The following is a 143,677-nucleotide window of genomic DNA, read 5'->3' on the forward strand; positions in this document are numbered from 1 at the left end:
CTTACGTGTGGGACAAACATGATTTTGCATATGAGACATATATGCAAAGTTGGGCAGTTTAGCTGTGTTGAACAGCCGTGTTCAACAAACTAAAATTAATAGAAGTTTTTAAAAACTACTTTTTGATACCTTTTGCAATGATTAAAAAACTATAAAAAAATGTTTTGATTTTTCATTCCTAAGCTGAGCAATTGTGATATTAAAAACTGCTCCGAAAATTAAAAAAAAACGTTAAGAGATTCAAAAATGAGCAGTTTTTTTTAAACAATTTTAAAAATATTTGCACTTAAAATATCAATTAATTATTTATGCAAAAGTTAAAAAAATCCCGCATAATCAAATACCAAAGGTGAAACTGTCGAAATCATAAGAAAATTATTTCTGGTATGGTTACCATTTGTGATATTGTTGATATAATGTCACGACCATATAACAAAATTAAAATGGTACTATTTCCCGAATTGTTACACTTATCTTGACATATTCGAATGGTTGATTTTTTTTCCTACAATTTAATGAACGGTATCTATTCGTCATACGATTAGGATGGTTCGAAACAGCTATTGTTAGAACATAATAGTACTGTAGCCGGTATGATAAAAGTTATGATACTCGGTATGATTTAGTCAAAAAAACCTAAGCGGAAAATTTCCTAAATTTCCTAAGTCCTAATAATTGAAACAATTGCACAACAATTAATGGTACGATATAATTATTCCTCATATGTTTGGTATTATTTCAAACAGTTTTTGTATGATTGAGCCAAAAATGAATTTTAGCGAAAATTGTCTTAAGTCCCGATGATTCAAACAATTGTTCAACAACCCGGATAAACGAAAACTATATCGATTCTGGTGAGGAACTTAAAAAAACCTTATGAGATATGGTCACCATTTGTAATAATGTTTTTTGGCAGACTTAGAAGATCATTTGTCAAATGGTTACCATAACTTAAATAGTTATTTTAAAGTTTGCAATAGTGATTTTTTTTCTTGATGACTTTGAAAAACTATTTAAGGATGTTTACTGAAATGGTTACCATATATCATAAGGTTATTTTAATGTTTGTTATGGTGAATTTTGTTCTTGCTGACTTTAAAAAACTATTTGTGGACATTAACTGAAATGGTTATCATATATCATAAGGTTAATGAGAAGTTCAAATGGTTGATCTCCATACGCAATTATCATTAAATAACCATTTGAAAAAAAAAAGAGTTTCAATTTGCAAATAAGTTTTCCCAAAAAGGAATAGATGAAAATAATGAACAAAAATTTCAACACAACCAGAACCAAATGTTCTTGTTTTTGCGCATTAATCGCAAAAAAAAAACAAAGACAAAACAATCTGAAATAAGACATACAATACTTTTTGAAACTGCAAAGAAGTGATGAAGAAGCTTTGGAAAATAAAAACAGACTTAAGCTTCGATTAAGATTTAATCAATTTTAAGAAGAAAACGATACTTAAACCACCTCAGTGCTTTCCTCATTGCGGATGAATACATGCAAGTAAAATGCTTTAAAAGCTTACTCACGTTGATGCCATAAAAGCTTAGGCTAACGAACTCTTTGATGCCACCTATTGGAAAATTGAAGAATCATTTAAAAAAGCACTGTGGTGAAAGATCCGGCCTACGTCATCAACCGGAATTTTTGCAATTTTAATTTTTGTATCTACAAAAATCTTTTTTACAGCATAACTTTTGAAATACTTAACTAAACATCACCATAGATCACCATGAGGCCTAAACGGACAAAATAGGTTCAACCAGTCCCGAGATAATCGAGTGAAATTATTTTGATCAACATCCAACCACACAAACAGACATTTGCGCAGAAATTGATTCTGAGTTGATATGTTTACGTGAAGGTGGGTCTAGAGGTCAAATTAAGGAAGTCATTTTCGAGTTATTTTACAGCCTTTCCTTGCTGAGGTGAGGAAGGCAAAAAAGGCAGAAGGTTTGTTTTATTTTAAGCAGCTTTTAATACATAAGTCATTTGCTGCCGTTTTGGCATGACGTTGGACATTGAAGTGCGGGAGTGAATGAGCCGGAGACATGATCAACAACAGTCGGCATAAAAACAGATTACCTACATTAAATGAAAATTTTAATGGTTAATATGGTTTTGGAGTTGAAGTTGGACCACTGACAAGGAGAATCTCGTGCAACTTGCTGGCCTCAATCAGACGTTCAACGTCAGATTGTGCTGATGTCTTCTTGCATGATGGTATCTAATCCGAGGCAATTCTAAATCAACGGTGCACAGGTGGCTAATTCTTTTTAAATACTAGAATTTAAGGTAAAAAGTTCTTGCTTCGCACTGGACGGGAATTAAAATTTAAGTTATCTCAGACATTGTGATATAAATGACACAATCAAAACAAATACCGAAAACAAACAAATTTTACACGAAGCAGAAGAATTGCTAGAAAATCTACTAAATTTACACACGCTATCGAGAAGTTAGTAATTAAACCAACTTAAATCTATTTTATCGAGAAATTAAAAAGAGAGATGTGAGCCGGTAACATGGAGTGAAACTTTCCCAGCTGTCATGGAAAACTTCACATAAGCTAGACAGAAAGTTTAACTCCATGTTGCACTTTTAATAGAGCTTTATGACGTTTCGCGTACACACACTAGCGCACCATTTGATTTTGCTGGCCGGACAAAATTTAACCTCACTTTTTTTCGTGTACGTACACGCAATACATGCGCACGTAAATAACTCTATGTCTCGATTACGGTTTGTATGGTATTTATATTTAGACGTGTACGGTTGGTGTCTTGGATAACATAATTTGGCTAGATTATGCATGATTCTTCTGTAGCGTGCAATTTTTTTTTTGCTTAGCTTTGTTTTGATTGTCATTCCTCGTTTTTTTTCATCCCCTTGAGTGGGTTTCACGCAATTCGGTTCGCAGAGATTCTGGAAAGTAGTTCAGGTAAGGAAGTGCAGCCTAGAAAAAATCTTTCTTCTAGTGGACCGATTGGCCTACCTTGCTGAAGCATCCACAGGAAATCGGTCCACAGGCGACCGGAAGCTGGAGTAGCCAGAGTTGTCCCCAAAGGCTTTTGTTTGGTTCACGAGATATGTATGTTTAGAAATTGTGTGTTTGAGTTTATTGCATCTTTGCAGGTACTGGATTAGGACATGCTACACGACCTTCGCCAGATACGACTAGAGGCAGTGGCCTGCTTCTGCTGTTCCATCGGCTTCCGTTTCGCAATTTCAGGAACGCCCCCGCGTGTGTTTCCGCGATGTCGACTAAGCGCTGCAAGGTGATTGTCAAGAGAATTCGTCGAGAGTTCTGCGCTCATCGTGGTCTGCGTAGCCAGCGTTCATGATGCCGCGTCAATCTGGCCATTGTAATACCATCAGCTGGAGGAGCTTTGGCCATTGGCACCGGCGTAAACCGCTTCCAAACCGACGATGTCCGACGACAGAGAAAATTGATTCATCCGTGCGCCGCAGTCGCTACAGCCGGCGTCTATCATCGTCCAGTACAAGTACAAACACAGTGAATCACCGTCGCGAAGGATAAAAATGCATTGCTCCGCAGAAGGGTGGCTTCCCGGTGGGACGCATATTCCCGGTCGTGAGCGGAGGCGACGGAGTAGAAGCAGATCGAAGAGTTGCGATAGGAGTTGAAGGAGGAGTTCGAGCCGGGAGGCGTGTGAGTGGAGTAGAAATGTGGAGAGGAGGCCGACGCCACCTGCGATGGTCTGGAAGATTGATTCGGACCGCAAAGTCGAGAGCGACGAGGTGCTGCTGAAGAATGAGAACCCGGCGATTAGGAGGACGCTTGACTTGCTGACGTCAAAAACCGGTGGTGGGTACATTCCGCCGCAAGGTTGTGGATGATGCAGGCGTAGATTACGGACAAGACTTCGGCGGCGTACTAGCGGATCGCGTGGGAGTCGTTGAAGAACTCGGTTCACGTTTTTAAAGGAGGTGGGCCAAAAGCTGATGGAGGTTCCGGCAAGGGCATCAACACGATCTTGCAGATGTGGAAGAACATTATGCACGAGGGCAAGCTTGCCAAGCGCGTTCTGTACATTATCTAGAGCGTGACATAACCGGAAGTACGGTTTCAAGGATCACGCGACATGACGGATACGCTGGAGCTGGTCAAGGAGGACGATCAGTTTGCGCACCTGATCATGCTGAACGAGGCCACCGACACGCAGGACATCTTGAGCAAGTCTCCAGTTTTGAATTTTACTGTCCAATTCTAACTTTCAGTTTATTTCCTCCAAACGTCTTTAATGTGGACGCGTAAATAGAATGTTTTGAGATCGAGTATTTGTCACTAAAAACTTGCTAGATTTAGTTCCGTTACTAGTTCTTGAGGAGGGTCTTAGGCGTCTACGGACGGGGAACACCGGACAGAGGATGCACGAGGCCGGGAACATCAACAACAGCTTGATAACGATGCGAACATGTTCGGGGATTTTGCGTGAGAAACAGATGACGGGAGGCAACAAGAAGGTGCCGACCGTGAGTCGAAGATGACGCACCTGTTCAAGAACTGCTTTGAAGGCGAGGGACAGGGCGAGAGACACGTACGTGTAACCGCGGACCGAAAATTACGATGAGACGGCGCATTCAATGAAATTTGCCGAGATGACGCACGACGTGCCGATAGCGCGACCGACGCCGGTCAATCTGGACGTAGGACTCATGCCTGACCGTTGCAAGGTCAACCAGCTGTACAAGGTCGCGCTGAGCGATATCGAGAGACGCTACGGTGAAGTAGAGAACAAAAAGAGATTGATCTGGAACTCGTTTTCAGTCTTGGTTCGAAATTCCCCGAGCTGAGCGTTCCGGAAGCAAACAAAAAATCACCCAGGAGTTGATTAATACCCTGGAGAATTCTAAAGCGCATGACACTGATCGACAATTCGACGCGCGCCAGGACACGAGGAGTCCAAATGAATCTACGCAAGATCGAACAGGACAACGCGGTGCTCAAGTAGGATTTCTCTATCAAGGGCGTGCTCGCCTTTCATTTGATTCGATAATATAAGCAAATAAATGATTTATATTTAAAATGAACTCTTCGAGCAGTGTATTATAAAAACAAATTTTCAACAGTTAATAATAATAATAATATTTTGGATTCAACACTAATACTATGCCTTGCGCGCTCTCTCTTTTCTCTTCTCTCGCTACGCTTCGTTACCTGCTCTCGCGCAGGCAAGCGCAGCGCAGGCAAAAACAGTCTGAAGTGAAACGTTTGTGCGGCTGGTCGTTGTTTACGTTTTGTGCGCAGGTATAATTTTCAAACAAATCATTTAATTTACCAGACACTTTGTTTATATTTTTCTTGTTAATCATTTCAGCGCCGTGGAGAACTTGATAAAAACGGAACAGCTGGTGCTGGAGAACTCGATCGGTAATCAAAAGAGATTTTTCAGGCAGTCGGTCGACAATATTGTTCCGCCGAGGATGCGACCAAGCGAACAAACGATTGGCATCAATCAATCTGAATCATCAGATAAGTACATATGATATTTTAATATTATATTCATCTTGATACTTTGTGATTTTTTTCTTCTTACTTTTTCAGGTTTGGACGATTTTGGCAGTAGGATCAACTAAACACAATCAACATTCTACTAGAATTTAAGCCGCTAAAGTTCAAATATTATTGCTGTGAACCATCCGTCAAAAAATGAACAATTCTGTAAAAAAAAGGTAGGTAAAAATGTAAGAAAAACTTTTAAAAACTATTTCTCAAAAAGTAGTAAATTTGTATGATAAACTTTAATTTACCATTTGAAAAGTATTTCTGAAATAGTGAAACTGGGAAAAATTGTAGGATAAACCTTAAATAACTATATGAAAACTATTTCCAAAATAGTAGCGCTAGGTAAAAATAGCAAGAAAAACCCTAAAAAACCATTTACAAACCCTTTCTAAAAAAGTAGACGCAAGGTTAAAATTTGTAAGAAGAACCTTAAAATACTATTTAAAAACCATTTCTCAAACAGTAAAAACCGAGAGAAAAAAGTCGCTTTTTCGCGAAAATTAACTTTATTTTTATCATTACACAAATGGTAATTTGACGAAACGTTGTTCGAGGATTTTTAAGGTTACCGTTGCTAACCACCCTCATTTCAGATGGTCGAACTTTATGAAAAATGGTTTGGTACCATTTCCGATATGGTATTTTTAAGGTTTTCCTACCATTTTTCAAATAGTGGTTACGATCTCTGAAATGCTGAGAAAACCATTTAACACAAAGTTTTTTTAAGGTTCTCGTTTATGCGGGAATTCATGGAGAAATATAACTTTTCGCCATATGGTAAGGATTTTTCGGAACAGCTATTGTTAAAACATAAGGGTACCATAGCCGACGTAGTATTTCCAACTTGAAGCTCCAGCGAAACACTCTTAAGTCCCAATAATCCAAACAATTGTACAACAATTCATGGAACGATATAACTGTTCGCCAAACGCTTAGGATTATTTGAAACAGGTATTGTATGATTGAGCCAATTGAACTACAGCAAAAAAAAAAAATCCTAAGTCCGAATAATTCAAATAATACTTTAACAATTCATGCAACGATATACCTGAATTCAGCGAAAATTTTCCTAAGTCCCAACAATTCAAACCATTGTTCAACAGTTCATGGAACGATATACCTGTTTGCCATATAGTTTGTATGTAAAGCTAATTTATTTTCGTGATAATTTTTATAAGTCCAAATAATTTAAACAATTGATTGACCATTATCAGAACGATAACTGTTTGCCATGTGATTGGTCTATAATTTATTTGTATGGTTCTACCATACATGTTACAATATATTTATGATAAATTTTGAGGCCACATTTCATAATAAAATGCATTTTAAACCGCCAAACGCAATGTAACTGAGATAGCTCAATTAGATAAGGCGGCAGCACCACGGAAGAATCAACAGGAGACATCATCATCAAGCGGTAACAAATCCCGGACATTACAAAAAAAACGCTCACCATTAATAATCATATACTTACCATTCCCGTTGAATCCATAGTTCCCAGAACATTTGTAAAGTTTATTTTTTAGCTCCTCCCTTTTCAAATGGTGTCGGTAAGTGTCGGTAAAGCAGTTCACCATTTAAAATCATATTTTATTAATTTGTGGTACGGTTCACATAAAATAAGAATTGAACAGTTTGGGGTAGGGTATGACTATGATCCACGAAAAAAATCCCTTGTAAAAATGTATTGTAACATTACCTAACGACCTATTTAATAAATTGTAGGATTGTTTGGGGAATGGAAAATGTACGGTTGCACCCTATTTGGTGTATTATTAAGATCATTTAGGAAAAATCATTCGACAAATGGTGACTGTATGGTTGTTGACTATGCGGGATAGCATTTCCAAGATTAAAAAAATTGCATTTATTTATTTTTCCAAACAAAATCATGACATCTGTTTAAACATTGTTAAAACATTTTTTTTAATCTTAGAGCACAAAAAATTGTTAGGTAAATTTTCATTTTGCCAATAAAATGTCGCTTTGTTTCATCCGAAAAATCAGTGGCAAGAAAAGTTTCATTGAAAAAAGTTCAATCTGCTGTAAATTACAAATTTAAAAAAAATCCTCACTTATTCGCATTTTTGGAAAAGGATTTATTTTTCATATAATTATTATTTCGACGCCAACATTTCAAAAAGCATCATGTACAAACCATGCGTTTTGAGGAAAACGCATTTGAATGTTGAGCATCCATTTTCAATTCCCATTTTAATATAAAAGCAAAATAAGATGTTCTAATGATAACAAACGATGAAAACCGTTGGTTTTATTGATACTTGATCATCCAAATTCAATAAAACATTATTTCCGTAATTTTATTTGAGAAAAACAAACATAACTTCTTTTGAAATCACCAACGTCGATATCACCCTGCTGTCACTGAGGGGGGCGCTTTGTTATGATTCGTTTTTCTTCGCCGAATGTACATGGCGCTTTTTTCATGTTGCTTTTTTTTCGTCACGAGGTTTATGTAGCCTTTTGTTTGACAGGTTGACAGGGCTATATAAACAGGGACTGCTGATGGCAGAGATTTTGTTTATGTTACTTTATTTAAAATCATTATTAAACAGACTTTACTGAAGTAACTTTTGCTCATTTTTGGTGGAGAGGTAGCTTATTAGAAGTACTTTCAGAATATACAATAACCCAGAAAGTGTCAAAATGTACATGATGTCTTTTGAAATGTTACCGTCGATTTATGACACATTCCGGCTTTGCTACGTCTCGAAATTTTTCACTTTTTTCGTAAAATGTCTCGTATGATATCAAAACTATTCCAAAACTTAAATGTTATTGCAGATTTGGATTGAAAATACATTTTTTTACAGGTAGTGACTATGGAAAGTTCATTTTAAGTCGAACTTTTCATTTGCCATATCGATTTCTTCGTGACTTTGCAACGAAGTGAGAAATAGCGAAATTTCGACCCTTTTTGGATTATTACAAATTAACAATTCATGTTCTAGTTACGATAAACAGTTGCCATTGTTTATCTAGCAGCGATTGATGACTGGACCAATAGAAAAACGAATAAATATTTAAAATGTTCGACCTATCAGCCAAAAAGTGTCGTTTTTGTCGCTGGAGAATGTGTCATATAATTATAATTATAAGCGATACAAAAAAAAAATTCAAGATTTTTAATTCTAAAATTTTACTGAATCTGCTTATCATCTTGAATAAAGGCCGTTGCAAATATGTTTTGAAGTTTATGTCCCTCGCCGCTGACCAAAGTCAATGCATTTTAGATTGTTTTCAGTCGATTTGACTTATATTTTCATTAAAATATTGAAGTTTTTTGAAAAAATATTTTTGTTTGCCCCTTAATTTGCCCCTTAATAATTCAATTTACAAAATGGATCGACTACTTCAAGTGCATGTGAGATAAGCCCAGCACACTGAATGAGAGCGAGAACACATAAAAAAATTGTAGTGTAATTGGGTCCTAAAATGAAGCTTGGATTGCTGATATTATTGTTTACAGCGATAAAGCTTATTTTTCTGAGTACAATGACCCTTTCTACGACCACAATGAGTTTAAAATGGATTTTTAAATCAATTTTGAAAAAATTACCTCGCGGTCCTTCTTGACAGAAAAGCTCCTACTTGACAGCTCGTTCCAAGGGGACCATAGTTGATCCATCGAAAAAATGTTGTCTCGTCATAATTTTTTTTTTGCATTTAAATGATAAAAAGTGATCAGAAATGGTTTTTGATCGTGTTTTTTACCATTGTACATAAAAATTTACATAGGGCTTTAGTACCCAATTACGGATGATTTCCGAAATATTTTCCCTACACCTTTTCCACCTTTATTACCACCTACCTATTCGGTGGCCTCTCGCGAATGAGAGAGCAAAAACAAAACAAAAACGTTTGTTGCTCCAGGTACGAAGAACGAGAGCGGGTTTTTTTTTTTGGTTTTATGTTTTTTGCCCCGAATAAGCCACGCGCATCGAGAGACCATCGTTGAGGCGCAGGTGGACTGCGCGCCGCATTCGCGATTTGACAGCTGACGAAGACGGACGCGCACCGAGCAGAGTGGAACAAAAACGCAGCACGTGCTTCACTAGCGGTTGGTGCGCGGTACCGCTGGGAACAGATTTTCAGTTGGTTCAGTTATAATGTAATTGCTCGTTACAAAAAGTGATTGGTTGAGTCGAGATGGATCGTGACCGAAGTGTTTTTCAGTTTGACGAACAATAGAAAAAGTGCAGATTTATTGTTCTACCAGTGAGGAAGTGTGCGTGTTGTTGAACTTCATTTAATTGTGTGTGTTTGAATGTAGGTTGAAAATCAAACCTAAAATTAGAAGAACCATTCTTTCGAGAGTGCAACTATCAAGACATCGTTTTAATATAAATTTAAACCGTACTGAAGAAAAACAAGCTACAAAGTGCAATTTATTATGAAAACCATCGACGCGCGGTGTCGGTTAGAGTTAGAGGGTTCATATTGGGTGAGGTGATTTATTGGCTCTTCCCAGAAGTGTTGGTCTAGGAAGCATGAGGCAAAAAATTGGTGCAATAAAAATAGTAGCAAAAATTGTCGAACCACAGCTGGACGGAATTGTGTGTGAAATCGAGTTGTGAGTTTTTCGAAGCGGCAAACATCCAGTGCAAACACCACCGGGGTGGATAAATTGTGTGTAATGTAATTTATCTACTGATCGAAGGTCGAAGTTTTGTTTTTCCTGCAAATCCAACGGACAAGCTTGATTTTGGATTAACTCCGCCCCGGGCAGTAACGTGGATTAACAACGATGGGATTATTTGGATGGATCAAAAAGTAAGTAGCAAAGCTAATTTTTAAGACATTTCGTACCAAATTTTCAAATTGCAATCAAAACTTTATGGTTTCATTAAAATAATAATTTGAAGCTGGATTAAACATATCTAGTTTTTTTTAAAGGTCCTATAATCATTATGAAATAAAATAGCTTATAGGACCTTTGCAAAAAAAAACTTATTGCTGAAAATTTTAATTTCATTGATTAATGAGACATCAGATAAAAAAATAAACTTGAGAGTTTTGTTTCATAAATTCAATAATATTTTGCAAATTTTAGGTTGTAGCAAAACTGCAATAATGTTTTGTGATATTTTTGCTTCAGAATTATGATACATGGGTTGAAATTATAAGTTTTTTTTTGCTTCCACCTCGACCGTGACTAGAGCCGAGGGACAAACACTTGAAATAGTATTTGTACCAGCCTAATCATCTGAAATGACTGTTGAAATGCTTTTCCTGGATTATTGCAGTTTCCCATACAATGAGAAGTTTAAAAAAATACAATTTTGACACGAAAAATGACAATGGCTTTAATTTTTTTGTATTTCTTGCGTTAAAGAATACGTTTTTAAAAAGATTTTTTGAGTACGCCACAGCGATGGAATAATCATCATCAAAAGAAAATCTTTGGACGTTCATCAAGAGAAAAAATCCAAAAGGAGCATGGCTCTCCTCTCTCGCGCACGAAAGATCGTTAAAAGGAATCTAAAAAAATCATCATCTTGATTATTCGGCGGAACATCTTTTTCACTACTACACTTGCATGTGTAACGTCACAGGTCGAAAAATGAACTGTCACTTTTTGTAGTTGGGCAATGAGTGTAAACAAAGCGGAATAAATAGTTTTAAGTGATGCTAACAAGGAAAATCACAAAAAATCATCCACAGATTGATTTTTTGGAGAAGTTCGGGAGCGATTTTCTTTTGCGTGATTTGCCTCCTCTCTCTTTCGCGGGTGAAAAAAGTTCGCAAGCGAAAATGATTTTTTTGCGATTATTCCATCCCTGGTACGCCATCAACTCGGGAATCTAATTTTACATAAAAGTCTTTCCGAAACCAAATTTCGTCTGTAAATAAGTCTGTGTATGTCTGTGCATTTATCTAAAATTCAAATTTATCATTTTACAGTCACGGAAATCCACCAGAAAATGTGTTTTTAAGCATTTGAAGACTGACGAAATAAGTTTCGGTCGATATTTTACAAAACATAAATTAAATGATTTTTTTTTTATAAAGGTCTGTGCCCCTCAAAAAATGTCTGACACAAGCTCAAATGTCAGTGAAACACAGTTAAATCTGTGCATCTGGCATCCTTGGTACCGTCCCTATGTTACGTCAGATATTGAAAAATTGACCTCGGACTCGGGATCTGGGGCCAAAATTACCCATTTTGAATTGGTGTGAGTTGGCAGAAAATGCCCCTAATAGAAATCCAATTTATTGAAATTTTAGGAGAAATAAACCCATTTTAAGCCTAATAAGCGGTCATGTTTGAATGATGCTGGATAATCTGGAGTGTTCCTTGAAATTTACTAAAACCAAGTACCCCAACGAGTAGAGCAACTTTTTGTGAACATTTTTGTTTATTTTCATTTTTATTAAAAGTTATGCTATTCCTTTTACAAGCATTTAAAAAAAATATTTCCTAAATGCATTCTAATCAGGCGAGAATGCATTGGGCCACGCCCATTTTCCTATTTTTAGCTTAGTTCTTTTTTTCTTCCAGCGCTCTTTTGGGTCTGCTTAGTGCTGCCAAAATTGATGAAATTTTAAGCGAACACTCTCGCAAATTAGCATTTATAGAGAAAGTTTCCTGGCATCGCTGGCTCACTCCAACAGGCGCTGCTGGTGGTGTTGGTGGCCACCCTTTGTTCTTTATTTGCCTTCGCTTCTCGCTTGGTTTTCTTCAGCCTTCGATTGGAATGGGTCGTCAAAAGTCAAACGTCAAAAGACTTGGCGCGTTTGCTTTTATATGACGCTTGCTAATTATTTACATGTTTCGGGATTATTTTCCAAATGAGTGACTAACTAATGTGCAAAAGAACATGTTGCCGGTAATTGGAAGCAATTTTATATCTTAAGCAGTTAACCTCTCGTCTTGCGTGTGGATGTGTGTGCCACCAAAATGATGAGAAATTATGATCAAAAGTGCACTGGATTTGATCTTTTTGGCCAGTAAATGGCATAAATTTGCGTTCTTACTTGAGGCGGAGCTGTTGCTGGTTAGTTTATAGCCTAAATTGTATTTTTGGAGCTTTAATCGAGCATCAAACTCTTCATATGACGAAGACAGGTGTTTGATTAGAAAGGGCATATTTCCCCTATATAAAAACAAACAGCAGAAGTTGTTTATCTTGGTTTTTGACATTGTTTGCCTCTAATCTGGGTAATAAGTCATTTAAAATTAATATTTTGTGTTTTGTTCTATTGTGTACTATCACTTATTACCAAAAAAAAATATTTTGAGAATGGTTTTGAAAGTCAGATACCTTTGTTTGTGTAAATTTTCAAATTAAAACCCATTTTTTTCAATCAACTGACTGCACTCGTTCGTTCGCCAAAGTCTTCGCCGCCCAAGCGGACAATGTGTTCTACGCCGGAGCCGCGTCAACCTAGGCGGAACGCCGCGGTTTTTGGCCAAGACATTACCGCCACCGTGTTGTTCTTTTGTGCCCACTGAGGAAATTTCACACTCCCATTGGACACACGGCCGGGGTAGTACGAACCTACCGGCGCCGACTGGTTGTTCCGTTGTTCTTTTTTTTCCGCTGCGTAATGGTGCGCTAATTTTGTTTGATTCTATCATTGTAACATTGTTGTGTAGTTGGTGGTGGAAAGCCCGGACGCTGAAACGGTTCCAGGCCCAGGTGCAAACGCCATTGTTTCTAGATTGTGATCTGAGCGCGGAGACGTTTGGTCTTAAGTCAATAAAGAATTATGAGTGCGAAAACTGGGGTCTTTGACTTGTGATGCCCGCAGTAACGGGTCATGTTTGGAGGTGGGCAGGGGTGGACCGAAGGTCTTAATTGAAAAAGTAGAGTCGTGCACAAATGCTCCGTCAACTTTGAATTCAACGGCATCGATATCTAACTGACAGCTGATTAAGGTCATGAACGTTGCGATAAAGAATTATCATTACCGATTTGTTGAAGAAATAAAAACGAAAATGCATCCGTTTGTTATCAGAGGGATGGCTCACGTGTCTCGAGAAAGTCAAGCTAAGCTGTTGGTTTTTGCAACAATAAGTAAGCAAAAATTATCAGCGGTTTAGCATTTTTTCACGAAAAGATTCTTCAACATTCAGTCTCATTTCGTTTTAACCTTAATTTCGAAAAAAATCATTTACCCTGTTACCAAACAATGTTAGCAATCAACATACAATTTTCTTTAAATTAATGAGTTCTTACATGCTACGCTGTTTTTAAACTTTTGAAATAATTTAAAATGGAATATTCAAAATGTGAATTTTATTTAAAAAAAAACCCGATTTAATATCACCAGAGGTGAAATAGAGCCTTTCTTACAAAATGATGAAACTCCGACAAATATATTGGTGCAATTAATTTTTCAAAACATAATGATACCACCCAGTGAGAATTTGACCTAAAGATTCTAATCTTTCTAGGCAAAATGTTTAATGCATTTTTTTTGTAATTTTAGAAGTACATTATGGGTCGCAAGATAATTATATTTAATTTAGAAAAACTTATTGGATTGACATTATTAGAAAAAATTTAAGTGTACTCAGTCTTTGATGTTAGTCTATGATTAAATAAAAGAACATGTATCGATATTGCACTTTGTCGATCTATTATGAGAAGCCAGAAAAAACACTTTCACGCGCAGCGTAGATCGCGCAAGCGTAAATGTGCTGGCGTTTATGCTTCGACTTGACGCCTTGTCGATCTTTCGAGCAAGAACGAGCCGGGACTTCAAATTTGATGTTCAGTATACGATTCTGTATAAAACCAAAAATTTAATAGGAAAAAATAGGGTAAAAATGAGACGTAAAATACTAATATGGCTACACCCAAAACTGGCAGCGCTAGTCCGAGAGAATGATGGTCTCGAGTCGAGAGAATAGTGGTACCATTCACGGACGCAGAGAACACAGCTCGAGATGGGCGATAGAACTATTCTCTCGAGGTTCATTTGCAAAAAAAGTTCATCCGTCAAACAAAAAACCAAAAGTGTCGACAACGGGAATCGAACCAGAGACCTTTGACGTACCAATTCAATGACTTAGCTGCCTCGGCCACCACAGCTTGGTGACCAAGGAGAAGTCAGAAGTCGATGTATGACACTTGTTGGAGATTTATTGATTCAACTAACAAATGAACTCATTTGTTATGATGGTGTGAGTTGGTACCATTATTCTATCGATTTTGGCACTGAGCCCTCAATAAATTTTGAGAGAACGATTATCTCGACTCTGAATTTTGGGTGTACACGAACACGGCCAGAAGCACGGACAAGCGCACGGGCACTTATACGGAAAAAACTCGGGTTATGACGTTTCGGAATCGGAAGCAAATTCAAATTCAAAAAAAAAATGCTAAGTTCCGATTTGACACCTGTCAAACCGTTCAAATGGCACTCACAAAATGAATACTGAGTTCTTTGAGTTCATTTCCTACTTCACGGGTTTCTTGCCTATAAGGGGAGAAAATCGTGACGTCAGAAATGAACTCAAATCACTCAAAGTTCTTTTTGTGAGTGACTTAACATTTTGGCCAAATTTGACAGCTACATTGTCCGAAGTTTTCTGTGGGAGAGAAAAGGAGGCGAATACTTTATGAAAATCTTACCTTTCAAAATTCCTAGCCTCAAAATTTTGTCACGAGTTGCTTTTCTCCTCTATACTTTATGAAAATCATACCTTTCATAATTCCTAGCCTCAAAATTTTGTCGCAAGTTGCTTTTCTCCTCTCGCAACGCTTCCTTAGAGTGTATTCTAGATCTCACACCTTCCCAAAAACCGTCCAACTTCAAGCAAAACTAACTTGGGGACACCGTAGAGATTTTCCCTTGTCCCCTTAAAAAAAGTGAACCATCAACACTTCCCGTCTTCCAAATCCCTTTCCTTGTCCCTGGTGCGCGGTGGAGATGAGAGCGGCCGGCAATGGACAGCTGTCATGGTGGTGAGAATCTGGTTCAGGTGGAATTGGTTCTATTCCCAATTATCAATCCTAAGCAACTTGGGCTTAGACAATCATCACATCACATGCCGAAATCCAGTCTGCAATCCGCTAAAATCACCGTCTCCTATCGAAGCGAAACGAATCGATGTTTTCGAATGGCTTTTTGTTTGAAACTTAATTTGATAGTGTTATCTATAAAATAGTCCAAAAAATACCTCTAAAAATGGCTTTGACCACATTTACTGGTCGAAAATTGTGAATCGAAAAATAAAATGTTCGTCTCCGACCCCACGGCTACAAATCTGAAATACCGTCAACTGGGGTGAATTGGGACACATGGGGCGAATTGGGACAGCAGTTTTAACCATGTTAGAGCACAATATTTTGATTTTTCTGGTTGGTTTCGGATAGTACAGACTCAGACCAACAAAATGTGTGCATCCATTTCCAAATTTAAAACCTTTAAGTGCTCTAAACACTGATGTCCCTATTCAGACTGTAGTCCCGATTCACCCCAGATGACGGTATACAAATTGTGGGTTTTACGAGTGGTTTTCCAATCATGGAAGACACAAATTTTTAAGAGCGGATACAGACATCACCCAAGTATTTCAGAAATAGAGCACTAAAAAATCAGGCTTTGAGTTCCGGGTTTCGGGCCAACATTCAATCAAAAGAGCGCATCAAAACCTTCAAATTAGTAATAGGATTTTTTTCTGGGGCGATTCCCCGCCGATTTTTTAAATATTTCTGTGAAAAGCGTTTTTCCAAAAGCAAACCTTAAACCTTTCTTTTGTAAGAAAGGCAAAAAAAGTATTTTTAATTTTTCTACCCAACCTAATGTACTTGGCCCCACCCAGCTATGCCATGTCGCTCACCTGTTGCGCCAAAAGTCAGCTTCCGTGGCATAATGGTTGATGAATCATAATAAATCTCGTGTGTCTATTGAGGTTTTGCAGCGCGACTGTGTTTCAAATGTAGGTGGCGCCAAAATGAGGTTACTTGCCAAAAATCGCATTCCTTTCTGCTGGATTGAAGAACAAAATCGCTTATTTCTCATGATTTCCTGCATCAATCATAATGAAACTGGTTGCAAGAGGCGAGAAAAAATTTTTGCTTTAAAATAATGAACATCAATTATTGGGCGCGCAAAAATTTGTGACCTTTTTCTTTTAAAAACATGTTTTGGAACAAGAAAAAATTAGTTTCCCCGTATATATCAAAGAAATAAACAGTTATATAGTTGATAACAGATGTGTTAACGTATATTCAACAATTTGTATTGATTTTTTACAGACTTTCTTGCCAAATAGTCCAAATTACTATCTTTTTCTAAATCTACAGTTTTCTCATAGAAAAATCAAACAAATATTGGAAAGTTATACACCAAATTGTTGGAAATAATTTTTCTCATCCGAATCCGGCATAAGTTTTATAAAAATGTTGATTAGGAAGGAAAAAACACATTTTTTCTAAAAATCATAGGTTTACGCTATTTGTTCATAGGTGGCGACACGCGTCTTTTAGCTTTGCTGCAAATTCTCTATTGAGGTTTTGCAGCGCGACTGTGTTTCAAATGTAGGTGGCGCCAAAATGAGGTTACTTGCCAAAAATCGTATTCCTTTCTGCTGAATTAAAGAACAAAATCGCTTATTTCTCATGATTCCCTGCATCAATCTTAATGAAACTTGTTTGCAAAAGACGAGAAAAATTTTTTGCTTTAAAATAATGTATATCAATTTTAGGGCGCGCAAAAATTTGTTTACTTTTTCTTTTAAAAACATGTTTTGGAACACGAAAAAATGAGTTTCCTTGTATATATCAATGAAAGAAACAGTTATATAGTTGATAACAGATGTGTTAACATATATTCAATAATTTTTATCGATTTTTGACAGACTTTCTTAAAAATTTGTCCAAATTACTATCTTCTTCTAAATTTACAGTTTTTTCATAGAAAAATCAAACAAATATTGGAAAGTTGTACACCAAATTGTTGGAAATAATTTTTCTCATCCGAATCCGGCATAAGTTTTATAAAAATATTGATTATGAAGGAAAAAACACATTTTTTCAAAAAATCATAGGTTTACGCTAATTGTTCATAGGTGGCGACATGTGTCTTTTAGCTTTGCTGCAAATTCTCTATCTAGCAGCTACACAGCAGAGAATTCAAGTCGCAGCCCGTACCGCAGAGAGGAAGTACGGTTCAGAGCAGCTCCACGAGACTGACTTGGGGTCTGCGAAATCAAAGCAAATTACAGGAGGGAAGACACTGTTGTGGTGGCTTGTTGAAAAAAAGGTTGAACCCGTAAATTGCGTATGTTAAGCTGAACGTTTTACGACTTTGTATGGCGCTACGATTTAAACCGAGCTTTAAGTAGAGCCATCTTCATTCGCGATTAAAAGCTCAAAATTTCCTACAGATGGCGCAAAGCATCGAAGAATGACGATTCAAATTTTCGCTGTTCGGTTACATAGGAATGCAAACTTAAAATTGAATTTACAGCTCTTAGAACAACTTTTGAGAAAAAAATTCAAGTAGTACGATTGTAAACCTTTTGCCCTCTTTAAATTAACGCAATAAAAAAGATTTTGGAAAAAAATAATTTTGAAAAAAAAATATTGTTTAAAATGATAGAGCATCAAAAGTTAACAAAGTATCAGCTCGAATTTTTGCTCAAAAGTTGTTTTCAACGCTGGAATTTAACAAAACAGAATTCGCATACATAACATCAAAGGGCGGAAATTTCAATCGACATTCTTCGCTCTGTTCTGCTACTCAACACTAGGTGTCGCATGTCGTTTGGCTCTTGAACGGCAATTAACACTCTCGAACTTTTTGTTTGTTAGAGAATTTGCAGCAAAGCTAAAAGACACGTGTCGCCACCTATGAACAAATAGCGTAAACCTATGATTTTTAGAAAAAATGTGTTTTTTCCTTCCTAACCAACATTTTTATAAAACTTATGCCGGATTCGGATGAGAAAAATTATTTCCAACAATTTGGTGTATAACTTTCCAATATTTGTTTGATTTTTCTATGAGAAAACTGTAAATTTAGAAAAAGATAGTAATCTGGACTATTTGGCAAGAAAGTCTGTCAAAAATCAATAAAAATTGTTGAATATACGTTAACACATCTGTTATCAACTATATAACTGTTTATTTCATTGGTATATACGGGGAAACTCATTTTTTCGTGTTCCAAAACATGTTTTTTAAAGAAAAAGGTCACAAATTTTTGCGCGCCCAAAAGTTGATGTTCATTATTCTAAAGCAAAAATTTTTTCTCGTCTTTTGCAACCAGTTTCATTAAGATTGATGCAGGGAATCATGAGAAATAAGCGATTTTGTTCTTCAATCCAGCAGAAAGGAATACGATTTTTGGCAAGTAACCTCATTTTGGCGCCACCTACATTTGAAACACAGTCACGCTGCAAAACCTCATTAGCTCATTTTTTTGGTGATGTCTTCTGCTGTGAACTGTGACATTTAGCACAGTGGGTAACGATTCGTGAAGATCGTTGAATTTTGATAAAAGACTTCTTTTAAATGGAAATCTTGTTAAAACTAGCTTACTAATTTTTCCTCACAATATTCAACTAGAAATGCTCTACCTAAAACACGATTCTCAACAAAGACACAAAGTTTGCGAATCTAGGCACATTATGAATTCTGATAAAAATTAAAAACAAATTTAACCCCTCTTTGTCAAAACAAAGAGCTTCCTACCTTGAACTCGCGCCCGGAACGGCCACCTCACAATAATGCAAAGGAAAAGACACGCTGTCTGCCGGCAAGTTTTACCACGGATTTTGTGGTTGTCATTTGAATCCTCAACAAAAAACAAAATAAAACGTATAAAAAAGAACGCGTCCAAACCCGGTCACGGAACGCGCGCTCTGTCATGCGTGACGATCCCACGGGGGAGGTGAAGAATCGAAACAGATGGCCCGCCATATCGACCATCATCGGCGAGAACTGAGCCACAACCCGGTATAAATACCACCTGTCCAGTAGGGTTCTGCGGGCGTGGTGGCCTCGGTGAGTCTGAAGGAGGGAAGCAGAGTGCATTTAGGGGTTGAGCCGTATGACATGGTAATGAGTGACGGCCACGTGGTTTTTAAAGCAAGAAATAATCAAACCTATAAATTGTTTAGTAGTAAACTATATAATTGATTCTTTATTTTTTTAAGACAATTTTTAACCTTTTTAGAACTTTTTGAACATTGTTACACCTTACTGTAGATAGGTGTCACTATCCACAATCTCTAATAAAATGTTCATCACGGTATTTCATCATGAAACTTGAAACGCGTTTTTCTGGAAACAAAAAGCTCATTTCGCCGCAATCGTGCTATATTGTCGCACGTATTTTTTTGACGTTCCTAGAAAAACGCGTTTAAATATTTGACCTTGAATAAACAAATACTTGAGCACACAATGTAAACAACAACAAATACGCTTTCTTGGCTGACCGTTCTATGCAACGTCCCGAATTTTGGTTGAATTTGGAGTCCCGAGTTATATTTAAAAATGTTTACAGTAGTCGACAAGTACGTGTGTCAAATTGCTTTTGACTAAATTCCCTTTGGCTAGTTGTCACTAGAGCGTCCAATTTCCCGTCCCGGGAAAAAAATTCCCGGGAATTCCCGGGATTTCCCGAAAAAAAATATTTCCCGTTTCCCGGGAAATTTGTAAATTTCCCGGGAATTCCCGAAATTCAAGCGGAAGTATAAATTTTCTCAAATTTTTGGAATTGGAAAAAGAATTATGGAGTACTGCTATTGTTTGTTCCCAAAAAATGCAAAAATAAATTCATAGCTATTCATAGCTGCTTCAAATATTTGAAAACATTGGGTAAAACCAACCCGAGCAGACGGAAATAACTTGGGAATAACATTTTTTTGATATTTGAAAATACTAGGCCAATAATGTTTTATGTTATTTATAACAAGATTTGTTAGTCGTCGTTATGATTTTTTTGTTATTGGATTGTAATTTTAATAACAGACTAATAACACTTTTAATTATTCTTCGAACAAATCTTTGTTATTATATTTTGTTATTTTAACAACTAATCCGATCATCCCAATAACAGTTGGAGGTATTCTTCCATAACAAAAAATGTTATTCCAAAGTTGTATTGGCTTTCAACCAATATCAGACCAATAACAAATTTTGTTATGATAACATAAACTGTTATTAAACTCTTATGCAAAAATGGATTATTCAAGAAGATTCCATAAATTTTTTTGTTATTTTAACAATATTTGTTTTTGAAATGGCATGAATTTTATTATTACCGTCTGTCCGGGAACACTAAAAAGCTTTACCATTTGTTCAAGAGCTGAAACCAGTATTTGTTATGAAAAACATAATTTCTGCATGTTTTTTTTTCTCATTTCAATAAACTGGTTACAGAAGCGAGTTTAAAATTTCTCATCAAAAAATACCAAAATTCATTTTCTTGTAGTTGAATGATTTTTTACCTGCAGTCAAGCTGTTAATTGATCTTCACACTTATTTAAACCATTAATGTTGATGTCCTATACAATTTTGTTGCATAATATTAATAAAAACCAAGATCATAACAATTTTGAATAAATTTAAAATTTCCCGGGAATTCCCGGGATTTCCCGGGAAATTGGCTGAAAATTTCCCGTTTCCCGGGAATTTTGTAACCCCGGGAAATTGGACGCTCTAGTTGTCACACTTGCAACACTTACAATCGAAACTTTTTTCATTAGTAGAGTGACAACAATGTGCGGAGTTTTTTTCCGGTTTTGTTGAATATCTCAGGAACATTGGGATCTTTGAAGGTCAGAAAAGATTCGTAGGATTGTTTCTAGAAGCGAAATCCGTTCTCAATGTACAGATTTTCAATTATTGTCTATCTTTTTTGCAGCAAAAATCATTCAGATTTATGTTTTCTTAAAATAGGGGAAATGCTCGTTTGTTTGGTAGGTTTGTCGGACATTTCACACATTTGTTCAAATAAAAGGCATATTCTGTAAGATCGACGATGCAAATTAGCATCAGTATAAACATTGACTCATTTTAAACATTTCCGCATTATGAATTTTCAAGAAAAATTGATTTAAATGGTTAAAAAAAGCATTTCAAAACCGTGAATTTTTCCTCTAATTCCATGCCATCAGTTCTATCTCCGGCGCTCGCTGGTCACAAATCGCTCACGAGCACACACACGGCTGATGTTTTGTTACCTTCAGTGTTGCCACTCTATCCTATTTTCTCAATGTTTGCATGCAAAATGTACGCCTTTCAGCTGGCAACAATGGTGCCCGCTCTCTCAATCTCCAACATTCTTTTGTTTGACGGCATCTAATTTTGGCCTGCTGCGGTTAGGTTTGAAGTGTCAAAGTCATATTTTAAGTTTAGATGCTGTCCTTGCTAAACTGAAGCAATTGTGGAACTTTTTGTTGTAGTGAGTAGTTAACAGACAATTTAAAGGAGATTTTGCTGGAAGCTGGCTTTAATTTAGTGGTCAATTGAGCCCAGGAAACCGAGGCAAACCTGGTAAGAAAATTGCCGTTTTTCGTTAGTGCAACTGAGTCGCCCGGGGTGTTTCGTTAGAACTCGATCAAAGTGGATTAAAATCGCCGCGAGTTTAGTTTTTGCATATTACTGTTTTAATTTACAAGTATTCACTCTAAAAATGCTCTAAATCAGCGTGCTTACTAAAGATGTTACACTTGGTGATAAGTTTGTAGTCGGAAAAACTATTTTGGAGCTGTAATTGAACGTCAAAGTGCTTATATGACAACATTAGAGGCACGCTGGAATTAGATGCTGTTCCCCTATAAATTTTGAAAAACTTTACCCCCATCGATTTTTTTTAAATTTTTGGTGTTTAAGTAAGGCGTCATCAACAAATGACGAAACATTCTTTTAGGATTTTGGCCCTTATACAAAATCCAATCATTTTGTTTGGATTGTCACAAACCCTCAGAAAAATATGAAAATTAAGTGTAACACATTTACCTTGCACCTAGCATTTTGTAATCGAAAAAAAATGGATTTATTATTCTATGTCAAAACGAATCCACCGTGATTTGTTGTCATCTTGCTGAACAACACTCCATTACACACTGAAATAAAAAAAACGTTCCCATTTCCTAAATTCTAGGAATTTTGCCTCTTTTTCTTATTAAGTGATCCAAAAATCCCGATTACCAATTAGGGAAAAGAGGCAAAATTCCTAAAATTTAGAAATTTGGTACTTTTTTTTATTTCAGTGCAGAGTAACCCAGAGTAATCACTGGTATTTATTTTGTGGTTACTGTTTGGTTTCATTCGATCAAAAAAGTAAAGAGGTTTTTTTTTGTAAAATCATGAATTTTCAAGGTTTAAGCATAACATAAAATGGCGTTTTAAAAAATAGTAATTTGGAAAACCTCAAGCATGCGACACTTCATAAAATTACTCAAATTAATCTACCTTCATCAAGTCCAAGGTGCCCCGATGATTGATGGCTACCGGTCAGCACAAGCAGATCATCTTCTCCGCTCAACCACTCAGCCGGGGGCAACAGTTTTGAACTTGGGCTGAAAATTCGATTAATTTCTCTTCGCACGCACTCCGCTCGACCATCGTCACGCCCAAAACCCGGAGAGTTATCCAATCCCAGCCAGACACCCCCAACTGTCTGTCCGACTGTCGGACCCTCAACTTCTCCCGACAGTTTCGATTTAGATATAATCGACTCGCGCGTGTGTAAAATGCGTGTGATTTGTGGCCACCCCTTACGTGTGGAGACCCCGACGAGGGTCGAAACTACAAACGTTCATCAGCTAATTAAATCACTCTTCCTTATAACAATTGCAAAATCAGCGTGCACTCAACCGAGGGGGTTGGAAAATGAAATCGCCAACCCCCTTCGTTGGGGCAGGTGACGAGGTCTGTTTTCACAGTTGAAAAAAACTTTTGAAAAAAATACTTGTGTTTTTTTAATATCAAAACTAAAATTTAATCAAGGACGGCATCAATAAAAAATGTTTTATTTTATTTTTAAACAGAAAAGTTTTCCACTGTTTTCAGTGCAGTCAATGGTTTGCCGGGTGGCCTCCGATGCAAACAACATGCAACTGACGGGCACTTTCCTTCTTTGTCCAGTGACCACGGGCTGTATGGTGATTCTTGAATTGAAAACATTCGCAAAAAAAAACATTAAACGATTTTTGTTGTCTTGTAGTGCAAGAAAATTTTCGTTCTCAATGTTTTGATTTTTTGAATGAGATCTAATGTCTCATAAAATGACAATTTGTCCAAAATTATCTCATCTAATCTAATCTGTCATCTTTTCCAAGATTAATAAAAAAAACGTTATTTAATCCACTTTTAGGTGGTTGGTGCCTTCCTCTAATGTATAGAGTGATTCCAACCCCCCTAAAGTGTCCACATGGTTTATGGATCTCCTCTAACGTGATCGCATGAGGCAAATACTTTCAAAATCGGCTTAGTCGGTGACGAGATGTTCCAGTGACATTGATTCGGTACACATGTCTACATACAGCCAAACACACAGACATTTGCTCAGCTGGTTATTCTGGGTCGATATGTACAAATGAAGGTAGGTCTAGCAGGTCTAACTAAAAAGTTCATTTTTCGAGTGATTTTATAGCATTTCCTCAGTAAGGTGAGGAAGGCAAAAAGTTCATTTGTTTAGACAAAGTCAGGTTAAATTAAATAAACACAATTTGCAACAGTTTGAATTTGAACTAAAACAAAATGTTTTGTAGTGGAGATGAATAGAAGAACAACAGCGAAAAACAAAAATAAAACAGTAATTAAAAACTCAATCCGAGACTCAGTTCGCAACGACGCCCGGCGAAAATGAGACCTTCGAAACGTTCTACCCCTCTCCACGTCCACCAAGCAACTCTGAGGTCCACAAAAGGTGTTGCAATAAAACATGCTCACCCCTCTGCTGCTGGTGTCGGTGGTGTTTCTTGTTATAACGTTACGAAATTTATGATCGTGACGTAAATTAGTTTCGCGCGCGCGCATCGCAATTGACCACGCGGGGAAGGTGTTTCCGTTATTTTGAAGCTTTTAGTGTGCGATTTTTTTGCTTGGCTTAGTCAGTTTCGCCGGCCAGATTGGATCTTTTTCGTAATTGGTGCTCGTTTTGAAGGGATTTAGATAGCACCGCCCGAGAATGGTTGATTTTGGGTTAAAGCGCGGTATTCAGCTCGTTGAAATAAATCAGCTTTTTGGCGTATGTTTTGAACGGTTGCATACGGGACTGGCGGAGATAAGATCGTTGGGGTCTATAACGGAGGCATTCTGAGGAAATCTCAAGTGTTTTTTTGTCGTAACGAGCGGTCATCATTTATGTTGGTGAGCATCTTAAAAGGGCTAAGCTAGCTATAAAACTACTGCCCCAGCTGGAGTTTGATTCTAATGTTGATTAATGAACATTAGGGTGACGACAAAAATACCTCGGTGGCGCTTTTTCTGAAACGAGCCAAAGATGAAAGATGTCTACATGATAGTACTTGAATATCAAGAAACCATGCTTGAAAGATTTTTAAAGTAATTTTGCTTGTTTTGTATAACTTAACATTTGTAAACCTTCGTATCTTTGCGAAAACAGACAAAACATTTGAATTAACTTCTGACACCCTAATAATTCACATAAATGTGGAATATTCTTATCATGAACCTTGTGATACGATACTGTTTAAATCTGGTGTTTTGTTAATAGAAAGGTGCAATAAACAATTTTTTCGTATTTTGCTTTTTGAGTGTTTCTGAATACCCGGCGGTTTTAAAAACACTCAAATAGCAAAACGTTAAAATTGTGTAAATTGGATCATTAAAAAAAGTTAAAAAATGCTTTTATTTTGATAACATATTTACTAAATAAACAAATACAGTTCAGACTCTATTATCTGACGATTATCCGAAGGTTTGCATGAGACTTCGGATAATTGAATCTAGATAAAAACAAGTTTATAATGGTTTATTGCCTTTTAAATAACCAAGTGAATTTTTTCAGTATTCATCACCGCCATTTTGGTCGCCATCTTGAGCATGAGCATGAGCATGGTTGACTGCCAATGAGCTGCTACTCCGTTATTGACAGATCAGCAGAAGTTAAACAATGAATCAAAAATGATCAGTGGGAGCCAACCATCCGTTCATTGTTTAACCTCTGAAGATCTCTACTTTATTAGTCAATACCGGCGCCCTCCCAAGAAGCCTGCAGTTCAACGAAAGGGAGGAATGTTAGTCCGATAGTTGAAGTTGCAGACTCATCAAGCCCACAGTTTTTCGCTATATACTTGTTGATACCGCTTGAGACCGTTGAATCCACAGCATCTCCTTCAAGCATCACGTGATTAATATTTTTTTGGGTTAGCAGGATAAGGTATTGGCTTTTCGATGCCTCCCAAGCTACGGCGCTATAGGGAGGACTTTCATAACAGACCCGTCGGCGAGCCTTCCGAGCAACGGTGCTATGGGAAAGTCTTTCTGGGTAGCACACACACATTACTCACACACAGTTATTTTGCTCCACTATTAACTCGACCATCCAAACTGTCAGTGCGTCTTTCGATCATTATATAGAAATGGCTGTTTCACCGCAAATAAATAAAACCTCGAAAAATTTAAACACAATCCACCCGACGCCGTGCCTTCCGATCAACGATGATATAGGAAGGGCTTTGAAAATCACAAAACAATAAATTAAGACACACAAAATTTATGACAAAAACACACAAAAAAATCACTTTTCACTCAGAATATTTTTTAAACCATCTTTACAAATTACGCACTCACCCCATACAAATAGCGACACAAAAGCACACAAAAAAATTAACCCGAATAATCACAACTTCGCGTCCCCACTTCCAGCGCACCAATCATCACCGCCATTTTGGTCGCCATCTTGGATATAATAAGTCAATAGTAGTTTATGCAACAAGTTGCAAAAAGAGGATTTTTTCAGCACGAGTCGTACATTTATCCAACGAGGTTCACCGAGTTGGATAAATACCAAGAGTGCTGAAAAAATCAAGTTTTGCAACGAGTTCCATACAACATTTTTTGCAATTCCAAAAAACACACACTGAGTGAAATTTTATGTCAAATTTTCATGTATTTTGTCAATAAATCGTTTAAATCAAAAAAAATTTAAAAGTGTTACTTTTCGGAACAAGTGCTGAAAAGTTCAACTTTTCAGCACCCATTTGAGTGCTGAAAAGTAGAACTTTTCAGCATTTATTTTGAAAAGTGTTGCTATTCGATTCTGTTATTTTTGGTACAGAAAAGTAGGCTATTTCGTCGTTGAAGAATGACAGGAAAAGTAAGTAGTTTCACGACGGAATTGCAAAAAATTTGTTTAAAGGTCAAGAAAACGAAAAAAAAAATACTTTTTTCGTTAGTGATTCGATTATTCCAAGTGTTTTTTTTTTTTGTATTCGTATTTTGTATCAATATTTCGATATTTAAAAATGTGATTATTTTATTATTACTGTATTTTTTGATTCGATACTTTTATTTTATAAGGATCTCAAATTTTAAAGGAGGAATTTCAAGCGTTAGTCTTGAATTTAAAAACTTCAAAGACTGACTGACTGACACTGTTTGATTGTTGATTGTCGATTGAGTTTCCAAGGACAAGCAAATTAAATATGTGCTGTTTTGGTGACATATGGGAAAAAAAAGTTCCCTTGAAAAAAAGACGTTTGTTAGGCAAATTTTTGGAAAAATTTCAAACGTTTTCGAGAAAAATAATAGCAGAAATTGTGCAGAAGCAATATTCAAAAAGCAGGCTATTTCTTAAAACAAAACTACTAACGAAACTATGTTTTTTTTAGAGACAGTTCTGCCGTTTTACGGCGATATGATGTATACGCCATTGGGGTGATTTTGCTGTAGACACGATTTTCTGTTTTTGTTCATTTTTTTCAATTTAAAATGACTAATTTGAGGTCTGCTCTGTAGAAACTGTTAAAAAGTACAATAAAAATGTGGCCCCTACAAAATTTCTTGTTTTTTCCTATTCTCTACGATTTTAAACCACAAACATCATTTGGCCGTAAAAATAGCAATAAAAAATCACTACTTTTCCTGCCCAATGATGTATGTATACAGTGCTCGATTAAAGCGATCAAAGCTGGCTTTATTTTTTGTGCCAGCTATTTTGATAGCTGAGTGGATCCCGTAATGCATTGTCCACGTGGATACTTTAAGGGGGGGGGGGGAGGTATAAGGGAGCGTTCTTTTATTACGTAACGCAGTTGGGGGAGGGGGGGTCGGATGCCGTGTTACGCTTCATACAAAATTTTTAAAATTTGTATAGAAATTTTGTTACGAGGGGGGGGGGGGGGGTCTAAAAATCCGATTTTTTGCGTTACCTGATAAAATAACGCTCCCTTAGCGATTGTCTATGCTCCATAAACACATTTTTTGCATTAACAATTGTCAGCAAGGGAGGTGGGTGAGTCTAGAATTTTCAAAAAGGTGTCTACGTGGATGTGGATAAGGTGTCATCCATTAAGTACGTCACATTAATATCAGCCAAAATTTACTCCACCCCCCTTTGTCACGATTTCCCTATGCTTTTAACACGCAACGTCACGCTTTCTCAAAACCCGCCTCTTCCCTCAGAACGTGACGTACTTTATGGATGATGCCTAATGGACGTCCCCTTAAGAATTAAATCGAAATAATGTAATAAAATATTGCCCAATCTTGATTTGGTCCCAAAACCTCAAATCAACATTCAAACAGTATTGAATTTGACTTCTATGAATTCTCAATGTATACATACATCATGATGAGTAAAATTGGCGTATACATCATTGTTTGTTTGCTTAATAAAATGGGCCCCAGAGCAGTTTTTTGAAAAATTCTTTCGTCAGGAAGTAGCTTATAAGATTCTTTATCAGACTGTACAATAAAATTGAAAATGTCCAAAATGGCGTATACATCATATCGCCGTAAAACGGCAGAGTTGTCAATTATATCTATTATAGAGAGTGAAACTTGTTTGACTTCAAATTTTCAAGCTTCCCCGAATGATTTCACCAAAAAAAAAAAACAAAAACATCGGAAGATCCTATCAATTGCAATCACCCAAAACACCCGCGATAAAACTTCCAGCAATCGTTGACAAAACCACGATGCTCTGACATCATCTTTCGTCAACCAGGTAGATGCAAAACACTGGCGGAAAAAATAAACATTTAATGAAAATTACCGGACTTGAACACTGACCACGCTGCTAGTTGGATTGAGAGAGGAAAAAACAAAACGGCGAAAAACATTAAACCACATTAAAGCCAGCGACTGATATGTGCGCCAAACTGCAACTTTGATGCTGGGATTCAAATGTCGCCTCGTTAGCAATTTCCTCTCTGGTTGGAGAAAATTTGCAGACGGAACCTGAGCTTGAGTTAGGCTTGTTATTGTTTTGGGTTTTGGTAGAGGTCGGTCCTCATCGTCAAGAAAGCATCATGTTTAATCGCCCCCAAAGATGAAGGATTTTAATTAGAGGAACTAGCTTTTTTGACGGAAAGTTTCGCCCGCAAATGTGTCCGTCAACATTGTTAAAGTTAACCAGAGCTGAAGCCTCGTTTTGCACGGGAAAGAAGGTGGTTTTGTTTCTGATGGTTATCAAACTGGAAGAGAACCGCAGCAGCAGCAGTAGTCAGAGTATACAGTAATATAGTACAATAGGGTGTAATATCAAAATCGATTTTCCAGCACAGCAATTTTTCAGTTCCTTTTGGGGTCCTAAACAACTCCCCAAAGTTTGGGAACGATTGGTTTAGTCCTCACTTTGCGCAAAGCGATTCAATTTTCCATATAAATTTTTATGGGAAAACCAATTTTTTTTGAGTTTTGATATTTATAAAACCACGTTTCACGCTGTATTAAAACCAGATTCATATTCGGATGCTCTGGAATGTGCTCTACAACTTTCCCGAAGAGAGTATGGTGCTAGCTTGTCCCTGAAAGAAGATATAGTGTCCTCAAAACTCGTCTAAAACGTGATTTTCGAGCAAAAAACACGTTTTAGACGAGTTTTGAACACGCTGTATCTTTTTATAGGAGCAAGTTAGCACCATACTCTCTTCGGGAAAGTTGTAGAGCACATTCCAGAGCATCCGAATATGAATCCGGTTTTAGTACAGCGTGAAACGTGGATTTTATAAATATCAAAATCCAAAAAAATGATTTTTCCCATACTAATTTATATGGAAAATTGAATCGCTTTGCGCAAAGTGAGGACTAAACCAATCTTTCCCAAACTTTGGGGAGTTGTTTAGGACCCCAAAAGGAACTGAAAAATGGTTGTGCTCGCTAAATTTGGACAACTTTATTTTTTTTCATACAACCATATTACACCCTAATAGTACAAACCGGCAAATAGTTAAGCATGTGCGGTAACTGATGGTTGGCAGTTTTGTCCCCGGGGCTTGCCCGGTCTAAATCTGACTGGACGGAGATACCGTGAAGTAATGTGACTTTGGAAACGTAATGTTCCATGACAACTAGGGTGACAAGAAAAATTGAAAATTTCGGAAAATCGCAAGAGTTACCCCCTGGATCGATTCTTTTGGCAAAAACAAGTAACTGTGCCAATTTTGAGCCAAATCGGTTAAGGCTAAGGGGTCGCTTTTCATCGTTGAAGTTTATATGGGGAAAATCACGAAAATGTATGGGGAAAAACATCGCTTCAGGATTTTTGCAGTAGGTGGCGCAGGTCTCGCCCAAAATTGTCCAAGTGTGAGATTCTTGTAGGGAATTTAATTACCTACAACTTTGTAGAAGGGTGCAAGACGATCCGAGTTGATCCTGAAGAGTTATTAGCAATGCGATGTAAAGAAATCGGCTTATATACATGAAAGTATACAAGGGTTATATAGGAAGTATATGAGAATTTTTTTTTCTAGAAAAATCACCAAAAATCAGGATCAACTCGGATCGTTTTGCACACTTTGACAAAGTTGTAGGGAATTAAATTTCCTACAAGAATCTCACACTTGGACAATTTTGGGCGAGACCTGCGCCACCCACTGCAAAAATCCCATTTTTGTGATTTTCCCCATATAAACTTCAACGATGAAAAGCGACCCCTTAGCCTTAACCGATTTGGCTCAAAATTGGCACAGATACTTATTTTTGCATTAGGAATCGAGTCAGAGGGTATCTCTGATGTCGATTTTTTTATTGCCACCCTAACTCTTTTGTTGATATTCTCTGAAGCTGTTTCAAACATTTTTCATTATTTTTTTCTCGAAAATTCAGGGGGTAAAAACTATATTTTACAAAATATTTCAAAATTTTAACGAAATTTTGAGGGCAATTAGCTGAAAACATTTTAAAATTAATTCCCCTGCGTTTATGAAGATTTTTAACAATATAAAAAACAATTTAGTAAATTTTCGACGATTTTCAATTTCAGTAATTTTTTGGTTTCTTTTTCATCAAAATGTTGAAATTCTGGCTTGGAATTTCTTTTATAATTGATTATAACATAAAAAATATATTTTGTTTCAAATTACTTCTTTTTCATAAAATGTGCCCTACGTATTCATAGGCGAAATTTGAGGTATTATGTTTGGTCAGAAATTAATCAAAATTTATTTCTGACTATTGGAACGACTTCAGAAAGTCTTATCTCATCAGGCCATAACTAGACATCAGCAGTTTTCATTCAAACTGTTGAGCTATTTTTGTCCATCCTTATCCATCTTCGAAAAATGAGAAAATTCTCTACAGTTTTGTGCCAACCGATCGGGGCTGAGATATGCGCCCGTAGCAAAGATTGAAAATTATGAAAAAATAAGTTGATCTTTCAAATTATTACGAATGCTAACAACCAATTAAAAAATGGCTTCATTTTGTAATTCTGAACATAAATTATGATCTCTTCAAAAACATGCTATCTATAGCAAGAATAGAAACGTTTTCTTTTAATTTAAACAAAAAAAAACTATTTTCTAAAAATTCAACCGATAGATGGCTAAAACTTAAACACGGTGAACATTTTCTAAGCTTGAATTGTAAATTCAATTCAACTTACAAACGGCCTGATTTTTTTTTTTTTTTTTGAGCTTGAGAGTATTTTCGATACTATTATGACATATAAACATTTTGCAATACTTTTTGTGTATTTTTATTTTTTTTTTGAAGATTTTTTGAGCGCCTGTCACGATCGTCATTGCTAGGCAACTGTCGGTGAACGTAAACACAAAGACGAAACGAACGAAAAATTATCACCACTCAAGCAGCCGCCCGAACGAGACAACGTGCTCTTTCTCTTTCTCTCGTTTTTCGTCTCTCTCTCTCTTCCTTGTGTTTGCTGCGTGGTGACAGAAGTCATTTGAATGCGATCATGGGAGAGATGATCGCAGTTTCGGTAGAACTTCAAACGACCGTTCTCTGAGCGCATGTATTTCCAGAGGAAAGACTGTGTGAGTGACTTTGTGTAGCACTGTGTGTGAAACGAACAAAAGCAGAATGTCAAAATCCGGTTGTCGTTGTTAAGACGATTGGAGTGTTCTGCGACCTTTTACAAAAAGAGTCGAAATTTTGTAAGCACTTCTCAAGACAATCAGCCTTAATTTAAAAAAAACTTAAAGTGACAAAAATTTCTACGTTCAAATGTTTCAATCGCAAAGACCCAAATTACCCCAACTGGCCGGTAACCCAAGCATTGCATCGCGCGTCCGTCGACGGTTTGTCTGCGCCGGCAGCAGGGCAGGGCCAGGGCTTGGGCCCATTCGCGGTTGACTGGCTGTCGTGGGACTGCACCATGTGTGGTGGTGGGCAAAATCAGAGTGTTGTAAGCAGAGATGTAACAGAGACGACCGGTAGAAAAAAAAATAGTCGAGGGAAAACATTAAAAATCGAGCCGACAGCCGTGGCTCCGTGAGGCTCATTTGCAAATTAAGCCGCATATAGTGCTGCTGGTTACTGGCTGTGTTGCCGGTAGTTATCTGGAGTACCGCAGATGGAAGCAGGAAATTACACATGCGACATGCAAGTGAGGATTTTGGTGGGCTTCGCAGAGCTTTTGGATGAAGAATTGCAACTAAAGGAAAAAAAATGTTGGGTTTAAAAAATTAAAATAGAAAACCTTTGATACAAAATTTATAAGAAGTGAGAACTGAGACCTAATTACTACATCTTCATACAAGTAACACGGATTCAGTCATCATCTAAACATTGGAAAAATAGAGTAAAAAACGGAACTCAGATTGCTGGGTCCACAGAATTCTACACATTTTTCCGTTTTCCCCATAGTGGCTGGTTGTGATATTTGCTCAACGGTTCGCTGCCTCCATTCATTAAAATATCAAACATCTCTCACTGCCAGCAAAAAGGCAGCTTCTTCAACCATTATCGTCATTTCCATAACCTGGTTCACAGTCTAAATACGTTGGTGCTTCTGCTGCTGCTGAGGAATCGACAGATCGACAGAAGAGAGCGCTCGAGCCGGTGTCTGCCACTTTTTTTTTGTTGTTTCGATTCCTCATAGGAATGTTTTTTTTATACTGTTTTTTTTTTTTCAAGATGACGGCTCCCTTTCGCCATAGCCATCAAATCTCGAGTTGTTGTTTTCCTCACTCTCTTCGAATCGCAAATCAACGCACAATACCAGATGCTCGCCCACTGCATCGCGGTGGAAAAGTGAATCGAAACGATTTATCAGATAAGCATTTAGTCAGAAGGTCCATAAAATTAAAATGCGAAAGAAAAGATGAAGAAAAAAACGTTTATTAGTCCACCGATCCAACTTGAGTCGATAATGAAGTGCAACCGACACCGACCGCCGCCCGGGGGTGCGAGATAAATGTGGGTAGAAAGAGGAGAAAAAAAAATGGACGAGAAAAACGTGTGTGCATTTTCCTTTTGTTTTGGAAAATCACGCTTGAATATACGCTGCTTTTCCTACTAATCGGTTCAATTTAGTGTGTTTTCTGTGCTAATGAGACGCTTTACAACGTTTCAATCAAGCTCACGATTTGAAATATAATAAGTTGAGGAGAGAAAAAAGCTTGGTCTTCGTTTTTGATAAATATTCAACAGGTATGATATCTGAGTTAGCTGAAAGGCAGGTATTAGGTAATTATGAATATATATATTTATGATCTGCCAAAAACTTTTTGAACAAATTGAAGTTCCAGAACATTGTATTGGAACATCCTCTACCTCTTTGAGTAAAAATCTTCATTAAGCAAAAATTGGATAATAGTTTTTTTTTTAAATATGGACAGGAATGTATAGATGCAAAGTTTATTTTTAACACTATGTAACGATACGAATTCTATTATGTTGTTATTTATTCCGTGGTGTAGGGGTAAGCGTGGTTGCCTCTCACCCAGTCGGCCTGGGTTCGATCCCAGAAGGCCCCGGTGGCATTTTGCGAGACGAGATTTGTCTAATCGCGCCTTCCGTCGGATGGGGAAGTAAATGTTGGTCCCGGTCTAACCTAGAGGTTAGGTCGTTAGCTCAGTCCAGGTGTAGGAGTCGTCTCCCTGGGTCCTGTCTCGGTGGAGTTGCTTGTAGGCAGTTGGACTCACAATCCAAAGGTCGCCAGTTCGAATCCCGGGGTGGATGGAAGCTAAGGTGTAAAAAGAGGTTTGCAATTTCCTCAACAATCAATCATTCGGACACCTAGTTTCGAGTAGGAATCTCGCAATCGAGAACACCAAGGCATTGCTGTAGAGCGAATAATTAGATTTTTTATTCTTTTTTTGAACATGATTATAACTTTGTTTTTTTTTTACATTGTGAAAAATTGCTCGATATGAAAGGCTTGAATGAATTGGAATACAAGACATCATCAAAATATTGATAAATATTGATAAGAAAACTTAGATGTTTGTGAAACATATTTTTTTCATTTTTTGTTTGAAGAAAAAATAAAATTTGTTAAGCCCCTTTGAAATGTAAATCCTGAATTATTATTTTTTGAGCTTTTTTAGAAAAAAAATGGCAACACTGAAAAATATGATTTGCCTTTGTATGGTCTATTGCACATAAGTTTTCCTTTTTGGTCTCAACGTCAAACCATACAAAATTGCTGCCGGATCTTTTCAGGGAGAGATCCGGATTGAGATCCGGCAAAAATGTATATTGAATTGACGTTTGCTGAGGGTGCCGAAAAGTTTGATTATGTTCTGCTTGCAAAAGACAATGCAAAGTCCCGAATTTTGGTTGAATTTGGTGGTCGGAGTCCCGAGTTAAATGATGACAGTAGTCGATCATGTACTGCCCATGATCGCATAAATGTCCCATATGCATTTTCATCACTTTTGAGTTAATGATGCAGTTTGGTTCAAAATTGCGTGCTCTTCCTAAAGAGCCTATAACATCTAGTACTTTGTTCTAGAAATCGGGAGGAAAAACAGCTTGTTAGTGAAAACTTAACACTTAGCCTTACGTGTGGGACAAACTTCAAATGCGTTTTTCTCAGTTTGCTGTTTTTGCATATGGGACATTTATGCGAACATGGGCAGTATAGCTTATAAAAAATAAAAGTTTTCATAATTAGTGTTTTTTCACAAAAGTATTTTTTTAAATTATGAATTAAAAAATGGGTAAATTAATTACAGTGTACCTGTTTGGCCTGTGATTTTTTTCAGGGTCGAGGCCCATAAACTGTGAAAAATATTACATGAATGTCACACACGGATAGAAATGATGTAAGCAAATCCGGTAACTCTATTTTGTCGAATTTGACAACATTGAAGTGTTTCCAAAATCGTAAATTTTTTTCGATTTCGTTGTAAAAGTTTTTAAAATCGACAACATTGTTCCCAAAAACGAAAAAAAGAGATTTGCTTACAGTATTTCTTTCCGTGTAGCATTCCATTGGTTTATACAATGCAATATTTTAACGTTCCAACGCCCAAGGCTCCAAAAAAGTGGGAATGGTAACTTCAACTCGCTGGTTCTCGGGCATAACTCACCCAATCAAGACGATTCTTTTTTTCGGTGATTTTTTTTAGATGTCTAGATAATCCTAGAACTTTGCAGAACTCAATTTGATCAAATCTGTAATTTTTGCGATCAAAAACAAACTTTCAAACTTTTTTTTGCATGTAAAAAAAATTCTCCGAAACTCGCGATAGTCTTTTTAAAATAAGTTGGAACGATGTTTTTGGTCGCAGAAATTACAGATTTGTTCAAATCAAGTTCTGCAAAATTTTAGGATCATCTAAACATTCTTACAAATCCCTGGAAACAAGAATCATCCCGATTGATTGAGTTATGCACAAGAACCAGCGAGTTGAAGTTACCGTTAAAACTTTTTTGGGAGGCTTGGGCGTCCGTGTAGGTTAGACATGCGTTGGGCGTTCCATTGTTAATAAATTTGATCAAACTTTCAAACTTCAAACCCAAATAACGCATTTTTACATGGTTTTGAACATTATTATTATTGATTTAAAAACTTGTGACATAATTTGTGGTCACATTTCATCGGTACTCTGAGATTTTCAAAATAAATCAAATTATTAAAAACCAAAACACCTTAAAAATTTAATGAAATGTTTTAATCTTAATTTTTATGAGAAGTAATTTGTTGGTTCGACTTTCTTCGTGAATGTGCAGCAAAACCCAGCTAATGTCCTTTCATCAATAAAAGAGCTCTAATTTTCACCACTTTTGGATGCTCCAAAACTAATTTAAGTGCATCATCTCGAAATGACCATTAGCATTTGTAGCAGCACCCATTAACCACATTCGTGTTCCACTTTGAGCAAATAATTATCGTGTGCAAAAATGACTAACTAAAAACACTGAACTTGATCGTGAGTACTTTGCGGCGATGATTCCCCAAATAAACAGCAAATTGAAACTTTATTACCATTGCCAATATAAGCGAGCGAGCGAGCGAACGAGGGGAAAAAAGTGAAAAGCACTTTTCCCTTCAATCTGGGCAGAAGAGCCCGCGTCGAATAAGCTCACGAAAGCTTCCAAAGCAGATGGATGGATCTCGCGTCGTCGTGATATGTTGTGAAGTGTGTTCATATATCATAAATGCGCAGTAAATCTTCCACGCGAAAAGGCTTACAGAGCGCAAACATTTGCTTTTTAGCACTGAGCCATGTAGCTTAAAATGAGTTTATTATGAAAAATCGGGGACCAGCTCAACCGGGGCGAGCTTATAAATAAAGAAAACTTAAACACTGGCCGGAGAATGGCTGTGCGAATGGCCTCGCACAACGATGGTCATTTTCAACGCGAGCGACGTCGGTCCTAACTGACCGCTTGACTGAGTGACCACTCCGGCAGAGGCCGTAGGTTCCGACTTGGGCCACGAAGGATTGTCGTTGTAGGGGAGACTGGAGTTTCACAGGTGTTGAACCGTAAGAATCCTGAAAAGTTTAAAAAAAAACCTTTAAAAAATATTTAATGAAATTGTTGACCACTTGAAAAAATTTCTTGACTTTTGAGTATAAAAAAGTACACCCACAGGAAACAAATGTATCAAAATCTGTCATAGTGGATCCGCTACAAAAAATGATACCTTTTAAAACAGATTTTGCAGATACTGAAACAAAATTGAAACAGCCGTCGGTTATGTCGATAATTATCTGTAACGGGCAAAAATTTCACACCCCTGTATCGTAAATATCGATTCTGATATACCTCCATGCAGATTTGTAGTTTAATGACTTTTGGATGTACTTACCAAAATACCAAATTGAGTTTTATTCACGAAAACGAAAAAGCATTATATTGAACGATTGGCCCTTTTGAAATGTTAGTCTTTAATATAAATATCTACATTAGAGAATGATGGGCTGTTTAGGTGAGACTTAGAAAACTTCAATTTTCCTGTTTATTTTTCTTTAAGCCGCTGTATCTCAGCAACCAGAGGTCCAATTTCAATGACTCTTAGACAACTTTGTAGAAAATTCTAAATATTTTTAGAAATGGTCACTTTTTTTAAATAGAAAAACTGCAAATATTTCGCTGAAATTAAACTTTCCATGGCTGTATCTTGAAAACGGAGCCCTTTATCAAAAAATCTGTTAAGAACTTTTCGATTGCAAGTTCAAATTTACATAAAAAGTTAGGTAATTATTTTTTTTCATAAAATATAGATCTTTTTCCAAAAATCACTAATTTTTCAAAAATTTATAAATCGACGGCAGATTTTTTGACCATACTTCTCTATGACTCAAAAGTTGCGGGTTTTGTCCCCTAAAACAAATCAAAAAATTTCGAAAATAAAAAATACGTATTTTGGAAAATTGAGTTTTTGTCAAAAAACAAGTTGATAAAAAAATCGGCAAATTTTTTTTTTCCCGTGTACCTTTTTTTCTCAATAGTCCTCAACAATACCTACAACTTTGCCGAAGACACCAAATTGATCAGAAAATTCACTCAAAACTTACAGCTGCCAAAATTGTATGGAGACATGAGGGGTGAACGAATGACACAAAAAAAAGCTTCTTTGTTTGAGCCAAATAAAAAAATACAAATAAAATCCATTTCCGATTTTGGTAGCGAACTGCTCACTCTATTCAACTTCTGCTCACTCATCGAGTCTTGGCGGACGATGCTGTAAAGGCACGGTACTGATAAACCAATGATCACGGGATCGATTCACGATTGGCAGTTTTTTTTTATCTTTGCACGAGTAAACCTTTTTTCAAAATAAAGCTGCGCGAAAAATGCAAAAAAAAAAACAGACAAAAAAAAACGTTATTATTTTTTTTTGTCTGTTGTGTAAAACAAAATTGATCCAGAAATTCTTCAGGTTGAAATCTTTTTGGAGAAATAGCAAAATTTGCCAAATGGATGGATTTTTGAATCAATTTTGAAAAATTAACCTCGCGGTCCTTTTTGACAGAAAAGGTCCTACTTGACAGCTCGTTCCAAGGGGACCATAGTTGATTCATCGAAAAAATGTTGCCTAGTCAATTTTTTTTGCATTAAAATGAAAAAAAAAGTGATCAGAAATGGTTTTTGATCGTGTTTTTTTACCGTTGTAGATAAAAATTGACTTTAGTACCCAAATTCCCCTAAATAAGGTAGCACTGCTCGTTACGAGAGATGTCATATTTAATTCGAAAATGTTATAAATTTTAATCCGTTCGCTTAAGACAACATCATCATCGCCGCTGAACCTTATATTAGTGGGTGCGGTTCAGCTTTAATAGGTGCGCGAAACGGATTTTGACCGGAGATGACTCGAATCGACCGGCAGCCCCATGAAACGAGCATTACATTGTTGAATGTTGGTTTTGCTGTGGCCGGTTCCCACATGGTTTGTAAAATTTAACACGTGGAATTGATTCGCCAGGGAGAAACGTGACCGGCTCGTTTGCAAAATGGATTGGATGATGGGTTTATGCTCGATTTTAAGGTCGATGGCCAAATGGATTTGGAGGTTGGGACGAAAGTGAATCGTGTGCCAAATACGGCAGCGTGATCGAATTTGCCTCCGGTGATGCGGCCGGAATTTGACAGGTCAGGTCTTTTTGGTATGGTGAATCTTCGGCACGAACATTTAACATAATCGATTATGCAAGAAGGTGCAAAATTTTATCCATTATGTCTTCAAATATCTTTCCAACGATGGGTCGTAGATCATAGATCCGGATATCTTGTTAGTCAACAAATTTGGGTTACCAGATCATTTTTTGTGACTTTTTTAATCTGTAAACAAAATTATTAAAAATTTAATATTATGTAAAAGAAAATCTACAAAAACAGCTACAGAAACTATCCACAGACGAAATACTCAAAGCAACTCACCCGGAAATGGACAGCTGACTTCCTTTCGCGCCATTATCCGTCCGGCGGTCATAAACAAAATATGGCTTAACCTTCGCCGCGAACTTGACGCGCGCACAATTTCCGTCAACATCGTGTCTCAGTCCAAAAATAGTGAAATCGGCGAGGAAAAATTACAGGCACTTGCGGAGGTCTCACCAAAACTATCGGAATCACTCACAGAAACCCCCCTTCCGAGGTGCGTAAATGATTTTTCCACGCCGAATCGACAGTCACTTTTCGAAAGGGCACATTGGAAGGAAGCATTTGGAGATAAATTTCAAAGACGAATGGGATCTTGTGAAAACCTAGTGCCAAAATCACCGAAAAAGTAATCATCGGAGCTGCTGGGCTTGCACAGTGAGTTCGGAAGGTACCTGCACCGCGCAGTACCCAGACGAATTATTACATTTATTCAATTACGACAATGTCAGAAAAGGCAACTTGAGAGGTTTTCCTTTCGGAGGGGGGCTTAAATTTGAATGCTGCCGCTGATGATGATGCGCACCTCAGCAACTCTAGGTCATAAGCTTCACCACGCGGAACGAAAGTGAAATGGATTTTTTCTGCTTTTGATTGCTTTGAATTTGAATGTTGTTGTTGTTTTTTTTTGTGGTTTGGATTTTGGGCTGTGGTACCCCGTCACCCTCTGCAGAGTGTACACAACCATAGTCTCGGGTCTTGAGCCGATGCGTGAATTCATGTCGACCACAACAGACTCAGCAACGTTTATAGGCACTTCCATAAATGTTACCTTTCTTTAAGCGTTGGCTTCTGGTTTGTTCCAAAGAGTTCCTTCTGGAACGTTTGAACTATTTTGAGCATTTATTTTCAACCATATAAGCTAGAGTAAATTTTATTCCAATTTTACACAAAAAAAAATTATTGCGTAAAAAAACTCATTAAAAAAGTTTAATTTATGGATATGTTTTAGATGACAAAAAATCCATTTTCGAGTCAAATTGATTTTAAGTTCGAGTCAAAATTAACACCGGGATGTTGGTCAAAATTTATTTGGCAGTGTTGCCGATATTTCGAATTAATCATATTTTTTTAAATGAAGAAATTTAAAAAAAAAATGGCTTTATTTTTATATGTAAGATCAAATTTGCAATCGAAAAGTAATCTACACAAATTTCGATAGCTTGCACCGCTTTCGAGTTATATTCCCTCTATCCCCGCCGAATTGATCTTTTTTGAAAACGTAACATTTTTTACTTCTAATAGTCTTGACCAAGCTTGACCATATCTGAAAATATTTTTTTCCGAAGAAATCCGAAAATTTCCTATAAATTTGCTTCAAATATATTGAAGATTGAACCAAAAAGTTGTTTTCTCAGATACAGTCTCCAAAAGAAAATCACACAAGAAAAACTAAGTTTTTCTCTACATCACAAAAATAGCGTGACGATGATTTACCAAATCCGATTTACAATGTAACAAATGAAAGTATCGTACAATTATCCGAGATACGAATAAAAATATTTTCAAAATTTTAAAATCAGCCCTAACATTTGATATGGTCGAAAATAAATGAGTTTGGGCCTTTTGATCAATTTGGGCTACAGCTCAAAAGAAAGCTTTTTTGTCATTTAAAACATATCCAAAAATTAGGTTTTTAATGGATATTGTGCATTCCATTTTTAGTGTGAAAAGTGGAATTAAAAAAGGATTTACATTTTTTAAGAGTGTTACTATTTTTACTAAGAAATCTTAAAAAATATCTACAAAGCTGCCAAATTTGTATGACATCTTGTTTGGTCAGAAAATGTACACAAAATGTTTTATCCTAATAAATAAAAAAACATAAATTAAATTTCCAGAAAAATAGCTGATGAGCTGGGAAAATTAATCTGTAATGAAATGTTTCACTTAACAGATAATAAATCAAAATCATGAATTTAAATAATTATAGCTTGCTGCAAATTTAATAAAATAACACATTTGTTTTTGCCGTTGTTTTTTCTTTAAAAATAAAACTAACAATGATGGTTAAAACTAATTTAATCAAATCAAATATAGGTCGAGCCAGTTCCAAGAAAATCAAGTGACACACACATACATTCGCCCAAATTTTAAATCTGAATCGATAAGTATACGTGAAGAAGGAAGGGTCTAGGATATTTATCGAAGATCGAGTGATTCTATACCCTTTTCTGTTTCGATCTCACTAGGTTTTTTGGCCAAATTTTCCCTAGTTTTTGGTTAATTGCATTTGAAGAACCTTCTGTTACCAAGCGGTTAATGAAAAGGAAATAGTTGCAAGGAACACCAAATCTCTATGAACCAGCCATTCACACAAGTTGTAAAATTGTTATTTCGGTAAATAAAATTAATTGAATTGAATTGAATACCCTTTTCTCAGTGAGCTCCTCACATGGTGAGTGACGAACGGACCGCACCGTAGCTACTGAAAATCGCCAACTATCGGGACGACGACGACGACGACTGTAACATAATTACTGTTTTGCCTCTTGAACTGAGCTGGGAGGCGTCTACTCTTGGGGCAGTTTTCTGGGGGTCTAGATCTATTACCCGGCCACAACCGGGACCACTTATCCATGCCCATATGATCCGCACAAATGAAAAAGGTGAGGCTTGATCTGGTCTGATGTTGTTGTTGAGGGGCTGACGGTCCACGCCGGAGATTGCGTGATGAGCAGGTAATGAATAGGCTTCGAAAAGGGCAAGAATGGTCGCGGGATGCTTTCATGACCCCCCCGGGAATGGACACAAGATGTGTGTTGTCGACTTGAAGTTGATGAGTGAGCTGACCAAGAAGAGACCTATATAATCACACTTGGTGCGGGTCGCGCCGGTTTGAGTTGAGAAGACTTAAGACCGGGTCAGAAATTGGGCCTTGTATGCGTCTGTAGAAAGCTGTGGAATGGGCTTCTCCGTGCTGGGTAATTACATAATTCTGTTGTACGACTGAGGAATGTGCGTAACCTTCGTTTTGCTATGACGCCGTAGTTTGAAATTTCTGAGTCGATCAGAATTGTTTGAAATAGCATAGCTGCTAATAACCTTCGCAAACCGGAAAAATCGCCCTTCTTCTACTGCACGCCAAACCCCCCACAATGAAAACCCAACTGCCCATTGAAACCATGACATCATCGTGCAACGAAACCATACAAAACGAGAGTTCAAGCAAAATGATGATGCTCTGCTACTCATCAACCAAATGCGGGTCCCATTCATGAGTGCCAGAGGCTAATTTAAATTTCCACTACATTTCCCATTACGGTTCCTCTGCACCCGATGGGTTGACCCGGTTGAATATTTTTCCAACAGTTTTGTGTATTGTTTCGTGTGTGTTCTAGTGGTGAAGCCCTGTGCAAACTTGCAGGTATTGGTATTCCACCCACCCACACACCCATAATGCTACAAAAGTTGAATGGCGGTGGCAAAATTCCTCGTGCTTGCCGACCAATCACTCTTCTATTGTAGCCACTTGTCGTTCTGCACATGTGCGATCTGCTTTGAATTTTATACTGTTATGGAAAGATAGCAGCAACAAAAAAGGTCGAGAACAAAACAATAAAAAACATTCCACGAAAATAACTATTGCGGATAGGCGTGCGATACGCAAGTTTTAAGTATTTGGAGCAAGTTTTAAGCTTGCATGTAAGCTTCTTAAATTACACAGTTGTTGCACAACATCAAGTTTAACCTTCAACATATTTTCTATCAAGCATTTCACATGAAACCAGTTCTCCTACCACATTTTAATTTAACAAAATGCAATTTTTAAATATTCCGGCATCGCCATATTGATCGCCATCTTGGATCACTTTAGCGCAGTTTAGATGTCTTACTTAAGCTCGACAATCAAAAATAAGACAAAGAAAAAAAAATTATCCGAAGTGATTTTTTTCTGAGGCCTTCAGATAATCGAGTGTAGACTGTAGTACCAAGAAATTGGGTCCTAAAAATAAGCCTTAATTTCTGATATTATTGTTCACATCGACAAAACTTATTTTTCTGAGTACAATGACTTTTTGTACGGCCATAAAGGGCTTAAAATGGATATATAAATCAATTTTGAAATATTTACTCTACTACTTGACTGAAATTGCCCTACACAGCAAAAAATAATGTAAATTTTGAAGGTGTAATTTCGGAATGTTGAATATTACTTCTTTTATGAGGTAATGTTACCTCAATTTAGACTGAAAAAGTGACATTACATCAGAAAAGTGTAAAAAATACACATTTTTAGAGGTAAAATACACATTTTTTGTGACATAAAATATGTACCCCTTCCCAGATGTAATATTACCATGTTTTTTTTTACTGTGTACTTGACAGCTCGTTCCAAGGGGACAATAGTCATTGTAAAATGTTGTCTGGTCAATTTATCTACCACAAGAAAGAGACCCAGGTCCCGAATACATAAGTGATAACTACAGCCCAGACTAGATTATCTGAAGGCCTTGGAAAAATTTCCTCCGGATAATAAAAACTTCGGCTAATCGATGTTTTGTTTTTTGAGGTTAATAAAACTACATTGAAATCCCGATGGTTTGACATCAACTGTTGTCAAACGAAAGGGTTCACTTTTTAGTTTGACACCCTATTTAAACAGAGCTTACACTAACTCACTAGCGGTGTGCCCACCCCCCCCCCCCCCTTCTGTCAGAGCCTGGTCACGCTACTGCACTTACTACCAAACGTAAAAAGTGACAGTTCGTCACTCTTTAGTTTAGGCAAACAAATGTAAATATTGAAATAACAAACCCTAGTTTCAACATTTGCATGGAAAAAGTGTTTTAAAATGCATTTTACACTAGTTTAGTTGTTTACTTTTCGTAAACATTGAAAATTTTTAAAAATTCAAAAGATTCTTTAATCAACCCAAACATGCTAAAAATGATTCTAAACGCAGGGGAATACATCTGGAGTTTTTTATTTGAAAAGGTCCAATAAACCAAATTTCCAGTTTTTGCTTTTTGGTTGTTTTTGAAACCGCCTTGAGTCAGGGGTATTAAAAAACACCCAAAAAGCAAAAACTGAAAATTTGGTTTATTGGACCTTTTTAAAAAAAAAACTCCAGACATTTTAAATTGATTTCAGCTGATCGCACTTAATTTCCCATTAAGAGCGAGTTTTTCACCAATGTGTAACAGGTCGTATCGAGGTGCTCCGATTTGGATTAAACTTTCAGCGTTTGTTTGTCTATACATGAGATGAACTCATGCCAAATATGAGCCCTCTACGACAAAGGGAAGTGGGGTAAAACGGGCTTCGAAGTTTGAGGTCGAAAAAACATAAAAAATCTTAAAATTGCTCGCATTTCCGTAAAATTTCATCAATTTCAACTCTCTTAGGTGCATTCGAAAGGTCTTTTGAAGCACTTCAAAATGTGCCATAGACATCCAGGATTAGTTTTCCTTTTTCTCATAGCTTTTGCAAATAACTGTTAAAAATGGATTTTTTTAAAACCCTAATATCTTTTTGCAACAGCCTCCAACACCCATACTCCCATAGGTCAAAAGATAGGTAATTTCATGCACTATAAGCCTACGGTATTAACTTTTTGGCCAATCGCAGTTTTTCTCATAGTTTTTCAATTTTTCTAGAACAAACATTTTACAACGTTAGTTTTTGCCCTGTAGGCCGCCATAGCGGAACTTTTTGGTCTCAATTTTGTCATATTCGGAATCCTCGGACAATTTCACGTAAGTTAGAGGTATTGGAGTTGTAAATTTGATTGGAAAAATTGCCATATAGAATGAATTAAAATATTTTTTAACAATTTGTTGGATTAGAGGTAAAACAGGTTTTCGCCTACTTGATACAGCATTTGACGTATTGATCATAGGGTAAATAAGATCTATTTCTTTTTTCAAAAATATTTTATTTAATTATTTTTTAAATCTAAATTACAACTCCAATACTTCTAACTTACGTGAAATTGTCCGAGGATTTCGAATATGACAAAATTGAGACCAAAAAGTTCCGCTATGGCGGCCTACAGGGCAAACTAACGTTGTAAAATGTTTGTTCTAGAAAAATTGAAAAACTATGAGAAAAACTGCGATTGGCCAAAATGTTAATACCGTAGGCTTATAGTGCATGAAATTACCTATCTTTTGACCTATGGGAGTATGGGTGTTGGAGGCTGTTGCAAAAAGATATTAGGGTTTTAAAAAAATCCATTTTTAACAGTAATTTGCAAAAGCTATGAGAAAAAGGAAAACCAATCCTGGATGTCTATAGCACATTTTGAAGTGCTTCAAAATACCTTTCGAATGCACCTAAGAGAGTTGGAATTGATGAAATTTTACGGAAATGCGAGCAATTTTAAGATTTTTTATGTTTTTCCGACCTCAAACTTCGAAGCCCGTTTTACCCCACTTCCCTTTGTCCTAAAGGGCTCATATTTGGCATGAGTTCATCTCATGTATAGACAAACAAACGCTGAAAGTTTCATCCAAATCGGAGCACCTCGATACGACCTCTAGAACAAACCGAGCAATATTTACAAATACTGCCTCTTAAAATTTTAAAGTTTTTTGAAAAAATATTTTTTTTGCCCCTTATTTTTCGGGCCAATTTTGAAGGAGGGGGACAAAAACTGAAGTCCCATGCAAACCTTTGGATAGTCGAAACTTCAGATAATCGAGTATTTTCTGATAAAAAATGGTCTGCTAACCCTATACCCCACACCTGTCGTTGATTCCGTCAGGTGTTTCAAAGGGAGCAGTCCCTTTGCGCACCAAAAGCAACAGCTCCACCAAAGCTCTGATTGCTTCGCAATTTCGCGGGCATTCCTAACAGTACCGCTCTCTTTCTCTGGAAAAGCGGATTACAATTAAAATCTGTAATTAAATTTTTCACCTACTTTTCAGCCGGTAAGCAAACCCCCATACACACACATTCTTCTGCTTTGGCTCGTTATCTGCTTTTTCTTCTTTCTTTCTTTCTTTTGGCGCCGACAAAAGCCGGCACTTCTCACATTCTTCCCGCGCGAAGAATCAAAACAAAAGCAGTAAAACTCCCATCAGCAGCAGTGTTTGCAAAACTATTAAGATTAATGGGTTCGGCCTTTTTCACCTGCTCCGAACACACAATTTAAACCAATAAACATTGGATAAAAAAGCAAAAGAAAAGGAAATTTAGGAGAATAAAGGGAGGAAAGAAGAATCTGCAGCAAAACAAAGTGAAGTGAAGTGTTAATTCAATGGAAGTACCCGTTATTGTACAGTTTTCGATTAGATTTGGGGCCTCACCTCAAAATGAAAGAGAATTAAGATTTGTTGGGTTTTGTTCACCTTTCACTGTGTCAATTTTCTAGTCGTATTGGCAAATAGGACAAAAAGGAAATAACATGGAGACGCATGGTACTTTCACTTGTTAGGGTCGATTCACACTATTTCGACGTCAGTTGACTCTTCGTAGAGAAATGTGAATCTACTTTTATTAGTGAAAGAAATCACTAAGCATACGTATGTTGTTTAATATTTTCGAAAATTATAACTCTCTTTCACAAACAAGGGTCACTCCACTTCCCACGTTACCAACTGATGCGTTCCATAGGCTGAAAAATGAAAAACCCAATCCCAAACCAAAAAAAAGAAACAAAAATCCTACTGTTTCAATTTCGTAACGCAATTCTGCCACCACCTTCCTGGTGGACTGGTGGCTGGCCTGGCCTGGCCGAGATCGAATTTCTCCGTTCGGCGTTGTTCTACTTTGAAGTTTCACACACCCAACCAGCGCTCAGGTGTCGATCAGGTTCGATTGGGGAGGAGAAGGAGGTTCCGCACATATGTGCCAACAATGCCCGTGGTCCAATTTTTCATAGTATTTTACGTCATTCGAAGAAAGCGTGTGTGTGTTTTTTTTCTGGGTGAAAATGAAAACAAAAAAAACGGGATCGCGACCAGTTTGTAATGGGCGTGACCGGATTTTCCATATGTTTGGGTTATTGTTTTGCCCAGTTTTATAAGGAAATTGAAGAATAATGCGTTATCGCGTTGATTTATTTTTTTCATTTGTGTCCTACTAAGGCTGATATTTTTAATAGTTTTTGTCACCTTGTTTTAATATTTTTGATTAGTTTCGGATAGAACATCAAAAAAAACAGTGCTTTAAAAATTGCTGTCACTTTTCAGACTGTAGTCCTGATTCACCCAGTTGACGGTACCGAAAAAAGTTTTTTTTCGCTAAAATTTCAATGCGGATCCCGGCCAGAGCCGAGGGACAAAAACTTTGAAAAATGTTTGCATCGGCCTAACTAGCAGTTTAATTGAAAGTATGAAAGCCTAATGTACCAAAAGAATAAATTGATTTTTATAATTTTGTTTCAATTCAATTCATGTCGATACAAAATACTAAAATCAAAATTTATTTGCAAAAATTGTGATCTAGTTTTAAGCTTTCTCTATTTCTATCCCCTTTCCCTTGCAATTTTAGTAAGTTTTTTTTCTTATCTTTATCTTACTTTCTGTAACCCCTTAACTACAAGCAACAATTGTTCCAAAATGGATTATGATGTAACACACAGCTGAAAGGAACTCCAAAACTCTGTTATGTATTCCAAAAGAACTTATTGTATATTGATAATTCAACAATAAAACCGAATTGAATTGAAAAAAACTCAATCAACTTTAAATTATGAGTTTTTCAACATTGTTTTCTCTTTTTCAAACACATTTCTGGAGTTTTTTTTTTTTTGTTGAAAAGGTCCAATAACCCAAATTTCCAGTTTTTGCTTTTTGCGTGTTTTTGAAACTGCCTTGAATCAAGGGTACTGAAAAACACCCAAAAAGCAAAAACTGAAAATTTTGTTTATTGGACCTTTTCAAAAAAAAAAACTCTAGATTTTGGCTTATACTGCAGTATTTTAATTGTGCGCACTAAAAAAATTATTTTCATGCAAAATATCAAAAAAATATGAGTACTTTTTGCCTTAATTTTATCGTCTTGGTGTAAAATTCTCTCGGACTTCGAAAAAAGAGTATTTTCTGCATTTTTGATTCCAACAGTCTAAGTACTCCATCTAAGAACAAAAAAACATTAGTCACAGAAAAAACAATGATGGTAACTTAACATCAAGAATTTGTGAAAATGTCATCAATTTATAATGTATTTCAAAATTACTCAAAAAAGAGGTAAGATTCAACCATTTAAATTTTTAAAAATCCAAGGTTCAACTTTTTCTTACAATTTTACAGCTATCCATCCAAAAATGATATCAAAATTTTCACATTTAAATCAAATTGTCATTTGACTTTGTGTCTTGGGTAAAGGTTCACAGATTTTTTTTTTTTTTTGAGTGTTGAGATATTGTATGATTGAATACAGGGGCGCCGACTCTGGGGGGGCACGGTACTTTTTGCCCCCCTTAAAATTGGGCAGGGGGGGCAGCCCATACATTGTGCCCCCCCAGAAATTTTAGAAGAAAAATATTCTTATTTTAAATATTACAAAAAAAATCACAGAAATAATTGAAAATAATATTTAAAACTGAATTGGAATTGGATAGAATTCTTGTAAGCGAATCTGTAAAATAGTTCAAAAAAATTTTTTTTTTTAAATCGACAACGCTGCGCTCTCTTATGCTAACTAGGTAGGAAAACCAGCAAGCTTAGTATACAAGAGCAAACTTACGCAAACTCTTGTCAAAACAATCATCAAGTTTTCAGACGCAACATTCTGCGATTTGCCATTGTAGATCAGGATTTAGCGAAAATGAACTGAAACACTTTTCAAAATGGTCATTTGATGACAGCTTTACATTTAAAATAATGCTGATAAATTCGATATTTTTTTGAGTAATTTTAGGTATTTTTTTTTCTTGATTTCTTTTTAAAAAATTGCAAATTTTTGGTCGTATCAAGTTGTTATAATGCTTTTTTTGATTTTATTAAAAACCGTTTGTGTATCTTTTTGGTTATTCTTAAATTCTTAAATTCTTAAATTCTTAAATTCTTAAATTCTTAAATTCTTAAATTCTTAAATTCTTAAATTCTTAAATTCTTAAATTCTTAAATTCTTAAATTCTTAAATTCTTAAATTCTTAAATTCTTAAATTCTTAAATTCTTAAATTCTTAAATTCTTAAATTCTTAAATTCTTAAATTCTTAAATTCTTAAATTCTTAAATTCTTAAATTCTTAAATTCTTAAATTCTTAAATTCTTAAATTCTTAAATTCTTAAATTCTTAAATTCTTAAATTCTTAAATTCTTAAATTCTTAAATTCTTAAATTCTTAAATTCTTAAATTCTTAAATTCTTAAATTCTTAAATTCTTAAATTCTTAAATTCTTAAATTCTTAAATTCTTAAATTCTTAAATTCTTAAATTCTTAAATTCTTAAATTCTTATATTCATAAATTCTTAAATTCTTATATTCTTAAATTCTGAACAAATAAATTGATGTTAAATTTTCAATTTTTTTAAACATTGTTTTTTTTTTGTAATTTCCAAATTTCTGATTTTTTAAATTTCTGAATTTAAATTTTTGATTTCTTAACATTTTTAAGCCATCAGTTTTTTTAACCTTAGGGTTTTTTAAACTTTTTTTATTTTTTGGAATATTTATATTTTTCTGTTATTTTTTTTTAAATTGCAGATTTGAACAAAAATTTGTTTTTTAATGTGCATTTTCCAATTTCTTAAGTTCTAAATTTTTGCTTTTTACTTTTGTTTTCATTTTTAGAATATTTGTGTTGTTGAATTTTAAATACCTGATAATTTTTATTATTGACTGTTACTTCTGGAAAATAAGTGAGAATATGCCAATTAGAAGGAATTCGCTTTCCAAACATATAAAAAATTCCCCCAATAAACATTCTCAATCACGTTTTAATACATTATCTTTTTCAAAAAAAAAAAAAAATGGATTCCGGATGAAAAAAACTCTTATCACATCGTAATATTCAAATTGGTAAAATTCGTGATATACAATAAACTTAAACATCAAATCGCCACTCACACCTAACGATTTCGGAAAACAACCGTGCCCCCCCAACATTTTGGACTAGTCGGCGCCTCTGATTGAATATAACTTTTTTTGAGAAGTTTAACCTAAAGCATGGGTAAAAATGTGAATTTCAACAGAAACTGATGTAAATTTTACCAGTTCCTGAGGTAAAACTACACATTTTTCGACAATTAAATTATTGAAAATTAGGTTGTTTCAATATTATTTCTTTTTTGAGTAATTTTACATAAAAAATGTGAAATTCAACAGAAACGGACGAAAATTTCCCCACATTCTTATTTAAAATTACACTTTTTTACACAACATTTGTTACCATTCCCAGCCATAATATTACAATTGAGCAATTCTCTACGAAATCGGTCTTTTTTTAGAATTTTAATTTTTGTATTTTTTAATCCGATTGAAACTTTTTTGGTGCCTTCAGTATGCCCAAAGAAGCCATTTTGTGGGTGTGGGCATGTGCACTAATTTAAAAAAAATGAAAAACTGTGACTATTTTCAAAAAAATCACCTAAAAATGGCAATAACTTGAAAACGGTGCACTTTATCAAAATTTCACTGAAGTACTTTTTTATCGCAAATTTGATTTTACTTCGAAAAATGAAGTTGAAAAAATTTTGCGACCAATATTTCGATTTTTTGAAAAAATCAGTATTGTTTAAAAAATTTATAACTCGGTCAAAGATTTTTTGCACAACCTGGAAATTTCTGAAAAGTTTGCATTTGATGTCCTCTAAAACAAATCAAAAATTAAAAAAAAATAGTATTTTTTTGCAAATCAAGTTTTAGTGACAAAAACTTAAATAAAAAATCACCAATTTTTTTTTACCGTGTATCATTTTTTTTAAGTGTAGTCCATATCCATACCTACAACTTTGCCCAAGACACCAAATCGATCAAAAAATTCCTTCAAAAGATACAGATTTTTGAATTTTCGTAAATCATTTTTGTATGGACTGCTGCCAAATTTGTATGGAAAATTATATGGACAAACTAATGATGCAAAATGGCTTCTTTGGGCATACCGAAGGCACCAAAAAAGTTTCAGTCGGATTAAAAAATACAAAAAAAAAGAAGGACCGAAATCTGAGAGAACTGCTCAATTATTATTTTTTCTGTGTAGAAAATCCCAAAAATTTAACAATTTTCGAATGGTATGATTTTATTATGTGTATAATCGACGAAAAGTACACAATAAAAAAAGTTTAATTTTAATGATTGAAATTACGGTTTGATGAATAATACCGCTTTACTGTAATTTTATCATAAATTATGTGTAAAAATGTTGAATTCAACAGAAACTGATGAAAATTAACTATTTTTACTACTATTTTTGAACAAAATCTTTGATATATCTACATTAGAGAGAAGTTTGCTATTTATTACTTTGAAATCGTCAAATATGAAACCTTTAATTCATGATTCAAGTTCTGATAAAGCAGTATTAGACTATGGCAAACAAACAAACTCGCTTATTTTCGTGTTTAACAGTTTGCCAATCTCGCCAACTTGTTTGGAACTTGAGGTTTGTAATAAAACTATTATTAGTTTTTTAAAAGCAACCTTACATATTAAAAAATCGAAAATATTTGTTAATAAACTTTTCATTTTATACTTCAACAATCAATTCAACCCTCATTTAAAACTTCAGACCGGAAGTAAACGTGCACCAATTACGAATCATTCGGAAATGCCACACACAAGCTCAAACCTAAACGTTTCGAGAATGGTCTTTCCGCGCAAAACCGCCTAATTGAATAAGTGATTTTTCCCATTCTTTTCGGCGCAATGCCAATTTCCCACCTGAACTCGAAGTGATTTGAGTTTTTCTCAGTCTCTCTCGCCGAAACTCCAACTTCCAACAAGTCATTTTTCGACGAGAATGCCCGACAGCCGCGCACAGCTCACAAAACCATTATTTATCGGAACGGGCCGGAAATTCGATCGCCCATTGATTGGGTTTTGCGTGCCGCGAGTACTCTTTATTTTTTGGGTCGAACTCCAATGTTCTGCATTTCAATCTGTCTGTGTGTGTGTGATTCTTTTGTTCGCGCGAACAATTTGCGGAACAAATCGGCGTGCGATCGCGCCGTGTTCCCAAATTAACGTGCGCCCAGATTTGGCCGCGTGGGACATGGTCCAATGGATCATTGGGGCAACACGAGGGGTGGGAACAAACGGGATCAATCGTCCGGAAAGGTGGATTCAAAGTCGGCGCGTTTGGAGGTCAGATTTTTTTTGGGATTGTCTTTTGTTTTGGTGGCCAATACAAATTTTATTTATGTCTGTTTTAAAAATAGATCCTCACATCTTTATAAAATTTGAAATGTTGTAAACTAGAAATGATTGAATCTTACTTTCAAAAACTCCAGAATCTCCAAAATTATCGATTTCAGACCACCCTATCCACCGAAAAAATATGATTATTTCTACAAAGAAGCCCCCATTTCAACTTAATTGACCTAGTTTTGATTATCGTGACAATAATGCCCAAAAAACGCCAGTCAAGCTCAACTTTACATAAATTCCAAAGACCCCACGGAAACCGTCAGTTCAAACCCGCGATCCCTAACCATGAAAATTCGATCGTTTCGCTTCACCACGTTCAAACTTTTTACCCATGCAGCTCAACAAAGTAAAGTTAACACAAATTAATCGGATAATTCGATTAAACGCCAAAGCAAATAAATAAATCTTTCTCCGGATCAGAAAACGGGACCACAAACAAGAGACTTGCGCGATGGCGTAACGCAAGGCAAGTGACGAACCCCTTTCCTAGAGTGCGCGCAGATCGAATCGATTATGTTATCCGCGCCAAATTCGTCGCGTGAAATATAGAAATTTTCGAACCCCTCTTTTCAGCCTGCGATATTTGAGCACGCGTGCCGAATATCACGCAACCACACGTTTGTTGCATGCAAGTTTCTGCACGTGAATTGGCCAAACCTCATTAGCAAAGGTAATCCAATTAGCTGGTGGGAAGGGGCTCTTACAAGAAGCGAACAAATTGCTGCTGCATTTTGTGGCCTTTAAATAAAAATGGTCTCTTATTCACAACCATATACCAGCTAAGCAGCTAATCGTGTAGAGCGACATGTAGAAAGTGTAAATTGCCGGCATTTTTCGTCGTCCACTTTCTTCGAGCGCCCGGCTCTATTGTTTCGCTGCACTATCTTTGTTTGTGTGCAAAGGCCAAAATAGTTGACCTGGCAAAGTGGTGGGGCCTTATCACGACGGAAACATCCGCGAACTGTGGTGCACTGTTGGCTGGGCAGGAGGTCAAAATTTAAAACTAGAAATGGAAATTATTCTTTTTAATGATTTATAAAATTTATTTTTAATTTAAAATAATTAGGGTAGGGTACTGCCCATGATCGCATAAATGTCCCATATGCATTTCACCGCTTTTGAGTAAATGATGCAGTTTGGTTCAAAATCGTGTGCTCTTTCAGAAAAGCCTACAACATCCAGTGCTTTGTTCTAGAAATCAGGAGGGAATCAAGTTTTTTCGAGAAATCTTTACTCGTAGCCTTATGTGTGGGACAAACTTCAAATGCGTTTTTCTCAGCTTGCTGTTTTTGCATATGGGACATTTATGCGAACATGGGCAGGGTAGTCATCAATAAGACACTTTTGGTTTTTAACATTCAACGATTTTTATATTTTTTTCATCAGCATGTTTCAATGAGCTTTTTGTTGCAATTTCTTTCTTTTAATGTGTTCTAACATTCAACTGTCTCACTGAAGACGCACTTGGCAGGAACAATGAGACAGCTGGGGAACAATGAGACACTCTACAAAAATCAATACTTTTCTAGTAAAACATCAAGGTTTTATATTGTTCCATTGCAGGAGACTTGCTTTGAACATTTTCAAACAATTTTTTCAACATGAAACCTCAATTAACAAAAGTTATACTAAAATGTATTTAAATTTTGTAAAATCCATATATTTTACGAAATAACTTTATATTTTTTGTTAAATGAAGTTCAAACTCAATAAATATGCCAAAAATCACTTCCAATTCATGTTTTGAAAGATTTCCATAGATTTTGAAAAGTTTATTGAAGAAAAATCAAAGTGTCTCATTGTTACCCATGGGCCGAAAAGAGTGGGGAACAATGAGACAGCCCTGGATTCTAGGTATATTCTAATTTTTGGTCAAACCTAATAAAAAGACATTGTAGCCCAACTCATGCCCTGTGAAATGACGAAAGAAATTTGGAGAAATATTAGTATCTTTTGTTAATGGCAGCCTATGAGCGAAAATGTAATTTTTAGTCATAATTTACTTTTACACCCCAGAATCAAACATGTATGAATAACTTTGCAAGGGAGCGTCCATAACCAAAATCACTATTATGGCAGACGTGTATCTAGTAGACACACCTTTCCCCCAAATATGAGCCTGATTGGTTGAAACTACGTCTTGTGAGAGCCATTTTATCATTGTTCCCCGTGTCTCATTGATGACTACTCTACCCTATTAAAATTCGCATAACAGGTTTTGTTAGATTTGTTAGGATGACTTTCCTCCGATTTTTTGAAAACTTATATAAAATTTTGTATAAATTTTGAAATCGTGACTTTACGTAAGTTTATTTTTTTTCAGATAAAAAGTCGAAAAAAAAAACATTCTGCAAATCGACTTTTCTTTGTGTTTTTTTTTATTTGAATGAAATTTTGTCCAAGCATTCCCTATGCCAAAGAAGCAATTTTGCATCATTAGTTTTTCCATACAAGTCACCTTACAATTTTGGGGGGTGGTCATACAAAAGGGGTATGTAAATGTATGAAATTCTGCATCTTGGGAAGGGGTTTTCTAATCGACTTGATGTCTTTGGCTAAGTTAACTTAAAGTTAAATTTCCAAAATACGTATTTTTAAATTTTCGATTTTTTTATATGTTTAGGGAACTAAAAAATACTGAGCCATAGTGCGTGGTAGTGTAAAAACTGGTTTAGGAGATAAGAATTTTAGAAAAAAAAAAATTTATCAGAAAATATTAAAACCTGAACAAAAACATTGAAAATATTTTTTAATGCAATATCAAATTTGTTATACGAATACAGTCCAGACTCGATTATCCGAAGGCTTTGGCAAAATTTTACTTCGGATAATCGAACCACAAAAACAATGTTGCTGTCATGACCCGTGAACTACTCTAAAGTGATTTAGATTTTTTTAATCCAAGATGGCGGCCAAAATGGCGGTGATGAAATATTGAAAAATCCGTTTTTTTAATTTAAAAGGCCATTCAAATTTGACTAAAATGGGGTCGCAGAACTCGAGTTTGATGTTAAAAGTAAGAAAATAGTAATTAACTTTTTTTTAAATAAAATGTAATAAAATGTTATAGCTACATTTAGGTATACATTTGAGTTTTTTCTAAATGTTACCTAATTAGCCTGTAATTTTCAACTGACGATTTCTCGGAAACCATTGGTACGATTTTCAATGTTAATATATGAAACTTTTGTGAAGTTTTAAAATCAAGCTTTACTTTTGAAAAAGGTCTACAAATAGCAAATATTCATGATTTCTTAGTTTACACCACAATATGAAAAAATAAAAAAAAAACACAAAACATGAAACTTTTGTGAAGTTTTAAAATCAAGCTTTACTTTTGAAAAAGGTCTACAAATAGCAAATATTCATGATTTCTTAGTTTACACCACAATATGAAAAAATAAAAAAAAAACACAAAACATTTTTTTTTAACATTGAAAACCGGACCAATAGTTTCCGAGATATCGTTAGTTGAAAATTATAGACCAATGAAATTACATTTGAAATGTCTTCGATCATTTAATACGTTTTTAATCATTCGACATCAATATTGCAAAAAATGACAGTTTTAGTATTATTATTTGTATCTTGATTGTGCAAATGTTTTCATAAATGCGTACATTTTGGAAAATTATGAAGCACTTATTAGCACTTCCGATAAGTTAGAAATTAAACTGCTATTGACATGATTAGCACTTCCGATAAGTTAGAAATTAAACTTCTATTGGCATGCATGAAAAACTTTGAACTGTTGATTTTTTTACCAAATTTCTTTGTCCGAATTTGCCGGTAGAAGATAATGAAGTTGGGTAACATATTCTAAATCAATATTTTGGTTAATTACTTGATTTTTCGTTTAACCTTTTTTTTTTAATGATTTGGTAGGCTACCTCATCCAAACACTTTTCAAAATTGTTGTCATCAATTTATTTAAAAAAAAAAAACCTTTGCACCATGCAGATTTAAGTTAAAATAGTAAATTTAAAAAGGTCCAAAATTGCATTCATAATTGTGGAATAAATCAAGCAAAACAATGTAATTTTTCCAACGACGAAGTGTACACAAACAGTCCACCTTGCTCGTTCTTAATGTAAACATCAAATGACGTGAGCAGGATAGACTGTTAGTTTACTCTTCGTAATGCTCTTATTTTATTACTTCTATCTATAAAATACTAAGAAAATTAACAAGTTTGTTTATTATGACAAAAGTTTTTACCCAATTTTTACCTTAGTCTGGTCGGGTCTTTTAATTCAAAACATTGCCATTATTATTTTTTTCAAAAAAAATGTGGTCAGGAAGATATGCTTTATTTTTCTAGTTATTTTTTTAATTCTGCTGGTTTTTGTTAAGTAAAGAGAAAATCTTATTTGCATCGAAAAATAAAAATAATGTTAGAGATCTCAGATTTGAAAATTATTTGTGAAATAAATGTTAAATTTTATGATTTTTTTCTTTAACAAAGTAAGATAATAAATGTATCGCTTTGGACAGACAATGTTACCCCAATATTACTTATTCAGTTTAATTTGTACTTTTGTGCTTAATTTTCCTATCTACATTTTGAAATTATTGTGTCAGAGTTGAAATTCTGCTGATCATGCAATAAATTTCGTCAAGCATTGATTAGTTACACTATATTGACACAAAAACTCGAATTTTGACCATTCAATCCCACTGTCCCCACCGCACAGCGTAAACGGCCGGAAAACACACGACTCCATCCACATCTCCCGTGTTTTCACATGTCCACCTTAATTTGTTAATCGGGAGGAAAATTATCACACCCGTGTGTTTTGTCTTCATCTCTCTGATTGTAGCAGACTCCAAGAGATCGGAACATAACAATGGCCCCGACCTGCCGCGTCAGTCGGTGGAATCTGACCAACTAACCAACAGTCAGTCTCTGCTGGGAACCACTTTCTTCTTCTTCTGCTTGGGCCACGTGACAAGTGCGGGAAAATCTACGCGATCTTAGTAGCGCGCTCGTGAAAGTTCAACGCAATGTCATTCATGAATTCTTCCGTTTCCGTTTCTTCCAGGGACCTGAGCGTTCATCGACGCCGCGAAAGTGCCCCACCCCTAACCCAGAACATCACGTCGGCGTCGTCTTCGGGCGTGGCCAGCTCGTTACGTGATGAATCGTACCTGGAGAAACTGAACAAGTTCAACGAGTTCCGCAACCAGCAACGGCTCGAACGGATCGCCGAAGGTGTTGCCCTGGAACCGACGACGTCGCCTGGCCGTCAAGGTAGGATTCCCAGCGTGATCGAGGAGGAAAGTGACGGCCTAACGGGAGGTACGCTCAGCGACATCAGCTCGGACGTCGAGGTCAGCTGCGAGGAACGGAAGGCTTTGCTCAAGAAGTTTGAGGCTCCGAAGAGTCCGAGGTACACGCGACATCGGTCCGACGGGGTAGCTCCGAGAAAGCCCAAGCGATCTGTAGAGTTTTACAGAAACATTAACCGAATTCCGGAGAGCGGTGAACAAGGTTTGAACAACGGCAAGAATAGCAATGTCTCCGAGAGGTTCTCCATGCCGACGATGTTGCCCTCGGGGATAGCGAAGCGAAACAAAACGCGATTTTCGAAACCCAACAACTCTATTTACGAGAACGAAGTTGAAGAGTTTGAAAATCAGCACGTCAGAGATACTCTGGGAGATACGTACGCAGTGCAGAGTCCACCCAGTCGGTTCTACAAGAAAAATTCCAGTCCATATGTGAAACCTACCGTCCCGTGTCGAGTCGCGCCAGCGGTCGTCGATACCACACCAAAGAAGCAGGTCAATTTACTGCAGAAATCATCACGCCCCAAGAGCTTTAAAGACAAACCAGCTCCACCACCTCCGCTCCCAATGACGGAGCCACCGAAACTGCAGAACCACATGAACGAAAGTGGTTCCGATGCACAGTTCGCAGGATCGTACAAGGGCTTCGATCTCAACGCGTCCTCAATCTATGACGAGCACGTGATTTCTTCACGTGGATACCGCGGCAACATGACGACGACCAACGCAACCAGCTCATCTGCGAAAGAACGCCGGAAGTCACCCTTCTACCAAACCATCATCAATAAACACGGCGATCTGGTGGACTACGCGCTCCCGTTCAGCGATACCCAATCCGAGCAAAACTCATCCAAAAACGGAACCCTGATCAATGACATTCGCGCCTGCGAAGAAGTCATCAACGAGAACTTTGACTTCCTGAACAGCAACGTCCACCCGACCTCCACGGTCCTCATCGACGACTGCACCAGCATGATCAACGAACCGATAAGCGTCCTCAAGCAACGCGCCCCCCACATCGTAACCGATCTCGATCGCTCCCTCCAAAGCAAAAACGAACCCACGGACGAAGTCGACCTGGTGATCCACGAACCCAACGACATCCTGCTCGAACTGGACTCGCTGGAAAAGTGGAGCAAAAGCATCCAGCTGTCCGACGACTTCCTGCAGAAACAATTCACCGAAAAGAACATGCTCGAACACTTTCAGCGCGCGTCCAGCGCCCTCCTCATCTGCTGGCCCAAAGACGTCCACTACCGGGTCGGGTCGCTGCGCAGCCCCTTCCTGGCCCCGCTCGAGTACTCGGCCGGTCTGTTCCGCAACACGCCCGTTACGCTGCGCAAGTACTCGCTGAACGTCGAGCGCAGCCTGTACTTTGCCGAGGAGGGCTGCAAGAAGGACGCTGATCTGCTGAACCAAATCAAACACTACGCGATCGCGTCCCTGATGGCCGTCTGCTACGATCCCGGGCTGAACCAGGCCACGCTGGTGCTGGAGCCGTTCGACTTTACGCTCTTCGACTACATTCACAAGATGGTAAGTTGCGATCTTCTTTTCAATAAATTTTGCCATAATTATGGTCCCTCCTGATCACAAATCCGAGACCTATTTTCCGTTGTCTCGTTGAGATAGAATGGGCGTTTCTCTTTTCTCAATTCATATTTGGGAGCTGTTTATAGAAAAGTGCTATACAAATTTAATGAACGTATTTTCTGATCGATGCATTGTTTTTTGCAAGTGACGAAATGACCATTTTAAGGTTAAAGTCACGTCAATCAAATAAACAACAACATTGTTTTTTGCCAATGTTTAGGTTATCAATAGGAATGTTCAGAAAAAATGATGGTACCTCCCACATTAACTCAGTGCGGACGTTACGCATCGGCGGCCGTTACTGATCGTGTAGTCCGCCCTAGAACCGCCCTGGCGGACCGAGGGCGGGCCGCCTGGGCGGTTGAAATTTGACATTTGAAATTTTTCAATTTCGTCCGCCCTCCATCCGCCTTGGCGTGCCATGGGCGCATCGCCTGGGCGGTTCAAACTGATCGCTGAAATGTTTCAATATCGTTCGCCCCTCAATCGCCGCGGCGAGCCAAAGGCTGATTGCCGTGGCGGTTTGCATCTGAAGGAATTTATTTCGAATTTGACATTTCAGTCAGTTTCCAACGAGCTTCGGTGGGTGTTGTTATTTAATCGGCGGCTGCTGATTTTCGTTGTTAAGTTTGTGTTGGGAGAAGTGTTGTGTTGTTTAGATTGTTTACTTATGTAAACAAACAGTTGAAAGTGCATTTGAAATAGTGATTGAAGGTTGTTTTGCAAGAATAATCGTTATTGTTGGTGTAATTTATGTGACACCCCTTATAAATATTGTTGGCAGATGTGCAAACATTTGGAATACTTAGAATTTGATATGTTTCATTGTTGTTATGATTTGATTTGTTCTTTTTTGTATGTTTGTATGGAAATTTGGTGTACATTTTGGTAAAAAGTATATCTTTCCCAGGGAAACCTCTTGAAGAGTATCGAGGTGACATTTACAAAGCGGATTTTGTGCCAATGTTTACTCAATTAATGTTAATGTTTTTTTGTGTGAATGTTAACACTTTAAAGGTTGCGGGTTCAGTGCCAGCAGTGGAGGCAATTAGTGGTGCAGCAGCGATTTTTGTCTTTCTTTTGTTTGACGTTTTTCAGGTGTGCATGATGCAGGACGTGGGTAGGAAGTAATTTCAATTATTTTTAATTATCAGTTCAGCGGCAACAATATCATTTAAAATTGTGTTTAATTTTTTTTACAGCTTCCTGGATCATTTATAAATGAACTGCTTATATGTATTTATCTATTCTTCATTTGATTTATTTGAATGTTTATATCATTCCTATTCCTTGTCCTTTTTTCTACCATTACTCCATACCATATATGATCAAATTTCATGAACTAACGACAGTTACTGAAATAGCAATGGAACCATCTGAAGAATTTGTCTTTAAAATATAATTATCTTTCTTCCAGCTTCCGGGAATCTTCTTCAATTTTAATGCCTACATTTATCTATTCACTAGATGATTTATTTAAATGTTTATATCCTTCCTTATCCTATTCCTTTTCTTTCAGCAATGGAACCATCTGGAGCATTTGTCTTTTTAATTATAGTTGTTTGTTTTGCAGCTTCCCGGAATCATCTTCAAAATTACTGCTTATTTGTATTTATCTTTTCACTGTAAGATTTATTTTTATATTCATATCTACCATTCCCCCATACAATATATGATCAAATTGAATGACAAGAAAGAACATGGGGTGTAATCTACTAGGATACTTTCCTCGGATTAGCTGCGCTTGTGTTTGATTAGATTAGAGTATGATTTGTTAACATTTAATACGTTGCCTGTTTATATGTTAGTACCAATAATACATGAACATTTTAAATAATTTAGTTTTTAAGAATTAGTTTAATAATTATTATTATTTGCAGGAAATGGAAAATCTTCGCAACAAGTTTGCTTATCAATATATTATTTTGTTTCTTTATTTTTTTCATCATTTCACCTCAGTGAACTAACAACGCACGTAAGATGTATTGAGAACAAAATTTTTTTTGAACATTATGTTTTTTTAATATTTTTGTTTTATTTCTAAATTTCAGCACACAAGAATCTACAAAGATCTGCATTTCTATATAAGGCACTTTGTGTTTTTTTCAGTTTTAGATGAACTTGAAAAAACACTATCAGAATCCTGAAGGAACCTGAACGGGTATTCTGCTTGGGCGGATGAAATATGTATGAATGGCGAATCGAGGGCGAGCCACGGCGGTTGGGGCATTTTGGGCGGATGAACTTTATATGGAAGGCGGAGCGGGGGCGACCCGCTGGCGAACCAACCTACGGGGGCGGCCGAACCGTATATGAGAGGCGCATCAAGGGCGAGCCAAGGCGGTTGGGGCTTTTTGGGCGGATGAACTTTATATAGGGGGCGGATCGGGGGCGACCCGCTGGTGAACCAATCTACAGGGGCGGCCGAACCGTATATGAGAGGCGCATCAAGGACGAGCCAAGGCGGTTGGGGCTTTTTGGGCGGATGAATTTTATATGGGGGGCGTATCAAGGGCGACCCGCTGGCGGATCATCTTACATGGGCGGCCGAACCGTATATGAGAGGCGCATCAAGGGCGAGCCAAGGCGGTTGGGGCTTTTTGGGCGGTTGAATTTTATATGGGGGGCGGATCGGGGGCGACCCGCTGGCGAACCAACCTACGGGGGCGGCTGAACCGTATATGAGAGGCGCATCAAGGGCGAGCCATGGCGGTTGGGGCATTTTGGGCGGATGAACTTTATAGGGGGGGCGGATCGGGGGCGACCCGCAGGCGAACCAACCTACAGGGGCGGCCGAACCGTATATGAAAGGCGCATCAAGGGCGAGCCAAGGCGGTTGGGGCTTTTTGGGCGGATGAACTTTATATAGGGGGCGGATCGGGGGCGACCCGCTGGCGGACCATCTTACAGGGGTGGACGAACCGTATATGAAAGGCGGGTCGAGGGCGAGCCACGGCGGTTGGGGCTTTTTAGGCGGATGAACTTTCTATAGGAGGCTTATCGAGGGCGACCCGCTGGCGGACCATCCTATAGGGGCGGTTGAACCATACAAAACGGCGTATGTGGGGCGGATGAACGGCGGGTGAAACATTTCAAGGCAAACCTGGGCGACCCCGGGGCGAGTCGCTGGCGGACCAACGTCACGATAAAAAAACTGATCGTGCGCCAAATTGTTGCAAATTTTATCCGCCAGCGGGTCGCCCGTGGTCCGCCAAATCAAACGCTGGCGGATCGCCAGAGCGGTTTGGCGGTCCGCCAGCGAACCGCCGGCGGGCTGCCCAGTCAATGTGGGCTGTAACAACACAGTTTTATTATAATGTTTTGGCAGTCAAGGACAATTTTTATAAACTTTACCGCTTTTTTAAGCAATCCCCATTTATCCAGAAGTGCACACTTTTAACTAATAATGGCTTCAAATCGCTTCATCGCTGGGTACAATAAAATGCAATTGTTAAAATTTCAGCAGATTTTCACTTACTGGAAACCGGTGCATAAATCAGAATTTTTAACTGTTAAGTAATGGGAATTTGTTATCCTTTTTGGCTAAAATAAGCGCGATTGACGACTGACAGCGATTACGAAACACGAAACCACGTGCTTGGAATTTGACAATGTATTAAGGCTCTGGAAAGCATCATTCCCGATCGGCCATTTGGCGGCCATGTTTGTTTTAGAAAAACATTCAAATCTTGATTCAAAATGTATCAATCAAAAAATGGTTTTCTCTGTGTTGGTTGTAGAAGCATTTTACATATCGTGATTATTTTTTTATTTCAATTTACTATTTCTGGACCCTGAATTCAGAACCATCATTGACAGTCATTGCCTCAAAAGTGAAAGACACCTTCTACGACCTTATGTTTTGTGTCAGAGTCTAAAATTTATTCAAATCCCTTTACAGTCCAGACTCGATTATCCGAAGTGTCGATTATCCGAAGTTCGATTATCAAAAGGTTTGTTTGAGACTTCGGATAATCAATCAGGAACATTTTTTTTTCGATTTTTTTATTTTCTTACTTTTTTTTTTATTTTCTTACTTTCAACATCACATTCGAGTTCTGCGGTTCAGTTTAGTCAAATTTGAATAGTAGATGTAAAAATTAAAAAATGCATTTTTTTTTTCAATATTTCATCATCGCCATTTTGGCCGCCATTTTGGATTTAAAAATTCTTAATCACTTTAAAGTATTTTAAGGGTCATCCTAAAGCTCAACGATCAAAAATAAGACAACGGAAAAAAAATTCGTGATTCGATTACCCGAAGTTTCGTTTATACGAAGTGTAATTTTGCCAAGGCCTTCGGATAATCGAGTCTGGACTGTATTTTAATTCTTAAATTTTATTTTTTTTCTAAATTTAAAATTTTGAATTTCAGAATTCATGATTTTTTTTTTCATTTAAGAATTTTTGTGTTTTGAACTTCAAAATTCTGAATTTTAAAATTAATAAATTAGTTTTTTTATAATTTTTTTTAATGTAGAATTTTAAATTTTTTAATTTTATTTTATTATTTTTTTTTTATTTTGGATATTGTTTGTTTTATTTCTGAATTTATTTTATTTAAATTTATGCGGCTTTTGATTTTGAATTATTTTTAAATCAAATTAAATGATCTTGAATTTTCGTATTTTTCTGAATTTCCAGATTTTAAATTTTAGAACTTTTGAATTTCAAATTCTAGATTTTTTGAATTTCCGAATTTTGATTTTTTAATTTCTAAATCTCCAAAGTTTTGAGATTTGAAAAAAATGGTTTAAGTTTTAATTTTTGAAAATTTGGATTTTTAATTTTATTTCTGACGTTTTAGCGAAGTAATTACTTATACAGTGAAAGATTCTTAAAATCTTAAATGCCGCCATCTTAGACTTTAGAAACCATATAACTTTGGAGTTATATTTTAAGTTAGAGAAAAACAAAAATTTCTTGATTTGATTATCTCGAGTGATATTTTAACGAGTTCAAACTAAATAAAAATTTCCAAATCTTTAGATTTTTGAATTTTTTATTCTTCAATTTTAATTTTTTTTATTTTCGAAATTTTATTTTTTTATTGCAGAATTTTTGATTTTTTTCACTTAAGCATATTTGAGTTTTGAATTTCAAACTTCTAAATTTATATATTTATAGATTTGATTTTGTGGAAATTGTGTTTTTTTTTATTTCTGCATTTTTTTATCATTTTTTTTTGCGGTTTTTATCAAATTAGGAGTTTTTGAATTTCGGGATTTTGTTAATTTTTAACATGTGAATTTTAAATTCCTGATTTTTTGAATTTGTTTCTCTGTTTTTTTATTTCTCCATATTTTAAATTTTCAAAATTTGAAAAACTTTAAATTTTCAATAAAAAAATTTGATTTCATTATCTGGAGTGATATTTTAACGAGTTCGAACTGCACAAAAAATTTCAAATCTCTAATTTTGGAATTTTTTATTCTATAATTTTCAATTTTTTTTTTATTTTCAAAATTTTGATTTTTTTCACAGTTTTTAATTTCAAACTTCTAAATTTATATATTTTAAATTTGATTTTGTGGATATTGTGTTTATTTTGGATTTCTGCATTTATTTTAATCAGAGTTAGTTTTGCGGTTTTAATCAAATTTGAGTTTTTGAATTTCCGGATTTTTTTTATTTTAGAACTTTTGAATTTTGAATCCTTGATTTTTTTGAATTTGAATATTTTTTTTATTTCTAAGTCTTCAAATTTTAGATTTTCAAAATTTTAAAAACTTTAATTTTTTTAATTTTGAACTTTAACAATTTTTAAATTTGAAAATATTTAAGTTTTGAATGTTTTGGATTCATAATTTTTTATTTTTTAAATTAATATTTGTATTTATAAATTTCTGTTTATATTTTTTTACAATAGAATTCGGATCAACATTTTTCATGCTAATAAAACAGAAAATATTCATTAACGGTTTTCATTTCTCAGGAACCAAACAATAATGTCCGAAAGATATAAAGAGAATTTTCTGAACCTTCTAAAATTATATTTGGAAATATTGACGGTTTATCGCTAATTTCTGTTTTTTTTATTGATAAGGCCGTTGCAAATATTTTTTGAAGTTTATGTCCCTCGACTCTGACCAAAGTCGCAAAAAAAATAAAAAAGTTTAAAAATTGAATTTACGAGCCATGGTTTTAACATTTGACTGAACAAAGTGTTTAAAAATGCATTTTACACCTGCCCAGTTATTTTGTAATCATTAGTTTCCAAAATACCTAAGTATTGACGAAAATTTATTTTTTTGCAAAAAAAAAGTTTTTGCGGTGCTGTTCATTGGACTTTCATAAAAATTCAAAATACCTACTTTAAATCCAGCCCAAACATGCTAAATATGATTATCAATGCAGAAAAATGCGTTTGAGATTGTTTTAAGTTGATTTGACTTCTATTTTCATTAAAATTTTGAAGATTTTTAAAAAAATATTTCATTTGCTCCCTGATTTTTCGGACCAATTTTGAAGGGGGGGCGACATAAACTTTGAAAAATATTTGCAACGGCCTAAAAGGTTTAGGATTACAGTTTTATGCCTGATTTTTCAAAAGATCAAAACTTGTTCAAACAAACTTTTTTCCAAACATTTCGTTTTGAGAGAAAAGTGATAAAACATTTTCTTGTTACATCACAACCATCAGAAATCAAAACTCAAGTAACAATTTTATGAATATTTTCATAGGTTTTTTTTTTTTGTCAGAACAGCTTCAAAATTAGTATCGAACAACCAGTGATGCAAAATTTCTTTATTGGACAAATAGAAAACATAAATTAAATTTTTTTTTACGCAAGGCTAGTGCATTGCTCCCACTTATTCGATTTAATAATAACTCCATTAAATACCTTCCAGAACAAACGTCTCTCGCTGTTCCACGCGATCACCGTCGTCCAGCAGATTGCATCGGCCGTCGCCTACCTGCAAGAGTGCGGCTACATCCACTCCAACATCTCCAGCGGCACGGTCCTGATGCGCCGCTACCCGTACGCCGTCAAGCTGACCTCGTTCGAGCTGGCCACCGAGATCGCGGACACGGTCCGCAAGGACATCGAGAACCGCTACGGCAGCACGTCCTCCTCGCGCAACTCCATGACCTCGTCCCAGAACGAGGAACTCAAGAAGATCACCACGTACTCGCGGCTGATCAAGAACGACGAGCAGTTCATGCGCGACAAGTACCGCAAGCGGTCGAAGGAGGTGTCCGAGTGCCGCCGAAGATCGGCCCGATCGACGCTGGGTGATAACAGCGCGTACGATCTGCAAGCGAGTCGGTACCTGCCGTACTGCAAGGAATATCGGGAAAAGTTTTCGCTTTTTTATTACGTGGCGCCGGAGTTGCTGGTTCCGAAGGCGAACTTTGTCTTCCCGACGGTCGCGACCGACGTGTACTCGCTGACGCTGCTTCTGTGGGAGATTTTGAACGGGTACGTTCCGTTTGTGGTTTACAGCAGACAGGAGCTGGAGAAGCTGCACGTGTCGGCGGCGCTGTTACAGCTGCCGATGTTTGAGAAGGAGCGGTGCGATCACTTCCGGAAGGTGTTCGAGACGGGGCTGGCTGATTTGAGCGGGAGGAAGTTGACGGTTTCGGATATCTTGGATACGGTGGATTGTTTGCTGTTGGAACAGGACTCGGAGAAGCAGACACGGTTGAATGGGTTTTCGGATGACTACGAGGAACGGATGGACAATTCGGAGGTTAGGAAGAAGAACGAGCTGAACGATGTGCGGAAGCAGAGCGCGATGGAGAAGACGGACAAGAAGTACTTCCAATCGAGTGGTGATTATGTCAACGCGGAAAGCATAGCGAGAGCGAAGCAACGGCCGGTGAAACCGGCCCGCAAGATCAACAAGCCGAAAGTGGAGAAGGAAGAAACGAAGAAGTCTTCGTTGGGATCAAGCTTTAACCTGTCCAACTCGGCGCTGTACCAGTCGATCTTTGACTTTAACAACAAGTTCCTGTCGCCGCGATCGTCCAAGCCAATCTACGAGCGAACCAGCACGGTCAAGAAGCACAAGAAGCCGGCGAGGGCCGGTAAGAAAGCGGTCAAGGAGTTGTTTGAGCCAACTGCGCAGACTGACAGCAGAAGCGGAAGCTTCCACAATTTGAGCGAAGACGTCGCCAAGCATGCGGTGGGAAAAACTCAGGAGGTCATTGGTCCGTTGGAGGTGTACTGCAAAGAGAGTCCTGCCAAAATGAACATCAACAATGAAAAGGCAAAGTTCTTCAAGGAAACGCTTCTGGACAAGGACAGTAGCGCGTACGATCGCACGAACGAGGCTCCCCAGAGTGTCACGTCCAAGTCGTGCGATAGCTCGCCGGGTACCCGAAGGAAATCCGTCTACCCGTCCAAGCTGTCCAACTCGATGCGGTTCACGATCGGTGACATTACACTGCCGGACACGCCGATCGCGAGGAAGAACAAAATCCGCAAACACGCGTGGCTATCCGACCAGAAGCTGGGAATGTCCGAGGGTAACACTTCGACGCCGGTGACGCCTCAGGGACGACGCTTGTGCTCGTTCTTCAACGATTTGGACTCGCGCCGAGCGGGTCGATCGCAGGGCGAGTTCTGCACGCCGTTGAACATGAACATATCTTCGTCGATGCAGGAGATTAAACCGAAGAAGATCAACATCAGCGTGAACATCATCAAAAGCTCGGACGTTGGTAGTCAGCTGAAGGCGTGCAGCGAGGACTTTAGCAAGACGAGTCCGGCCATCGTGGACATTGACATCGATGAACCGGCGGTGGGGGAGTGCGGCACTCAAAAGGCGGAATCTGCGGGCAACATTTTCGAGGATACACTGTGGAAGAAAGAGAAGGAACTGTGCGAACGATCGCAGCACCGACGATCAACCAACGATCTTGACGAGGCGGATAAATCGGCATCGGTGATAACGGCCCACTTGACGTCGGTTCGCGACACGATCCGAAAGATTGAAACCACATTTGAAAACACCGGCTTTGACTACAGTCCTGGCCGTAAGTCGATCGGGGATAGCGCCAAGAAGGTTGAAGTGGAGAAGAAAATCTCGGAGGAGTCGGTGGTGGTTGAGGAGAACTTGCTGATCCCCACCAAGGTTCTTGAGCTGGAGAAGACGATCGAGCAGTGCACGCCGGTGGAAGTCGAGACAAAACCATCGGTGAGCCATCTAGACGTGGTTCTGACCAACAATACTCAGAAAAAGAAGGAAGAACTGCTGCAACATCAGCAGCATCCGGAGACGCCACTGTTCAACCCGAATTCCCAGCTTTTCATTCGTCGCAAAGCGACCAACGGCACGTCGAGCAGCGTCATTCAGCGTACCGTGTACCGGGAAAGCATCGTGTCCAGCACCGATCTACCCGGGCTGGACAAACTCAACAGTCCGACGCAGGCGCAACCGGGAAGTGCTCGCAAGACCAAGCTGACGACCCGCGTGACGGTCAACATGCGGAAGATCTCGCGACGTGCCTCGGACATTGGCACCAGCCCGGCCCCCTCACGACCAAGCTCGTTCATCGTGGAGGACGAGTTCGCGCAGCCTCCGTCGGGTTGTGTAACGCCCACGAATGGACCGACAGCGGCTCCCTTCCGCCACTCCTGTGGCAACGACCTGCTGAAAGCGATCGCGGCGGTACGAAGTTCCAGCGTCAACGAGAGCCGGCCCACATCCTCCGTTGCCGGCGATCGCCGGAGTATGTGCACCCCGGTAAAGAGTGGACCACGTGGCGACCGGTTCGTTTGCTGCAACTGTGGAAGCTCGATGGTGCCAGCGGACAGTTTGAATGGTGAGTTATCTTATTTTTTTCTTTCACAAATTTATATTAATTCAATTTTCTTGTTGCAGTGCCCTCCGGGAGTCGCATCGGCATGTCGGCCGCATTTAGTGAGTTAAATTTTCCGCGCGAAAGTTTACCCTCAATGTTCGACGAAAATCTGGGCTTTATCCACATTCCGGGGACGCCATCCTCGCGGCAGACGCTGATGCCACCGGTAAGTATACAAAACACTACTCGATATTGATCTTGTGACCTAACGTGATCTATACCTTCTTTCTAGAACGCCCGCTCAACCGAGGATCTGTACATTGACGACGACTTTGGCCCGGGGCAGCTGCAGCTGGGGGCCAACATGGAGCTGCTGGTCGATGACGCGCACTATTTGGATGAGTTCGATTACGATGTCTACACGGAGGAGACGATCTACGACACGGAAGAGGACGACGTCAAGGTGGGCGAGCTGCAGGGACCGGACGAGGAGCAGCTGTTTGTGAGCAAGTGCGCCGACCTGAATCCGACCAGCGTGGACGGAGCGGTGTTTGCGACGATGCGGCCAACCGTTGACGGTGACGAACGGAAGTGAATCCATTTTTTTATCGCGAGTGATTATATTTTATAGAGAAGAAATTTACAAGTGATTTTGTGAGTGAATGTATATATTTATACAGGAGAGTATTTAACAAACTGAATTTAACAATTAACGGACAAACAGTATTTAGAGACTATCGAGGTCAAAGACACACTTAGGACGATTCAGCTGAAATAAATCATGGTGATACAAATGTTTACTACATAAATAAACACTTTCAAAATTCCGCAGCTATTGTGAGAAGATATCCTTTATAAGATACCAAATATTTAAACGAACATTACATGTATTTATTGCCGAATTAATAAAGTATTATTAGAAATCAAACATCTTTTTCTGAGCAGTTTTCTTCATTTTGATTTGAATGAAACTTTGTCCATCAATTTTTTATCTCTTTAGAAGCCATTTTGCATTATTGGTTCATCCACACAAGTCTCCATATAAATTTGACAAAGAAACATAGAACAAATCAAACTTCCAACCCTAAAATTTTCTTAAATTTCAAGAGTTCTTCTTTCCAGTGTTGGCATTATTGCACCCTCGCGAGAAAAAAATTGTCTCTCTCGAGTTCTCGCCGCGAGTCCCGAGCTGCCGAGAGAAACTCGCCGATTGCCCGTTCTCTCCCCCGTTCGCGAACGGGCTAGCTCGCGAGAAAGAATTGCCCGTTCGCGAGAAGTAAAACAAGTTGACAACGAAGAAAAAACAACACAACTATTGAAGTTACACTTCTTTACCATCGTGTCGTTCGCATTCATAAACCTGATAAACAAATTGCTATCTTGGAACGAAAGGCTAGCACGAGGCGCTCGCGGCGAGAGCGAGAACGCGAGAAAAAAAGGCGAGCGCGAGCGAGAAGAGAAAAGGACTACAAGTTCTCTTCTCACTCGAATCTCAACACTGCTTCTTTCTAATACTTTTTAAATTTACCGATCTATTCGAAAACAATATTTTTATTTTTTTTAAATCGCAATTAAATTTTCAAAATGGGCAAACATTCAATATAACGCCTATTTGAAATGTTAGTCTTGATTTAAAAAAAGTGAAAATATTGTTTTCGAGAAGATAAATTTCACGAATGTTTCTTATTTTAACATTGAAAATCGGACCATTAGTTGCTGAGATATCGACATGAGAAAATGGTGGGTTGTTTGGGTGAGACTAACTAAACATCAATTTTTGCTGTTCTTAACCCTCTACTGCCCACTTTTTTTGAAAATTTTCACTTTCCCTTGTTCAGGAGGTCATTTTGAGCAACATTAGTTCTACGAAAAACTTTACTTCTCTTGTTTTATGTTTTCTAGTTTTATTTTTAGTTTTTCAATTTGCATTAATCTTATGCATGTCAGTAAAAAAACAGCCGCAGTTGACCCCTAAAAAATTACATTTTTTAAAACATAGGCAAAGTCACATTAAACAGGTTAAACTTCCAACTTTTGAATTTTCTAAAATTTTAAGAGTTCTTCTTTCCAATGCTGTTTAAAGATCAAAAATTGGATGAAAAATTGATTTTTGGGGATTTTTTATATTGAAGCCCGTCTAAAGGCCGGGTTGGGTTGTAGAGGATTAAATTTTTGCATGGCAATATCTCAGCAATTAACTAAAGGTCGTATAACTTTGTTCAAAAAAGCTAAATATAGATAATTTTCTCAGCTTTTCAAAAATATTTATTTTTTCAAAAGTGGGCAAACACGGGCACAAATTTAAAAAAAATGAATAACTGCGACTTTTTTCAAAAAGTTACCTAAAAATTGCTATAACTTGAAAACGGTTCACTTTATCAAAATTTCACTGAAGTACTTTTTGATTGCAAATTAAATTTTACATCGAAAAATCAAGTTGAAAAAATTGTTGCCACTAATATTTCCTTTATTTTTTTTAAAATAGTATTGATTCAAAAATTCATAACTCGGTCAAAGATTTTTTGCACATTCTGTATATTTCTGAAAAGTTGGCATTTGATGTCCCCTAAAACATCTCAGAAAATAATATAAATTAAAAAAAGAGTTTTTTCGCAAATCAAGTTTTAGTGACAAAAAGTGAAATTAAAAATCAAATAAAAAAAAGTTTACCTTGTATCACATTTAAAAAAAAGTGTGCCATGCCATCTTCGCTTAAAAATCTGGATAGAAGTAACATTTGGTTAAGGTGAAACGGGACGCCAAATCAAAGACAACTTCGGTTCGAATTTTTTTTTTTTTTTTTTTTTTGGGAGGGTGGTCCAGCCGCACATCGTTGATGTTGAAACCTCTAAACTGGGCCCTCGTCCTGTCACGTCCGTCAGTAGTCTTGTCGTACATTACAACTAGAATCAGATCTGCCAATGAATTAGTACACTTCGACCAAATAAACACTGACGCTGTATGGATCTGACTCTAGAATAAATGCACAGTGGTGTGTTATTCATAAGTCCAACTTATTCAATTATTCATTTAAGTCCAAATATTCATTTGCTAACTACTTTGGATTGAAAATCTAAATTTTGATCTAAAATCCTCTAAACTTAATGTTCAAAACTAAACGTTCCTTTAACTGTTGCAGTACTACTTCTATAAAAAAAAACAATAAAAATTTGTGAACTAATGTACAAATAGGATAGAAATCGCGATTTTAAAAAAGGAATGATCATTTACGTCAAAAGATCCGTAGTTCCTCGATTCGCAACAATGGTCAATACAACCATAATCCGAAAACCGTTAGTTCAACAGATCAACGAATTTTGTCCGATATCATTACATTATTGATTGATCGAGACTCTATGGACAATTTGACATAAAAGAATGCCTAGTATTCTACATCTATCAAAGTTTATTGACAGCATTACTTTAACTTAACAATTGCAACTAAATTTATCATCAAATAGATTTGGAAAAGATACAGATTTATTTTTAATGCTAATGCTAAGCAACAAATCAATTGTACTATCCTGAAGTCCCACCTAAATCCCACATTGTGATAGTGAAAAAGTCACAGAAGCAGCGGTGTCTTGTGCAATTGTGATATTTTCACTATCGGAGAACTACCTAGTTCACGAAGACAGCTTATCGGTCAACGCTTAAGCCCTGGGGCTGCGACAAAGCGAGTTCTCGTAGCATGAAGTGGTGTCCATAGTGCTTATAAAAAAGAATGTATACCCAAATTTTAACTAATGCACTAGGATCAAATCATGCCCCTTGACTTTACAAGGCCCAGGGAAAGACAACTTCGGTTCGAATTAAATCAATTTCTGAACTCGATAGATTGCTTGCTATCAACATATTTATCGTCTGCAAAACACAGAACTTGTTTAAGTTACGACATTATTCCTAAAACAGACTTTTTGGGGTACAAAAACTCGATTATCCAAATTATTATGAGATGTTTTGATTGTCCGAAGTTTGTATTGGACTTCGCATTTTTTTTTTCTTACTTTTTACAGCAAATTCAAGTTTTGCTACCCCTTTTTAGTCAAATAGCTTTCGTGGTTCGATAATTCGAAAATGACAGTGAGAATTTTGGTTCGAGCCACGAGTCGTTCTCGCTCGAGCCAAAATTCTCACTGGGAACTAAGATCTTCACTTAATTTGGAAAAAAAAATTCCCGAAGACACCATATTTTTAGGATTTTTAGCAAAAAAGTTATTAGCCCTCAATAATGACTATTTCCGCACTTAGTTCCAAAAAATGGTAAGAATTTGATAGCTATTGCATTTCTTCCATACATTTTGGCGATTTTTACCATACAAACTTCAGGGACTTAGATGAAGGGGTTCCCGTGGTCAGAATGAGCTCAAATTTGGAATTTAGCCTAGTGATGGGTTAATCTTTGAATTTAGGGGGACCCCCGAGGAAGCCCGTATTTGGACCACCCTAATGAACAGCCTAGTATTTATATGGAGAAAACAATGATGCTAAATGGTTTCAATGGAGTAAGGAATCATTTTTTTTGCAAGAATCGAACCAAATGCTCTTTTGCAACACATTTTCACCGAGAGAAAGTCCCTGCCATGTTTTCAAGTAACACTCACAGCAATTTCTTATTTGTACGATCACTTAGCCTCACAACAGTACACTTATCACGTCCAGAACGCTGGTCGGGCAATGTCTCCGATATTTGTCGCACTTGTGTTCGCGACCCATTTCCTCCGCCCGATAAAACTCGACCGGCAGCTGCTCATCCGCAGAGTGTGAAGGACTAAAATGAATTACGGTTAAAGCGGAAGACTTTCTTAAGCTCAAGTCACTTACGTTAGCATAATTTGCAGCAGATCTCCGACAATCCCGTTGAACTCGTTTAAAGGGACGTCTGAAGCTTCGCAAATCGCCCGCAAAACGCATCGCTTTCCGTTGAGACCCATTCTTGAATAAAAAAGGCATAGTTAGCAAACGAAATAACGGTCACTCCTCACAACTCACCTGTTCAGGTTAATCTCCAGCGTTCGATAGGTCTTCTTCCTGGTGAACGTAGCACTTCTCCGTATCGTCTTGCCCTTCTCCGAACCGGTCTCATTTCCACCAGCCGCCGTCGCACCCCGACCCTCGACGCTGTTGATTTCCGGCGTGTCGACGCGCTTCAGCACGCCCTGCGTGTAGTCCGTCGAGTCCGTTGGCATGTTGTAGTTCATCTCGAAGTTGTACGACACGAAAATGTTCCGCCCCGGCACGATCAGCGGGATCGACAGCGCGCACAGCACTCCGGTGGCACTGTTGAACGTAAACACGAGCCGCTTGTCCCGGTGGTGGTGGTGGTGCGGAACGGTCCCGAGCTCGCTAGGACCATCCGCTTGGACCAGGCACGCCAGGACTAGTAACGCCACCAGAGCTCGCCGAATCACCAGCCACATCGCGCACTTGCATACTGAACTTGTGCGACGACCTGAGCGATGGCACGATGGGAGGAACTGGGGAGAGTCAAGTACGTGCCCGGAACGGGACTGGGCGCAATTGACGCGCGCACCTTTTTCAATGCTTGTTAACTCATTAGCACCTCGTTGGATCGCGTGTATTGATTGGGACGAATCTGGATTTCTTCAGACGACTACTTTAGCATTACTGATTCAAACTTGGATCCCAATTTCATTTGAAATTCATAACGTGGGCAGACCACGTTCACGCTGGACACTTATATTTAAATTATAACCTGTATTTTCTTAGATTTTTTTTTTCAAAAACTTGAAAACAATTTTTAAAATTTTCAATGTCTCTTAGACACTATTTTTAAAAATCAAAAAACTGCAAATATTTCGTTAAAATTAAAATTACGGTGGCTGTATCTTGAAAACGGAGCCCTTTATCAAAAAATCTGTTCAGTACTTTCGATTGCGAATTCAATTTTACATAAAAAATGTAGTTCAATTTTTTTTATATAAAATTTCGATTTTTTTCCAAAAATCACTATTTTTTCAAAAATTTATAACTCGGCGGCAGATTTTTTGACCATACTACACTATAGCTTAAAAGTTGCGGGTTTTTGTCCAATAAAACATATCAAAAAATCACGAAAATAAAAAAAAACGTATTGTGGAAAATTTAGTTTTTGTGAAAAAAATGTTAGTTAAAAAATCGGCAGTTGTTTTTTCCGTGTACCTATTTTTTTCTCAATAGTCCTCAACAATACCTACAACTTTGCCGAAGACACCAAATTGATCAGAAAATTCACTCAAAAGTTACAGCTGTTTATATATTTACGTACCATTTTTGTATGGACAGTTGCCAAAATTGTATGGAGACTTGTATAGGTGAACCAATGACACAAAATAGCTTCTTTGGTCAAAAGGAAAACCCCCACAAAGTTTGAGCCAAATCAAAATACAAAAAATAAAACTGGTCGAAATCGGCCGATTTCGTAGAGAATTGCTCAGATGTGGTCAAGCTTGGTCACGACATTCAAAGAAAAAAATCAAGTCATCATAAAAAAAACTTTTTATGTCTTTATAACTCGAAAAAAGGGCACGATAGCGAAATTCATGTAGAATAATTTTCGATTGCAAATTTGATTTTACATCTTAACCCTCTACAACCTAACCCCGCCTTTAGACGGGCTTCGATCTAAAAAATCGCCAAAAATCAATTTTCCAACCGATTTTTGATCATTAAAAAGCATTGGAAAAAAGAACTCTAAAAATTTTAGAAAATTTTAGCGTTGGAAGTTTGACTTGTTTTATGTGACTTTGCCAAAAACAAAAAGTTGCTCAAAATGACTTCCTGAACAAGGGAAAAATAAATATTTTCGAAAAAAAATTTGGGCAGTAGAGGGTTAAAATAACATAAATTTTTTTTTCAACTTTTTTCCATGTTTTTCAACAATCATGATTATTTCGAAAAATTGGCAGCACTGCCTGATAAATTTTGACAAACAACCCACTGAGAATTTTGGCTCGAGCCTCGACTCGATTCAGGCTCGATCTCGAGCCAGATCGACTCGAGGCTCAAGCCAAAATTCTTAGTGGGTAGTGCCAAAGCTCAATAGGTGGCATATCTAAAAAGATGATTAAAAATAAAAGATATTTTGCGCAATCCAATGTTTGGGTAAAAAGTCGAATTAAAATATGGAAAATACCAAAATTTTACGAAATTAAAAACGTGTGTAGACGAACTAATGATGCAAAATGACTTCTTTTGTCATAAAAAAGTAAACAAAAATAAAATTTAAATAAAAAAACGTTACTTAATCCACCTTGAGGTGGATGGTGCCTTCCTTACATTAATGCAGTTTTTTTCTTCTAAATAGCAATGCAAATACAAATAAAAAATCTAACATCATATACCTACTCATAACTTTTGACAAGGTTGTAAAATCTTTAATATCCTCCCATGATTGATCCGGACTTCATTTTCATCAAAATATCTGAGATCCGACTTCCAAAAAAAGTATAAATAACACTTAAGTGCTCATAACTTTAGATAGGGTTGTCCGATTTTCGAAGGTATAGGCTCATTTGAAAGGTTTTTCAATTATCTAACAAACGACTTACAACAACTACCCTTTTTTCGACCTTCCAGACTTTCCTCAATAACTTTCTTAGCATAACTTCAAAGTACTTTACTAAACTTGCTGATTTTAAATAGAGACTTATGGGACCCCAAGACGGATCGAGTGAGACCAAAACGGTCAAAAAGACATTTGCTCAGAACATGATTCTGAGTCGATAGATATACGCGAAGGTGGGTCTACGAGGTCGAATATTAAGAAGTTCATTTTTCGAGTGATTTTATAGCCTTTCCTTAGTAAGGCGAGGAAGGCAAAACTACAAAAATAAAATTTCCAGAAAATGCTCATTCTTGGGAGAATTGCTCAACTGTTAAAATGAAATTAGTGCAAAATACTGGAATAAAAAAAATATATCTCAACTCAAATCAAACATTTATTTCCAGAGAAAACAAATCCAATACATTTGTTGGACAACGACGCTCGTACTTGGTACAATTATTTTGCATACCTAGCATCTCTGCCTTGTAATACTCCTTGGGTAAATTTTCAGTCATCGAATAGGACGGCCTACCAAATAAATAAGCCTTTTTGAAATGCACTAAAACAATTAATTCCACTTAACTCACGTCAATAAAATCTGCATCAAATCACCCAAAACACCATTATTTTCGGTAAAATTTGTCCCACCAGCTTCGCATATTGCCCTCAACAGACACTTTCTTCCGTCAAATCCAGCACTAGAATAACATTAAAAAAAAGTTAACGAAATTTGGTCTTGGAAAACAACTCTGATTGCATTACACTCTCAACTGTTCCTCAATCACGTGGTACACTTTCCTACGCGTGATTCCACGTGCCGGCGACCGCTTCCGGCGTCTTTCGCCACCACCTTCACCTCCTACTTCCGCAAGCCCGTTCTCAGTTTCCTTCACTCTGAACTAAAAACAGATCTTGGCTTAGCACTCAAACAAATCAATCAACCCACTCAATCTGCTTACCCTCTTCCAGGGATCCGTCCAGTCGGACGCTTCCGTGGTCATTCCATAGTTCATTTCAAAATTGTACGAACAGAAGATGTCCACTCCGTGAGGTTTTTCCTTCTCCAGAGGAATGGCGATGGCCGCCAGAATTCCGGTAGCCGAGTCCTCCGTCAGCAGTAGATGGCGCTTTTCCCTCAAAAGTTCGTTTCCGGTGGCACCAATTAAGAATATCATCAGCGCAGTCCACGTAAGTTCAGTACCCATGATGATTAGGAGATTTGAGAACTAACGAAACTTAACCAACCAACGGAGCACGTCAACTATGGATAATTTATTCATCCCAATTGAACCTGAACCCGAACATTTTGGGGGATCGAATCGTTATTGGTTAACGCCTTAACTGCAATAAACTTCTATTTTTGAACGTTAATGCAAAGTGCAAATAGGCTCATGGAAAAGTACTTCCAGAAGTAACTAGGGGCTTTGTTTGCTATCATAGCGGTACAGCACGTGGCACTAATTTACGCGATAGGGAAAATCAAATGATTGATCATGCACTCATGCAATGACTATTCAATTGGGGAGGAGTCGCATGGTGCCGCAAGTATGTGGTAATCAGTAAGCAGTAAGGATTATGGTTGCATTCAATCCATATTGTACGGTTTTCTAATTTTAGGCCAGTATTTTGAGCCTTCCTCTTTACACGAATTTCGTTGAATATTTGAAAACCTATCTTATTTGTTTGTTCTTTGTGTTCTTTGTATTTTTTGTGTTCTTTGTGTTCTTTGTGTTCTTTGTGTTCTTTGTGTTCTTTGTGTTCTTTGTGTTCTTTGTGTTCTTTGTGTTCTTTGTGTTCTTTGTGTTCTTTGTGTTCTTTGTGTTCTTTGTGTTCTTTGTGTTCTTTGTGTTCTTTGTGTTCTTTGTGTTCTTTGTTCTTTGTTCTTTGTTCTTTGTTCTTTGTTCTTTGTTCTTTGTTCTTTGTTCTTTGTTTTTTGTTTTTTGTTTTTTGTTTTTTGTTTTTAGTTTTTAGTTTTTAGTTTTTAGTTTTTTTGTTTTTTCTCAAAAGGGTTTGCAAATTCAAGCCATGTTACCTACTATATAAACAGAATGCTTGTTGGATTTTTCGGCTATGTTTAATATGAAAATATGAATATTTTGGAGTTAAAGCCGGATTGTAAATATAAAGCAAAGAGCCGCTTTGAAAGCGCAAATTAAATCGACAAGTCGATTAATAACTAGTCGTTAATATCAAACTATTTTTAACTTTTTACAGTTGCGAACATTCTTTTGCTTAAAAATCGAATGAGATCACTGCGTCAATATCCGAACCACGAGCAAAAGTATACCAATTTATACGTCTAGAATTTGGGTTAGTTTGCCAAGTGAAAGTTCCAGCCGTTCCCTGGAGCTGCCTGGAGCACCTAATTGACGCTAATTGAACCTATTCAGCCTCGACTCCTCATCCCGTTGAGCGCTTGTTTGCCTTCTTCTGATAGCCGAAATTTGAACACCAGTCTCTGACATGGTTAATCACTTCCAGATCTGGATCAGTGTTCTCCATTCAGCTGGAGTCGGATTTAGTCCACTTTTAAAATCCATTCAGTCAATATGCAGTCTTTTAGGAAGGAAACACTTTTGTTGCAAGTGCTCGTGATCCTCACAACACTTCAGGGTCACGTTAGAGCCGACGATGGCGGCAAAGCCGCCGAAGAAGGTCGCTTCCTGTTCTGGGGTAAACCGTTCCTGATTGTGCCACCAACTGCGCCCACCCGTCACCAGCTAATCTCCGGTATCGGTATCCCACTCGGGACTCCCGAGTCCATCACCACCGGGTGGGTCATCAAGGCGCAGTACTTCCTACCGTCCACGGTGGACCATCTGAAGCCACTGCTGTGGGAAGGTTGGAACGATACCAGGCGATCGCTTGGAAAGCGTGACGTTGGCGGGGATGTTCCTGGAGATCATTACGAAAAGTATGAGGCGAAGGAGGTGAAAATTGAGACGGAGAAGCTACCGGATGAGGTTGAGAGTTCCGATGAGGAAGATGACGAGTTTGAGGATGGGGATGACAATTACTGGCTGGATGACGAGGAGGTCGAGCGGTTCCAGGAAGCTGATCAGCGGTTTCCACCGAATGAGATGGATGCTAAGGCAGCGGAAGGGTACAACGCTGGACAGTCTCGCTGGATAACGTACAAGACGCTGGAGAAGGTCGGTGAACGGTACGGCGCAGGAGGTCGTCCCTGCGTTCTGCGGAGTATTTGCGAAGCTGCGGCCGCCGAATTTACCCATTCTGGAGGAGTGTTTGCCGAGTTGATGCACATCATTTTTACGTAAGCGAATTCTTAAAGTTAGTTTAAAGGGTAAAACTTTCAAGCTTGTGATCTCATTTTAGTCCCTCGACCACGACGGAATCGCTGTCGGAGCACAACGACAACGAGTACTACCGGGCGGAACAGCTGGGACGAGAGGGAGCACCGTGCGAGCAGGTTTTCCACGAGTGCAAACAGTCGATACTGGACGTGTTTACCAGTGTGCACGATCCGACGACCAACTCAATGTCGGTGGCCCATCAAAAATTGCTACAAGCTATGATGAAATAAGTGCAATAAAAGACTGATTTGAAATTCGCTGCGTTTCGAAATTACGTATTTTTAGAATTGGTTAACACCCCTACAAAGTGTCGTGATCGGGGACTTTCTTTTATAATAAAAACACAGATTATTTTGCAATCAACAAACAACACGTCTTATTCCACACAAATTAACCACAAAACTGATTTGACAATCTTCATTCTCTCTTTTGCCGGCCGCGCGCTCTCGCACTCAACCCACAATCCGTCAGCTAACAAGGCAATATTCATGAAGGTGCGCACTTTTTGTTGCGCTCTAAACTCTTATTTATGAATAATTCAATCTTATAATAAACAAGCCTTACCCGACAAACTTCGTTCTGCTTTTATTTTTGTTTGTTGACGTTTTAAACTTTTCTGCTTCTTCAGCCTCCTGTGATCTAAATTTGATTTTACGTAAGTTTTCCCAAACAATCTGCAGATTTTTCGGAATCGGTTTCAGAGTGGCCAAAGTTGTAACTTTTTGGCGTAAGAACCTTCCTTGGACTTATACGAACCCAACGCAACAAAGAGCAACTCGATTCGACGTTCCGTGTTGAATTGATTCGCGTTCGAACAAAACCGTCGAAATTTTTATATATATAGAAGATACTCATTTAATAATTTATTACATATTCAATCCTGCAACCCATAATTCATACACAAAGAAATGCTTGTCTTCAATGAGTCTTTAAGATAATTTAAATAAAATTTGCATATGTAATTAACACGACATGCACCTCAATACAATGTAGTTCATTGCTGTGCAGAATTCTGCAAGACGGTTCAACTAAATGTGCATGATCTCAGTTCCGTCCGAACCCATTTCCAAGAAGCATTGCGAAATGAAGTTCGTGCCGTTGAGCCTTCTTTTCGGAATCATCATCCAATTCAGCACCACGAATCTTTATGCAACAAACGGTACCACCGGAACGGGTCGTTTCCTAATCTTTCCGCAAACATCACCCACTCGCCACCAGCTGATAGCCGGAATCGGCATCCCGCTGGGAATTCCCGTGTCCGTAACGACCGGGTGGGTCATCAAGGCGCAGTACTTCCTGCCGTACAACGTGAACGATCTCAAACCGGTCAGGTGGCCAGGCTGGAACGGTGCGGTTGAGAAACGACAAGCTGATGGAGTTCACTTCGAGCATTACGAGGTCAATGAGGTGAATATTGAGACGGAGAATCTATCGGATGAGGATGATGACGAGTTCGAGGATGGAGATGACAACTACTGGTTGGACGATGAGGAAGTCGAGCGGTTCCAGGAAGCTGATCAGCAGTTCCCACCAAACGAGTCGAATGCCAAAGGGGTTGAAGGCTACAACGCTGAACAGTCCCGTTGGATCACGTACAAGACGTTGGAGCAGATTGGGGAACAGTACGGCGCGGGAGGTCGTCCCTGTGTTTTGCGGAGTATTTGCGAAGCTGCTGGAACTGAATTTTCAATCACCGGAGGAGTTTTTGCAGAACTTTTGCACGTTATTTTCTCGTTAGTATTTGGATTAAAACTTTTAAAAATAAACATTGATTGGTCCACTCATTGCAGTCCATCAACCACAACGGAACAACTTTCTGAGCACAGCGACAACGAGTACTACCGGGCGGAACAGCTTGGCAAAGAGGGAGCCCCGTGCGAGCGGATATTTCACGAGTGTGAACGATCAATTTTGGAATTGTTTACAAAAGTACTTGACTTTTAGAAAATGATTGAAAACTGTTTTAATCCAGTTCCTGCGAATCAAAACAAAACCTTCTACAATCACATATTACTTCCCATTCCCGCATTGGTGCGCCCCTTTCTTTTAGTCGTCTCGACTCTGACCTTCGCTGATCAAAGGATTACGAGCCTTTTTCACAAGCCAGGAGGTATGAACCAGTATGAACTAGCGCTTTTTGTCTGATTTTCAATGTTAAAAATTGAAACTTTTGCGAAATTATTTTATTTTTTCCAATAAAAATATTTTTAAATATGGTTAATTTGGTCTAAAATATGAAATAAGGAAAATTATCTATTTGAAGACCTTTACAAAAGTTAAGCTTGATTTTAAAATTTGAAATTATGTTTTTGTAAAGATCAAACAATTTCTCAAGTTTCAGTTTTGAACAATTAAAATCGGACCAATAGTTTGCGAGATGTATTCAGTTGAAAATTAAAGGCTAAAGGAGTTATGACACTATGGCAAACAAACTAGCACGTTTTTGTGTTTGACAGTTTGCCAAACTCGCAAGCAAAGCTAAATGTATGCAGGCTGACGTTTCTGCAAACAAATGCAGGCAAACAAACAGAGGAAAACTGTCAAAAAGTTTGTTTTTTTTGCGAGTTAGTTTGTTTGTCGTAGTCTAATACTTCCTTAATTAAGGCCGTATTAGACTACGACAAACACACTTTTTTCCAATCTGTCGGTTTGCCTGCTCTGTTTGTTTGTCTGCATTTGTTTGCAGAAACATCAACCTGCATACATTCGGCTTTGTTTGCGAGTTTGGCAAGCTGTCAAACACAAAAAAGTGCGGGTTTGTTTGTTTGTTTGCCATAGTCTCATAGCTCCTTTAGGTGACACTAAGAGAAATTCATTTTCATCTATTTCAATTTATCGAGAGGCTGTATCTCAGAAACTAGTTGCCCGATGTTGAAAGTTCCAGAGAGAAAATAATAGATTTTTTTAAAGAGGTGTTTTTAATTTTTTTTTTTGTTAGCTCAAGAAATCGAACAAAAAATTAAAATGTATACCCTAAAGTAGAAAGTGTCAATAACGAAGTTTTGCTTTTTCTTTTAAATTGATATTTTTGGGAGAGAAATAAAACACTAATTAAAAGTTTTTTCTTTCTTTTCGGCTTATATTTTCCGACTTTGGTCAGCGGCCTAAGTAATTTTTTAATTATATTTTTTTAATTCTCAATTTAAGCGTTTATAACAGTCGATATCAAGTCAAATATCCCAACCGGACAATATTTCCGATATCCCTCGCAATCCGCAACACATCCGTCAGCTTCCGCTTGGTAGTACGAAACAGGAATATCCTCGTCTTCCGACGCAGATGGACTAAAACATAAAGAAAATTAGATAACTTTAAAACTCGGTTCACTCTGACTGCGAGCAACTAACCTAAACACAATATGCGTAACGTCACCAACCACGCCGTTGTACGGGTGAAGCGAACTTTCCAGCGTTTCACAAATCGCCCTGTGAATGCAGGCCGTCCCGTTGTAGCCATACCTGCGTCGGCGAAACAATTAAAAAACAACCGGAAGTCAACGAACCTAACCTCAAAAACAACCACTCACATGTCCATCCGGTCCGCCAACATTTCGTACAGGAAGCGCCGGCTGAAGCGCACATTTTCCACCATGCGCCGCTTCCGGTTGACGGCCTGGGTCACGTTGTAGCCGGAGTTCTTGAACAGGGTGTACCACAGCCGGTACTGGTAGGCGGCCGTCGGCAGTCCGTAGTTCATCTCGAAGTTGTGCGACAGGTAGATGTTCCGGCCGGGCACTTCCAGCGGGATGGCAATGGCTATCAGGAACCCATTGGAGGTTCCCGAAGGGAAATTTAGCACGGATCGTTCCGGCCGGTGAAGCACTTCCGGGGTTATCAAAACGACAGCAGAGGCAATCACAAGTAGTGACGCGAAAAGTTCCATTCTTGAACACATTGCAAGACGGTGAGCATCTACACGTGGAAACAGAATGCAAGCAATGACTTGGTTTAGAATTTGCATCTGCGAACCGTTAGAACTGCAACTCGTACATGTAACGAGGTGCGAAATTCTGCAAATTTGAGTGCAGTGGGTTTTGCAAACAATTTATTTTAAAAAAAAGTTACTCAACACACTCAGATTTTTTACCAAATTCGGTATTACCGAAAATCGGTAATGTTTAGATCGGTAAACCATATGTCATAATGAACAAAATGTTTACCGAAAATCGGTTGTACAATGAACAATAATGAACTTCATTACCGAATTTCGGTAAGTTTTTACTGAATTCAGTAGATTTCAGTTTAACAAACTGTTCAGTAGTTTGTTAAACTTTACCGAATTCGGTAAAAAGAAATCTAATTGTTCAGTTTAAAATATGTGAGCAATTTCCTGAAGATGAGACTAACCAACCACCGTTTATAAGCATTGCAAAATGCTATCAAAAGATTAAAAAATCAGTATTTTGAGAAAGAGTTTTATGATCGATTTGGTGTCTTCGGCAAAGATAGAGCTATTGAAGAGAACAATTTTGAAAAAAATAGGCACACGGAATTTTTCTTTACTCGATTTCAATTTTGTTCGCGAAAACAATTTTCCAAATCCGTATTTTTTAAATTTTTGTTTTTTTTTTATTGTTTTAGGGGTAAAGCCAGACTCGATTATCCGAATATACGATTTTCCGAAGCTCGATTATCGGAAGGTTTGTATGGGACCTCACGAACATTTTTTTTTCATTTTTTTTCCACGTGCATTTTTTGCAATATTTCATCACCAACATTTTGACCGAAATCTTGAATTTAAAAATTCAAAATCACTTTAGAGTAGTTTGGGGATCATAATAAAGTTATTTTTTTCCGATGCCTTCGAAAAATCGAGTCTGAACCGTACTCCAAAAATATATTTCCGAATGTTACATCATTAATGATGTAAACACTAAACATCTAAATTTAAATGCAATTTGATGTAAATTTGCTACAAATTACACGTAAAAACATGATTTTACGTGTGATTCAATTGTTTACGTCGAATCTCAAGTTTACATCAACTAAGTTTACATGTGATTATTTTTTTCCGTGTCTTACTCATTCACATATTTTTTTTGTGTACTTACAAAACTTTAAGTAAAATTTTCAAAAATCATAATTTGGCGGTAAAAATTCAGTCCGTTTTTCTCTATGGCTCAAAAGCTGTGGATTTCAGTTCCCAAAAAAAAATATTTTGCTGAAATTAATAATACGGATTTGGGGAAATAGATTTTCTCTTGATGTGAATTTGAAAAAAACTGTATCTTTGAAAAAGATTTTCTGATCGATTTTGCGTCTTCGACAAAGTTGTAGGTTATGATAAAGGGGCAAGGGTTGTAAAAATATCAAACTTTCAGCTCTAAGCGAATAAATCCCGAATCTCCCAGTTTTAACTGCCCTTCTTTCGGTCGCGAAATTCTGAGCAAAAAGGATTGTTTTTCTCGTGTTAACACAATCCTGTGTGACATTCTCGTTTTTTCTCTCATTCCCGCTTTCGCAAAAGTATAACGCAATTAACAGGACTCACTTCGTAGTCAGTTCCCAACTTAACCTCTCGCGTTCTTTCATTGCGGTTTTCTGAGAAAACAAAATAATCTTCAGCGAGTGTGCGTGAACGAGGAAAAGGGAAGAAAAAGAGAATGCTTTTGGTGCACGAGTCGCTATACTCTCTGGTATAGGTGCAGGAATCATCAAATGATAGTTTTTTTCTATCACTCATTTACAACACTTAGACTGTCTGCAGCGCAAAGTTTTATAATTGTTTCAAATTGCGAGAAGTTTTAAATTTTTAGAACTGGCGGAAATGAAACTAGAACACGATGCTCGCAACGCGCTGATCTAAATGTTGTTTCAAAAAAATGCTTTTAACGGTACAAATCAACCAGAGCTTTTGCACCAAGATTTTTGATACAGACATTTTAGAATCTTCAAAACTACGGGAACTATCGATTTGATTTTTTATTCATCCCCTAAATCACTGTCTTCAAAGTTATTTACAATAAAATTTGACTATTTTTACAATCAGTTTGTTGCAGAATTGGGTCCGTAAATTTGACCATTTCGGAATAAGAACACAACAACTTGCTGTGTTGCTGTGCACCCTTAATTGTGTGCGTATGATTATCAACACAGCATCGTAGTGTGTGTGTAAGAAAACGTGGATATCTCTATATATCTGATTTTTTTTTTCAAACTGAGTACTATTCCAGTTCTAAATCGTCTCACGTTTGAAACAAACTAGTCGAGCAGTTTTATTTAGGTTTCAAAATAATGTTGAAAAATAAAACTGCAACTCCGCGTTGCGGGTGCTCTGTTTCAGTTCTATTTGAAAAATGAAACAGCTAAGTCTTATAAGACTGGTTGCAACGCGGCTCTACTTTGTTCTAGCTGTTTCATTTTTCAAATAGAACTGAAACAGACCACCCGCAACGCGGAGTTGCAGTTTTATTTTTCGAGCAGTATTTTGAAACAGGAATAAAACTGCTCGACGAGTTTGTTTCAAACGTGAGACGATTTGGAACTGGAATAGAACTCAGTTTCAAAAAAAATCAGATATATAGAGATATCCACGTATTCTTACACACACACTATGATGCTGTGTTGATAATCATACGCACACAATTAAAAGCATTTTTTGAAACAACATTTAGATCAGCGCGTTGCGAGCACCGTGTTCTAGTTTCATTTCCGCCAGTTCTAAAAAATTAAAACTGCTCGCAATTTGAAACAATTATAAAACTTCGCGCTGCAGACAGTCTAAGGCCCAATGAGAATTTTGGCTAGAGATCAAGCCAAATACCAAAATTTGGTAAATATTTTTCCAATATCTCATCACCGCCATCTTGATTAAAAATCACTTTAGAGTATTTTACTGCCCATGTTCGCATTAATGTCCTATATGCAAAAATAGCAAGCTAAGAAAAACGAAACGAAAAAAATGAGGTTTTTTCTTGATTTGATTTACAATTATCCGAGGTTATCTCAATTGAAATTTTTCTGAGGACTTCGGGCAATCGAGTCTGTACTTCAAAATTGAAATATATATTAAAAATGTTAAAATGCTTAATAATTTTTCAAAATTTTCCTACATAAACCTACCGTGATCAACTAATGATCCTCCAAGAATCTCTCGTGCGTGCTAATTAGAACCGGTATAACTGCGCATCGTCCAACCTGGTCAACCCGCAGTTGCATCGTCATCCTCCACCACACAACATGACCCCGTCCAAGAAACTGTTCCTTCCCGTTTGCCTACTTGTGGCAATGACCCTCGGCGACACCACTCCCGGCCAACACCGCCCCAAGCGAGCCCTCATATTCCCGCGCGCCAATCCGGCCCGCCACCAGCTGGTGGCCGGCTTCGGCATTCCCGCCGACATCGAGTACATCGAATCCGTCACCCTGGGGTACGTCTTCAAGGCGGTTTACTTCCTACCGTGGAACTCGTCACACTGGGTGCCACAGTTTCTGCGCCGCGACGAGGACACCCTGTTCGAGCCGGTGCAGCTGCTGGACCAGCAGCAGCGGAGAAACTTCGTGGAGACGGAGAAAGGCGAGGACGGCGATTGGGCGGAACGTAGCCGGTTGGAAATCTACCGAGCATTGGAAGCCATGGCGGATCAGTGAGAATTGAGGGGATTTGTGAAAGATTTGTAAATGATTCCCTCTTCTTTTTTTTTCAGAAAGGGCCACAACGGCCGCAGCTGCCTGCTGAGGACGATTTGCGAGGCCGCCGAGGCACGATTCTCGCACGTGAGTGGAATCTTTGGCGAGCTGCTGCACATACTCTTTACCCCATCGAGCACCGTTGATCAGCACCCTAACGAAGACTACAAGTGGGCCGAAACGTTGCCCGCGCAGTACAGTCCGCGCCAGCCTGGTGGTTCCATCTGTTCGGATATGTTTGCCGAGTGTCCGTTTTCGCTGCTGGGACTTTTTACGGGGATAACGGGTTGAACAAAATAATATCTGAATGCTGAATGAATTGTATTTTTTCTCTCTTCTGGTCGGACATTGTGGTTCATCGGAAACTGATAAGAAATATATTTTATATTAACTTTGTCTTAAATCTATGTTAGAAATTAGTGGTTCGTTTGAGATTTTTGAGGATACGATTTGTAAAAGTGCTATCAAATTTTGTAAAGATTAGTATCAAAACGTTAGTTGAATAAGTTAAATAAGTTAAATAAATAGAATAAATAACATTTAGAATGCGCTCGATTGCGCACTTCAACGCGGATTGCGTATTCGAGTTCGAATATGATCATTTCGATTGAGAAAATTTCCCTTTTCCTTAAACCTAACGAGAGTCGAATAAGTTAAATAAATTAAGAATAAATAACATTTAAGGGACCAAAAAAACACGCGAAGCTCAAATAAGAGCGGGTAAAAAGTCGGTCGGACGCGTCATTCTAGTTTCGTGCAAAGTTAGCCTGCTCATAGCTCCTACCTGCCGGAACGAGAGGCTCACAGTCGATTGTGATGGTTAATCATCTGGAGGATGCTGGTACCCGTCGCGTTCCGGGGACAATAAGCGCTATAAAGTGAAGAAAAGCAAAGAAATGGGTTTAAATCCTGCGCTAGAAATTACTATTCTCTTAATCTAGTGGGAAATTTAATTTCTATTTATAAAACTTGCATGAGATATAAATACTTATTTGATACTAACTGCACAGACTAAAATCTTCTTTAAAATAAACCATTAATCCGCAATAAAACGGTCAATTTAAATAGTCCAAAACTCACCACGGCAAATTTTTACAAACCACAGCAAAATTCAAAACTTTCAAAATTTCAAAAATTAAAAATTGAAAAAGTTTACAATTAAAAATGGAAATTTTTTAAAATTTTATGATTTTTATATAAAATTCTAAAATTCTAAAACTCTAAAACTCTAAAATTCTAAAATTCTAAAACTCTAAAACTCTAAAATTCTAAAACTCAAAAACTCAAAAACTCTAAAATTATGAAATTCTAAAATTATGAAATTCTAAAATTCTAAAATTCTGAAATTCTGAAATTCTAAAATTCTAAAATTCTAAAATTCTAAAATTCTAAAATTCTAAAATTCTAAAATTCTAAAATTCTAAAATTCTAAAATTCTAAAATTCTAAAATGATAAAATTCTAACATTTTAAAATTTTAAAATTTTAAAATTCTAAAATTCTAAAATTCTAAAATTCTAAAATTCTAAAATTCTAAAATTCTAAAATTCTAAAATTCTAAAATTCTAAAAATTCTAAAATTTCAAAGTTTTAAAATTCTACAATTCTAATTTACTAAAATTAAAAAAAAAACAAAAGTTTAAATAAGTTTAACAAATTCCAAAAAATCTAAATTTCTTTAATTCCAAAATTCGCAATTCGCAATTTCGCAATTTTCAGTGTAAGAACGGGCCTTGACCGATCTTATGCACCAGGTTCCCGACGAACACGCACTGCCCTTACACCTACATCTCACCCTTGCTCTGAGTCAGTACGAGCAGCACGCTAGAACACGCTTTGAGTGTTCGTGCCAGGCATGCACACCTTCTTTTCCGGTTACGCATTTTAACTCGGCCGGGGGTGGTACATTACGTAGGGTTTGATGTAAGTATAAGCGCCTAACCATTTATAGTGTGCCTATCAACTTTCATTAAAGCAAAACTGTTTTATTTTTAGTTTGAATCCAAAAACTAGTTGTTATTTTACTGGGTGTTGTTTTTCTCCTGAAATCTTTCCTAGTGTTGAGTCGTGTTTATATGTTGCTATTTCTTTTGTCGCGGTGTTTTATTACAATTTTTGGTCCTAAGCATGTTATAAAAGTTTACCAAAAGTACAATAGTAATATTTGTGTTAATCCATTAACCATTCCATAAATTGAGTAAGGGCTCAAACCTCACTTGTTTGAAAAAAGGGTGAAGATTGAAAACAATAGACATTTAAAGAGAATATATTTTATAAAAAATCAAGAATCAATAGAAAGAGAATGTTGATTTTATTTTAAAGAATAAAAATGAGAAGCTGTATGTAGTAGATATAAAATTAGACAATAGTTAATAAATAGAGATAAAAAAACAAGCGTAGATTATAGTAATGATGACTTATAAGACAGATAAAGAATTATTCAAATAAATAAATTCGCAATAAAATCAAAAGAGTAAAGACTAATGATAAATAGACTTGATATTACTAGTACATTGAAGAAAAGTATTTTTTTAAGGAAAAACACAAAGTTTGTTCAAGCAGTATCAATTGGTAAAAAAGAGTGGAAAAGCTGTGAGAGACAAGAGAATCAAAAGTAAGAAAAATCAAAATCAAATGATGGATATTAAATAGAAGAATCAGTGAAGAGAAGTGAGAATCAGTAGAGCAAAATAAAAATAGGAGATAGGTGGTAGCTGAGAATGAAGAGAAGAGAAACCCCGTTGTGCGATGTTTCAGGTACATCCACAGCAGTTGACTCAACATACTGCGAATCAAAACAATACCGTCTACAATCACAAATTACTTCCCTTTCCCACATTGTCGCGCCCCTTTCTTTTAGCCGTCTCGACTCTGACCCGCGGTGGTCAAAGGTTTACGATCCGTTTCCACAGGCCACCAGCTAGGTCATCATGAAAACCAAGCCAACGTGGAGGTAAGAAAATAGGACACTCGCAAGGAACCAGAGCTATACTGTTCTGATCAAGATAATTCGGATGATCTAACAGAACTACGGTTGTAGTTAGTTGCGCTCCTTCCAGGATGTTCCTTACGTGGACGTCAACCGAAGAGCACGCAACAAGGTCAGTGCCATTGCATGCTCTTAGGTATCAATCCTTGGCCTGCAAGTTTCTTTAATTCCAAAATCCAAAAAAAAAAAAAAAAAAAAAAAAAAAAAAAAAAAAAAATAAAAAAAAAAAAAATCGGTTTTGTCCGGGAATGGGTTATTCTGGGGAATGGAAAAGAACCAAAAAAAAATCAAAAGTTAAATAAAATCCAAAAATTTCTAAAAATTCAAAAAAAAATCTAAAACATCTAAAAATTCCAAACAAGTTAAAAAAATAAAATTCCAAAAGATTATTTTTTTTTTTAATCACAAAAATTCCAAAACTTTCAAAATCCCTAAATTAAAAAAAAAATCCAAAAATACCCAAAACTTTTGAAATTCCAAAAATTCAAAATATTCTTAATTTTGAAAATTTAAATAAATTCAAAAATTCTAGAAATTCCAAAAATCCAAATTGTTTCAAGAATTCCTATAATTTGAAATAGGGACGTGCTGCCATCTTTTTTTTAAGTGAACAAGTGCTGTGTCATCGTCTAAAAATAGACGGCTTCCTATCTCGCCCAGCAAGTCGGTAAAATAGTCGGTTTCGATGGAAAAAAGTGGTCTAAAAATAGCGACGCCATCCCCCTATTCTTGAATTCTAACATTTTAAAATTCTATTGTTTAAAAAAAACTAAATTTCAATGATATTTTTTGTATTCAGCTGAAAACAATTTAAAGTGCATTCCCCTGCGTTTATAATAACATGTGCGAGCCTGGGTGCAGAATAGTGGTTCGCAAAGCGGCCTCAATTTAGAACTGTCAAAGCGGAACCAATTTACTTTTGCAAAATGATACCAAGAAGTGGCAAGTATTGTAATCGATCTTTAATTTATTTTGTCAGGATTAAAACATTTACTCCGATATTATCACTGCGCTTCAAAGATACATCATCTCGGAACTTCCATTCGGTTGTTTTTCTGATTCACAAAATTCCACCCACTTCTGACGTAATTTTTCGTCACGTGGAAAATAAAAAAGACCTCTTTTGGCCGCCCATCGTTTAGTCTACGAACAAAAAATGCGCGAAGCACTTAATTTTTCAGCGAAAACTTTAACATCAACAGATTCAAAATGTTTCAAAACAAGTTATTTACTTCAGCAGCAAAAAATGTGTCACGCTTGAGCTTGAACAAAGCCTTCTAGTTTGTTTATGTTTACATCTGTAGTACAGTTGTAGTAGTGAGTAGCAGTTGGGAGCATTCGAAAATCACGTTACGCATTCTGTCTTTTCAGCACCCAGGTGCGAGCTATTAAAAAAAACATTTTGAGTTTCAAATATTTTCTTTAAGACTTAGAATTAAAAATAAACTAATGATGAACTTTTCAATGCATTTTTACATTGAAATGTTTGAAATTATTACTTGTCATTTAAATTTTATTTTTTTTTTCAGATTAAATTTTAAATTTTTGATTTTTTTTATGTTTAAGTTTTGGATTTTTCCATGTTTTGAATATTTTTTTTCATTTATTGTATTTTTATTTCTTAATTTTACCTGAGTTTCCATAAGTTTCTGAATTTTTAAATTTCTGTTATGAATAATTCAAGTTTTTGATTTTTTTTTAATATTTTTTTAACAAATCATAAATAAACTCTTTAAAAAAAACTCGACTCCGGCCTTTAAAAAAATGAAAAAAGCTAGAATCTCGTCAAAAAAATGTAAACAAGTGCCAGCTGTGGTGAATTCAAAATAGAAGTATGGAGTTTGGCCAAATTGACAGTTTTTTTTTTAAATTAATGGATTTCTAAAGAGATTAACGTCTGCTAGTTTGTGGTACATGAACGAATGTAACAAATTAAACCCAATTTTCATAGTTTACAAACAAAATTTATAACTTTACAAATCGTATCCCTCAGCCAGGCTCGACAAACCAAAAAATTCAACATAAGGGACAAAAAGCACGCTCAAAATCAAAATGAAACACACATTTTTCGTCAACTTCGAATGAGGAAAATTCATAAATTCCTTCGCTTGTATTTGGAGAGCCATAATGAACTGTTGTTGCCTCAGCATTTACATGATATAGTTATCGAGTAATTCATAATCGCCATGTCAAGTTGATAATCTCGATCGATTTTTCTCGAAAGAACCATAATTTCTTTGCACAAACATCATTTCAATTTGTTTTTTTCGCTACTAAATTTGTGTTCCGTAATCTCTGAGGGACGCGCGTGCGGTTACTGCTCAGTCCCGAACCGTCCCGAACGAGAAAGTGGACCTGGCCCACGTTTTACTTACATGGTGTGGCCTTGCTCGCCGCAACACTGACAAACACAGCGCTTCAGCACCGGACAGGTGACCGTTCCGTCGGGTCCCTTCAGGTCATGCGACTGGTAGATTTCACTGAAAAAAAAAAATAGTTTAATTTTAATATTCTGATTTGGAGAAACCCCCATGATGGTCTCACCGGAGTTCCTTGTTCTTTTTGCAAAAGTTGCAAAACTGTCCGGACTTCTTCAGCAGCTCCCACTGATCCTGCCAGTTGAGTTTGTTTTCCTTCTCATGCTTGGCCACGCTGGTGGCGATCGCGGTCTGCGGCTTCATGCTCATGCCAATCTTCTCGCCGGTGGCCGCCAGGCCAGGCTTCTTCGTCTGCCCGTTCGGCGCCAGAATCTCGCCCAGGACGGTTCGTCCTCCGCGCTTCGGAACCGGAAGTGGCTGCGCTGCTTTCAGCGGTTGTGGCACTGGCACCGGCGGCAGCAGCTGCTGCTGCAGATCTTCCTCGGGCACGGTTAGGATCGGGACTTCGTCCGTGAACAGGGCCGGAACCAAACACTGCAGGTACGGATCGTCCGCGTCATGCTCGGCCGACTTCCACACCAGCATGTTCGTGAGCTTCGATCGCACCAAAGTTCCGTCCGGGTTGGTGCCGTTCCGGATGGCCGCCTTCATCAGCTCGAGTGTTTCTTCGCTGACAGACATTGTCGTTTTCACTTTGTACTTACTTCCGGCGAGGCCACGAGGCACTGGAGAAGAGAGCTGGTCGACTGGTCTGCACTTCGGGACGGTTCTTCGAGGACTGAGGCCGAGTTCTGGTGCGGGCTGTGAATGGAGACGACCCGATCATTCACAATTTGCGCGCGTAAACCGCGTAGAACAAAGGATTCGTAGAGAAAGACCGTCGATTCCGGAGGAGCCGAACCAAACCTGATCGAACCAGCTGCTGATAGCCGTGGATTTAAAGGTCTACTCTAAATACGCGCCAAAAACGGTGAGTGCCACAGCTGATTGAGTTTCTTTGCAGCGGTACCGTTGCAATCCGCGAAGAACCCAACACGCAAAGTCTAGATTGCACAGGTCTGTGTTAAAAAATACACAAAATAATTTCAAATTACAGATTGTCAAGAGGCTGATGCAAAATAAATCGGCTCTTGCAACGTATGTTTTGCGCTTGCAACACTGCCAGTTTGGATGGGCGTAAAGGGCGGTTGGTGTCCACACTCAAAATCAGAAGTACCCCTCAAAAAGGGTTCTATCTACCCTTTATCTGTCATCACAAGGAAAACAAACCCTTTTTGAGGGTTACTTCCACCCTTTTTGCAAGATTACCCGTCGTTACCCTTTTGCAAAGGGTTACTACCGGTAAACTTGAAAAAAAAGGGTGGAAGTAACCCTCAAAAAGGTTTTGTTTTCCTTGTGATAACAGATAAAGGGTAGATAAAACCTTTTTTGATGGGTACTTCTGATTTTGAGTGCAGCGCGTTTGGATCTGTCAAACATTGGCCAATCTGTTTCCCTTGACAATTAGTAATAAGAGCGGATATCCTATTCTAGAGCGGATTCTTTAAATAATTTAAATTCGCTACTCCGAATGCGTGCTTATTCGAATGCTCGCTCTCAAACGTTAAAACTGAGTTGTCAAAATAATGGTTACGTTTCGACCCCTTAATTCGTCGATTTCCGAGCATGTGTTTTCAATTTTATAATTTTATAATTTTAGAATTTACGAATTTGAAAATTTTAGAATTTTAGAATTTTAGAATTTTAGAATTTTAGAATATTAGAATTTTAGAATTTTAGAATTTTAGAATTTTATAATTTTATAATTTTATAATTTTATAATTTTATAATTTTATAATTTTATAATTTTACAATTTTACAATTTTACAATTTTACAATTTTACAATTTTACAATTTTACAATTTTACAATTTTACAATTTTACAATTTTACAATTTTACAATTTTACAATTTTACAATTTTACAATTTTACAATTTTACAATTTTACAATTTTACAATTTTACAATTTTACAATTTTACAATTTTACAATTTTACAATTTTACAATTTTACAATTTTACAATTTTACAATTTTACAATTTTACAATTTTACAATTTTACAATTTTACAATTTTACAATTTTACAATTTTACAATTTTACAATTTTACAATTTTACAATTTTACAATTTTACAATTTTACAATTTTACAATTTTACAATTTTACAATTTTACAATTTTACAATTTTACAATTTTACAATTTTACAATTTTACAATTTTACAATTTTACAATTTTACAATTTTACAATTTTACAATTTTACAATTTTACAATTTTACAATTTTACAATTTTACAATTTTACAATTTTACAATTTTACAATTTTACAATTTTACAATTTTACAATTTTACAATTTTACAATTTTACAATTTTACAATTTTACAATTTTACAATTTTACAATTTTACAATTTTACAATTTTACAATTTTACAATTTTACAATTTTACAATTTTACAATTTTACAATTTTAGAATTTTAGAATTTTAGAATTTTAGAATTTTAGAATTTTAGAATTTTAGAATTTTAGAATTTTAGAATTTTAGAATTTTAGAATTTTAGAATTTTAGAATTTTAGAATTTTAGAATTTTAGAATTTTAGAATTTTAGAATTTTAGAATTTTAGAATTTTAGAATTTTAGAATTTTAGAATTTTAGAATTTTAGAATTTTAGAATTTTAGAATTTTAGAATTTTAGAATTTTAGAATTTTAGAATTTTAGAATTTTAGAATTTTAGAATTTTAGAATTTTAGAATTTTAGAATTTTAGAATTTTAGAATTTTAGAATTTTAGAATTTTAGAATTTTAGAATTTTAGAATTTTAGAATTTTAGAATTTTAGAATTTTAGAATTTTAGAATTTTAGAATTTTAGAATTTTAGAATTTTAGAATTTTAGAATTTTAGAATTTTAGAATTTTAGAATTTTAGAATTTTAGAATTTTAGAATTTTAGAATTTTAGAATTTTAGAATTTTAGAATTTTAGAATTTTAGAATTTTAGAATTTTAGAATTTTAGAATTTTAGAATTTTAGAATTTTAGAATTTTAGAATTTTAGAATTTTTAGAATTTTAGAATTTTAGAATTTTAGAATTTTAGAATTTTAGAATTTTAGAATTTTAGAATTTTAGAATTTTAGAATTTTAGAATTTTAGAATTTTAGAATTTTAGAATTTTAGAATTTTAGAATTTTAGAATTTTAGAATTTTAGAATTTTAGAATTTTAGAATTTTAGAATTTTAGAATTTTAGAATTTTAGAATTTTTTAGAATTTTAGAATTTTAGAATTTTAGAATTTTAGAATTTTAGAATTTTAGAATTTTAGAATTTTAGAATTTTAGAATTTTAGAATTTTAGAATTTTAGAATTTTAGAATTTTAGAATTTTAGAATTTTAGAATTTTAGAATTTTAGAATTTTAGAATTTTAGAATTTTAGAATTTTAGAATTTTAGAATTTTAGAATTTTAGAATTTTAGAATTTTAGAATTTTAGAATTTTAGAATTTTAGAATTTTAGAATTTTAGAATTTTAGAATTTTAGAATTTTAGAATTTTAGAATTTTAGAATTTTAGAATTTTAGAATTTTAGAATTTTAGAATTTTAGAATTTTAGAATTTTAGAATTTTAGAATTTTAGAATTTTAGAATTTTAGAATTTTAGAATTTTAGAATTTTAGAATTTTAGAATTTTAGAATTTTAGAATTTTAGAATTTTAGAATTTTAGAATTTTAGAATTTTAGAATTTTAGAATTTTAGAATTTTAGAATTTTAGAATTTTAGAATTTTAGAATTTTAGAATTTTAGAATTTTAGAATTTTAGAATTTTAGAATTTTAGAATTTTAGAATTTTAGAATTTTAGAATTTTAGAATTTTAGAATTTTAGAATTTTAGAATTTTAGAATTTTAGAATTTTAGAATTTTAGAATTTTAGAATTTTAGAATTTTAGAATTTTAGAATTTTCGAATTTTCGAATTTTCGAATTTTAGAATTTTAGAATTTTAGAATTTTAGAATTTTAGAATTTTAGAATTTTAGAATTTTAGAATTTTAGAATTTTAGAATTTTAGAATTTTAGAATTTTAGAATTTTAGAATTTTTAGAATTTTAGAATTTTAGAATTTTAGAATTTTAGAATTTTAGAATTTTAGAATTTTAGAATTTTAGAATTTTAGAATTTTAGAATTTTAGAATTTTAGAATTTTAGAATTTTAGAATTTTAGAATTTTAGAATTTTAGAATTTTAGAATTTTAGAATTTTAGAATTTTAGAATTTTAGAATTTTAGAATTTTAGAATTTTAGAATTTTAGAATTTTAGAATTTTAGAATTTTAGAATTTTAGAATTTTAGAATTTTAGAATTTTAGAATTTTAGAATTTTAGAATTTTAGAATTTCAGAATTTTAGAATTTTAGAATTTTAGAATTTTAGAATTTTAGAATTTTAGAATTTTAGAATTTCGGGCGGTAGGCTTTTTGAGCAGTTTTAAGCTGTTATAAAATCCGAAAAACAAAACAATGTAAATGGGCAAAACACGAAGTGTAAACAAAGAGTCTTTCTTGCTCGCTCTTTAATGTAAACATCAACTGACGTGAGCAGGATAGAATATGTGTTTACATTTCGACATTGGCCCCATTACATTGTTTTGCTTTAAGTTTTATATGACAGGTGGGAAAGTTTCACTCCGGCTCACATATCTCTTTTTAATTTATCGATGGAGTTAAACTTTTAACACTGTCTTGTCTGTGTTTTTAAAGTTGTAATGTTAAGCTCTTAAGCTTCACAGAAGCCTTGACAGAAGCTTAACTTCATGTTGCACATCTCGATATGATTCAAGAATTAACGAATTGAGATTTTTACATTTTAGAGTCATTGTATGTATTCTCTCGTTGTTACATCTGGTCACCCTTTTAAAATGTATCGGATTTGTCCCGGGGTTTGTACTGATTTTGAGTTTATGCTTCGTTTTATGCAAACAAAATGAAACAATTGTTTGGATAAAAATAACCCCAAAATTAATCATTCTTAATGACCGTGCCAAGTTTCTTCACTGCGGCACAGCCGTCACTTTCGCATCTCCGCATCTGTCAAATTTCCTTTCTCTCTTCTTTTTTTGCCAGAACGTTCCTTCTCTTCGAGCTTTTCAACTTCATTCACCACCCGACAGCCAAAGTGCTCAGAAGCATCGCCGCCCGTCACAGCAGCAGCAGCAAGAAAAACGTGTCACCGTGCTACAGTAACCGTGCAGCAGCCGTGTTCTGTTTTCACTCAATTTGAACGGGGAATCAAAAAAAGTGACCAAATCAGGTGAGTTTTGTTCCGGGAGGGTGGAGAACAGGGTGATTGGATTGAGATTTGCATTTTGGGGCGGTCGGCCGGTCGGATTTGGAACAGAAAAGTTAGGTTATGTTCCAGAAGTTTCGTGGGGTGTGGGGGGTAGGGTTGGGCCGGGTTGCTTCGATTGCCGGGTGTGGAATTCAACTTTTGGTTGAAAGATTTTTTTAATGTTACGCAATGTTTATTAAACAAACATAAAAGTTGTTGAAGGCAAAATCAAACTTTTATTCAATGTATCCATGTGACGGACGTGATAACGATGCTGCGGGCAGCAACTGGAGTCGGTTTCGCTCGAGAGCGGTGATTACGTAACAGAAATGTGTTTGTAATCGAAGAGAGGATGATGAAATCCGGCTGAAAGAACGATTCCAGGGTTGTTACGGACGGCGCGGGTCGCGCGGATGGCGCGTTTCGCGCGGATAGCGCGGATTTGGCGCGGATTTGCTGACTAATTTTGCTCAGGCGCGGATTTCGCGCGGATGGCAATTTTAATAAATAAATAGATAAAATTACTTTCAAGTTTGTTTTTTTTTTTTCATTGAGTTGCAATTTCAATTTCTTATTAATAGATTTTTTTTTTGAAAATGATTGTTTGTATTTTCTTAGTACGAACCGTCGAAAAATTAAGATGAAGATTATGTAGAGATTATTTTTCAAATGTATGGTTGAGAATTTCTTAAATTTAATTATTACTACACTTAACTCATTTCTTAGTATATCCGGCTCTAAATATGTAATTTCTTTTGAGTTTTGAGTAATGTTTTTTTTAACCCTTATTTATTTTCAATTTTTTAGTGGATTTATTCAATTTGCCTTTGAATTGTAGATGGGATTTACCCGTAGAAATATTTTTCTAAATTTAAACATTCTTGGTGAAAAATAAAAAGATCAGAACATTCCAAAATTATTGCTCTATCATTCAAAATTCAAATTTCAAAAATTCGAATTTTTTTTTATATTTAATAGTTTTTTTGAATCAAAATTTTTAAAATTCAGATTTAACCAATTTTGAATTTCTAAAGTCGTAATTTAAAAAATCCTAAATTTCTAAATTCAGAATTTTAAAAATCTGAAATTCAAAACTCCAAAAAACTAAAAAATCCAAAATTCAAAATTTAGAGAAAAAATCAAAATTAAAAAAAATTAAAATTAAAAAAAATCTAATTTTGAAAATAAAAAATATTAAATTTAAAAAAAATGGAAATCTAAAAAAATCTCCAATAAAATTTAAATTCTTAAATTCTTAAATTCTTAAATTCTTAAATTCTTAAATTCTTAAATTCTTAAATTCTTAAATTCTTAAATTCTTAAATTCTTAAATTCTTAAATTCTTAAATTCTTAAATTCTTAAATTCTTAAATTCTTAAATTCTTAAATTCTTAAATTCTTAAATTCTTAAATTCTTAAATTCTTAAATTCTTAAATTCTTAAATTCTTAAATTCTTAAATTCTTAAATTCTTAAATTCTTAAATTCTTAAATTCTTAAATTCTTAAATTCTTAAATTCTTAAATTCTTAAATTCTTAAATTCTTAAATTCTTAAATTCTTAAATTCTTAAATTCTTAAATTCTTAAATTCTTAAATTCTTAAATTCTTAAATTCTTAAATTCTTAAATTCTTAAATTCTTAAATTCTTAAATTCTTAAATTCTTAAATTCTTAAATTCTTAAATTCTTAAATTCTTAAATTCTTAAATTCTTAAATTCTTAAATTCTTAAATTCTTAAATTCTTAAATTCTTAAATTCTTAAATTCTTAAATTCTTAAATTCTTAAATTCTTAAATTCTTAAATTCTTAAATTCTTAAATTCTTAAATTCTTAAATTCTTAAATTCTTAAATTCTTAAATTCTTAAATTCTTAAATTCTTAAATTCTTAAATTCTTAAATTCTTAAATTATTAAATTCTTAAATTCTTAAATTATTAAATTATTAAATTCTTAAATTCTTAAATTCTTAAATTCTTAAATTCTTAAATTCTTAAATTCTTAAATTCTTAAATTCTTAAATTCTTAAATTCTTAAATTCTTAAATTCTAAAAATCCTTAAATTCTTGAATTCTTAATTTTTTAGAAGAAAATATTTCAAATATTGGAAATGCAAATTATTTTGGAATGAAATTTTAGTGAGAAATTTGTAATACAATCTGTATTAAAATACATAGATTTTGAATTTATAGAATTTCGAAATCTAAAATTTAATCATAATAAAATTTTAGATTTTGGTTTTTTTAGCCAACATTTTTGAAGTTAAATAATGAATAAATAAATTAGATTTTTAAATTTTGTTTATATTGGTTGATAATTTTCTATTTTGTTTATATTGGTCAAAATTATTGTAGTGTCCTTCTGATTTGCAAATAGATTTTTTTTTGTGACACTTTTCTTGACGTTTCTTGAGGTATTTTTAAAAGGATTTTTTGCTTTCATTCCTTCAAACATAAAACGAGTTTAATTTTTTTATCATATGCTTTCTGTATTAGTTTTTTTCTTTGGAAATAACATTTCTTGAATATTGGTCGCGATTTTTTTTATATGGCGCGGATTTCGCGCGGATATAGGTTTCGGTCGGCGCGGATTTGGCGCGGATTTTTTTTCGACTTTCCCGTAACAACCCTGCGATTCTAATCGCAACACTTCCGTGTGTCTTTCTCGGTGCCCCCCGGCAGAAAGATGGCCACATCGAGCAGTGCGAAAATTACGGAAATCTTGCTGGAAACGGAGCGAGTCGGCGATCGCGTGCTGGCGCTGAAGCAGGAGTTGATAAATCTGGACCGGCGACGGCAGGAAACGCGCGAGGCGATCCGAACCGTTCAGAAGAACTTCCCGGACCGGGACGGGCAGAAGGTGTGGATCACGGTCGGTTCCATGTTGATGAAGATGCCCCGCGGGAAGGCGCTGGAGCTGCTCGGGAAGGATGCGGCCCAGATTGAGGCGGAGATTGGCACGCTGAGGACGGAGCAGAAGGTGCTGGTCAGCAGGCAGCGCGACCTGGAGCACGATACGCCGCTGCGGGGGTTCGACTTGAAGCCGCTGAGTCGGGCGGAACTGGGCGCGATCGGGGCCGCCGTGCCGCGGGTTTAAAGATCTCTCAATCCAATTACTCGTTAGGGTTTAAGTCTATTTTTAAGTAATAAACATGTAATTTTGGATAAAATGTTTTTGAGCTGCTGACTTATGAAATTACGTCACATTCCAGAATGTTCCGACTACCGGCAGTGATGCGTTGTGCGGCGGCCCGCCAGGTAGCTTACCGTGGCTATGCCAAGGACGTTCGCTTTGGGCCGGAGGTGCGCGCCCTGATGTTGCAGGGAGTGGACGTGCTGGCCGATGCCGTGGCCGTGACGATGGGCCCGAAGGGTCGTAACGTGATCCTGGAGCAGAGCTGGGGCTCGCCCAAGATCACCAAGGACGGTGTGACGGTGGCCAAGGGCATTGAGCTCAAGTGCAAGTTCCAGAACATCGGAGCCAGGTTGGTGCAGGACGTGGCCAACAACACGAACGAGGAAGCCGGTGATGGTACGACCACGGCCACCGTGCTGGCCCGGGCCATCGCCAAGGAGGGTTTCGAGAAGATCTCCAAGGGTGCCAACCCGGTGGAGATTCGTCGCGGTGTCATGCTGGCCGTCGATGCCGTCAAGGTCCATCTGAAGTCGCTGTCGCGAACGGTGACCAGCCCCGAGGAGATTGCCCAGGTTGCGACCATTTCCGCCAACGGAGACCGCGCCATCGGAGATCTGATCAGCGAAGCCATGAAGCGCGTCGGAAAGGACGGCGTCATCACCGTCAAGGACGGCAAGACCCTGATCGATGAGCTGGAAGTCATCGAGGGTATGAAGTTCGACCGCGGATACATTTCGCCGTACTTTATCAACTCCAGCAAGGGCGCCAAGGTGGAGTTCCAGGACGCGCTGGTCCTGTTCTCGGAGAAGAAAATCTCGACCGTCCAGTCGATCATCCCGGCGCTGGAACTGGCCAACGCCCAGCGCAAGCCGCTGGTCATCATTGCCGAGGACATTGACGGCGAAGCGCTGAGCACGCTGGTCGTCAACAGGCTGAAGATTGGACTGCAGGTCGCTGCCGTCAAGGCGCCCGGCTTCGGTGACAACCGCAAGAGCACCCTGTCCGACATGGCCATCAGCACCGGTGGAATCGTGTTCGGCGACGACGCCAACCTGGTCAAGCTGGAAGATGTGCAGCTGTCGGACCTCGGACAGGTCGGCGAAATCTCCATCACCAAGGACGACTGCATGCTGCTCAAGGGCAAGGGCAACGCCGATCACGTGGCCGCCCGCGCTCAGCAAATCCGCGATCAAATCGAAGAAACTACCTCCGAGTACGAGAAGGAGAAGCTCCAGGAGCGTCTGGCTCGTCTGTCTTCCGGTGTGGCCGTCCTCAAGGTCGGCGGCTCCAGCGAAGTCGAAGTGAACGAGAAGAAGGACCGCGTCAACGATGCCCTGTGCGCGACCCGTGCCGCCGTTGAGGAAGGAATCGTCCCCGGAGGTGGCACCGCTCTGCTTCGCTGCATCAAGGCCCTCGACAACCTGAGCGGTTCCAACGACGACCAGAAGGCCGGCATCGACATTGTGCGCCGCGCGCTGCACCAACCGTGCACCCAGATCGCCAAGAACGCCGGCGTCGACGGATCCGTCGTCGTCGCGAAGGTCCTCGACCTGCAGGGAGACTTTGGCTATGACGCCCTCAACAGTGAGTACGTCAACATGATCGAAAAGGGCATCATTGACCCGACCAAGGTCGTCCGAACCGCGCTCACCGACGCCTCCGGAGTCGCCTCCCTCCTTTCCACGGCCGAGTGCGTCGTGACGGAAGAACCAAAGCCCGAAGGCGCCGCCGGCGGCATGCCCGGAATGGGAGGCATGGGAGGAATGGGCGGCATGGGAGGCATGGGCGGAATGATGTAATTCAAAAGACTTTAAATTCAGCTGTAAGACAAACAAAACGAAACACTTCGCGCAGCGAAGCTACTACGAAGGACGCGCGCCCCAAGTTCACAAAAAAACCCTAGCAAGTTACCGGACGCGCCGTCCTTCCAACTACCTTCGCGTCGTCGCGCCTAGCATTTAAGCTCTGCAATCCTGTCTCTTGCATTTAAACCGTTACTACTGTTACTAGCGAGTAAGAGAAAACGCGCGGCGGGATGTCCTTCCACAGCGGCGTTGACCGAAGCGAGCGCGATTGTAATTAAACTGTGTGGCGTCGTGTTGATAGCGGTTGCCAACTGAAGGAGGAAGGAAAGGCCTGTTTTAAATTAAAACGAAAAAGCACGGAACGAATGCATTTCACTTTTTTCTTCTTCTCACAAAAGCATTTTGTTCGTCACATTTTTTTCCATTCTGACCGTTAGTATTAGTGTTGAATCAGATTGTTCGAATAGATGGAGCGTCAAGAACAAGGCTTTAGGCAGGTTTAGTCAAAACGTAGTTGTATAGATTTTTTTTCCTTGTTTGATGATTATCTGCATTTTTTTTTTTCTTTGGTTGAAAGGAAAAATCACAACATTTAAAGATTTCGTAGGCAGTTTCGTAGTTGGCAGCGGAAATAAACGGAATCGTACTCTTAAGGTTATAATTTAGCACGGATCCAGTGAAATAACGATTGTAAAGAACAACAGCAAGCAACTCCAATCATCGCACCGAGGTCTTGTTGAGTTGTTTACAATTAGAGAAGCACACAAAGCAAAACAAAAAAAAAATGAAGAGAATATAACTATACATGTTTTTTATACAAACAAACCAAAAATGCCATAAGCATTAGAATACTTTGCTCTAATTTGATGACAAATCCATTCCTTAACTTAATATGCTTAAAAAGGGACAGTTTTAATGTTACAAGCATAATCATCATGACGAAGAAATTTTGATACTTGAATAGCACGTCCCGAGATGGAAAAGGAAGTTGAGCAATTCTCTACGAAATCGGCCGATTTCGACCATTTTTATTTTTTGTATTTTTTGATTTGGCTCAAACTGTGTGGGGGCCTTCCCTATGAACAAAGAAGCTATTTTGTGTCTTTGGTTCATCCATACAAGTCTCCGTACAATTTTGGCAGCTGTCCATACAAAAATGGTACGTAAATATTTAAACAGCTGTAACTTTTTAGTAAATTTTCTGATTAATTTGGTGTCTTCGGCAAAGTTGTAGGTATTGTTGAGGACTATTGAGAAAAAAATAGGTACACGGAAAAAAATCTGCCGATTTTTTTATTAACATTTTTTTACAAAAACTCAATTTCCCAAAATACTTATTTTTTGATTTTCGAGATTCGAGAACCCGCAACTTTTGAGCTATAGAGAAGTATGGTAAAAAAATCTGCCACCGATACATTTTTGAAAAAAAATAGTGATTTTTGGAAAAAAATCGAAATTTTATACCAATTTGACCTAAAAAATTTTATGTAAAATTGAATTTGCAATTGAAAAGTAGTAAATTTTTTCGATAAATGGCTCCGTTTTCAAGAAATAGCCACCAAAAGTTTGATTTTAACGAATTTTTTGCAGTTTTTAGATTTTTAAAAAAAGTGACCATTTCTAGAAATATTTTTTTGAAAAGTTTGGAAAATTTGCTATGAAATTGTCTAAGAGACATTAAAGATTGGACCTCTGGTTGCTGAGATATAGCGGCTTAAAGAAAAAGAAACAGGAAAATTGAAGTTTTCTTAGGCTCACCCCAACAACCCACCATTTTCTTATGTCGATATCTCAGCAACTGATGGTCCGATTTTCGATGTTAAAACATGAAACATTCGTGAAATTTTGCAATCTTTTCGAAAACACAATTTTTTTTTTTTATCAAGACCAGCATTTCAAAAGGGCCAAACATTCAATATTACGCCCTAAAAATCTAAAAACTGCAAATATTTCGTTAAAATCAAAATTTTGGTGGCTATATCTTGAAAACGGAGCCCTTTATCGAAAAATCTGTAAAGTACTTTTCATTTGCAAATTTAATTTTACATAAAATGTTTAGGTCAAATGACACAAAATAGCTTCTTTGGTCAAAAGGAAGGCCCCCACAAAGTTTGAGCCAAATAAAAAAATACAGTCCAGACTCCAGACTCGATTATCCGAAGCCTCGATTATCCGATGTTTCGATTATCCGAAGGTTTGTATGGGACTTCGAATCACGAACAAAAAAAAATTGTTTTCGTTTTTTTTCATTTTCTTGTTTTAAACATTAAATTTGAGTTCTACGACCCCATTTTAGTCAAATTTGAGTTGTCAATTGCCTGTATAAAAATAAAATGCATTTTTTCAATATTGCATCACCGCCATTTTGGCTGCCATCTTGTATTTAAAAATTCTAAATCATTTTAGCGTAGTTTACTGCCGTTCTACGCATAATTGTCCCATGTCATTTTTGCAGGGCTGCGGAGTCGGGTCATATTTCAAACGACTCCGACTCCGACTCCGACTCCGGCTTTCTCAGACTAGCCGACTCCGACTCCGACTCCGGCTCCGGCTTTCAACAAATGGTTGGCTCCGACTCCGACTCCGACTCCGGCCTACCAACTCTAGCCGACTCCGACTCCGACTCCGACTCCAGCTTTCAACAAATGGTTGGCTCCGACTCCGACTCCGACTCCACATATTTTTAAATGTTTCAAAAGTTAGCCAACTATTATTAGCTAATTGTTTTTAAAACATTGATAAATAGGATTATTTAAATACTCTCTAAGCGTCATGTTTTTCTAAAAAAAAAATAAGTTCGAATCTCAAAACGAAAAAAAAAGTTTCTAAGTTACAAGTTTTATACGTTATGGAAACAGAAATCAAAAAATATCATCAGTTTTAGAGGCATTTTGAGAAGAACAGTTTTGTAAGTAAATTTTGATTTATTTGCTTAACCTCAAATTTGCAAATAATGTATTCAAAGCTAATAAATTTAAATATTAAATTGTTATTTTGAATAATGAATAATCAAAAGAAACCTGGCCTTAATGATCTATTGAACATTAAAATTCAATTTGCTCCTTTTCAGGCTGACATTTATAAGAAGCACAGTGACAGGCACCTTGTTTTTTAAATGACAATTTTAAACGAAACAATTTTGTGTTTTTTTAAGACGTACATGGACATCACGCCATGGCTGAAGGAGATTATTATTGCAAATCAATGTATCTGAACAATTTCTTCGTGGAAAGGACGCTTAAGAGGTCCTTTTCAAATATCTGTGACAAGAAAAATATGTTATTTGGAATTTTTTAATTTATTTTAATTTTAAAAACTAATATACATTAAAAAGGAAGCACGCGATACTTCGTGAATCTTCACCGAAAACGAAGCTTTATGAATGATCTTGCGCCTCCATCAAAATATATGAAATAACTTAAAATATAATAAAAAACAAATATCCACAAGTAAAATATTTTCTAGGTCACAAGTATTTAATTTTTTTAAGGTACATTGATTTGCAATGATAATCACCTTCCGTCATATTGGCGTGGGACATACAGTATGAGAAAATTCTTACGGGTTGATAATATTTTGATTTCATTTTTTTTAATAATATTTGAAAAATAAATTAAAATCCTACATTTTCTTCTATACATTTTTTTATAAGTTCATTTTTGTACTGAAGTCTTGAGATTTGTTCAACGATAATTTGCAACGATATCAAAATAGTTTACCTAAAATCAACATCAACATTCAATGATTATTTCAAAATTAGTTGCAACTTCTTTTGATATTTTTTGTTAGTTTCAATTATTTTAAATGCAACACTTTGATTTTCTTGTACTCAGTTATAAACAAAATGCGCATGTTGAGTTCCAAGTAAGAGATTGTTATTATCGTTGATTATTTGTTACAAAAGTTAAACTGTCAGTGACTCTTTTTCGATTTCCAAAAACAGTAATTACTATTTGTAATCTTTTTATGTACCTCGTAATTTTTTTCCTAAAAAATGATTTAACTTAAAACCTCCAAGACATTCGCTATCGGGGTAAAAGATGACTGTGTGTGTTCTTTTTTCAGAAAGAACTGGATGAAATTTGGTCAAATTTGAATTGGAAGGGCACATCAATATAGGCAAAAGGAAGCAGTCAAGAATCAATTAGATATGTCTGACTACATAACCAATATTTTTTATATGTTTTTTAATTATGATACTACATATTTGGGTTAGAGGTTATAGTGTTTAGTTTAGTGATTATAGTGAAATAACACAATTAGAGCTTTCCAATAACAATAAAAAGCTTCAAAATCATAATGGCGAATTGAAAAAATGGCGACGCATTGCATGCGACGTAAAAAACTATTAAAAATAAAAGAAGTTTTGTTAATTAAGCTGTTATATAGTAAATGCTGAACACTAAAAAAAACATATTTTTTTTTTTAAATTAAAATAACTCCGACTCCGACTCCAAGTTATCAGAAATCTCCGGCTCCGACTCCGACTCCGACTCCAACTCTTAAAATTTAACCGACTCCGGCTCCGACTCCGACTCCAGCTGTTCGAGTTTTGACGACTCCGACTCCGACTCCGACTCCAGGTCCCCAAAAAGACCCGACTCCACCGACTCCGGCTCCGACTCCGACTCCGACTCCACAGCCCTGCATTTTTGGACGATTCTGACTTTTTAGGTTATTTAAGTTTAGTTTGACGTATACTTTTAGAAAAACCCATAAAATCTGGTACTTTGTTCGGAAAAACTGCAAAAACAACACCAAGTCTGTTTGTCCCATTGTTACAATTCTACGCATAATTGTCCCACCAAGTATTTTCTGTCACGGAATCAATAGTTTTACAAAGCATTGTATCTTGTTTACCTGCTGTATTACAAGGGGACAACAACTAAGATTGATACACTGCTAACTGGGACGATTAGGGACATATAGGGCGAGCAGGGACCCACGGGACAATTATGCGTAGAAACACAGAAATCGGTCGAAAAATTTCGATCGCGTTTTTCTCAGTTGCACTTTTTCGAACATGGGACAATTATGCATAGAACGGCAGTTTAGGGGCCATAACTAAGCTCGACAATCAAAAATTAGACAACGAAAAAAAAAATATTTTTTCGTGATTCGATTATCCGAAGTGATTTTTTTCCAAGGCCTTCGGATAATCGAGTCTGGACTGAACAAATAAAATCCATTTCCGGTTTTGGTAGAGAGTTGCTCAGTTTCATCTTTAGGCGTTTCCAGGGTTGTCACGGACGGCGCGGATCGCGCGAATGGTGCGTTTCGCGCGGATAGCGCGTATCTGGCGCGGTTTTCGCGCAGATGACAGTTATTAAAAATAAATTAATTAAGAGAAATAGAATTACCTTCAAGTTATTAAGAAAAATATTATCAGGAATTATGATAATTTTTTTTTAAACTTCGATTTCTAGGAAGTTGTTACTGAATTGTTTCAATTGATTTTTTTCCGAAAAAGTTGTTTATTATTAGTTAAATAAAAATAATAGTTTCTTATTAGTATCTTAATAGTTTCTCAATAGTTTCTTTTTTTTGAATTAATCTTCATGAAAAGATATTTATTACTTATTTGTTACTTAACTCAACTCATTTTTTAACATCTGCTTACCAAATTCTAAAATTCTTAAATTGTAATGTTTTTAAATTCTTAAAGTCTTAAATTCTTGAATTTTTAAATTCTAGAGTTCTTAAATTCTAAAGTTCTTAAACTTAAATTCTTCAATACTTAAATTTTTAAATTCTTAAATACTTGAATTCTTAAATATTCATAAATTCTTTAAGTCTTAAAGTTTTAAATTCTTAAATTTATAAATTCATAAGTTCTTAAATCCTTAAATACAAACTACAAAAAATCAGGAATTAAAAAAAACTCATTATTAAAAAAATTTAAATAGAAAATAAAAACAATCTATAAAACAAAAACTTATATATACACTCAACCTCTGGTGGTTGGTCACTTTTTCGTTTGACACTTCTTTAGTTTGTACCCCGTTGGTTGGTCCAAGTCAAACTAAAAAGTGACGAACTGTCACTTTTCACACGGCACTCACGCACACTATCAAAACAAACGTGTGGTAGTGCGTGTGAACTCCGTGTAAAAGGGGTGTCAAACTAAAAAGTGACCCCGTTTGTTTGACAACAGTTGGTGTCAAACCATCGGGGTTTGAGTGTAGTTCAATTCTTAAATTCATTAATTCTATAAATCCTGAATTCTCAAACTCTAGACCTTAAAAAAAAGAACTGCAGAATTCTTAAATGCTACAATTTTTGTCACCATCATAGATTACAGAAAATGTGATAACTTAGGAGCATTTTTGAAGTCATATTTTAGGTTAGAGAAATTTTGAGAAGAAAATAATACAAATTTTGTGTATCGATTTTTCTGAATGACACTTAAACGAGGATCATCGATTTATTGTTATGGCTTTTCCCGCTGGTCCATAATATTTTCGGCGTTTCAACTTTCTGCGTTCTGGGATTCGGCCTAATGAGGCTATTTTGGATTTAAAATTGTATTTATTGAATTCAACATAATTTTAACGTTTGTGATTTTTGCCTTCCTTCCGACGGAGCCCTTAAACATAAAACGAGTTTAATTTTTTGTTCTCAAATACTTTCTTTGTTATGTTTGTAGCCAAATTATTTTTATTAATATGGCGCGGATTGAGTCAAAGATTGAGTTTTGGGACGGCGCGGATTTGGCGTGGATTTTTTTTTCTACTTCTCCGTAACAACCCTGAATGTTCAAATGAGGTGATTCCTAGGTGATGCCGGTAACCTTAAACCTCACACATATTTCCACTCAACTCTTAAAAAAAAAAATCAAATCAAACCTCCTTTTACACCTTAGCTTCCATCCACCCCGGGACTCGAACTGACGACCTTTGGATTGTAAGTCCAACTGCCTACCAGCGACTCCACCGAGACAGGACCCAGGGAGACAACTCCTGCACCTGGACTGAGCTAGGTGAGCTAGGACCCTCTAGGTTAGACCGGGGCCAACATTTACTTCCTGTCCGACGGAAGGCGTGATCAGACAAATCGTGCTTGGGGAGCGTTCTTTTGTTACGTAACGCAGTTAGGGGGGGGAGGGGGTGTCGGCGTCTGTTACGAAATGTTACGAAAATTGGGGGAGGGGGGGGGGGGGTGTGATGAAAAATTATGTTACGTAACGCAAAATTGTCATAAGCATTCATAAAAAATTGCAAAAAGACCTTGCGTTAAGCGTTACAGGGGGGGTAGGGGGGATCGCTCATCTGTTACGATTTGTTACGAAGGGGGGGGGGGAGGGGGGTCAAAAATCCCAAATTTTGCGTTACGTAATAAAAGAACGCTCCCTTGCCATTTCATTAGGGCACATAACTTTTTTAGCCAAGAGTGTGTCCCTTTCACACCTTTTTCAATCTGATTTTCAAGTTTCTCCCTATTTTTAGCAAACAGGTGTAAAAGATTTCACGCTATATGATTAAATTCTACAACACATGTTTGATTCATTTCAAGTTTTGCTACAATATCAGCTACAAACTCAGCTTTGTAAGATAAGAAAGTGATAAGAGGTTGTCACCGAAGTAGGACAGCGCACAGCTGAGTTGAAACATCGTAAAAGATATGATTTACAATTCTTTGATTGTAACGGCTGTAAATCACCTATTCACACTGCAATCTGCAGTTCATTGATTGATATCTGATATTTATTTTGCTTCCGGGGTTTAAAAAAACTATTCATTGATAAGTTCTAAGTTTCAATTTCGATAATTGTACAATTCAAACAAACTTAAAAATTCAAACAACATTCTAAAATAATCCACCTGCTGCGTCTGTTGCACGTGAGTGAGTATCTCTGGTGAGCCAAACTTGTTGTAGTGGGTAGTAAAAGGTGAGCATGAATTGTTATGTTGGCACACACGCACACCAACAAAGCTCAAGCTCAATATTTTCATTCGCTGCTGGACTCCTGCCTGCGAGTGATGAATGAGTCGCGCGTGATATGGTGAGGCGAGCCTTTCACGCGAGAGATGCATGAGATTCCTTTGTGTGAGAGGGTGAGCATGAGCGCGACGGACAGCGAGAGCGAGCATGAATGACATGAATGATAAATTGCGTTCGGTGAGCGAGGCGCAGATCGATCTTCTCTCGCGGCTCGCGAACGGTCGTCGTGTCAAGTTGTAGTGTTGCCAGGTAGCATGTTTAATTTATAGTTCATGAAACTTATTTTCAGTTTTTAGTTTTTTTTTGTCTCATCTCTGAAAATATTTTATATTACGGTTACATAGATCCTGCTTTTGTATTACGGTTACATATACAGTTAAAAAAATCATGGTAATATTACATCTGGGAAGGGGTATATCTTTTATGTCAGAAAAAAGGTGTAATTTTACCTCTGGAAATGTGTATTTTTACCACTTTTCTGATGTAATGCCACTTTTTCAGTCTAAATTGAGGTAAAATTTCATCATAAAAGAGGTAATATTCAACCTTCCAAAATTACAGCTTCCTTCCTCGAGCCAAAATTCTCAGTGGGTTGGTTCAAAAGAATGTCTGGAGTTTTTTTAAAGGTCTAACAAACCAAATTTTCAGTTTTTGCTTTTTGGGTGTTTTTTAATACCCCTGACTCAAGGTGGTTTCAAAAACACCCAAAAAGAAAAAAACTGGAAATTTGGTTTAACTATGAACTTTTTGCTAGAATAGAAAGCTTAAACATTCAACTATGTTTGGATGATAAGTGTATTTAATCAGATGAACTCTTATAGTCTTGTCAAGCGTTTTAAAGAAATATTTTAAACCGGCATTTTCAAAATGTTGGGGGTAACTTGAACCCCCTTTCAACATTTAGAAGAAATCTTCAGCAAAATGTTTCTTATTCATCCAGACTATTGATTTTTTATCAATTTTACATTAAGCCGTTTTTGTTTGAAATATAACAAGTTTAGTATGTAAAATATTTTTATAATTTTTTTGGACCAAAATAGAGCAGGTTTACATGTGTAACTCAATCTGAACAATTTTCACAATGATTTTGAGTCAATTTCGCACAACTTTCTAAAACAAAGCTAATTTTTACCCACATGCTGACGAGATACAGGCTAGGGATCAAGTGTCTCCGGGGATCAAGTCTCCCCACTCTCCCCTACATATCTAGAGTTTTTTTTATTAGGTCCTATAAACATATGAAAGACAATAGTTTGTTGGTCATTTAAAAAAAAATCTGGATATGATACCTCTACGACAATGGGAAGTGGGGTAAAACGGAGTTTGAGGTCCAAAAAACATAAAAATCTTAAAATTGCTCGCATTTTCGAACCACTTCATCAATTTCAACTAGAGCGTCCAATTTCCCGGGAAACGGGAAATTTTCTACAAATTTCCAGGGAAATTTTAAATTTAACAAAAAATATTGTGATCCTTCTTCTGATAAATATTTTACTAATTTTATACGCTTTCTCTCAAATCGCTTTATTATTGTTGCCCAACAAATAAACAAGAATTATTTTCAGTTGCTTCAGAAATAAATATAATTTTAAATAAACCTTGCCATAAAATTAACAGGCAAGCTAATAAGTTCAATATGAACAGTACAAAGATTGTAATAAATAAAATCAAATTAGGCTCTCTCAATATTTTTTTTTTTTGTAAATTTTCAAAGCATTGGATCCAAAAAGTTAGGATAATGTATACTTCCACATGAATTTTAAGAATGTTAAAAATTTCCCGGGAAAAGCAAAATATTTTTTTCGGGAAATCCCGGGAATTTTTCCATCTCTCTTGTTTGCATGCGAAAGGACTTTGAAGCAAAACGTGCCATAAACATCCAGGATTGGTTTGACTTTTTCTTATATTTTTTGCAAAGTACTGTTAAAAGGGATAATTTTTAAACTCCCTTAAGTCAAAAGTCAGGCTATGTGGTGAGTTGTTTGCGAAAAAAGGATTTCCTCTAGATTTCTAGAACAAAGTACTGTTTTTTTTTTGGTTTTTTTTGGTCATTTCTGAAAGAGCGCACAATTTTGAATCAAACTGCATCAATAACTCAAAAGTGATGAAAATGAATATGGGACATTTATGAGAGTAACTGCTATCATTAAAAATCCCTAGAACCGTGCACAGTAAAACTTTAGTAGTTCGACAACATATGGTAATTAATCGGTACCTTTTGATTTGACAAAGCCGAAACTGACAGTTTACGATTTCACGTCCTAAACCCTCGATTTGGCATCCCGTCCGGATCGCACTCACCAACTCACCACTCACCGCTCGTCGTCGTCGATTCTCTCCCGCGGTGGGTTGTGTCTCCTCATCTCGCGCTGTGCTCCGTCCCCATCGCAAACTCCGGACAGTTCACACACCATCATCATCGAAGCCACCACCAGAAGAAGAGAGTTGGACATTTTTCAAAGTCGTCGGTCGTCGGTCTGGGGGCAGAAAAGAAAAATCTGTGGACATTTTTTGTGTGCGCGTTAACATTGACCCACCCCGCGGTAACAGGTTCCGTCGACGCGGAGGTTCGCAAAAAGAAACGCGGTCCGGAGTGTGTCGTTCGTTCTCGGTGCCATCGCGGTCAAGTCGGATTCGGTTCAGGGGGTGGACGTGCCCACGACGACAGAGTTAGGGGGGAGAAGGGGAGGAGTGGTCGTCCCATTTCTGCGAAATTTCCGACCTCCTCCGGAATTTGTCGCGTTGGCCGCAACCGCAGATTGATTGTGGTGGCCACTGTTCAGGAAAAATGGTCCAAGATTGACGGGGGCCTCACGGGGATTGTTTGTGGGTGTGTGTGAAGATTTCTTTGGTGTGACGGAATTTGCGTGCCACTTCCGGTGGAATTCAAACTCGGTGTGGTCCAGGGTTTGTGGGGTTGGCCACCGGAGTTGGTGTCCGGCGCTGAAGACGACATTTTGACGGAGACCCGCGGACGTAGCCACGAATTCATGGACGACAAAAAGTGCCAACAGCAGCAGAAACTGGAGTTGTTGTAAATATGCCCCTTGGAGGAGGAGGCCAATACAGCAGCAGCAGTCGCGATGAAGATGGCTGGAATTTGTCCACTGCGGACGCCAAATCGGCCGTAAAAGCCAGGAACGCCTGCTAGCGGAAATCAAAGGTGAATAAAACGTCAGATTCGTCAACGCCTACTGAGGTCAAAGTGGTTCCAATAGGGAAAATTTGGAAAACAATGTTTCCAACACTTGGTAAAATTAGGCTACATCTTGAAAATTGTACAACCATCAAAGAGGAGTGTATAAAAGAAGAAAAAAAAAAGACTCAGAGAGGGAGAGAGAGAGGAAAGTATAAGATCATGGTACCAAAATCAACAGTGTGCGTGTGTGCCTGCCCTGGCTCTTGGTGAGGCTGTGAAAGTGATTCCAGACACAAATCTGGACTCACATACACTCTCAAGGAGACAACAACCCAACCAGCCGCTTAATCTACGCGGTGGTAGCGGCGGTGGCCACGACGAACCTACCCCGCGCATATTACTGATAGGATCAACCAGAAATACCAGAAAATTGCTTTGCTCGAACGCGCGCGAATGGAAAGTGGTCGCCGAAGACGATTTGCTGCCATCATGGCCGCACGGAACCACTCACACACGGGCCAGGCTAGCGGGGACCTGTTTGTAATCTTCTGGCTAGTTTATGTTTTGCAACAAACATTGCTGGCTTGAGCACTTGTTGAATGGGAATAATGTTGGCAGGGGGGCAATCTTGGAAATGTTCCAAAAGTGCAACTGAATTATTGCTTGAAGAGTCTCTTGAACTTGACCGACTAAAATCTAGAACCATAAGTTCAAATTCAATCCAAATGATAATATTTTAGAGGTGTTGCAAAAAAAAACTTTAATTTTTATTCCGATACTTTGATATTAGGAAAGTGCTTATTATTTGATATATTTTCAAATCTAGAGTTTTTTTTATTAGGTCCTATAAACATATGGAGCCTAACATTTCATTAGGGCACAAAACTTTTGTAAACAATAGTGTATCCCTTTCACTCAAATGACAGTTTGCATAAGGTGTGAGAGGGATACACTCTTGTTTACAAAAGTTTTGTGCCCTAATGAAATGGTAAGCACGATATGAAAGACAATAGTTTATTGGTCCTTTAAAAAAACTCTGGAAATATGTTTGCTAGAAATAAACACAAAATGTAAGTTGTTTTTCGTGTTGAAACACATAGCACAAACATGCATGAATGAAAATGTAGTAATACTTTTATTTGGTAGAAATATCCTGTTTTTTTACCGGGGCAAGGATAAGTCAATATTGAAAATTTGTTAAGCATGTGTCAATACTGATGATGTTTGATGTTTTAACGGTCTTTTGATGTGCCTTTCATGAACCCTTTACTAGACAGTCTATAATTTTTGGTCTTATTTTTAGGTTTTGATTCGGTTAATGATTCGGTTTTAATTCCATTCAAATTATCAATTTATACTATTAGACATCATATTAAGCAAAACTTTTGAGAGACACCTGTTTGCTCACTTGCCCTTAAGTATGTAGGTATTACTTGAATTCAGTTGTCAACGCTTTGCATAAGCCAAAGTGCTGAATAAAAAAAATTTAGTTACTTACAATCATTCTGAATCATATTCATCAAAAGATAAGATTTGTGTACGTCTGAAACCCGATCTCGCAAATTAAATCAGGTGAAATGGATAAATGTATGTTTGCAAACCAAAAATGTGAAAAATGTATCCAAAAAGTTTAGGCAGACCTATTCTAAAAGATCCAGATTTTGTTAAACTTTTTTTCATAAGATTGATGTTCTGCCCATAATTGAAAATTCGGCTATTATGCCAAATCAAGTATTCCGAGAAAAACGCGTTTTAGAGTTTGTCACAAAATCACCGTCAAGGCAATTTCTCATAAGAGTGGCATATTAGCCGTTTGGTTTTTCGCATCGGCAGCCAAATCTAAACACTATTTCAGTGAAATTCAAGTCCCAGGAGATCCGTTGGAACATCCTCTACCACCTGGTGCTAATATCTCGTTTTTGCCAAAAGTGGATATTAGCCATTTTTTCAATGGTGGGCAGTGTTGTGGTCCTTATTCTTCTTTCTGTCCACCTACACAATGTGTTTTGGCGGGGGTATTTAATTTTTAAGTTGTGAAAATATTTTATATATTATCTAAGCACCAGTGACATAGAGATATTGCTAATTGGATACCCGGCATCCAGGGAATTCCTGGGAAACTCGAGAATGCAACTTTTGATTCCAGGAAGATTGAAGTTTGGAATCTTGAGAATCGTCCCCTCTGTTTGGCAGGCTTAGAGTAAACTTTCATTCAATTTTACTTTTTTTTGCTTTGAATATGTTTTTAGTAGGTAATTTGTACTGTATTTGTATTTTATTATTCAAAACAAAACTCAAACTGATTTTTTAAAATGCTCTTTACACCTACGCTTGAGTTCACTGAACGAAGTTATAGTTTTCAAATTATGCGGCAAATCATTCCACAAACGTGCACCATTTTAGTTTAACTTAATGCTATTTTATTCGTATTTTTTATTTTGCAATTTAAATTATTTTAAGCAATTCAGTCAATCCAATTCACGGGTTCGAATCAGAAAACTGTATTTTTTTACCCAAAATTTGCTCAAGCTTATGTCCAATTAACATAAATTTACCAAGGTTGTTTATGAAACTGTTATCGTTATCGAATTATGATAGTTTCACCGGCAATAATCTATCCTTTTAAATATTTTTTTGAGAAATTAACTTATGCAAACAAAATTCTCTAAGATATAAAATAATACTATAATCGTATTAAAAAAAAGAATTTAAGGTGAAGCCATCAAACATTCTCAGAGAAAATTAATCAGTACTCTAAAATGCTCTGCATTTAGTTCAATTTTAAGAATTTTTGCACCAAAATGAATCAGCATATGCCAGTTGTACCATTCTTGAAGGTACGGAAGGATTTTTGATCTAAATGAAATGTGTCTAAAAATTTATAAAATGTTGTTATGCAATCATTGATTAATTATGATTTTTATAAATACACAAAGAGGAGGAATATCGTAACCATAAAGTATCCAAATGTGTAGGGTACTATATTAAACAACTTGTACAAAGATTTTTGTAAAAATATTGTAAACGGAGCTAAATATATATCGTCGAATGCAAAACCGCAAAGAATCTGGGCTGCCTTCGTCCATGCGATTGGCCAACGAGGAAGCTGAGAGCACTGCGGAAATCTGCAGGCTGTTCGCCAAAAAGTTTTCGAGTGTTTTTACAAACGAACATATCACCGACGACGAGATCCAAATTGCTGCCAACAGCGTTCCCCGTCGCGATCGATTTCTCCCCATGATTGACATCGATGACGACGCCATATCAGCTGCGATAACTAAACTGAAACATTCCAGCTCCCCTGGACCGGATGGAATTCCCTCGACACTGCTGAAGCGATGTTCGTCCGCGCTGGTATCGCCCCTCTTGCACCTGTTTCGGCTATCCCTCGCCTCCGGAAAGTTCCCGTGTGCATGGAAGCAGGCCTTCATGTTCCCCGTGCATAAAAAAGGCGATCGAAGGAACATCGAGAACTACAGAGGTATCTCGGCCCTCTGCGCTGCCTCGAAACTGTTCGAGTTGGTGGTGATTGGTCCAATATTTGCCCACTGCCGTCAGGAATTATCCAGCGATCAGCATGGATTCTTTCCAAAACGGTCCACTGCCACGAATCTGCTGTGCTTCATCGAGTTCGTTTTCGATAGCTTTGACAATCGCTCTCAAACTGACGCCGTTTATACAGATTTGTCGGCAGCTTTCGACAAGATTAACCACAGTATCGCTATCGCCAAACTCGAGAAGCTCGGATTCTGTGGCAGCCTGTTGACATGGTTCAGGTCGTATCTGTCGGGACGCTCGCTGCGGGTGAAAATCGAGGACGCACTCTCCGAAAGTTTCGACGCTACTTCTGGAATCGGTCAAGGCAGCCACCTCGGTCGCTCGGACGCCAACTTCACCCTGAGAGGACCTCATCTTTCCTACGCAGACGACCTCAAACTGTTCGCCAAGATCGACTGTCTCGAAGATGCCGAAGCCCTGCAACGCGAACTGGATAAGTTCGCTGATTGGTGTGAGGCGAATCACTTGGTCCTAAATCCCGGAAAATGCCAGGTGTTAACGTTTAGCCGGAAGCACTGTCCGATACTCTTCAACTACCATCTTGGCGACACACTAGTGGAAAGAGTTGATCACGTTAAGGATCTTGGTGTCATACTGGACGTTAAACTGACCTTCAAGCAACACGTGTCCTTCATAACTGCCAAAGCATCCCGTCAGCTCGGTCTGGTGATCCGTATGACACGCCACTTCACCGACATCCACTGCTTGAAAACGCTGTTCTGCTCGTTGGTTCGGTCCTCGCTCGAATATTGCTCGTCGGTTTGGACTCCGCACTACAACAACGCCGTTTATCAGCTAGAGAGAATTCAACGCAGGTTTGTCCGATACGCCCTGAGACTGCTGCCCTGGAGAAATCCCCAGCAGCTGCCGCCATACGAAGACCGCTGCCAGCTCATGCATCTCGACACTCTCCAGCTGCGTCGTGACCTGGCCCGTGCGTTGACAGTTTCGGACGTTATGACCGACAGGATCGATTGCCCCTCTCTTCGAGAAAAGATCACCCTGACTGCACCTGCCCGCCAGCTACGCCACACGCCAATCATGCAGATCCCTTTCCGCCGTACCAATTACAGCGCCAACGGAGCCATCGTCGGACTGAAGCGAGCCTTCAATAAAGTGTCCTCTGTTTTTGACGTCAGTTTGTCCCGCGATGTGTTAAAGTCCAAGTTTTTATCAGTGTTAAGACGAATGTTCTAGCTTTAGTCTTAGTTTTTAAGTTCATTTGGGCAATAAGTGCCTGTTGAGAAATAAACACAACAACAAAAAAAATCATGGCAATTACCAGTGAAGCATAGCATTTCCATCAAAATACTGTCGTTTTTTAACTTCTCAGCAAAAAGTTATTGGAAAATGGATCCAATTTAATCATTTTGTTCATGCATTAGTAAAACAAGTTTAAGTTTGTTTACATCTGTAATAAAACATTGTCCTAAATAAGTACCTTGCAAAGGTAATTTTTTAAATAAGTATTTGAAATGGTTAAATTTTCAATTGGTAGAAATAGTAACCGTCGTGATCGTGCCATTTTGTCGCATTTCGTTTGTGCTAAATTGACTTTCGATGCTTCATCTTTCTACCTTCACAGATCCCCATAACTCGATTTAAATCCTTAGATATTCCACAAAAACTGTAGAAAATCCGTGCAATTTTGTCACTTTTTCTATGAGAAGTTTTCATATAAAATGCAGTTTCTATCGGATCGGATCGGATATCTTGACATACTTTTCATATGCGACAAAATGCCCAAGAGAATTTAATATTAAAGTGAAATTGAATGAACTTTTAGCTGTTTCGAATTTTTGGGGTTGCTGCCTTTATGAAATTTTCATATTTATTTTTCTCAACATATAATTGTGACATATAATTCTACTGAGGAATTATTTTCATTGTCTTTGTAGCAACACAATCAAAAATTACTCCATCTAACGTGGTTCTATCGCGTGGAATGGAAATCCATTGACGTTTGCATATATTTTTTTTTCTTTTATTCCTGTGTATAGTTTTCTTCCCAGCGAGAGAGGTGGTGGCCACAAATGGCTGTTTGATATCAAGGCAAACGCGCCGCCGTCACTGGGCGGCTCGAATTTCGCCCCCTCGCCAGATTGTGGAAACTTCAACACTGTTTGTCCGGCAGCAAGGTTTGTCTTGGCGCATTGCAAACCGCGTGTCTGACCATTCCCGGTTCAGGGATTTGCAAGTTGCGATCGAGACCTTAAATAGGTTAGAGAAGGAAATGGACGGATTTTGTTTAGTTAGTTGATGTTTTAACTATTATTTTTAAATAATTTTAATATTTTTTTCGACGAAAACTTATGATTTTCTCTACATCTTTTATTTTAAATTTCAAATTCAAAATACAACACACATCATGTGTTTAACAACACATATTCATTCACAAATACCCACTCGCAGTCCTCTCCGGGGTTAAACTCTTCGGTGAGCATGGAGAACATGATCCATCGCGAGGGCACGCACATTTCCGCACGTTGTCGTCGACACGAACACACCAGAAACTGAACATTGTCCAACAACAGCAGCAGCAACAACAACAACATAAACCAAAACGAAAATAAGTGAATGAATAAGAAGAAAGCTGCTGGCGGAGAAAGACAGTGTCTCCCTTCATTGATTGATGCAATGAAACTTATAATACGCCTTCCCTTCAATGAAATTAAATCTGGGAGAACCTTAATGTTAAAAATATATTGGTTATTACAAGAATTTTTTTAAGATTTTTGTCCCAAATGTGACCAAATATTTACACAAATTTCAAATTCACGCCTAATTTTCAATGTTTTAAAGTGAAATTTTAAGGTCATATTCTAGAGCAACATTTGAAAGGGGCGGTACGACATTGCTCTTACGGCCTTTCATTATACGCGTTTAAATGGGGCGAAAGGCCGTAAGACCAATTTTCGAAAATCAGAAAATTTTAATGTTGGCATTAGAAAATGGAAGGGACCATCCATAAACCACGTGGACACCTCAGGGGGGGGGGAGGGGGGGTTGGCGATTGTCCACGCTCCATACGATTTTATTTGTATGGAAATTGTCCACGATGGGGGGGGGGGGGGAGGGGAGGGGGGTTTGAAATTTCCAAAAAAAAAGTCCACGTGGTTTGTGGATGGTCCCTATGGCTGGAAAGTTGGTGGTTTTTGTCTACTAAATTATATGAAAAAAAATAAAATTAAATAAAAAATGCTGATTTTGGGTACTTAATTGAATTTTCGTGATTTTTTTAAATCGGCCATGTTTTATTCGTTTACCAATTATTTTCGGAAAAAAACCCTTATAAATACCTAGTACTTTGCCGAAGACACCAAGTCGATCAGAAAGTTCTTTTATAAATCAACTACAGTTCAGCAATGTTTTCCATAAAGCTGTTAATTGGTTTCGGGACAACAGATCCGTCCAAAATCTCCGTGCGACTCAAAACTATATCACGAGAAGACAACTCCGCGACTCAACCGAGCAAGTGTCGACAGCTACCTATCTCGAGAAGTTGAGCTGGTTGTTCGGCACAGTCTGAGCTGCACTGGTGTAGAAACGATCATCCTCCTTCCAAGAGACCTCTTTATAAAACTGCGAACATTAGGAGCGCGTCTCGACCAAATTGGAAACCAACTCGACCAAAAGGAAGGCAAAAAAACGAAAACGAACTAGACCTCGCGTGGTGCGATGGAGTCTCTCTGACGGTGCAGTTGATGACTCATCGGTGGTGGTCCACGGGCTTTGAAATTTCGGCTGAGCTGTGCGCCCGCGCGCGTTGGAAAGCGAAATCTACTGCTACTTCTTGCGTTCGCTGAATTGGTCCTTGGCCCGAATTCCAAACTCAGCATAAAGATTTCTGGTTCTGGGAAAATCACCCGGTGGCGTTTGTTTGTGATCTTCCAGGGATTTATTGAAGTCTCAGATTCAGAACCTCATTTTGGCTACGACTATCTGTGGCTGCTCCTCCGGAACTGACCCATATTGCAGCCTACTTTCGCGATGTAAAGCAACGAACGAACGCAACGTGAACAACAGATTCGCCAACTTTTCCGTACGCCACTTCTTTGCTGCAAAGTCTGGGGCTGGCTGGTTGATGTTGATGCTCCGGTACCCGCGATAGATTCGCGCGCACGTTCAATGGCAGAGAGATTACAAAGCAAAGCCGACGCGCATCACTAGAAAGCCACTTTTCGGTGGAAGAAAGTTAGTGCCTGAGCTGAGAAATTCATTGAGCACAATGTGTACCAAAAAAAAATGGGGTGTGGCGAGGTGGTTTCAATTGAGCAGTTATGCTTTAGTTTTTTTTTTTGCATTTTCGGAAACCCTGTGGATTTATATGAAATATTACCAAAAAAATGTTTTTTTATTTGTAGAACATTTAAGAAAATCGCAAAAAAAACTACCTTCATTTAACTCTAGCAGATATGTTTCTTTGTATTTTTGACGCAGACGAAACGTGACGTTGAGACAGGTTAACCGGGCATGTGAGACTTTTTTTCCTAAACCAAAACTCTTCAACACAATTGTGTTGTGTCGTTTCGTTCAGTTTGTCTCGTAAGAGTATGTTTTGACTTGGATGTTAATTTTGAGCAAATCTCCGTGAAATTGGGTAATTTATTTATTTATTTTATGTTTTGTTTGTGGCAGTTATTCCTGTAACCATTGAAACTATTTTGCATCTTTAATTGATTTAGAAATATTTGTACAAAAATGTAATGTTTAGTGATCCATTTTTAGTAATCTTTATTTTGCGAAGTATTATGAAAATAATAGTTAATTTTTAAAAGAAATTTTTAGGAGTTTTTTTAGGTGCCATAAACTAAATATGTATTTACTTGCTTTTTGTGTTTTTAGAATACCCCTGACTCACGGCGGTTCCAAAAACACTCAATAATGAATAATTAAAAAAAAATTGAACTTATAAAAAAAACTTCAGATTATTTTTAAATTTAAATTAACATCGGATAATCGAATCACAAAACATACATCTACACAGAAAAAAGGTGGTAATATTCATCAGGAAATGGTGACAGATTTAATGTAAAAAAAAAAAAATTTTACTTTAGAAAATGATGAATTTTATTAGTGTTAGATAAATATTCATTCAGGTTTCATTTTTACACATTTTTTATGTAATATTATTCAATGAAAGAGGTAATAAGAGTGTAATATAAAAAAGCCTAATTTAGAGCGTCCAATTTCCCGGGGTTACAAATTTCCCAGGAAACGGGAAATTTTCAACCGATTTCCCGGGAAATCACGGGAATTCCCGGGAAATTTTAAATTTATTAAAAATTGTTATGATGTTGGTTTTGGTCAGTATTATGCACCTAAATTGTAAAGTACACTGACTTTAATGGCTAAAACTAGTGTCAATTAGCAGCTCGACTTAATAAAAAAAAAGTCATACAACTTGAAGAAATTGTTTTTTATTTAATTTTATAAGCTCCAATCGTACAGTAAATCAATTTATTATCTTAGGTATTTTCTGATGAGAAAAAAAGCATTTTAGTTTTCCCGTAAAAATTTAACTTCTCGTGTTTGTTCAACTTCAAACAACTCAATGTTTTCAAATATTTGGAGCAAATATGAAATATTTGTTTACATTTTTTGAGCACCTCTCAAACAATACATAGTATTTTTTAATGTTTTTTTTTATAGTTTTATATGCCACATGGTTTTCAGGTTTTTAATTCCTTGGGCATGAGTAAGGACCTCGACGCCGTTAGCAATGTTGGCTTTAAAATAAAATTTCGTGATAATATCACTTCCCCCCCAGCCAACATTTTTGCCATGCGAAGCGGGCCTCGACGCTGTGTCTAGGTTTAATTCCTAGCTAGGAGCCATCAGTGTCTTAAGAGGTGGTCCCAAGGCCGAGTAGGAGTTCATGAAGCAAATTAGTCGTCTCCCACCCCTTTTAAATTGAAAAATGAACTCTGAAACCAGCGCTTACTCACAACAGAAACAGAGGCCTCTTCTAGGCATTGTAGGATAGAATAGATTTTGAAATTTATTTAAAAAATGTTACGTGCATAAATTTTAAACTTCCATTTAAGTAATAATACAAAGCATTTTGATATGTCAAAATTTCCATAGAGTCTCGATCAATCAATAATGAAATGATATCGGACAAAATTCGTTAATCTGTTGAACTAACGGTTTTCGGATTATGGTTGTATCGACCATTGTTGCGAATCGAGGATCTACTGGAGGTTTGACGATCAAATAGAGCCTAACATTTCAAAAGGGCACATGGGTTTTGTAAACAGGAGTGTATCTCTCCCACTCAAATAACAGTTTACAAAAGGTATGATAGGGATACGCTCATGTTTGCAAAGCTTGTGTGTCCTAATAAAATGGAAGGCACGAAATAGTCGTCTTAACGACGAGTGTTCAACTTGTAAAATATGAACAGTTGATTTATGGTTTTTTGTTTGGGCCGGCAAGACAGGTTTAAAAACTAGGTATAGGAATGTTTGGCTTTGTAATTACAATTTTTGGGATTTGAGATTCAAGTTACTTTTAGACAGTTCAGTTAAGGTTATTGATTCAAGTTAGTTAGTTTTCCATAATAAAGAATTGGATCTAAATGATTAGTTGAATTGGTCCAAGTGTTCTATTTAAGTGGCAGATCTGCTTCTAGGTGTAATGTAGGACAAGAATACTGACGGACACGACAGGACGTGGCCCAGAAAAAGGCCTCAAGATTTGTATTCCCTAGACAAGTTAGTTTTCATCTATCGTTTTTTTTTTATTTTCCTTTAAATTTGATATACATGTTAGGTTTCCTTTGTATCAATCTCCGTTTAGTAACATTTTCTTATTTAATTAAATAATAATTTAATTTCCTCCGGGCCTTTTTATTTTGAATCAAAATTTAAGATTTTCATTATTCAGTGTTAAACTCAGATTACCGTAACTGCTCAAGTCATCCAAGTTCTTACTACTCACACCTACACTAATTTTCTTTCACCTTCCCCCTCCCGATCCCCTATATCTTCCGGTGGTGTTCATTTTGTATGCAATACTAGTTCGGCCACTACCCTTTTTTCCACAAGAAACCGGACTTGGACTGACTTGAGGCCGCGTCCCCCACCTTGCTCCGTAAAACTAAAACTAACTAAACATGGTTTTCAGGTTTTTAATTGACGATAAATTAACGTCATTCCACAATCAGTCTTACATTTCTGTAGTAACAGATCAATAGGGCGAATCTGCGTTTGTAAACAAGCAGTCCATCCCTTCTTACTTGAAGTGAACTGTCACATGAGCAAAAGAGATGGACTGCTTGTTTACAATCGTAGATTCGCCCTATTGAACTGTTACTACGGATTTTTTTTTTATTTAACATTCTAATTCCCATTGTTGCACCAGTGCTCTATAATTATTTTACTTCAAATTGTAATTTCTTGAAAACATGGTATTAAAAGAATTGATGTAAATCTTCTTGCACAACATTATCTGATAAAAATTGAGATCACCGTTCGATTACAAAAACAAAAATGTAAAAAATAACACCATATAAACTGTAAAAAGCTTACTTTATTTGTAATAGTTTATTTTAACTAAGCAAGATCTATTTCCAGTTGCTCAAGAAAATAATATTAAAAGAAATAAATCTTGATATCAAAATTTCTGATAATCTGATTAATTCTTTATGAACTAACCAATAAAATAAATTAAACAAATTAAATTGAACAAAATCAATTCCAACCAGAAAAATGGTTCCGAAAAGTTAAGAAACGATATACTTTTTCTTATATTTCGGGAATTCCCGGGAAATTTTCAAATTTCCCGGGAAACGGGAAATATATTTTTTCGGGAAATCCCGGGAATTCCCGGGAATTTTTTTCCCGGGACGGGAAATTGGACGCTCTAGCCTAATTTTAAAGTTGGCCCGCGTAGAGATATGATTATGATTCATCTTGTCGCATTAGTTGAATATTTGAAAAAAAAAAATGATTCCAACTTGAGTTTGGCAATGTTTTTTTTTTGGTAAATATTTTTAATTGTTCATTCTTTAAGTAATTTCACCTTTTTTTTTTCCAAATGTTGCCTTTTTTGTGAGTATGGGTAAATTACCTACTCTAGATACATATAGATTTTAGTAACCGGAATTGAAAAAACTTTTTTACGTTTTGATAACATGAAAAAAATATTCAAATTGCAAAGAAAAAATAAATACAAGAAATGTTAAAAAATAAGTGGTAAAACATAGAATCTTGTCAAACTGAATTTTTCATTGAAAAAGTTGCCTCTTTTCATTGAAAGTTGCCTCTTTTGATATTCAAAAACACTTCCAAAAACTTGATGCTTCAAAATGAACATTTTTTTTTCGAAAAATCAAATTTCCACTAAATTTTGCGATCTGGACCTCTGTGCAGTGCACAGTAAAAAATTGTGTAAAATTGGATGGTGTAATTATAAAAGGTTGAATATTATCTCTTTTATGGTGTAATTTTACCTCCATTTAGACTGAAAAAGTGACATTACACCAGAAAAGTGGTAAAATTACATATTTTCAGAGGTAAAATTACACATTTTTTCTTACATAAAAGATGTACCCCTCCCAGATGTAATATTACTATGGTTTGTTTTACTGTGTGTAGAGAAAAAATCAGAAAGTAATAAATCGCCAAATTAAGTATTGAAATATCCTTTGCCATTTACAGTATATTGAATCTTGATGATTTTTGCAGAAGATTTAAAAAATTCCTCCTTTTTTAAAAATTTGTTTGAGAAATGTATTATTGGGGAGAAGGAGGGAATCTTTTTTTTTGCTGTACACAGCAAAAAATCCGATGGTAAAATCGCATGCAAAAGCATGCACATCACCTTCGTCAAAATAGACACTTAATATTACATGCTGCATGTACAATTTTTGCAAACACAAAAAAAAGTTGCAACCGACGGGATTCAAACCCAGCACCAACAGTAAGGACTGGCGCCTTAAACCACCCGGCCATCGGACCGATGAAAAATGGAAAGGATAAACACATATATGAAACGCGCAGTAAACAGGAGCCGCCTATCACCGTTCCATGGTGCTGGGTTAACCTGTTTTTGCTATAAAAAATGAGTCATACCACAATATTCCTATAATTGGTCGCAGTGGTTTCAAGGCTCTACAAAAAAAAATATGAGCTTGACATTTCGGTCAAGTAGGTTTCCCATACTGATGGGCTACATATTTTAGGGTGTAAAATTACCTAAAATTGCATAAAATATTGCAATATTTATTTTACACCCAGGCCTTTTACACGCAGCTGGATTACTACTTTTTTAGCTGTGTACGTAATTAAAAAGACTATTTTTGAATGCTCAGTTGTCAACATTGTATGCAGACTAGTATGGACGAACATATAGAACAAAATGGCATTTTTTTAGTTGAGAAGAACGTTTTGTTCAATAATAAATAAAAAACGTTTTCGACTTTCGGAAAGAATGGATCTGTTTTTTTTTTGCTTCTAGCCAAAAACGAAAATTCGTTTCAGTTTGGCCGCAACTGAGCAATTCTCTACCAAAACCGGAAATGGATTTTATTTGTATTTTTTGATTTGGCTCAAACTTTGTGGGGGCCTTCCATATGACCAAAGAAGCCATTTTGCATCATTAGTTTGTCCATATAAATTTCCATACAAATTTGGCAGTTGTTCATACAAAAATGGTACGTAAATATTCGAAAATCTGTAACTTTTGAAGGAATTTTTTGATCAATTTGGTGTCTTCGGCAAAGTTGTAGGTATTGTTAAGGACTATTTAGAAAAAAAATAGGTACACGGAAAAACAAATTTCCCGATTTTTTTATTAACTTTTTTTTCACAAAAACTCAAATTCCCAAAATACGTATTTTTTGATTTTCGAGATTTTTTGATATGTTTTAGGGGACAAAAATCCGCAACTTTTGAGCTATAGAGAAACATGGTCAAAAAATCTGCCGCCGAGTTATGATTTTTTGAAAAACTGGTGATTTTTGGAAAAAATCGAAATTTCATACATACAATTTTTTTGACCTCATTTTTTTATGCAAAATTGAATTTGCAATCGAAAATTACTTTACAGATTTTTTGATAAAGGGCCCCGTTTTCAAGATATAGCCACCGAAAGTTTGATTTCAGCGAAATATTTGCAGTTTTGCGATTTTTAAAAATAGTGACCATGAGTGACCATTTCTAAAAATATTTTTTTTGAAAAGTTCAGAAAATTTGCTATAAAATTGTCTAAGAGACATTGAAGATTGGACCTCTGGTTGTTGAGATACAGCGGCTTAAAGAAAAAGAAACACGAAAATTGAAGTTTTCTAAGTCTCACCCAAACAGCCCACCATTTTCTAATGACGATATCTCAGCAATTAATGGTTCAATTTTCAATGTTAATACATGAAACATTCGTGAAATTTTCCGATCTTTTCGAAAAAAATATTTTGAAAAAAATTAAATCAAGTCTAGCATTTTAAATGGGCATAATATTCAATGTTTGGCCCTTTTAAAATGTTAGTCTTGATTTAATTTTTTTCAAAATATTTTTTTCGAAAAGATCGGAATTTCACGAATGTTTCATGTATTAACATTGAAAATTGAACCATTAATTGCTGAGATATCGTCATTAGAAAATGGTGGGCTGTTTGGGTGAGACTTAGAAAACTTCAATTTTCGTGTTTCTTTTTCTTTAAGCCGCTGTATCTCAACAACCAGAGGTCCAATCTTCAATGTCTCTTAGACAATTTTATAGCAAATTTTCTGAACTTTTCAAAAAAAATATTTTCAGAAATGGTCACTCATGGTCACTATTTTTAAAAATCGAAAAACTGCAAATATTTCGCTGAAATCAAACTTTCGGTGGCTATAACTTGAAAACGGGGCCCTTTATCAAAAAATCTGTAAAGTAATTTTCGATTGCAAATTCAATTTTGCATAAATAAATGAGGTCAAAAAAATTTTATGTATGAAATTTATATTTTTCCAAAAATCACCAGTTTTTCAAAAAATCATAACTCGGCGGCAGATTTTTTGACCATGTTTCTCTATAGCTCAAAAGTTGCGGATTTTTGTCCCCTAAAACATATCAAAAAATCTCGAAAATCAAAAAATACGTATTTTGGGAATTTGAGTTTTTGTGAAAAAAAAGTTAATAAAAAAATCGGGAAATTTGTTTTTCCGTGTACCTATTTTTTTCTAAATAGTCCTTAACAATACCTACAACTTTGCCGAAGACACCAAATTGATCAAAAAATTCCTTCAAAAGTTACGGATTTTCGAATATTTACGTACCATTTTTGTATGAACAGCTGCCAAATTTGTATTGAAATTTATATGGACAAACTAATGATGCAAAATGGCTTCTTTGGTCATGGGGAAGGCCCCCACAAAGTTTGAGCCAAATAAAAAAATACAAAAAATAAAAATGGTCGAAATCGGCCGATTTTGTAGAGAATTGCTCAACTGTTAAAAGTCTGTAATAAAATTGCAAAACAACGCCAACGTATCTCGAAATTCATATTCTCACGGATGTGAGGAGCGTAAGGGTAAAATTGGAACTGAACTTTGATGTTAGGTTTCACACGAAAATAAGTAAAGTAAGTCAAAGCAAGTCAAATCAAGTAAATTTATTTTACTGCAATGTTTCCTCCGGCTGTTTATCCTTCTCCAGGGAGTTAAATCACACTTTTTTTTGCTAGAAACGCAACTTTCGAGGAACGGTTCATTTGACCCCAGCTGTCCCTCAAATCAGTTCAGGGAAGGCCGCGGGAACGTCCGCGGTACAATATGGTGGAGGGTATATTTTTAGCGTGCACGGCGACGACGACGACGAAGTGGTGGCGTTGTCTCATTAATGTCCAACAGCTGCCGTAGGTGTCGAATTTTGACCGATCCAAGAAAGAGAAAGAAATGCCACTAAAAGACGTTGACGGGGGCCCCTCTCGTTCAGCTGCTGTCGCGTCAATAGACCACCTTTACGATTCGAGTTTGAACACACGCTTATTTCGTCATGAAAATACGCAATTGCGTGAAATATTTTTCCCACAGATTCACTTAATAATAATACTTAATAATTAAATGTTTAAAAAAATAAATTTAAAAAATTCAGAAAGTACAAACCTAATTTAAATTTGATTTAATTTAAAATAAACGATGCGCCAAATTTAAAATTTGTTGGATTATTTTTGGCTGACATTGTTTTCCACTAAAGCCTGCTTTCTTTTTTTTTTAACAAAATATGGTACATTGAAAACGAATCGAGAAATAATTATAAGACGAAGAAGCTCGCAAAAACATCGTAATTTTGGCTTGTGTGAGGTAAATGTTGCAATGCGTAAAAAGTTTCCGCCTGAAATGTGATTCCGCGGCGTTAATGGAAAATAACTCGAAGAGCAGCGCCAATCAGCTGGCTGCCAACGATGACACCGGACGGCGGAAAAGTTGAAAGAAGTGCGCGATATGTAACAACAGAAAACGGGGGAAAAATACTCGTGAAAATGACCATCTCGCACGTAGCAAGTAAACAAACTAATACGGAGATCTCACATTCCGTGAGAAGTCAGAAAATCTGATTTAACTCTAAAAAGTGTGTAAAATTTCTCCTTTTGTAAAAATGCCCTTTTAGATTATTTGAGGCACTTTTTTTTTAAAAAAATTGTGCAATACATACATAACTTAACATATTTTGCAATGAGGGGCAACAGAAACATTATTTATTTAAAATGGATTTCTTCTAAAAATCGTTTGCAATTTTCTAGCAATTATTTCAAACGTTAATAACTTACACCCAAACCAAATTACGCAAAAAGTTTGTTTTGTGTTCAGGTGCACACATTTTTTTGAGCTAAAAATAGATCGACTTCTTTATTTGCAGAGCCTCTAAAAAATTTGTCAGAGGTTTTGGCTGCTCAAGTTTGGGTGTACGAAACATTTTTCAAATTGTCAATCACTCTGTCTGCATACGACTCTAGCAGCCAGATGTGCAGTTGCTTTGCCCAGAAGCTGCCAATGGCAGACAGCCACTTCCAACCCCACTAGATAAGCTGCAGCAGCAGCAAGTCCGGAAGTGTTGTTTGGGTGGCCAGTTGAGACTAGTTTTTCCTCGCCAACGACCGAGACGACGGTTGGCAGAGTGCCAACTGCAACTGAACTGCAGCGTTCGTAGAGAGAGAGTTAGTGGAGAGATGTTTTGTATTCTGATTTGATGATCAGGCTGAAGAAGTGGTCCGGGACTGTTGGATATAAGTATGGTTGGCAATCGGCTTTGTATAGTTTCTCGCCCACTTCCAGGCCAGAGATAGTTGATGGTTGGACTTCAAACGGTTCGATTTGCTTCGAGTAGGTGTCGATTAAGTGGTTTTCTCAAAATAGGGAATGAAAATGACGATCTGTTGAAGTGCTTGATGATTGAGAGATGAATGCTTGAAAACGAACGTGTTATCAATCTGGATGGTGATTTTTATTTTGAAGTCAATTAACAGGAATTATTCCTGGAACTTAAAATACCAGATACAGCCCAGACTTGATTATACGAAGCCTCGATTATCTTAAGTTTCGATTATCCGAAGGTTTGTATAGGACTTCGGATAATCGAATCACGAACAAACAAATATATATTTTCTGTATTTTTTTTTTTATTAAGTTCAAGTTCTACGACTACATTTTAGTCAAATTTGAATAGTTGATTGCCTATTAGATTAAATAATGTATTTAAAATAATCTATCACCTCCATTTTTGTCGCCATCTTGGATTAAAAAATTCTAAATCACTTTAGAGTAGTTCAGGGGTCATACTTAAACTCAAGAATCAAAAATAAGACAACGAAAAACATTTTTTGTTTGTGATTATCATAAGTTTCGGTTCTCCGAAGTGAAATTTTGCCAAAGCCTTCAGATAATCGAGTATGGAGTCTCGCCGTTGCTCTTCGCGAGGCAAGGCCTGCTTCGATCGTGTTTGGCCTGCGTCGTTGTTTCGCGCGGGAGAAAAAGAAGAAAAAAGTGATTTTGAAAGAAGCTGGCCAGTCTCGCCGTTGCTCTTCGCGAGGCAAGGCCTGCTTCGATCGTGTTTGGCCTGCGTCGTTGTTTCGCGCGGGAGAAAAAGAAGAAAAAAGTGATTTTGAAAGAAGCTGGCCAGTCTCGCCGTTGCTCTTCGCGAGGCAAGGCCTGCTTCGATCGTGTTTGGCCTGCGTCGTTGTTTCGCGCGGGAGAAAAAGAAGAAAAAAGTGATTTTGAAAGAAGCTGGCCAGTCTCGCCGTTGCTCTTTGCGAGGCAAGGCCTGCTTCGATCGTGTTTGGCCTGCGTCGTTGTTTCGCGCGGGAGAAAAAGAAGAAAAAAGTGATTTTGAAAGAAGCTGGCCAGTCTCGCCGTTGCTCTTTGCGAGGCAAGGCCTGCTTCGATCGTGTTTGGCCTGCGTCGTTGTTTCGCGCGGGAGAAAAAGAAGAAAAAAGTGATTTTGAAAGAAGCTGGCAAGTCTCGCCGTTGCTCTTTGCGAGGCAAGGCCTGCTTCGATCGTGTCTGGCCTGCGTCGTTGTTTCGCGCGGGAGAAAAAGAAGAAAAAAGTGATTTTGAAAGAAGCTGGCAAGTCTCGCCGTTGCTCTTTGCGAGGCAAGGCCTGCTTCGATCGTGTTTGGCCTGCGTCGTTGTTTCGCGCGGGAGAAAAAGAAGAAAAAAGTATTTTTGAAGAAGCTGGCCAGTCTCACCGTTGTTTCGCGCGGAAAAAGAGGAAGAAAAAGTGTTTTTATCCAAATGCCACTTTTTATAATTATATACGCGCTGATCCCTGTTTTGCCTGATGGGATTGGAAGTTTAAAGATAGTTCGAGGATCCGTCTGGTTCTTGTTCTATGTTTAGGCGGGGCCAGACAATGCCCAATGACCTCGGAATTGGGCCGCTAGGATCTCTGCCATTCTGAAATGGGTCATTGGAAGCAGCGCGAGGGCTGTCACCACCTAATACCCGGGACTGAGATAAGCTGTATCAGCATAACCCAAGTCTGATACAAATTATACTTTCCCATAATTTCGCTGCCGGCCAGCGGGTATTGGATTGGACCACACACACACACAGCCTTCAGATAATCGAGTATGGACTGTATATTAAAATTCAAAGATTACAGATTATGAAAACAATGCCTTTCAGAAAGGTTTTTTTTTAAAGGTCCTATATGCAATTCCTTATGTTTGTATAATCTTTCCAAATAAAACTCTTGATTAAATTTTTGTTCACTTCATAAAATTATAGTCAAAGTTCTAGGCCAAAGAAATTTTTTTTTTATCTCTTTAGAAATGTTAAGTAGAATTTTAAAAAAATTGAAAATATTTGTATTTGTTCCATAAACTTTATTATTTTATAAAGAAAATCGAACTGATGTTTGCAGAGCTATCGTCAGATGAAAATTGAATGTTTTTTTTTTAAATAACTAACAAAATATTTTCTCCCTGGGCTTTGTCATAATGAGTGTCATAGGTTTGATGCTTGTTTGGCAAAGAGTATGATTTGATTCGATGTGGAATTAAAATCGAAGTATTCAGTATATTGCTGAAGCTTCCATTTTTACACATGGACACCACTTCATGCTGCGAGAACCCACTTTGGCGCAGTCTCAGGGCTTAATCGATGGCCGGTAAGCTGTCATCGAGCCAAGGAGGTTCTCAGATAGTGGAAATATCACATTTGTACAATGAACCGCTACATATGTGATTTTTCCCTATCTTAATGTGGGTGTCAGGTTAGGATGCGGGTTTTTAAAAAAAAAAAAAATTTGTAGAATTTAGGATTTTAACTATAAATATCAACTTTTAATACTTTGACTTTAGTTATTTAGGGACAAAATTAGTAACAGTGAATTTAGTAATTCTATCAGAATCGGTGATTTTCATTCAAGTAGCATAACAACCATTCTGATTTGTCAAAATTTCCATAGAGTCTCGATCAATCAATAGTGAAATGATATCGGACTAAATTCGTTGATCTGTTGAACTAACGGTTGTCGGATTATGATTGTATCGACCATTGTTGCGAATCGAGGATCTACTGGAATTCTGACGATCAAATGGTCGTCTCTATTTCAATTCACGACTTGTAAAATATGAACTGTTATTCAATTTTTTGTTTTTTTTTTTTTTTTAAAGAAGCCAGACAGGGTTTAAAAGAAACGTTCTAGATTTTTTTGGCTATTAATTAAAATGTCGGGGATTTGAGATAAGAGTAGCTTTCGGATAGCTTGCTTTAAATCTTGTATTCAATTCAAGTTAGGTAGTTATCCGCAAATGAATATTTGGACTTATATGAATAATTGAACATTTTGGACTTATGAATAACACACAACTGTGCATTTATTCTAGAGTCAGATCCATACAGCGTCAGTGTTTATTTGGTCGAAGTGTACTAATTCATTGGCAGATCTGGTTCTAGTTGTTAATGTACGACAAGACTACTGACGGACGTGACAGGACGAGGGCCCAGTTTAGAGGTTTCGACATCAACGATGTGCGGCTGGAACACCCTCCCAAAAAAAAAAAAAAATAAAATAAAATTCAGTTATATTTAACTTTTTGCAATCCCCTTTTCATTTCGAGTTAAAACCAAGTAATAAAAATAAGTAAATTAAATGTTGATCAAGATAATGAGTGTTTCAATTTTTGAAGTATTTTTTGGGATTTTATTGTCAAGTTTAGTCATTTCTACAAAAAAAAAAAATCATTATTATTGTTTTTTATCTATTTCTAAATTTTGTTCGATAATTGATATTGAATTTTTATAAAGTATGTCTTTGAAACCATTTTTTTAGATAGCTCATGGCTATTATTTTAGGTTCTAAAAAAGTCGGGAATTTGAAAATGGGCTTTGAGTGGTCACCCTGGGTGGAACGGGGCAAGGTCCTGGAAAACCTCTGTTCAACTTAAATCAATTTCTGAACTCGACAGATTGCTTGCGATCGACCTATTCATCGTCTGCAAAAAGCGCAACTTCGTAAGTTACTGTATTTCCCTTGGAAGTGCTTCCAAAAACTCGAGTCGTGGTGTGTTTGATGTTAAGACAATGATTTTTATGAAACTCCTGTTCAACTGAGATCAATTTCTGAACTCGACAAATTGTTTGCTATCGTTATATTTATCGTCTGCAAAAGACAGAACATGTTTAATTTTAAGCATTTTCCTGAAAGCTGCTTCCAAAAATTCGAGATGTGGTGTCAAGATGGCGCTGCCTTCCGGTTTCATTCCTTGATATAAATATTTGAAAAAGAGAACTTTAAAAATTTCAAAAAGGGCTTCAAGAATTGAAAAGTTATTCAGAGAAGTTAAAAATTTAGTTCTGGATATTTCTTTTTAGAAGAGTTACTTGAGTTATTCGACGAAATTCAAACATTATATAATGGTTTATTTCTTTCAATGATTTTTCATTGTTTTATGAGGATCCTTTGAAACATCAAACCTGTTGTATTTTTAGCTACTTTCTTTTTCAACCCATTATACCAGCTCCTTGTGTTGTGATTTAAGAATAATAGATCATCACTTTTTCAAAGTTTGTGTGTGGCGGTTTGTTCGCTTTTAGCTCACACAACACCACACATCTCATGTGACCCCGATCCAGAAGACGTTTTGCTCCAAATGTTTTCACTCTCTCCTCACGTTCAAACAACCGGCGCACGAACGAAAAACGAACCGAACATCAAAAAGGTTCCAATAGATAGATACCTCTCTACCTTACCCTATATTAGATGGGTGGAACGAGTGTGTGAGTGACTGCACTGCACGACTGACTGAAGAAACAACCAAATAGTACCAACAACAACAACAGCTTTTAGTACATCCTCGGTTTTTTTCCTACCTTTTCTTCGTGTATTTTATATGATGTTATTGCTCTTTTTTGCTTCATTGTGGCTGTTGTGGCGCCCTCTCTGTTGGGGGATTTCTTTTCGACACTTCCCAATCGGATGTACCAAGCGAGTGAGCGTGAGAGAGTGAGCGGGAGAGGAAGATGCACTTCCGGTTGAAAGTGTGGGGGGAAATCTTGGATCATCTTGGTTTAGCTTGTATGTGCGAAATGTTTACACATGTTTCAGTACAGCACATTAGAGGAGAAAATGTGTGTTTTCCACTAACGTCTGGAAATTTACGAGGTTGGGTTGGTTTCGTTTTGTTGTTTTAACAAAGAAAGATTTTTTATCCGCTGAAAATAATTATAGTTTGTTAACTTCTTTTAATTTGAACAGTAAATGAAAAATGAAGAATAATTTGAATCAATTTATAAAACAAAACAAATTTCCAACCCTATCGTATCGAATCCAAAATTCTTTCAATTTAGTTTCTCACCGCTAATCAATATCAAGAGACGTGATTTTCTTAAACTGTTTCAACTCTCCTCCCAATTTTCACTATATTTAATTGGGAGGTTCGTGACGTGGTTGAGTGACACTTATTTGTTTGCCTTCCTGGCGCGAGTGCAATCAAACGAGATAATATTTATTTTATTTTCGAAACCAAACCAAACCAAAGAAGCCATGAATTTTGTTTTCCTGCAAACTTAGATTGCACAGACAAACAGAAGTGATTTTTTTGAATCCATCATCAAAAATTTAACGGCCAATTTGAATGCTGGGAAACTCCCCTCAGCAATTTTTAATTCACCACAGCTCAATTTCTTAACACAGTTCGATTTTTAAATTTGAGATTTTTGACAAAAAATGTTCAATTAATTCTGCTTGTCTGTGATAGGAGCCTATAGTACTAGTCACCGGCTCACTGATGCCAAAGATGAGGTGAAAAGTGTTTCACATTTTCTCCTCCCAATTGGAAAGCGATAATTTAGGCACTCCCCTATTTTTAACTTCTTCTTTTTTGCTGTTGTGTTGCTCAGGCACGTCAGCATCGTATCGGAGAGCAATTCCGGTGAGGAAGAGGTGTAGTACGATTTGGCATGATGCCTTTTAGCTCCTTCTTACAATACTCGAACCCACTAGTAGTTAAGGGTGGTGAGACGATTACTGGACTACGATTTTTTGCTGTGATACTTTAAGAACAATCTTCAGTGAAAAAATCAATATTTTGGAAAGTTAAATTAAAAAAGTTAATTTAAAATGTTTTCTGATTTTTTAAAGGATTTACTTAATTAAGCTAATCTTTGTCGTCTTACAATTGTATTCTTTATTTTTTAAGAAACTGTAATAACATAAATGTCCTCCTACCCTAGCTCGTGGAGCCATTGCAAGTGGCCAAATCCGCGAAGTGGCGCTGCGCTCGGCTTACAATTTGTAACAGTTTTTTTTTCTTTCTTTAAAGCGAGTTTATAATTGGTAATTGAATGGAAGGTTTATTGCTATTACTAGTCGGTTTACCCCCGGGCCCGTCACACCCTCCCAGCATCGAAGAAACTCATCCATCTCGCCGATGCCGCGTGATGATGGTCGAAAATGTTGTATTGGATGATTATAGTCCAAGTTGTGCATGAAAAGATGAGGAAACAAAAAAAGTCAGTGGTTAATGAAACGTACCACTAAGCTTTGCGAGCGCGATTAAAAAAGGTTTTCTTACGTTAGACTTTGAACTAGACTTTGGCCAAGTACACTCTGGTGCCTCTAACCAGAGCGATTGGTGCAATAAAGTAGAAATTCGGTGGAAAGTAGCACTATCGTGCCGAAAAGATGAGGGAAATTTGACTTTCGCAAATAAAGATAGCAAATGTTCAAATTTTTTGTTATACGTCAACTAGAAATCGAAACAAGATAATCCTAGGGTCAATGTCCTTATATTGGACCTCAAAGCAAAGCTCTTTGGTACTAGCTACTTTGGTTTTTGATCAAAAACAGTAATATTTCAGAAACTTTTAACGTTTTTGTTACCGCAAGCTTAGCTTTTGGATGTATTTTGTATTATCTTTTTTCCCATCCCATCATTTTAAACTAGTTCACTTGTTTAATAAATATTTCAGGTAGCATTTGAGGTATCGATTAATTCAAAATTTTTGGTCCATACTGAACAATTGTCTAGCCTTTTTCAGATTTTGTTTTCGCTTTAATTTTGTATTTTTTTATGGATAAAACTTTGTCCATCAATTTCGTATGTCCAAATTAGCAATTTTACATCTTTGGTTTCTCCATAAAAGTCTACATACAAAAGTGCTATACAAATATTCTAAAAATAGTGTTTTTTATTGCAAATTTTATCACAATAACTTAATTTTGACTAAATTTACCGTCGCAGATTTTTCAGTTTTAGTGAACCAAAAGTGCATGACGGACAAATTTTGTTTGGCCAAGCTATACATTTTTGAAAATTCAGTGATTTGTGGATTGTCTAAAAAAACAAACTCCAAAAAAAAATCTAATCTTTTTAAATGTAAAATTGAATTTGCAATCAAAAGTACTTTAGTGCACCGTTATTAGGTTATAATTTAAATAATTCAATAACAACCTCGAAATAAAATTAAGGTGAAATTGCACGATTTTTCTTCTTCAGATTTTTAGAGTTTTCTTAAGTTTCAAAAATTAAATTTTCATTATTTGCTTTTTGGGTGTTTTTGATTATTCCTGGATTACGGCGGGAACAAAAACACCCAATAAGCAAAAAAAAATTATTTTGTTTATTGGAAATTAAAAAAAACTCCAGATTAACCTTCGGGAAGTCGCGTGTTTTCGCCTTTCTTACAAGTGCCCTTACAAACTGTGTACAACGTACACGTACGCGACCTCCGGTGGGTTAAGATAAAAATGTTTCAGCCCTCGTCCACCTAGTAAAATATAAAATTTAAAGTATCCTAAAAAAGTTTCTACATTTTTCTTTTATTTATTTGCATTTTTGATCTGATTTTGGTTACTGCAATATAATCTCGCCAAGAATAAAAATTAGCACATTGCATTTCTCAGTGTTACCCCATTCCTTTAAGAAACTTTCTCATCATTTTGATTCATTTACATAATTTTAAAAATCACGACTAACATTTTGAATGGGCAAAATAATACACTTTTTCAGATACTTGAAAATATATATTTTAATAAGTGGACGAGAACGGACACCATTTCTTAATTTTGAAAAAAGATTTTGTTTCCCTAAATTTAAGCTTAAAAATGTTTGATATTGAAAACCAACTTGATCAATTGTTACAAATAAAAAAAGAAGATTGCCGTTACAGTTATTGGCTACTATTGCGCAACTATTAAGACTGGTGTTATCGTTTTATCTACAAGCCTGTCAACACCCAGAATTATTTTGCAACAGCCGCGGGATACGAACCAGTGACCTCTGGATTGTGAGTTCAGTGTGCGGACTGATTAGTTGACACTGGCGGGTCAAATCTGTCACAAATATAGTGCTAAAATAAAAATATTTTTTCAAAAAACTTGAAAATTTTAATGAAAATAGAAGTCTAATCGACTGAAAACAAATTTAAATTAATTTTCCTGCTTTTAAAATCATATTTACCATGTCTGGGATTTGGATTTTATTGTGAAATTCCGTTGTACAACAGCGCAAAAAAAATTTTTTTTTCGGCAAAAAAAAACCTTAATACTTAGATATTTTGAAATCTAATCTTTGCAAAACAACTTGGAAGGTTTAAAATGCATTTTAAAATAGTTTTTTCATTGAAATGTTAGTACCATGCCTTGTAATTTTATATTTTTTTGCCATCAGATCCAGACTCGATTATCAGAAGCCTCGATTATCCTAAGTTCGATTATCCGAATCAAAAAAAAATTGTTTTCTTTTTTTTTTTTAATTTTCTTGTTTTTAACATAAAATTTGAGTTCTACGACCACCATCCACCATCTTAGTTAGATAGTCAAATTTGATTTGTTGATTGCCTATTAAAAAATAAAATGCATTTTTTCAATATTGCGTCACCGTCATTTTGGCCGCCATTTTGAAGGAGCGTCCGTGGCTGACTGGTCACGGTGTTCGCTTTGTAAGCGAATGGTCCTGGGTTCGATTCCCATCTGCTCCCAACGAGAAATTATAGGAAATATAAATCTTGAAACTCTGAACATGAACGAAAAATCAAAGGCGCCCGAGTCGGGGTTCGATCCCTCGTCCTTTGGATCGGTAAGCAAAAATGCTAACCACTAGGCCATGACGACTAGGTGAGCTTGGACTGAAATTAGGAATACTGTTACTATCAACTATATACGCGCTAGGTCCTTGTCCATTTGACAAGGGCTCGGAAGTTCTAAATAACGTTTGAATCCGATTGATGCAAACGTTCTTCAGGGCGGGGCTTGTCGATAAAAGCTGAGGTACCTCGCGCTCGGCTAGCCAGCGTAGAAATGGGTCATCAAAGCTCGGCAGAGCTAACACCTTAGGCATTTGGAAGTTATTTGCATGTATAGAATGTAGATCTAAAAAATACATGTAAACAACTCAATTTGTAAGAAGAGGCCGCGTGGCCCCGTTTGGTTGGTAGCACACACACAAACACACCGTCATTTTGGCCGCCATCCTAGATTTAAAAATTCTAAATCACTTTAGAGTAGTTTTGGGGTCATACTTAACCTCAACAATCAAATTTTGAGTTTTTATTGAAAAGGTCATAAAAACATATGAAACACAATAGCTTATAGGACGTTTAAAAATACTCTAGAAATATAAGACAGCGAAAATTTTTTTTGTGATTTGATTATCCGAAGTGAAATTTTGCCAAGGCTTTCGGATAATCAAGTCTCGACTGTATAAATATAGTTAATGGTTTAAAATTCTTGATGATATAGTTAGGAAATATATGATGATTTAAAATTTGCTTAGATATTTAATTGTTATAATTGTAAGATTTAATATTAAAAATAACATCATTTTATTTTTTGTCTCATTTCAGCAGTTCTACAAACCTTGTGCGCGCGTGTGTGTTTGTGATAGTATCAGCAGTCAGTCAGCTCCCTTGCAGTGTGGGCGCGCGAATCCTCGCCATCATCATTATTCGTACCGAGTGTAGATATAGCCAACAGCAGTTGTGTGCCGTCGTCGTTGTCTTCGTAACGGAATAAGCGACGAGAGAGCCTTAAAAGTGCATGTCCTCCAACATCAGCAGCAAACCGCGAAAAGAAAAGTAAAAAATCCAAATCAAATAAAAGTATGATGATGTGAAGTCCGCGTGGCATATTTGTGCGTGTGTGTCTGTGAGAGAAAAACAGGAAGAAGAGTTTATGCTGAATAAAAGGTGCAGAAGAGTTTAATCGAATCGTCGGCGTGAAGATCAAGAAGCATTTATGAAAAAAAAGTGCGAAAAAAAAGTGCGAAAAAAGGCAGAGAGATAAATATACATGTATCAAATGTCTGGGTAGAGTTGCGGGGAGAAAAAGAAGAAGAAGAAAAAGATGTAATCAAATGCAAAATTCACAACAACAACACAGGCTTAAAGTATGCTGAGGGCAACCGAAACAAGAGAAACGGAATGTGTGAAGGAAGAAAAGGAAAAGAATACCCAATAATATTGGAGCGAGCGAGCGAGCGGTGCAGAACGTCGAAAGGTTCTAAGGCCAACTATTCGCCCCTCGCGGCAAGCGGTCCACCGGAGAGTATAATCTCGGATTAATCGCGGGAAATATGCGAAAAATGCCAATTTAACCCAAATAGTTGTTGATGGTCGTGTCGTGCTGTTCTTTGCCTGTTGTGAGAATGTGTCAAGCGAATGCAAAATAATAAATCTGGCCCAAGTAAAAAAAAATACGAAAAAATAATTGAAAGTGAACAAGAAGAGAAGTGTAAGCTAAAAGGCAAATGCCAAATTGTGCCGCGAAGCTGGTGTCACAGTGCCTCAGTGCTCGCGGTACCGTGGATCGAGCCGCCGATCCAGAGTTCTGATGGTTGTTGCACGTGGTGGTGGTGGCGGTGAAGGCCCAAAGCCAAACCAGCAGGGCGGCACCTTCCAGAATGACTGGTGTCTGTTTGGTTGATCGCAGTCGTCTAGCAGAACACACCGAAACACACGAAACGACCGTAACCGTCAGCAAAGAAGCAGTAGCAGCAACAACAACAACAACAGAAGCGGCGACAACAACAGAAGCGGTTGCAGCAACTCAAGCAAGCAATCGGCATCGTTACCGTGGCACAGCTGAGCAACGGCTGTGTCCAGCGGGAGAATGGCAACGATGCAGGCTCCGGACGCGATAAGCGACTGCTCGCGGTACATCCTGCAGGTGAGTGCTGGTTGATTTCATGTCGAGCAAACTGTCTAAATATTTGTGGGATTTAGATGATGATGATAGGTTGTTATATCTTTCAATTTAATGTGGTTTTTGCAATCGATTCCGGAGTGGCCATGTTGGGTTTCAGAACAACGACAATAACATAGATCGGCTTATCAACTAATTATGTAGTAAGATGGGGTTCCTTCATAGCTCCTTCAAGTAAAATTGGCCGTTTAACGGGTATGCGGGTACTGGTTTCTGGGACAAACACTGCCTCCAAATTGCCTGTTCCATGATTGTGGGATGTTATTGTGTCTCCCACAATTGTGGAACACCTGAATTTAACTTATATTTTCACAAAAAAGTTATCAAACCATTCATAAAACATTACTAAGCATGAGTTTTATTGGTTTCAGAGTGCAAAGTCATTATTTTGTAAAAAATATGTACTCCTGGAGAGAAAAAAAAGTTTGTTTACATTGTAAGAAAAAAGTGTTCCGAATTTGTGGATTTCTAGGGTCAATGTTTTTTTTGAAAACTTGATATAAAACGTAAAAATGTACAGCCGGTCTATACATCAATCGAAAGATCGCAAGAAAAGCTTTCACATGAAGGTGAGAGCAAATCATTATGTTCAATCATCGATTTTATATGATTTATTCAACATTGGCCGATCTGTAAACTGTTCCGAATATGAGGGATGACTGTATGTGTTTTCAATTAGTTTCAAGAATGAGTTTTATGCAAGTATATATTTTACGAGCAATTCCAGCTCAAATCAGGATTTTTTCTGGTACTTTTGTACCCGACCCTCTCCAATTTCAATGAAACTTTGTAGACATGTTATCCTAGGCCTATATAAGCCATTTTTGTGTATATGGAGCCAATAGTACTCGAAAAGAACATTTGAGAAGGGCGTAAGGTATTTAAATATTTTTGTATTTTGTAATTTAAAAATTACAGTATCTCGAAGCCGTTGCGTCGGATCAAAAAGTGGTCAAGGACAAACTTGCTGGAAATTGGACGGGCTTTCTGAAAAAAATACACTGAAACAAAAATACACGCCACATCTATGAGATTTTTTGATTTTTAATACTAAAACTTAAATTTAAAGGTGATGTCACGATTTTTTTTCGTTCAAAATTTTTGAGGAAATAGCCTAAAATGTTACCAAAAGACTGATGAAAAATGCAGGATGGTATGTCTCTCCTAAAAAAATACAAAAATCAATTACTAAAACAGTTTTGTTGAAAAGTGGTCTAAACGTCGACATTTTTTAAAACCGGTAGTGGCAATCGATTCTCCAGACAATTTTACATAAAAGTCTCGATATTGACCATGGTCCTATGTCCAAACCTTGGGAAGATACATCGGTTTTAAAAATAAAAATGTTGATAAAACGGGTTTTTTGTGGTTTTTGGCAATTTCTATATGACAGACTTGGTTTTTCAGTCTCGTAAATATTTTTACCGGAAAGCTCGTCCAATTTCCCATAAGATTGCCTGTGAAAGCTTTTTGATTTGACTCGTTTTTATATTTACGTAAGCAAATTTACTATCCTGGTTTCTACCACACTGAAAAAAATATTCTATTTTCAGTTATTAGCAATGTAGTTAAGCTTATATCTGTAAGCCCTTACATCCAATTGAAATGCTGTCAAAGACAA

General features: G+C 36.7%; 10 protein-coding genes across 11 annotated transcripts; 6 read left to right on the plus strand and 4 right to left on the minus strand.

Annotated features, from left to right (window-relative positions):
• The first annotated feature begins 9,817 nt into the window (after nt 1–9,817).
• Nucleotides 9,818–70,068, plus strand: LOC120428213 (uncharacterized). The gene is made up of 5 exons (XM_039593190.2): nt 9,818–10,336; nt 57,550–59,332; nt 66,242–69,161; nt 69,221–69,366; nt 69,433–70,068. Exons 1-5 carry the CDS (start codon nt 10,311–10,313, stop codon nt 69,733–69,735), a joined length of 5,178 nt encoding a protein of 1,725 aa, XP_039449124.1. The 5' UTR covers nt 9,818–10,310; the 3' UTR covers nt 69,736–70,068.
• Nucleotides 70,069–71,926: 1,858 nt separating this feature from the next.
• On the minus strand, nt 71,927–74,666 carry LOC120428220 (uncharacterized). Its single transcript, XM_039593198.2, has 3 exons — nt 74,133–74,666; nt 73,965–74,075; nt 71,927–73,911 (listed from the first exon to the last, which is right to left on the minus strand). The coding sequence occupies exons 1-3, from the start codon at nt 74,558–74,560 to the stop codon at nt 73,776–73,778; spliced, it is 675 nt and encodes a 224-aa protein (XP_039449132.1). The 5' UTR covers nt 74,561–74,666; the 3' UTR covers nt 71,927–73,775.
• Nucleotides 74,667–77,072: 2,406 nt separating this feature from the next.
• LOC120428212 (uncharacterized) lies at nt 77,073–78,248 on the minus strand. The gene is made up of 4 exons (XM_039593189.2): nt 77,646–78,248; nt 77,449–77,585; nt 77,274–77,384; nt 77,073–77,214 (listed from the first exon to the last, which is right to left on the minus strand). Exons 1-4 carry the CDS (start codon nt 77,889–77,891, stop codon nt 77,073–77,075), a joined length of 636 nt encoding a protein of 211 aa, XP_039449123.1. The 5' UTR covers nt 77,892–78,248.
• Nucleotides 78,249–78,825: 577 nt separating this feature from the next.
• LOC120428210 (uncharacterized) lies at nt 78,826–80,475 on the plus strand. Its single transcript, XM_039593186.2, has 2 exons — nt 78,826–79,960; nt 80,023–80,475. Exons 1-2 carry the CDS (start codon nt 79,236–79,238, stop codon nt 80,228–80,230), a joined length of 933 nt encoding a protein of 310 aa, XP_039449120.1. The 5' UTR covers nt 78,826–79,235; the 3' UTR covers nt 80,231–80,475.
• A 56-nt stretch (nt 80,476–80,531) lies between these two features.
• Nucleotides 80,532–81,944, plus strand: LOC120428211 (uncharacterized). The gene is made up of 2 exons (XM_039593188.2): nt 80,532–81,733; nt 81,791–81,944. Exons 1-2 carry the CDS (start codon nt 81,033–81,035, stop codon nt 81,942–81,944), a joined length of 855 nt encoding a protein of 284 aa, XP_039449122.1. The 5' UTR covers nt 80,532–81,032.
• Nucleotides 81,945–83,108: 1,164 nt separating this feature from the next.
• Nucleotides 83,109–83,922, minus strand: LOC120428222 (uncharacterized). The gene is made up of 3 exons (XM_039593200.2): nt 83,527–83,922; nt 83,348–83,458; nt 83,109–83,284 (listed from the first exon to the last, which is right to left on the minus strand). The coding sequence occupies exons 1-3, from the start codon at nt 83,892–83,894 to the stop codon at nt 83,143–83,145; spliced, it is 621 nt and encodes a 206-aa protein (XP_039449134.1). The 5' UTR covers nt 83,895–83,922; the 3' UTR covers nt 83,109–83,142.
• Nucleotides 83,923–87,107: 3,185 nt separating this feature from the next.
• LOC120428224 (uncharacterized) lies at nt 87,108–87,919 on the plus strand. Its single transcript, XM_039593201.2, has 2 exons — nt 87,108–87,585; nt 87,646–87,919. The coding sequence occupies exons 1-2, from the start codon at nt 87,179–87,181 to the stop codon at nt 87,917–87,919; spliced, it is 681 nt and encodes a 226-aa protein (XP_039449135.1). The 5' UTR covers nt 87,108–87,178.
• Nucleotides 87,920–88,289: 370 nt separating this feature from the next.
• LOC120428216 (uncharacterized) lies at nt 88,290–93,989 on the minus strand. The gene is made up of 3 exons (XM_039593194.2): nt 93,161–93,989; nt 92,992–93,096; nt 88,290–88,499 (listed from the first exon to the last, which is right to left on the minus strand). The coding sequence occupies exons 1-3, from the start codon at nt 93,673–93,675 to the stop codon at nt 88,430–88,432; spliced, it is 690 nt and encodes a 229-aa protein (XP_039449128.1). The 5' UTR covers nt 93,676–93,989; the 3' UTR covers nt 88,290–88,429.
• Nucleotides 93,990–98,197: 4,208 nt separating this feature from the next.
• LOC120428215 (uncharacterized) lies at nt 98,198–101,700 on the plus strand. 2 transcript variants are annotated; one of them, XR_005607058.2, is made up of 3 exons: nt 98,198–98,333; nt 101,031–101,502; nt 101,561–101,700. XR_005607058.2 is itself a non-coding variant. In XM_039593192.1 (2 exons), exon 2 carries the CDS (start codon nt 101,035–101,037, stop codon nt 101,443–101,445), a length of 411 nt encoding a protein of 136 aa, XP_039449126.1. In that variant the 5' UTR covers nt 98,198–98,333; nt 101,031–101,034; the 3' UTR covers nt 101,446–101,513. The 2 variants fall into 2 exon arrangements, 1 of the variants encoding a protein (XP_039449126.1); XM_039593192.1 differs by lacking the exon at nt 101,561–101,700 and having other exon boundaries at nt 101,031–101,513.
• On the plus strand, nt 98,198–103,321 carry LOC120428214 (heat shock protein 60A-like). The gene is made up of 2 exons (XM_039593191.2): nt 98,198–98,333; nt 101,561–103,321. Exon 2 carries the CDS (start codon nt 101,562–101,564, stop codon nt 103,281–103,283), a length of 1,722 nt encoding a protein of 573 aa, XP_039449125.1. The 5' UTR covers nt 98,198–98,333; nt 101,561; the 3' UTR covers nt 103,284–103,321.
• Nucleotides 103,322–143,677: the final 40,356 nt, after the last annotated feature.

The sequence above is a fragment of the Culex pipiens genome, chromosome 3 (genome assembly GCF_016801865.2).
Source record: "Culex pipiens pallens isolate TS chromosome 3, TS_CPP_V2, whole genome shotgun sequence".
Taxonomy (NCBI): Eukaryota; Metazoa; Arthropoda; class Insecta; order Diptera; family Culicidae; genus Culex; species Culex pipiens.

Excerpts from the sequence above, each read along its gene's own strand:
- LOC120428213 (XM_039593190.2), top strand. The coding sequence starts at position 10,311 with ATGGGATTATTTGGATGGATCAAAAA. Across the intron at positions 59,333-66,241 it reads TCGACTACATTCACAAGATG|AACAAACGTCTCTCGCTGTT; the intron begins GTAAGTTGCGAT and ends AATACCTTCCAG. Across the intron at positions 69,162-69,220 it reads GCCAGCGGACAGTTTGAATG|TGCCCTCCGGGAGTCGCATC; the intron begins GTGAGTTATCTT and ends TTCTTGTTGCAG.
- LOC120428220 (XM_039593198.2), bottom strand. The coding sequence starts at position 74,560 with ATGTGGCTGGTGATTCGGCGAGCTCTGGTGGCGTTACTAGTCCTGGCG. Across the intron at positions 74,076-74,132 it reads CTGGAGATTAACCTGAACAG|AATGGGTCTCAACGGAAAGC; the intron begins GTGAGTTGTGAG and ends TTTTTATTCAAG. Across the intron at positions 73,912-73,964 it reads CTGCTGCAAATTATGCTAAC|TCCTTCACACTCTGCGGATG; the intron begins GTAAGTGACTTG and ends AATTCATTTTAG.
- LOC120428212 (XM_039593189.2), bottom strand. The coding sequence starts at position 77,891 with ATGGGTACTGAACTTACGTGGACTGCGCTGATGATATTCTTAATTGGT. Across the intron at positions 77,586-77,645 it reads GGACGGATCCCTGGAAGAGG|TTCAGAGTGAAGGAAACTGA; the intron begins GTAAGCAGATTG and ends ATCTGTTTTTAG. Across the intron at positions 77,385-77,448 it reads ATTGAGGAACAGTTGAGAGT|TGCTGGATTTGACGGAAGAA; the intron begins GTAATGCAATCA and ends ATGTTATTCTAG.
- LOC120428210 (XM_039593186.2), top strand. The coding sequence starts at position 79,236 with ATGCAGTCTTTTAGGAAGGAAACACTTTTGTTGCAAGTGCTCGTGATC. Across the intron at positions 79,961-80,022 it reads TTGATGCACATCATTTTTAC|TCCCTCGACCACGACGGAAT; the intron begins GTAAGCGAATTC and ends ATCTCATTTTAG.
- LOC120428211 (XM_039593188.2), top strand. The coding sequence starts at position 81,033 with ATGTGCATGATCTCAGTTCCGTCCGAACCCATTTCCAAGAAGCATTGC. Across the intron at positions 81,734-81,790 it reads CTTTTGCACGTTATTTTCTC|TCCATCAACCACAACGGAAC; the intron begins GTTAGTATTTGG and ends CACTCATTGCAG.
- LOC120428222 (XM_039593200.2), bottom strand. The coding sequence starts at position 83,894 with ATGTGTTCAAGAATGGAACTTTTCGCGTCACTACTTGTGATTGCCTCT. Across the intron at positions 83,459-83,526 it reads TTGGCGGACCGGATGGACAT|GTATGGCTACAACGGGACGG; the intron begins GTGAGTGGTTGT and ends TCGCCGACGCAG. Across the intron at positions 83,285-83,347 it reads GTTACGCATATTGTGTTTAG|TCCATCTGCGTCGGAAGACG; the intron begins GTTAGTTGCTCG and ends TTTATGTTTTAG.
- LOC120428224 (XM_039593201.2), top strand. The coding sequence starts at position 87,179 with ATGACCCCGTCCAAGAAACTGTTCCTTCCCGTTTGCCTACTTGTGGCA. Across the intron at positions 87,586-87,645 it reads TTGGAAGCCATGGCGGATCA|AAAGGGCCACAACGGCCGCA; the intron begins GTGAGAATTGAG and ends TTTTTTTTTCAG.
- LOC120428216 (XM_039593194.2), bottom strand. The coding sequence starts at position 93,675 with ATGTCTGTCAGCGAAGAAACACTCGAGCTGATGAAGGCGGCCATCCGG. Across the intron at positions 93,097-93,160 it reads AAAAAGAACAAGGAACTCCG|TGAAATCTACCAGTCGCATG; the intron begins GTGAGACCATCA and ends TTTTTTTTTCAG. Across the intron at positions 88,500-92,991 it reads GGCGAGCAAGGCCACACCAT|CGCTTATTGTCCCCGGAACG; the intron begins GTAAGTAAAACG and ends TTCACTTTATAG.
- LOC120428215 (XM_039593192.1), top strand. The coding sequence starts at position 101,035 with ATGGCCACATCGAGCAGTGCGAAAATTACGGAAATCTTGCTGGAAACG.
- LOC120428214 (XM_039593191.2), top strand. The coding sequence starts at position 101,562 with ATGTTCCGACTACCGGCAGTGATGCGTTGTGCGGCGGCCCGCCAGGTA.